The following is a 144,179-nucleotide window of genomic DNA, read 5'->3' as shown; positions in this document are numbered from 1 at the left end:
ATGTGATATGACTGTTCGTCTCCCAGTTTCTGCTGTCATTGTCATATTATGGCACTGTAACGACTACAAGTGGATTCAAGGTAGAATGAAGTGGTTGAGTCCTATTTCATCATATAGTCCGTTGGCTGATAATAAGTCTGTTCTTCTCGTTTTGACAGATGTTAAACTTCAACATGACAAAGACTGCCGTCAGGATCTGGGAGATCATAATCTTCTTGGTGGCAGACAAGAGAGTCTCACACCTTTGCTGTTTAGTAATTTAACATCAACCTGAAATACTTGTTGCATTGTTATTCATAGAATCCCATGATTGCATTTCCAACACTTATGTTTCAAGTAATAATCAAAATAGGGAGAAATTTTCTTTTACACCATTCGTTACTAGGATTTGGAGTGGATGCACTGATAAGAATGATGGAAACAGATTCAACATTAGTTTTAAAAATGGATTTGGATGGCAGGAGAAAAATGAAGTGACACAGCGAACAAGATGGAGTGGTACTAAATGGTTTCTGGCAGGTTGAGCAAGCAATGCAGATTTGATGAGATGAATGGAGTCCTTCTGTGTTGTCTATGAATTTTGATGACTCCGCCTGAGTGGCAGGGATGGTGGGTCAGATAGTCGTAAGTATTGACCATTGGAAACTAACCTGTCTTCAGCATGGAAGGAAAATGATTTATGCCATGATAAAATGCAGCCTCTTACAATAAAATGGATTATGTTCCACCAGTTCAGGCAGAGAGCTGTAGAATACTGCGATTTTTCCCTTCTGGGACAGCCAAGACACTCTTTCATCTCCTTCTAATCAACCGGTTATATACCCCAGGAATTGGTCAGTGAACCTGGGACTCCTGTTTCAGGGGTAAAGACATTACCACTGAACGAGAAAAACTCAGGTACTGATGCCCTTCTATTATAACAATCTCATCAGATGACCAGAACAATAGTTTTGTCATTGACTATTTTACTTAAATGAGACGGGAGAGAGATAATGGAGTTCAGCCGTGCTTGTTAATCAGTTTTGGCTGAATTGAAAAGGAGTTATCTCCAAGTGGCAGAAACTAATGAGATACAATTAGGACCTAAATTTGGTTTGGTATCTCCGGTTTGTCCACCTCAGAAATATTAGTGTAGCTAACACTAAATCAAGACAAATTCAGAGGATAGCAACTCAACCTGTTCTACTAACAAACTGGGAACAGCAAAATCACATGCAGGTCATTAGACAAAACATACCCTACAGTATACCAATCACACGCCCCTTGCTCAAAATTGAATTTCATATAAATACTTAATAATATAGGTATAATAATATGTATACTGATCTGTGAAAAGAATATTAGGAGACACATGCGACCACATCAAACCAGTTGACAACTCCAGTCTGTGATCCTAATGAAACTAAATTTCAGAAATGAAACAGAAAAGGGTTGTTGATTTGTCCACATCTGTTTTATACTATTGCAGTTAAAATCTGCTACAGTACGTATGAGGACACGATGGAAATACACATAAAAATTTGAAATATAATTCCGAAAGAGACCACATCATACACACATACCCGTGTAAGATAATTGGAGTTTTCTTGCATTCTCTTTATAACAGGGTTCTTGTATTACGACCCGTTGATCATCATTGCATACTAACCAGTCTCTGTTACAAATAAATAATTCATCTTTGGTGCAGAATCAGCCAGTGTCTTAAATGATAACAGCTTCTGTACGGGGTCAAGATGATTTTTGTTAAATCAACTGCACCTGGATACTTAATCAAAACTTGGACACAATTCTTTTTGAGATAAAATGTAACCTGAACACAGACATGTTTACCAGAATAAAATCTTCCAATAATTTCAACATTATGCTGTCCTCCCTTTTGTAAATCTGCAAAAGGTGCAACCATTCAACTATGCATGGCATGTGTCTTGCCTCTATTTCCTTGTATTAATATGATACCTGCCAATATGAATTGGAGCCAAAAATTACATAGGAATGCGATCCAAGCACTTCCCACGGTTTCCTACCTGCCAGCAATCTTTGCCACAGACTCCATTATTGTATGCGTCACATATTTATTAATGCATTATATTATCGTTTTATAAGACCAGTGGGAGCTCACACTCCACTTATGTGCTCTGGGCATTACAAATGTACTCTTAGTGCACCTGGTCCCAATGAACACACACATATCTTAAGTTGAACCCTCTGCCAGAAAAGGTAAGATCATGTTTGCCTCATTGTTGGCATTCAAGGCACAATGCCAGCCTATATAACCTCAAGTTTATATCCATTAAAAAGTGTTGCTAAATAGTAGCTGCCATTGTTATACCCACTTGCTCTATTTCTCCCAATGCCTGAATTCTGGAGTGGTGAGATCATGCGAGTCCACAGAAAAAACAAATCATATTATTCATTGCAGAGTTCTGGAAGGAACAGAAAAGAATCTGGGCAGATTTTGTAATTCTATAAAAATGTAACTAACATGATATGATAAATGTGAAACAGGATAAAGTTCAAGGAGTGCTGAACAAAGTTATTTGCCAATGTACGTTTCCAGTTGTTTTATCAGATTGTGCAGAAATGCTGTGAAGGTCAAGGGAATTGAAGTGCAACGTTGGAAGTTCAACAGAAACAATAAAAATACAGCTTGATGGAAGTTGAAGAGGTGCCTAACTGGGTGCTGAGTTGATCAACCTTAGTTTTTGTTGTGTTCGGGTGAATTCAGGTAGAGTTTGCTGATTTAGGATAAGCAAACATAAATTATTACCACTGGAAGCGTCTACCAAGTGAATAATTAAGATTGCAGTAGTTTTCTGTGTCCTGAAACTCGCTTGCTCTTCTACAATTATCTGATCTTGGTTGATAAACACCAGAGGTTAAAGGTTGGTTAAATAGAGTCCATGCTTTAAATTTTCTAATTTTAATTACTGCTACATCATAAAATCCCAACACTGCCTACTTATTCTCTTACTTTGCATACACCCAGTTCTCACCCAATTAACTCTTAATTCGTGTATAACCATCAACAGTTTCACAGTTCCATTTCACCTCAGACGTGAACTTCAAATTTGGTTAGTGGCCAGGGACAGCAGGAAGTGACTGCTAGTGAGACAGGTAGAGGGATCCTGCAATCAAGAACAGAGGAGCCTCAGCTCTTGACCTTGTCCTACAGGTACGAGTTTCTGGCTCCCTGTGTGGATGAGGAAAAGGGCTGCAGGGAGGATAAGCCAACTGGCACAAGAGGCCATTCAAGAGGGGGGAGCAAAAAGACAAATGGTAGTTGTAGGGCTTTCTATAATCAGGGGAATAGATAGTATCCTTTTAAGCGAGGTTCAGAGTCTCGCATGGTGTGTTGCCTGCCCGGTGCCAGGGTAAGGGATATATCTCTAACTGGCTTGAAAGGATATTGGAGCGGGAGGAGTAGAATCTAATTGTTGTGGTCCATGTTGGAACAACATAGACAAGACTAGGAAAGAGGACCTGTTTGGGGATTATCAGGAGTTAGGAGTGAAATCAAAGAGCAAGCCCTCAAGAGATATAATCTCTGGGTTGCTGCTCGAGCCACCTGCACATTGGCGTAGGGACATGAGAATAAGGGAGGTAAACACATGACTAAAGGAGTGGTGCTGGAAAGAGTGGTTCCATTTCAAGGAGCACTGACATCAGTATTGGAACAAGAGGGATCTGTACTGCTGGGACCAATGTTCTAGTGAAAAGGGTAAATAGGCTGGTCAACAGGAATTTAAACTAGAAGGTGGGTGCAGGAAGGGAAGGGCAAAACTTCCCCCAGTGGGAAACAACAGGCTAATATTTGTAGGGATAGATTCCATTATGTGGAAAAATTTGAAAAAAAAAATGAGAAAGGCAAATTCAGGAGAGGTTATTAAAGTCTCCAGCACAGATACAAGTAGGACAGAGTGTTAGGAAAGGGTTAGAAATCTAGCTTCAAGCACACTGGATAAATGAGTGAAATGAGAAGAAGGACACCAATACAGGACTGAAGATGTTATATCTCAATGCACGCAGTATAAGAAAGAAGGTAAATGAATTTGTGGTGTAGATCAAAATTGGCAGATGCAACATGGTGCGCATTGTGGCTGCAAGGCGACCAGGATTGGGGCTGAATATCCAAGGATATACATCTTGTTGAAAGGATAGGCAGGTGGGCAGGTGGGGTGGGGTTATCTTATTCGTAAGAAATGGAGTTAAGTCAATGATAAGAAACAAAGTAGGGCCAGATGGTATAGGATCTGTGTGGGCAGAGTTGAGGAACTGCAGAGGTAAAAACGCCATAGCTAGAGTTATGTTCAGGGCTCAAAACAGTAGTCAGGAGCTGGGGCGCATGATACACCAGGAGATAGAAAAGGAGATGAGCAGAATTGACTGGAAGAGGAACCTAGCAGGAAAGACAGTGGAACAGCAATGGCAGGAGTTTCTAGGAGTAATTCAGGAGGCACAGCAAAAATACATTCTTAGGAAAAAGAAGCACGGTACAGGGAGGATGAGGGAACCATCGCTGACTAGGGAAGTCAGGAATAGCATAAAAGCAAAAGACAAAGCATATAATGTGGCAAAGGGCAGTGGGAAATCAGAGGACTAGGAAGTTTACAAAGACCAATAGAGGGTGACAAAAAAGAAATAAGGAGGAAGAAGATTAAGTATGAGGGTAAACTAGCTAGTAATATAAAGGAGGACTGTAGGATTTTCTTTAGATATATAAAGGGCAAAAGAGGGGCAAAGGTGGACATTGGACCACTGGAAAATGACACTGGAGTGATAGTAGTGGGAATCAAGGAAATGGCTGAGGAACTGAATAACTCTTTGCATCAGACAATGGAAGACATGAGGAATATCCCAAAAATTTGAGAGAGTCAGGGGACAGAGCTGAGAATGATGGCCATCATCAAGGAGAAGGTGCTAGTAAAACTGAATGGACTGAGGGCAGATAAACCACCAGGATCAGATGGACTCCACCTCAGCATTCTTAAGGAGATAGCTGAAGAGATAATGGAGGCATTAGTGGTGATCTTTCAGGAATTGCTAGAGTCAGGGAGGGTCCCAGAGAACTGGAACATCGCTAGCGTGACACCTCTGTTTAAAAAAGGGAGTAAGGCAAAAGACTGAAAATTACTGGACGATTAGCCTAACCTCAGTCGTGGGTAGGATTTTAGAGTCCATTGAGAAGGATGAGACTTCTGAATCCTTGGAAATGCAGTAAATTAGGCAATGTCAGCATGGCTTCATCAAACCTGACATGCCTGACAAATCTGTAAGAATTCTTTGAGAAAGTAATGAGCAGGTTAGACTTAGGAGAACTAATAAATGTTATCTACTTGGACTTCAAGAAGGCCTTTGACAAGGTGCTGCACAGGAGGCTGCTGAGTAAGATAAGGGCTCATGGTGTTAGAGGCAAGGTGCTAGTATGGATAGAAGATTGGCTGTCTGGCAGAAAGCAGAGAGTGGGGATAAAAGGGATTTCTCAGGATGGCAGCTGGTGACAAGGGGTGTTCCGCAAGGGTCAGTATTGGAATCACAACTTTTCACTTTACACGTTAATGATCTAAGTGAAAGAATTGTGGGCATTCTGGCTAAGTTTGCAGATGATACAAAGATAGGTAGAGGGACAGGTAGTATTGGGGAGGTGGGGAGGCTGCAGAAGGATTTGGATAGGTTAGGAGAGTTTGCAAAGAAGTGGTAGATGGAGAACAATGTGGGAAAGTATAAGGTCATGCACTTTGATAAGAAGAATAGAAGCATGGATTATTTTCTAAAAGGGGAGAAAATTCAGAAGTCTAAAGTGCAAAGAGACTTGAGAGTTCTAGTCCAGGATTCTCTCAAGATAAACTTGCAGGTTGAGCCAGTAGTTAGGAAAGCAATTGCAACTTTGGCATTTATTTTGAGAAGACTTGAATATAGAAGCAGGGATGAACTTCTGAGGCTCTATTAGGCCAGATAGATTAGTTCAACTTTTTTTGATTAGAAAATGGCTGCCTGTGTGAAGTCCTAATTAAATACACAAAATTTTTCAGGAATGCCTAGGGACTATCAAAGGAGCCAAGGCCACCTTGCAAGTTGACCAGGAAGCAATTCCACAGTTTTGCAAAGCCCATCCAGTGCAGTTTGTCTTATGGACAAAAGTCAAGGCAGTAATCAGAATACTGGAAAGCGAAGGAATTGTCACATTATCCACTTTTTGGAATGGGCTGTACTGATCGTACCGATTGTCAAACCCGACTGGTTGCCTTTCATCCCTTTTGTGGGGATTTTAAACAAATGGTAAACTGCTTTTCATAGCTGGATAAATACCCAATCCCTTGTATAGAGGATTAATATGCAAAGCCGTCAGGGGGACTGTCCTTTATGAAGTTGAATGTGAACCCCACCTTCTTGCAGTTGTGGTTGGATGACGGAGTATGTTACGATTAATACCCCCAGAAGGTTTTGTATCAATATTTGGCGGTGTCATCAGCCTGTGCAATTTTTCAGTGGATAATTCAACACATTTTGCAAGGTCTATCTCAGGTTGCCATTTGTCTAGACCATAAAATCATGGAGTCCATCCATCGAGTCCACAGCAACCCTCGAAGAGGATCCCACACATACCTACCCCATCCCTGTAACCCTACATTTCTGTTGGCTAACCCACCTAGCTTGCACATACCTGGACACAATGTGACAATTTCTAAGCATGGCCAATCCACCTAAACTGCAGATCTTTGGGCTGTGAGAGGTAGCCACAGCACCCAGCACAAACCTACACAAACAATCATCCGCGGGTGGAATCGACTCCAGGTCCCTGGCGCTGTAAGGCAGCAATGTTAACCACCGAACCTCCGTGCTGACTTGCCAATAATAGAGAAGTCCAATAGGGAGCACTCAGAGAACTCACACACAGTCCTTAGATGTTTTTTCCCCGGTGGGCGTATGTCTTAGAAGGGGAATTGTGTGTCTCAAGCACCTCAAGTGACGTACTTGGGACGCAGAGTCGATAACACCAGCTTACACCCATTGGAAGATAAAACGACGGTGATCAATGATGCCCCAGCTCCCATGTCTGCACCAGAGCTTAAATCTTTCCTTGAGCTGGTGAATTATTATGGAAAATTTATACCTAACCTGGCATCCATTCTGATGCCTTTGCATCAACCCTTAATAAAAGGGTCAGCCTCCATATCCACATGAACAGTGTGGCAGAAGAGTTTTTTGCATCAGCCCAGAATCATCCAATGGTGTGGCAGAAAGCTATCGAAACTTTGAAGATAGGTCTACAGAAGCAGTCTACAGCTTTGCTATTGAATTGGATTAAATTGAATGGAATCATTTATTGTCATCTGTATTCGGTGTAAAATACTGTGAAAAATGTGTGCCTTCGCCGTGCATACACGGTGCCATTCACTTAGAATAAGATGAGAAAAAAAAAGATAGCTTAAGAGAGTGCAACTTTCCTTTCCACTGCTGCAGTCTCTGCTCGATCTGTTGTTGTTGAAGGACACTAGATACAAACGGTCCCTGTTCCATTTGATTACAGAACTAACCCACATGCAACTGTAGGGATACCTCCAGCTGAGTTGCTGATGGGGAGGCAGACTCTGTACTAGGTTAAATCTGATCTTCCTGGACCTGGAGAGGGGTGGGAGGATGAAATGGCATCAGGAGTGCCAATGCCAATGCCAGACACATGACTGTACTGAGAGAGCGAGACCATTTACTTAAGGGGATGATATTTGATGTAGGAACCACAAGAAACGTCTTGCATGGGTAAGAGGCATGGTCGACACAAGTCAGGACCACTGATGTTTAAAGTTTACATAGGAATGATGATCCTGAACAAACATGGAACCACATGAAAGCAGCAAACTCGCAAACAATGTGGGAACAAAACAAGCCCAACTCATTGACAGCCTTTCCAACTTTTCTGGAACCTTGGGTTGTCCCTGTCCATTGGAGATACCTTGGAATCTGAGATAGACTCAGTGGCTGTTGCTGTCTCACTTTTGCCGACTGAAGAGGGGAATAAATTTCTTCTCAGATGCTTTAGGCGCAAGAGCTGAGCTACTGTGTATTACATGCTGCCTGTATCTGAGGCAGAGCTGGAAGTACCTGACCTGGTGCTAAAATGCAACAGGAGGAGTAACAAGAAAAGTACCATCCTGTGAGGAGGAGGGATGTGATTGTAACAAAGTCAGCCAGGTGGCCTCACAGAATATGACAGATAAAAACAGGAATGTCAAAAATCCTGTTCACTCTGAGAGCTGGCTCTGAGGGAGCTGGATCAATGTCAAAGATTTTCCACATGTAAATAAAGGGTCACTTGCTAATCGGGATTATTTCAAACATCATGTCACTAGCTTTGCTTCATCCTAGTAGGTCCAATCGAACACACTTTTTTCATACATATCCATCAATGTCACTGGGCTGACTGTTCTCTATCTGGCTCTACTATGTATAATGCAAGTTCTCTTGAATTTTCTAATTCCTGCTGTTTGGTAGCCGCTTTCTAAATTATTTATAGTCACTAAGTTTTCCTGATCACATGAGCTTCTGCTGCTGGTGATGTTTCTATTCTGTGTTATTGTTACGACACAGAGACGGATATCTGAATCAAGTCAGCCTTTCTATCTTTTTATTCGCAACACAGTAAATTTAAAACCTTCAAAGAAACTCAAAATTGACCTGAATGATTCCTAACCAGAGCTTTGACTAACCAATCCCAGACTGTGAATAATTGATTCCAAACACTAGTTTGTATCTTAAACAAATGTCTTAGTAATTTATTAACAATATAGCAGTTTTGGCAGAGTGAAATTAAACAAAAAAATTAGACTGTGCTATAAACCCACAAACCTTTGTTCTCAGCTGCATTCACACAAAACATACAGACAAACAAACACACTTAAGGGATAGATAAAAGAAAATAATCAGACTAACCAAATTACTTGAGTGGTTTTCATGATGCATTGTTCTACAGACATAGATGATAGTTTCCTGGTTGATTTTTTGAAGATATAGATGAGGGTCAACTTTACAGTTCAGTCAGATAAAGGCAGTGATAATACTAACTTAGTTTTCTACTCTGTGAGTTTCCAAGAGCTGTTCATGGAGTGTTAGGCAGGGAGCTTTTCGATTCTCATGCTGTAGCATCAACAGCCAGATTCCATTTTTCAGAAAACACAGTTCACAAATCAAGCTCAATTCTGGCCTTCCCCTCACAAACTGACTGTCTCCTTCGTGAGGTCCCAGTTACCATTCAACATCTGCTATTTGCTCCAGCATAATATTTTTTTACCACATTTGCTTGAAAAGGTACTGACCTTGTTAATAGCCAATGTCTACTATCTGTTTAAACATAATGATCTTCCCTATGACAAAGTATCTCCAGAACCTTATGATCAGGAATCAACATGTGATTAACTTCTAAACCTTGCCATAACAAATTAACAAACACTTGTTTAGTCTGTTTTCCTTTTAACACAAGCTCTTACCCACTGTCCAAAAGTCATTTTTACTTCCCAGTTCCCGGTTCCCAGCTGCAAAGCAAAATTGGTAAAAGAATAAAAATAATGAAAAATCAATGATATTTTCAACACTATAATCCCTAGACCTTGTTAAACTAGGCCTCAATTTCGTCTTCTGATAGCACAGTGTGGAGCTAAAGGAACACAGCAGGCCAGGCAGCATCAGAGGAGCAGGAAAGCTGACGTTTTGGGTCGGAACCCTTCTTCAGAGGCATTTTCTTGCCTTCTATTTTTGTACTTTATGTTCCCAGACTATGGGCCTAACTTTTTCCCCTTACCCTGTACATTCAACTAGTCCCATTTGGGGTCAGGCATCCCTGTCAGATCCTACTGAATGAGAACATTAGTTTAACAATCAGCTTGTTTCCACATAATATGCTCCAACCCTATCTTTCTGTAAACAATGTGCTGCCTTTCCTTCCTGCACCGTCAATTGTAGGTCATAAAAATTGTCTGGTCATTCCTGCCTGACTATCAATGCCAACTGTGTTTTTGTGTGGGCTGATATAATTCAGGTGTTGGAGACAGTGAGGACTGCAGGTGCTAGAAGCTGGAGTTTAGAGTCTAGCTAGAGCTAGAGTCAATAAACGTGGAGCTGGAAAAGCACAGCTGGTCAGACAGCATCTGAGGACTGGGAAAGTCAACGTTTCAGGCTGAAACCCTTCGTCAGGACTGGGGAGGGGGAGGGGAGCTCATAAATGAATGGGGGAGGGATTGGGGCTGAGGGGAGTGTCGATGACATGGAGATAGGTACATGCAGGTGGGGTTTATTGTGGTTGGTCAGTGGGAAGGGTGGGGTGGAATGGCGAGTGGGAAAAGGAATAGGTTGGGGAGGGGGGATTTTGAATTTAGACCATTGGGCTATAAACTCCTAAGGTGAAATATGAGGTGGTGTTCCACCAGTTTACGTTTGGCCTCACTTTGACAGTAGAGGTGTCCAAGGATGGACATGTCACCAGGGGAATGGGAGGGCAATCAGAAGGTCGGGTTGGTAGGTATGTGCAGAACACAGGTGCTCCACAAACTGGTCCCTGAGTCTGCACTTGGTCTCCCCAAAATAGAGTAGACCATATTAGGAACAATGGATACAATTGATGAGCTTAGATGAAGTGCAGGTGAATCTCAGCTGGATTCCAAAAAAAACTGATGCATTTATTCCAGGAATAAGTTAAAACAGAAAACAGCTGGTTTGTTCCATCTCCCGCAGGCCCATAAATTTCTGCCTATTAGCTCTGCTTCTCTCACCATGGTTGCAGCCTGACCTATTTGAGCTTGCCCATTACTTTCTGCTTTTATTTTGACTCTGGCTAAGAGGTTTTCTGTTCTGCCACCTGCTAGATTTCTACTGGTGCCATCTTCTCCTTTAGCACGATCTTGTGAAATTTCTCATGCAGGTGACAAATTGTCATGTGCATGCGAACACAACAGTTCATTTGTTTTTGGCTTGCATCCCAGGTTTTATTGGCATAATTAGTGCAGTGTGCATATGATGTGACTGCTAGGTAATTTAGCACAAATCAACCCCTTTAAATGTTTCTTAACAAGACCTTAACCAGGGAAAATAAAAAATGAACACCAATGTGTTTTCGCATACACAGCAATCATACACATGAGGAATTCATAAGAATGGTAAAGCAGGATGTAAAAGCAAACAAATTGTCTTTTTTTTATTGCAAAAACATACTTTATTCACACAAACTGTTCTCAATCCATTCCCTACAGTCTTTGCAGAAATGAAAAAATGAAACACAAAAGATATATTGGAATTTGACAACCCACAGAGCTACTGTGCAGTTGCAAAAACCAAGCATTTTTAACTGACGCAGAAAAAGTATTTACATATGTTTTGAGGCAGTGGGATCTCTGAGAACTGATTTTATACTTTGGCAGTAAGACCTCAAACAGTGGTCTTTCCCCACCGCACCCGGGCAGCAGTTGTCCTAAACTTCATTGTGTACTCCAACACATAGCCCTGGACCTTGGAATGTGCCAGTCAACGTCAACTCTTTGCACTGGTAGACCAACCATTATTGGACAGACCAACAAACAACACTGACTCTGTTGATGGTCTTGCAAGTGCAGTCGATGTTTGTCTCAGTGTGTGTCCTTGGAAACAGACCATAGAGCACAGAGTCCTGTGTCATGGAGCTGTGTGGGGCGAACATTGACATGAACCATTGCATCTCTCTCCAGACCTCCTTTGCAAAGGCACATTTCAGCAGGAGATGTGTGATAGTCTCTACGCTCTCCCTGCAGCTACTTCGAGGGTCATGTGTGGTGGTGGTGAGAGTCCCGGCATTCATGAAGGATCTCACAGGTAGTGCCCTTCTCACCACCAGCCAAGTGATGACTTGGTACTTGTTGGAAAGTCCTGGCAATGAGGCATTCTGCTGAATGATTTTCACAACCTACTCAGGGAACCATCTGACAGAATCTACCTTAACCTTTTCCTGTAGGTTCTTGAGAATGTTACATGCTCACCACTGTCTGGGGGACTTGTGAACAAGAGTGTTTTTCTTTGTAAGTTCTTCTGTGAGGGACAGGTGATACCGAAGGTCGGTTGCTTGGAGTGTTATGTGTTGCTAAGGCTAGTCCCATCCTTCACAACACCATGAATAGGTAGAGCCTCAGTATGAGGTGACACTTGGTGTTTGCTTACTGAGGGTAGATGCACAGCTTGATGCAGCCACATACAAAGATGGCCATCAGGATGAGGCAGCGTTGGATGTGTTTGTTCCACGCCTCCTTATCCAGAGCTTTGTACCTGCCATCCCTGTGACCACTGTCCACCTTAGACTTCCATATGCAGTGGAAGATGGCTTGGGTAACAGCAGCGCACAAGCTTGGTATATGGGCCAGATCTATACGATGGGCGGTGACGTTGAGAGCACCTCATACCTGATGACCAGGTTTACCCTCCCCCCCGCCTCCTCCACAATGGAGAGAGTGTGGAACTCCCATCTGCTCAGTTTCCACCTCAGCTTGGCAATACGCTCTGGTCAGGTTTTGGTGCACACCTTGGCCCCTCGAACTACGTTCCCAGCACCTTTAGGTAATCTGATCTGACAGGAAAGGGGATAAAAGATCAGTCAGCCCATTTCCAAAAGAACATTGCGTGTCAGCTTTTGTGTTCCTGAGATGCTGCTTGACCTGCTGTGTTCATCCAGCCTCACACTTTGTTATCTTGCCTCTCTCTTGCCTTGATTTACCTTGGCTCCCAAGGTGAGTTCAAACTGGTCACAAATGCTCATGGGTCTACACAGTGACAGCAAATCCAAACAGAAGGTAGTGATGTCATCCACGTACAGGGAAGCTTTGCACTGCAGACCTCTGCTGCCTGTAATATTAGCCCCTCTCAGGCTCACATCGTTTCTGACCAACTCAGCAAGAGGTTCTGTACAAGGCAGGAGAGAGTGGACATCCCTGCCTGACTCCAGGTCTGTTCGGGAAGCTTTCTGATTCCCACCCATTGGTTGAGACTGCACTAACAATGTTGGTGTAGAGTAGTCCAACTGCGAATTCCCTCCCCAGCACCCATTTTGGAGAGCACGTCCTACAAATAGTTGTGCAATATCCCGTCAAAGGCTTTCTCCTAGCCCAGGCTGATAAGGCAGATATCCATCCCCTGTCCTATATGTAGGCAATCGTATCCCCAAAGAGTGCACGGCTCTCAGAGATCGTCCTTCCTGGGTACAGGACAGGTTTGGTCGGACTGAATCATTGATCCTACAGCACTCCTGACCCTTTTGACGATTAGTTTAGACTCTTATAATTCACATTCAGCAGTGAAATTGGTTGCCAATTTATAATTTCCTCCTTATCCCTGTTCCACTTGTAGATGAGGGTGATGATAAATCTCCTCATGGATTCATATATGCTACCAGCCAGGAGCATACTCTCATACTCCTCCAGCAAGTCCTTGTATATCGCGTCCAGCCTCTCCTGCATGCTGTCACCTAAGACCTCTGTGATAGAGGACCAGGAATAGTGGACAGTGAAGAAGATTATCTAGAATTACAAACAGATCTTGATCAATTGGGCTGAGGTGTAGCTGATAGAGTTTAGTTTGGATAAATGTGAGGTACTGCATTTCAATAAAATGATTAGGGATGGGACTTACACAGTTAATGGTAGTGTAAGGTATAGTGTTGTCGAACAGATAGAGCTAGGGGTTCAAGTACATAGTTCATGGAAAGTTGTGTCACAGGTAGACTGGGGTAATTAAGAACCCTTTCAGAAGCTTAGATAACAAAGTTGGATGAACATAGCAGGCCAAGCAGCATGAGAAGAGCAGGAAAGTTGATGTTTCGGGTCTGGACCCTTCTTCAGAAATGGGGGAGGCGAAGGGGATTCTGAAATACATAGGGAGAGAGGGGGAGGTGGATGGAAGATGGATAAAGGACCAGATAGGTGGAGAGGAAAAGGACAGGCCAAGGAGGCGGGGATGGAGCCAGTAAAGATGAGTGTAGGTGAGGAGTTAGGGTGGGAGTTGATCAGTCAAGGGAAGACGGGCAGGTAAAGGAGGCGGGGATGAGGCTGGTAGGTAGGAGGAGGTGGTGGGGAGGAGCAGATAGGTGGGAGAAAAGACAGACAGGTCATGGAGGCGGGGTTGAGCTGGGCTGGTTTTGGGATGAGGTTGAGGGCGGGGAGATTTTGAAGCTTGTGAGCTCCACATTGATATCATTGGGACGCAGGGTTCCCAAGCAAAATATGAGGTGCTGTTCCTGCAACCTTTGGGGAGCATTGTTGTGGCACTGCAGGAGGCCCAGGGTGGACATATCATCTGAGGAATGGGAGGGGGAGTTGAAATAGTTCGCGACTGGGAGGTGCAGACTTTTGTCCGCTCCTCCCACCTCAACCTCCACCCCTGCGTCCTACCTACCAGCTCCATCCCCACCTCCTTGAACTGTGCATCTCCTCTCCACCTACCTGCTCCTTGTTATCTCAGATTCTCCAGTATTGGCGGTTCCTACTATCTTTGAATTCCTTTTAGAAACTTACGTCCTTTGTTCAGATTATAGAGTGTAGGAGTTGGGGCGTCATGCTGAGGTTGTACAGGACACTGGTGAGGCTGCTTCTGGAATGTTCAGAAAAGATTTACCAGATTGCTGCTGGAACTAGTGTGGAGGGTTGGTTGAGTTATAAGGAGAGGCTGAATAGGCTGGGACATTTTTCCATTAGAGTGTAGGAGGATAAGGGGTGACCTTGGAGAGGTTTATAAAATCATGAGGTACATGGATAAGATGAATAGCAAAGGTCTTTTTCCTGGGAGTTGGGAGAGTTTGAAGCTAGTTGGCATATCTTTAAGGTGAGAGAAGGAAGATTTAAAAGGGATCTGAGCAGTAACTTTTTCATACAGAGCGTGGTTCATACGTGGAATAAATCGCCAACATTCAAAAGACATTTGGACAGGTACATGAGTAGGAAAGGTTTAGAGGGATATGGGGCAAATGCAGGCAGGTGGGACTAGTATAGTTTTGGGAAACTTTGTTGACATGGAAGAGTTGGGCCAAAGTGTAAACACACGTATCAAGTTCAAGAACAGATTCTTCCCCACTATTATTTGATTTCTGAATGGACCTCTCAAATTATAAATCTAATGTTAATCTTGCTTTTTGCGCATCTTCTTTGCAGCCTACAAGCAAAACAAAACTTCTCAATGTACCTAGGTACATGTGATAATAATGAATAAAATAAAACAATCTAATCAAAGGGTCTGTTTCTGTGCTTGCATGACTCTATGACTGGCATGCTGCACTGGCTGTGGGCTTTGTATCATATAGTCCGGAATTAAAGGGTTTGCTGATCGAACGCAGAGACAATGATGAATACTTACTCATTCACAAAATGTGTGCATGTTCAATAAATACAGAAAAGAGTGATTTCCTTTACCATGATTAGAATTAGGCTGACTAGATGGTACAATAAAATGCCTGGCAAGTAAGAGCTAAGTTCTCAACGGTATAACAATCTACACAACAGCGGGGGAGTTCTGGAACGAGAAATGATGATCAACATGACTAATTCTGAGCCTAGGGCTACTGTTTCTATGAAAATACAGATGTGTAGAGTTTGTCACCATTGGTCAAAATTTTACTGGGTTGCACAGAATTTCAACATCAAGCTCTCGCTAGCAAATTTTATGGGTGGTAGGAATTATGACAGACTTCTTACCACGTCATGGTGGGTCATCAATTGAGGTACTTCTGAAGACAAATAGCTGGATTTCTCTGACTGTAATTTTATGTAGCATTCCTTACTTTGTGAATGGCTTATGGGACTCACTGGCCTTCCAGGGGTCCCAGCCAGTTAAAGGGGATGGCAAGGAGGTGAGGTTTCAGTGTTATCTCCACTATAGCTAGCCATTCATAAAGCAAGTACATTGGGAAGAAGAGAGTGGGAAGTAAAGGTTGTTGCTAGATCCCAGCAGGAGGCCTCTGAAGGCGTCATCGGTAACAGACCTGCTGAGTGTGTAAAAGGTTCCATCACTAATGGGTGGGTGGTTGGTAAAGCAACACTGTGGGAGGCATTCTGTAGATGAACAGTGACACTTATTCCCAAAGGGAAGATCCTGGTGGATTGCAAATTGCAAGAAATGGAGAGAGACCATCCATTTTTCCATGAAGAGGAAGAGGAGAAGTGTGAGGTAGATGAGAACTGGGCAACAGATTTGCACAGTCATCCTCTTGAAAGACGTCTCTCACTTCAGGCTTACTATCTGGAGAAGAATGTGTAAAGAGTCAGTGTTTCACCATGAAGCTTCCTGGGATTTCCCCTGTACCATGGTGGTACCAGACTCCTAGCATGCTCTTTGGGTCTTATGTCCTAGTGGAGGGTATGGGTGTCTTTGTTTGCAGTCTGGTGGGTTAGGAGTTTTCAGTTTTGTGAAGAGATCTCTTCAACAATATTGCTGAGGCAATCTTTCGCAGCGAGGCAACAGTTTATACAGAGACAAAAACAGAAATTACTGGAGACACTCAGCAGGTCTGGTAGCATCTGTGGAGAGAAAGCAGAGTTTCACTTGCCTCTGAGTCACTTTCTGTTGACAGGCATCTCATTGCTCACTCCTCTCTGATGAAGGGTCTAGGCCCGAAAAGTCAGCTTTTGCACTCCTGAGATGCTGCTTGGCCTGTTGTGTTCATCCAGCTTCACACTTTGTTATCTTGGATTCTTCAGCATCTGCAGTTCCCATTATCATTGCTCACTCCTGTTTGCTGATTCAATGAGTCCTGTGCCTCCATGTAAAACTGTTCTGCAACATGCCACTACGTGTAAATCAGGACATGCCACTCCTACAACTAAACCAGCAAAGCTGAAAGTTTCATACGCAGTACTTTATAAAAATACATCGAAGCAGCAATTCAGCAATAAACCTGAAAGTTGCTGGTTTATCACCTTCGAGCAAGTTTGAGTTGTAGTAATCAGTAATTAGGACCAGAACAGTGTGCTAAATTAGGAATTTCAAACAGGACAATTGTGTGCTTGGCTCCCTCCCCCTCAACCAGAACTCCTTGACCTTCAATTTCCCCATCCCCTGCAGACAGAATTCCCTGAACCCCAATCACCTTATTGCTATAGCACGTGATTCCCAGACTTTTGAGCATTCAGTACTCACAAGAACTCTCAAATCTTAGTTTAACAATTTTAATTCCAATTAAATAAAAACACGTGGGAACGCATAAAAGCCAATTTCTAAAAAGTCACATCTCTGACTTACTTCATATTCATGTTGCCAGAATGACAGCATTTGGTGGGTGCACTGCAGTTCAAAGACATCAACTGGCAATACTAACGAGCTGCTAAGAATCTTGATCTGGTCAAGAAGGATGACAGTCACAAGGTTCAAAACAGCACGTATCCATGGCAAGCCACCGGTCGTGAGCTAGAATTTGGTTAAGAAGTAATATTAGCAGCATTTCACACAAAGCTGCAATTGTTCATTCAGGTCCGGACTGTGAGAGAACAGTTGCCTCCAATAGCTGTGCTCCCAGCTTGGATCCTAAATTATCAGCATGTTTTGCTTCCAGCATTTTTCTACTTCCCATTAAATGTTGAACAAAGGCAGAAGAAAGCCCAAAGTTTATTTGCTGTTTAAACCATGGACTTAGCGCAAAGCTCCACATATGGAAAAGCAAATCTTGTCAGCTGTTGTTCTTGTGTCTTCATATCCCTGTACTGTTGCTAGGGGAACCTCTTGATACATTCACAGACCAGCTCCTTCACTTGGTACTTGTTTATTGTTTTCATAGCTCTTGGGAAACTGTGAATGAAGAGCTTGATTTCTAACAGGGCAATTGCCACAGAATTTTTAAATCGTTAATAGTCTTCAAACTTTCTTTGCCCCAATTCTTAAAGAAAATTCAGTACTTGAAAATCAATGAACAAACTGAAGAGAATTGTATAACAAGTTGCGCATGTTCAGAAAATCTGAAAATTATCTTTGCACATATTGTAAAGCATCAGAAGTAATGCTGCAGGAACCTATTACACTGGCCTGAGATTTGTTGAACTCTTCCCACAAAGACAACAACAAGCCCTGTTCCTACAAAGCATCACTGTTGTCTCTCACTTACCTATGGGCTTGCTTTGGTTAGCAATTTGATTGGTCTTGTGCCAAAGACCCTATCAAATCGGAGGACCTGCTGGGAACCAGGCAACAAACAGAAGCAGGCCGCATCCAAAGCCTCTGGAGGCCTGTTCATGCTTCTTTTCTCCAATGCAATGTGGGGAAGAACTGAAGGCCAGTTGCAAAGTCCTGCAACCACAATTCTCTGAGTGGATTTTCTCAGCATTTGGTTTTGGTGCGTTTTGGACAGTTATGCACATTTCACAATGGGTTAGCTACTTTGCTGCATGAGGATATTAGTATATGGAAAAATTAATTGTCCTGTGCAAACAGCATAAGGCTTGTTTTACCATGAAAATACCCAGTTATGCAGTAATCACTGTCAGAAGTTAGCTCACTGACTTAGTCAAAAAAGGCTAATTAATTTGAAGGATTTTGAGAAAAACTAAACAGTGCCATTATCAAAAAATGTTAATTTTTGCATCTGTATAGAAAACAATTAAATTCTGATTATAAATTCCACCTCCTACCGCCTCCTCGATCATGACCCCACACCCGAGCACCAAACCATCATCTCCAACACCATTCACGACCTCATCACCTCAGGGGACCTCCCACCCACAGCCTCCAACCTCATTGTTCCCCAACCCCGCACGGCCCGTTTCTATCTCCTTCCCAAAATCCACAAACCTGCCTGCCCTGGTCGACCCATCGTCTCAGCCTGCTCCTGCCCCACCGAACTCATCTCCACCAATCTGGACTCCATTTTCTCCCCTTTGGTCCAGGAACTCCCCACCTACGTCCGTGACACCACCCACGCCCTCCACCTCCTCCAGGACTTCCAATTCCCTGGCCCCCAACACCTCATATTCACCATGGACGCCCAGTCCCTGTACACCTGCATTCCACATGGAGATGGCCTCAAGGCCCTCCGCTTCTTCCTGTCCCGCAGGCCCGACCAGGCCCCCTCCACCGACACTCTCATCCGCCTAGCTGAACTCGTCCTCACACTCAACAACTTCTCTTTTGACTCCTCCCACTTCCTACAGACTAAGGGGGTGGCCATGGGCACCCGCATGGGCCCCAGCTATGCCTGCCTCTTTGTAGGTTACGTGGAACAGTCCCTCTTCCGCACCTAAACAGGCCCCAAACCCCACCTCTTCCTCCGGTACATTGATGACTGTATCGGCGCCGCCTCTTGCTTCCCAGAGGAGCTCGAACAGTTCATCCACTTCACCAACACCTTCCACCCCAACCTTCAGTTCACCTGGGCCATCTCCAGCACATCCCTCACCTTCCTGGACCTCTCAGTCTCCATCTCAGGCAACCAGCTTGTAACTGATGTCCATTTCAAGCCCACCGACTCCCACAGCTACCTAGAATACACCTCCTCCCACCCACCCTCCTGCAAAAATTCCATCCCCTATTCCCAATTCCTCCGCCTCCGCCGCATCTGCTCCCACGATAAGACATTCCACTCCCGCACATCCCAGATGTCCAAGTTCTTTAAGGACCGCAACTTTCCCCCCACGGTGATCGAGAACGCCCTTGACCGCGTCTCCCGCATTTCCCGCGACACATCCCTCACACCCCGCCCCCGCCACAACCACCCCAAAAGGATCCCCCTCGTTCTCACACACCACCCTATCAACCTCCGGATACAACGCATTATCCTCCGACACTTCCGCCATTTACAATCCGACCCCACCACCCAAGGCATTTTTCCATCCCCTCCCCTGTCTGCTTTCCGGAGAGACCGCTCTCTCCGTGACTCCCTTGTTCGCTCCACACTGCCCTCCAACCCCACCACACCCGGTACCTTCCCCTGCAACCGCAGGAAATGCTACACTTGTCCCCACACCTCCTCCCTCACCCCCATCCCAGGCCCCAAGATGACATTCCACATCAAGCAGAGGTTCACCTGCACATCTGCCAATGTGGTATACTGCATCCACTGTACCCGATGCGGCTTCCTCTACATTGGGGAAACCAAGCGGAGGCTTGGAGACCGCTTTGCAGAACACCTCCGCTCAGTTCGCAACAAACAACTGCACCTCCCAGTCGCAAACCATTTCCACTCCCCCTCCCATTCTCTTGATGACATGTCCATCATGGGCCTCCTGCACTGCCACAATGATGCCACCCGAAGGTTGCAGGAACAGCAACTCATATTCCGCCTGGGAACCCTGCAGCCATATGGTATCAATGTGGACTTCACCAGTTTCAAAATCTCCCCTTCCCCTACTGCATCCCTAAACCAGCCCAGTTCATCCCCTCCCCCCACTGCACCACACAACCAGCCCAGCTCTTCCCCCCCACCCACTGCATCCCAAAACTAGTCCAACCTGTCTCTGCCTCCCTAACCGGTTCTTCCTCTCACCCATCCCTTCCTCCCACCCCAAGGCGCACCCCCCGCTACCTACTAACCTCATCCCACCTCCTTGACCTGTCCGTCTTCCCTGGACTGACCTATCCCCTCCCTACCTCCCCACCTACACTCTCTCCACCTATCTTCTTTACTCTCCATCTTCGGTCCGCCTCCCCCTCTCTCCCTATTTATTCCAGTTCCCTCCCCCCATCCCCCTCTCTGATGAAGGGTCTAGGCCCGAAACGTCAGCTTTTGTGCTCCTGAGATGCTGCTTGGCCTGCTGTGTTCATCCAGCCTCACATTTTATTATCTTGGAATCTCCAGCATCTGCAGTTCCCATTATCTCTAAATTCTGATTAGCCTCTTTTATTTCTAAATGTTAATGTTCTTCTGCACTAAAGCTAAATGTTAAGGGTTTTAGATGTATGTACACAATAGAATTGTGTTTTCCAATAAACCTGTTGGACTATAAACTGGTGTCATGTGACTTCTGACCTTGCATTGGGGATATGCATGATGCTCTGGTTGCAATGACATCTTCAGTGATACCATTGCAAAGAAAAAAAGGAGATTTGCATTCACTTCCAACCGTTTGCAAGCCCAGGACATCCCAAAAGACATCAAAGCCAATTAGGCCTTTTTGAAGCATAATAACCCATTGTATTGTAGGAATTAAGGCACCAATCTGCTGACAGCAAGGTCCCAAAAACTACAATGAGATAATGACCAGATCATCCGTGTTAATGTTAATGTTTAGGCTTTAGAGTGTCAGGAGGTGAGCTATTTGGCACAGAATTCTCAGCTTCTGACTTCCCTTGCAACCAGTGCACTTATATGGTTACTCCAGTTCAGTTACATGGTGAATGGCGATGCTCAGGATGTTGGTAGTGGGATTTCAGCAAAGATAATGCCACTGAACATCAAGAGAATGTGGTTAGATTATCTCTCTGTTTGGGGATGAGCATTGCTGGGCATTTCAGTATCACAAATATTATTTGCCACTTCACAGCCCAAGCCTGAATGTTATCTAAGTGTTGATTCATATGGACATGGGCTGTTTCAGTAGCTGAGGAGCTGTGAATGGTGTTGAACTTCCGTGTAAACTTCTGTGATTTCTGACCTTATGAGAAAGGCAAGCTCATACCGGATGGCAATAGCAGCTGAAGATGGTTGGCCCAGGACAACTACCATGAAAAGTACCCACAGCACTGTCCTGACACTGAGATGTTTGGTTGCTGACAAGCATAACCATCTTCCTTTGTACTATGTATGATTCCAAACAATGGGGAACTTTTCTCCTGACGCCCATTGACTCCAGCTTTGCCAGAGCTCCTTCATACTCACAAATTTAAATGTTACCTTAATGCCAAGAGCAGTCATTTTCCCTCCTCTGAAGTTCAACTCATTATTATTTTTTAAAAATGTATTCTTAGGACGTGTTTGTGTTCATATGAAGTCCAATGTTTAGTAACTGTTCCACATTACCTTGAAAAGCTAGTGGCTTATAAGCAGCCTGTCCACAGTTAGGTATGTTTAATAAATGTTTAATAAATGAAGCCTGCTGGAGATGATAATGACCCTGTTGATCCTGGCAGAGATCCCTAATAAGGTGTTTTGCTATATTGTTGCCTCAAATGTCAATATTATGCTTTGTAGGATTAATGGTAACTGTATTTGCTACTTGTATAGGTTCCCAAGCTCTGCTTCTCCATGCCATTACCTAGAGCCGATAAAGGTACGACTGGATCTTTACAGAACAGTGTTAATTGTGATGTTAAATAGGTCTAACATACACGAATTATCTACAGCTTCCTTTAGTCTGGAGTTGCGTGATTCCTCTTCAGGCCTTTGGTGTGTGTTCATGTGTGCGTGTTTGTGTGCGTGTGCACGTGTGTGTTAAAGTGGGATAGCACAACAGACAGCCAACCACCAGAATTGAATGTAACTGAAGGTAAATATTCTATATGTTCAACATTATTTCATTTTCAAAATTAATATCATGAACTCACTTCCTAAAATGAGGTGACATGTACGTGGAACAACATGATGGAAACAAAACAGTAATAAAGTTCTGAAGCTCTATCACTTCTCTAGCTGGTAATATAGTTTTACATTATACTATCAGGCTTTCAATAACCAGGATATTGTTACATTACGTACTAAAGAGTGTCAAAAATCTACAATTTTGGGACAATTTTCACCTACTAAGATGAAACCTACCTTGCTCTACCGTTGATAGCAATTACTATAAAAAGCTTCAGTGGTGCAATAAGATAGTAAATACTTGTAATATGGTACTTATTATGGTGCAATTTTGTGAATCATCATCGTCTCAATTAAATAAAAAGTAAAGGGTGAAGTCCCTTCAGTCCTATTGGACCATAGGGCTGCTCTCTCACGAAAGCGAGGTGACTGATGACTGTTTAATCTAAGGGTCAACATACGTCGGGCAAGAGGAAGGTTTGAGAAAGGGTGTCCATCACAGTAACCTCAGCTAGTACAGGAGTCAAACCCATGCTGTTAGATTTAGTCTACATTGCAAACTAACCATTCGGCCAACTGCGCTAACCAACCCCTTTACGGGTTCGTTGTATTACAAGCAAAAAGCTTTGAAGGGCTGATTTAGTGTGACAATTTATAGTGTAATCAGATACCTACTGGAAAAAAAAGGTAACTCTGTAGAGCTTTTCACCTCAGTGCCACTAAGCTTTACAGCCAATGAAGCGTTTTTGAAGTGATAATGGGAACTGCAGATGCTGGAGAATCCAAGATAACAAAGTGTGAAGCTGGATGAACACAGCAGGCCAAGCAGCATCTCAGGAGCACAAAAGCTGACGTTTCGGGCCTCGACCCTTCATCAGAGAGGAAGGGTCTCTGATGCAGTGTCGAGGCCCAAAACGTCAGCTTTTGTGCTCCTGAGATGCTGCTTGGCCTGCTGTGTTCATCCAGCTTCACACTTTGTTATCTCAGTGTTTTTGAAGTGTTGTCTGTTATAAAGAAGGAAACACAACAATCAATTTACATGCATCAACACCAGACACTCAAGTTTAGCATTGTTAGTTGAGGGATAGATATTAATCAAGATACAGGGAAAACTCATACACTTTTCATTGCAATCATGTCACTTTGCACTCAAATCAAAAGTTAGGGGGGCCTTGTTTTACATTGAACTTTAAAGACATCATTTCCAAAAATGCAACATTCCCTCAGTATTCTACAGAAGCAATAACCAAGATGCGTGCTCAGATGTCCAAACTGGACATGAAACCATCAACTTTCAAAATTCAGAGGCATAAATGCTAATTCTGAGGCTCAGTTGTTACCTTCTATAGTTCAAAACCTTGCAGAAGTGATTTCCAAACTCTTTACATTGAAACAAATAATATTATTGGTCATAAAATGTGAGGCTGGATGAACACAGCAGGCCCAGCAGCATCTCAGGAGCACAAAAGCTGACGTTTCGGGCCTAGACCCTTCATCAGAGAGATGATGAAGGGTCTAAGCCCGAAACGTCAGCTTTTGTGCTCCTGAGATGCTGCTGGGCCTGCTGTGTTCATCCAGCCTCACATTTTATTATCTTGGATTCTCCAGCATCTGCAGTTCCCATTATCACTAATATTATTGGTCACATTGGAATGAATAATCTTTTGTACTCCCAAAGTTTACATTTGTTATTTCTGTTAGAAATAACAAATGTGAATTCACAATAGGCACAGGGCCACTTGAAAAAAACATGTGGTGAGCTCACAGTGTAATGTCAGAAACATTCTATTATATTCACCAAGGAGAATCAGATATGCTGTACATGATATCAGAAATCAGAAGCGATATAAAAATATTTAAGACAGAAGGAGAAAGATATTGACACATTGATCAAACTTAGAGACAAATTAACTGTTGTTCCAAATATGTTTTTACACATATTAAAAGAACTTAGTAAAAAGAAAGCATGGGTGCTATTGTATGTATGTGAACTTCATTGGAAAAGGGAATTGTGCCAGAGAGTAGCAGTTTGCTGAAGTAAATGCTATGTTTTGAAAGGGAACTAGAATCAGTCCAGGCAACTTACAAACATGTTAACTTATTCTTATTAAATTCTTTGAAGAAGCATTGTTACCTAATATATTTGGTTTTTCAAATAACCTTCAGTAAGAGAACAATGATTACTGAAGAATTATGACTAAGGTGAGAGCAAATGGAGTCAGGAACAAGTTGTAGGGTTGATATCAAGCTAACTAAATAGAGGATAGAGAGCAAGGCTTACTAAGCACTTAGATGGGCAAGTGGGAAGTGCCAAAGTGAGCAACTAAGATGGAATTTTGAGGTTTATTGTTGGGAGTTGGAGTTTGAAGTCTTAGAACTCTACTGGAGGAGGGTAGAACGACATCTGAAGTACCTTGTGCAGTTTTGGTCCTTGCAGTTAAGAAACGAGGTATTGGTTTTGGAGGCAGTTCAAAAGTAATGCATTGGAATGATTCAAGGGATGAAAGGGTTGATTTATCAAGAATGGTTAAACAGGTGAGGTGCTCATTGGTTAGAGTTTAGAAGACTGAAAAGTAGTCTCATTGAAACATACAAGATTCTGAGGGGGCTTCATAAGGTTGATGTTAAGAAGGCATTTCCACCTCAAACTAGAAGACATATTTACAAAATAACTGAATATTCAAATAAAACTGAGATGCAAGGGAATTTCTGCTCCAGAGGATAGTGAACATCTGGAATTCTCTACCCCAAAGAGTTTTGGAGACAAGAACACTGAATATATTTAAAGAGGAGGTAGATAGGTTGTTGAAATATTGGGGAATTGAGGCTGAGGACCTGGCACAAAGGAGAAGTTCAGCCCTGGGGATTATCAGCTGTGGTCTTTAATGTTAAGGTAGTGTTGAGAGGCCAAGTGGCCTACTTCTGTTCTTAAATTCCACAAGAATCAGCACTGGAATCATTTGTTTTTCTCCTTTTACGTAAACCTAAGAATCAAAAGTACATTTCCAAAATTTATGGATGATCATTCATACAGAGGAGGGCTGCAATGTTAAAGAGGAGTTTGGAATTTTATAGAAAGAAAATGTAATTGGTAAATGAACTTCAATATATGTGAGTAGTACGAGTTGATAGGAAAAATGTGCAGGCTACACACTTAGAAAATAAATGTCCAGGGTGGATAGTCCAGGTATGTGTGAGTATGGATACACAAATTATTATAAATAGCAGCAGAGGTTTACAAAGCATTAAAAAAACATAGCTTTATGGATTATCTATGAGAATAGATTAAAAGACAGAGAAGTAATGTTAAATTTGTATTGAACCTTATTTAGATACACTTGGAGCACATATTTGCACAGTTCTGGTCTCCATATTGTATAAAGATCATTGGAGCATGAAATAATATGCAAAAATGATTTACCAAGATGATACCAGAACTGAGAGGCCATAACTAACAGGATTGATTGTACTGAGCAGCATTTTTGCCTCCAGAAAAGAGAAGACCAAGGGTTGCACTAATGCTTTTTGAGATTATAAAAGAAATTTAATAGGAGTGTCTCTACTTGGAGAGGAGACCAGCGTTCAGGCTGCAAATATAAGATGGTAATGAATATATCCTAACTGCAAGGTTAGCAGGAGACCAATTTTGTTAAAGGTTTCATTAAAGGCAGATTGCATTAAGGGATAACTGCCTTTGAGTAATATCTCTTACAAGCTACCCTATGGCACTATGAACGAAGGCTACAGAAGTCTCCTGCCAAGATGCTGCAACATGTTTCATTGAACCTAAGAATGGTTACAGCACAGGAGGCCATTCAGGCTGTTGAATCTGTTGTTACTTTGTTTGCTATATGTTGTCACTATTTGTGCCACTGTTCCAACTGATCATGTATCAGCAAATGTAGGGTATTCCTGAGGAATTGATAAGATGACTTAACTTGAATTCCCCACTTCCACTGCCCCCATTGTTCAATATTAAAATAAAGTAGACAGGGTCAGCTCAAGTTTCCATGTGTAATAACAGCTACACAGGTGAAATGTGTTATAAGTGATCGAACTGAATAAGAGTATTTGGTGGAGCAGCAGTGATGAATTCTCAGACATACTTAGTCCATCTGCTGCTTTATGACTATTCTGTAATAGTGTGATTCTCAACCTCTTATAGTAATGCTATTTAAGGCCCACTTGAACCAGTGAACAGCTTCATTTGTGTTGTACGGCTTTCTCAAATGCCTTTGATCTGAATTTTCTCCATGGACTTCTTTATCCCCCTTCCTATTGTTCCTATTCCTTTGTTGAACCCTTCCTTGTAAGTGTGGGAAAGATTCTGGAAAGTGAGTGGAGCTGAAGTTTTGAAAACTTGCTGACAGCTCCCAAACAGAGGAGGATTACAGCTGGAAATTGTCTCTGCAAGCACAGATCTTAATCATCTCTGAGGCTTGTTTACCTTGCTCCTTTTATTGTAGGCTTACATCGTTGTATTCTCAACCATGAGTCAGAAGGTTGTGGGTTCAAGCCCCACTTGAGGAATCTAGCAAACAATCTGGCCTTCCACTTCATTATGATATCTAGGGATTGTTCGCTTGAGGTGGGTGAAGACACCATTCAGGTTTGTTGCAGCTCCAAAAGCAAAAAAAACCCCTTTGTTTAGTCTCTAAAGCAGCTGTAGTATTTTTGCTCATTCTTTCTTTGTGTTTTTCCTATTTACATGAACAATTGTTTGAAGGTTGAACAACATCAGCTGCTGCCATGTTTAAAAGAACAGCATTTTATGTTCCAATCGGCATTAAGGGAAAGTAAGCACTTCTTCAAACAGTGCTCTAACATCGTACGACTCTAAGGGAAGTTAACCTCAGTTACTTGTTAATGGTTGAACAGGACAGCAATAAGATTTCAGCCTAACCAATGAATGGCCATAGTCCTTTCGAGCTGGGGCATGGATGCTCTCCTCATAGACGGTGAGGAGGTGAATGTTGGGTACCTCACAACTTGTCTTGGTTCTTTCAACCATATTGTGAGCCGTTTCCTCCTGAAACGAGGCAGAGGAAGGGACTGAGTGAGATTAAAGTGGCTGGCGCAGCTCTTAGTGTTGGTACAGGTGGAGGAATGTGGCATAGTGTTCTAAGTGAGAATGTCGGCAGAGTAGAGGCCATGCAGAGTTAGCAGTTGGAAGATGTGTGGATTTACTGTTTGTTTGCCTGTGTTTATTATCTCTGGGGCAATCCTTCACATACAGGAAGCATGGAGTTCCAGACTGACAATGCTTGAACTGGTGCGCAACCACATTATAAACATGACACAGGAATCCCAAGGAGTTCCTGGCAGTAGTAAGAATTTCTGCCTCTGGAGAGAAACCTGAATAGTGTTTTTAGCCGCTTTAAACTAACCTAGAAGTGTGTGTAAATAAAGCGCTGTCTGTCTTGTTTTACCTGGCACTACACTACTCAGCCATTGTGAGGATGATATTCCTCAGTCTCAATGTCCTCCTCTTTCTCCTCAAAATACTACTGATGCTTTCCCAGTTCTTAAGTATTCCTCACTCCCCCCCTTTGTCTGATGCAGTTATGCTGAGCACAGTATTCTTGGATTGTGCAGCTCTCTCTGTACAGAGTGCACTGCAAGGCCACATCAGACTGATCCAAGTATCAAATCCTCATCTTCAAGAGGCCCATTGTCTGCTCCACAATGCCCTGGTGAAGAATGGGTGGCATTGAATCAAAATTGGCCTCAGTCAGGGGGTTGATTAATGGAGTCATCAGCCATCGTTGGAGATCATTGTCCTTGTCTCCCAGTGACCATCCTCATAATACATCGGGCCTTTGAAATGATGCAGGAACCTGAGTGTTCTGAAGGATATAAGCATCATGGCAGCTTCTAGTGAACTTGGTGCAGTCCTCTAAGATGTGATAATGATGATCACAGATAGGTTAGACATTGACTGAGTGGAATCCTTTTCTGTTATTGAATTCAGTTGTGCTATGATGTGGGTGTTCTCACTGTGACACATAACATAGTTTCTCATGTGCTCTGCACTTGGGGGAAGCTAGATGCGACATTTACAAAGCCTACTGCCTGGGCTGCAGCACTGACCCTGTCCTGAGGAATAAGATGACTTGCTGTGATCTGGCACAAATTGCATCAAAAACAGACTTGAAACAATTGTAGATCAAGGATTGAGAGTTCCCACGTAGGTCCCTTATGGATCCTTGGAAGCAGCCAGGCACATAAAAAAAAACAATAAGTGCTGCTGTCACTTTGACAGGCACCATGGTGGGATGGTCACAAATCCCTTCTGATCAGAGGACACCAGTGAGAAGTGACCGAGGGGATTCTGGGAGAAGTCAGCACTGTCATGGCAACTGAGAAGGCAGTAGTGAAGGATTGTGTGCTCAACATGTGGAAGAGCATCCAACAGAGGGCACCAATGAGAAGTGACTGAGAAGGATTCTGGGAGAATTTGGCACAATCGTCACGACTGCCAGCTTTGAGTAACAACTTTACCTTGATCAGCAGCTGGAAAGCAGAGCCGGAGAGGGCAGAGGGAGGAGACAGTGACTAGAACAGGTAAAAACTTGGAGCACAGTGTGTTGACTTTGATCCCTGACATGGGGAGTATTGTGGAATCTGCACTTAATCACAAGTTGACATGTGATGTTTTGAATACAAGAGCTCCTGATTGGTAAGTGGTGGTCACGTAATTCTTCTTTTCGTACCTTCAATTTCCATTAACCTTTTCATGCCCATTAGGCTTCAGAGTAGTACAGCACTGGGAATTTGAGCAGTACTCAGACTGTTGTTTATAGAATAATATATTTAATATTTTTAGTGAAAATCTGACACTAGGAACCATCTAGTTTGCTGTAAATTAATTTAAATTAGTTTATTTTTCATTAAATAGTTCCTAGAGGGTAAAAATGGCAGGCAGTGAGGTAGTATGCTTTTCCTGATGAATGTGGGTATTAAGAGACAGTTTGAACATTCCTGATGACTGCATCTGCAGGAAATGTGTCCAATTACAGCTCCTGGCAGACTGCACTGATTAGTTGGAGCAGTGCTGGACGCAGCTAGGAGCAGGCATGAGGGAAATCTTTGTAGACAGTAGTGATTACGTACATGGTCACACCCAAAGCTCAGGAAGACAGATGAATGACTGTTTGAAGGGGCAGGCAGACGGTGCAGGAGTCCCTTGTGGCTATCTCCCTCTCAATGAAGCATTACCATTTGGGCATGGTTGGAGGGTGGGGCTGGTAATTGACTATTGGGAATGGTGACAGCAGCAGCCAGAGCACTGGCACCACAGCTGGTTCTGTTTTACAGCAGGGAGGGTCAAATGCAAGTGAGCAGCTATTATCAGGGTCTCTATGATCTGGGATATGGGTAGGTGTTTCTTTAGTTGCAAAAGAGACTCCAGGATGGTGCATTGCTTCCCCAGTGCCAGAGTCAAGGACATTGCTGAATGGGCACAGAACATTCACAAACAGGGATGGTGAGCAGCCAGAAGTTGTGTTACGCTTTTGTACTAATGACATCGGCAGGAAGAATGACAAAGTCATGTAAAAGGAGTTCAGGGAGTTATGCAGTAAGTTGAGAAACAGGACCTCTAGGTTTGTAATCTCGGGGTTATCCCCTGTGTTATGTTGCTGTGAGGCAACGAATAGGAGGACAGTACAGTTAAATGTGTGGCTAAAGAGCTGGCATTGGAGGGAGGGCATCAGATATGTGGATCATTGGGATGTCTTTCATGGCAGATTTGACCCGTACAATAAGGATGGGTTGCACCGAAACTGGAGGGGCATCAATATCCTGGCAGGGAGGTTTGTTAGTGTCACACAGGAGGATTTAAACTAGTGTGGCAAGGGGGAGGGAATCAGAGCAGTAAGTCCATAAGTGAAATGACTAAGGAGGAGTTAGAGGTTAAAGTCAGTAAGATTAAGGGAAAGAACAGAGAGTGGTAACTGAACACAGTAGGAATGGTGGTCTGAAGTGCATTTATTTTAACATGAGGAGTATGCCTGGTATGGCAGATGAACTTAGGCATGGGTGAACGCATATAACTGTGATGTTGTAGTTATTGGAGAGACTTGGTTGACAGAGGGACAGGACTGGTAACTTAACGTTCCAGGATTTAGATGTTTCAGGCAAGATAGGGAGGATGGTAAAGGTGTAGGGGAGTTGAGTTACTGATAAGGGAGAATATCACAGCTACACTGAGGGAGGGCACGTTAGTGGGCACAACTAGTGAAGTCATATGAGTGGAGGTCAGGAATAGGAAGGTGCAATCACTTTGATGGCATTATACTGCAGGCCTTGCAACAGTTAGAGAGAGATAAAGGAGCAGACATGTGGACACAACAGGGTTGTTGTGGTGGGTGATTTTAACTTCCCCTATATCCACTCGGACTTCCTCAGTGCAGGAGGCTTGGATGCAGGGTGGGTAGAATTTGTCAGATGCATCCAGGAGGGATTCTTGAAGCAATTTATAAATAATCCATCTTGGGAAAGGGCCATACTAGACTTGGTATTAGGGAGTGAACAAAGCCGAGTGATTGAAGTTTCAATAGGGAGGCATCTCAGGAACATTGTCCATAATTCCATAAGTTTTAAGTTAACTACAAGTAAGTATAAGAGTAGCCCTCACATTAATGTACTAAATTCAGGGGAGGTTAGCTATGACAACATTCAGCGGGAAATAGAGAATGTAGATTGGGGGAGAGACTGTTTGAGTGTAAGTCCACATTTGGCATGTGGGAAACTTTTAAAGATCGGTTGATTAGAGCCCGGGGCCATCATGTTCCTATGGAAATTAAGAATAAGAATGGCAAGATTTGGGAATCTTGGATGACAAGAAAAATTGTGAGCTTTGTAAAGAAAAAGGAGCCATATGTAAGGTTTAGGAAACTGAAGACAGACGTGAACCTTGAAGAATATAAAGGAAGCAGGAAAGAACTTAAAGAAGGAATTAGGAGGGCTAAAAGGGTCCAGGAAATGTCAATAGCAAACAGAATTAAGTATAATCCCAAGGGATTTAATATGTATATAAATAGCAAGAGGGTAGCTAAGGAAAAGGTAGGTCCACTCTAGGATAAAGGAGGGAATTTATGCATGGAGCTGGAGGAAGTGGGTGAGATCCTTGATGAACACTTTGTAACAGTATTCATGAAGGAAAAGGAGACAGTGCATGGTGAATCTGGGGTGGCAGAGGGGCGGGGGAAGAGGTGACATTCTAGGCCATGTTGATATGAAAGGATATTGGGTGTTTTGAAAAGCATTAACGTAGGTGAGTCCCCAGAAAATAATTTGATCGATCCCAGAATACTGAGGGAGAACAGGAAAGAAATTGCTGGGCCTTGTATGAATCCTTTGTATCCTCTTTAGTCACAGGAGACCTCTCAAAAAACTGGAGAAAAGCTAATGTGTGCCTTGTGTAAGAAGGGCAAAAGGGATAAGCCAATAAATTGCAGGCTACTGACTCTTGTATCTTAGAGTCATAGAGTCATATAACAAGGATACAGACTCTTTTGCCCCACTCACCGATACCAAACAAGTTTCCTAAGCTGAACTAGTCACATTTCTCTATTGCCTATTGCCCATATCGCTTTAAACCCTTTCCATCCATTGTACCTGTCCAAATGTTTTTTAAATATTATGATTGTACCTGCCTCTACTACTTCCTTTGGCAGCTCATTCCATATAAGCATCATCCTCTGTGTAAAAAAAGTTACCCCTCAGGACCCTTTTAAATCTTTCCCTTCTCAGTTTAAACTATGCCCTCTAGTTTTGGACTCCCCTATCATTGGAAAACGTCATTAGCTATTCACGTATCTATGCCCCTCGCGATTTCTCAGCCTCTGATGTTTCAGGGAGAAAAGTCCCAGCCTGTCCAGCCTTTCCTTATAACTCAAATCCTCCAGCCTTCATAACATTCTTGTAAATCCTTTTTGCATCCTTCCCAGTTTAATAATAAATGTTCCTGCAGAAAGTCAACCCAGAATTGTAAACTATACTCCAAATGTGGCCTTGCCAATGTCTTGTACACCTATAACACGAATCCTGACTCCTGTATTCAATGTTCTTCCCCACTCTGTCTATTGTGACACCACTTTCAAGGAACTATGAACCTGCACTCCTAGGTCTCTCAGTTCAACAACACTCCCCAGTTCCCTATCATTAACTGTGTAAGTCCTGACTGCTTTGTAATACCAAATTCAACGTCCCACATTCATCTGAATTAAACTCCATCTGTCACTCTTCTGCCCACTGGCCCAGTTGATCAAGATCCCGTTGTACCCTTAGATGATTTTCTTCACTATCCTCAATACTATTAATTTTGGTGTCATCTGCAAACTTACTAACCATGCCTCCTACGTTCTCATCTAAATCATTTATACAAAGAACAAACAGTGGACGCAGCACCGATGCTGTCGGTGGGAAATTGTTGAAAAATATTTTTAGAGACAGAATTTATTCACATTTGGAAAAATGACTTATTTGTGATAGGCAACGTTGCTTTGTGTCGGATAGGTCATGTCTCACAAACTTGACTGAATTTTTTGATGAAGTGACAAAGATGATTGTTGATGACAGGGTGGCGAATATTGTCTACATGGACTTTAGGAAGGCCTTTGACAAGGTTCTACATGGCAGGCTGCTACAGAGGGTGAAGCTACATGGGATCCGTGGTGAACTGGTAAAATGGATACAGAACTGGCTTGGTCATAGAAGACAGAGAGTCGCAGTGGATGGGTATTTTTCTGACTGGAGATCTGTGACCAGTGGTATCCCGTAGAGATCAGTACTAGGATTCCATTTGTTTGTAATATATAAATGATTTGGAGAAGAATATAAGTTGCAAGTTAGTAGTTTAGGAAGTTTGCAGATGAAAAAATGGTTGGGAGAGCTGTGGATATTGAGGAGGATTGCCAGAGAATACAGCAGGGTAGATTGGCTAGAGACCTGGAATGGAAGATGGAATTTAATGTGGATAAATGCTAGGTGATGCATTTTGGTAGGTCTAATGCAGGAGGGAGGCATTGAGTAAATAACGGCACACTTCGAAATATTAACATACAAAGTGATCGAGGCATTCAGGCCCACAAATCCCTGAAAGTGGCAACACAAGTTGATAAGGTAGTCTAGAAAGCATATGGCATGCTTTCCTTCATTGGTCAGGACATAGAGTCTAAAAGTTGTCAAGTCATGTTGTAATAGAACTTTCGTTAGGCCACATTTGGAATATTATGTATACCTCTGGTTGCCACACTGGATGTCATGAAGAGGGTACAGAAAAGGTTTACCAGAATGTTGCCTAGTTTAGAAGGTATTAGCTATGAGGAGAGATTGAACAAATGTGGCCTGTTTTCACATGAATGTTGGAGGCTGGGGGGCGTGGCACGGTGACCTAATAGAACATTACAAAATTATGAGAGATGTGGATAAAATAGATAATCAGAGTCTTTTCCCGGAGTACAAATGTCAATTACTAGGGGACGTAGGTTTAATGTAAAAGGAGAAAAGTTTAAAGGAGGTGTGAGAGGTAAAAGTATTTTGTACAGAGGATATGAGGGTTTGTGAATAGGCAAGGAAGAGTTGGATATGGACAGCATAGGGACAAAAGATTTTAGTTTAGAAAGGCACTATGTGCTGGCAAAAGTTTATTGGGTAGAAAGGCCTGTTTCTGTGCAGTACTGCTCTTTGTTCTCTTTGTTCTTTATCACAAGTCCTGCTCCAGCAGATGACACCATCTGTTATGGTGTCCTGGGACACCCTCAGTCAGGAGGAAATGAGATTGAAGATACTCCAGTCAGGGCCTCCTGTACCTCCTTTGGATTCTGAAAGGATCTTTCACAGTATCTTCCCCATATGGGCATTGTTTGCCAGCCACTGCAGGTTGCTGTTGGTTTTAGGCTTACCAACACCTTTGTTCATCTTCATGTTATCTATGACTGTGACGGGTATAAGAGCACTTCACATTGCTGGCTTCATTTGGAATATGTGCAATGTCAGAGACCAAATAGCCTCTCAGTGAAATGCTTTGTCAGCAGCTGCAGCAAGTGTAAATGAGGCTTTACTGTAGTCCCCAATACAATAGGAAATAGAAACCTCCAACAAGGAGGGTCATGGGATAACTTGACATACACCTCTGAGATATTAGATTTTATTCTGATGGATGTTGTATGAGACAAAACACTGAAATGGACTAGAAGGTAAAAGTGCAGCAGGGTTGCTGCAACTTTGCCCACACCCATCAAATACTCCAATGAAACACAGAGTTAAATACAATACCCTACGTGCTCAATGACATAAAGTTCACTGTGAGAGGAAGGCAGCACCCCATCCTTGTGCAGCCTATGTGACTTTTGGAATGGGTTTGAGAACTGATACTTTCAAGACTGCCAGTGATCACTTCCACTTCATACAGAGTATGAAGGTTAATTTGTCATGATCAATGGCATTGTCAATATTGTTTGTGGTCAGGATTTCTAGTCTATCTTGTTGCCAATGCACGAGCTGCACATAGAGAGTGATGAAATGACAGAATAGTGCCATTTGAAACTATAATTGCCTAATTAATGCAATTGCCCCTTGAAGGGACTCATATCAGCCACAAATGGACCTCAACTCGACAGACAAAACAAAACAAACTTACCACGTCTGCTCTTGGTGTGCTGGCAGCCAACTTCCATCCTTATTTGTAGTTGCTATTTGATGCAGGATGGAAGGCTTTTCAGGTCATGGTTAAGAGTGTGTGCTGCAGGCTGTACCTGCTTTTTTAAGTGATCTCCCCCATTGCCATCACCCACCAAACTTCCACGCTCCTTTTTGCATTGCAGTTCCTGTTAACCTATCAGATTTGGGTCTCCTCTCCTTGAACCCTTTTCTTTAACTCTAAATATCCCCAAGATTCCTCCTTGAGCCCCTGGCCTGCAACATAGCCATACCACAGTTGTTATATTCCTCCCTCCCACTGAAGCTGGGGCAGTAGTCACTCAGGAAAAAACCCATCTCCTGCAGCACCCTGTGCCCTCCCATATCACAGTTTCCACCCTTACATGTGAGTTTCCAATGTAGCAAGACTAGCCAATAATGAGATGCAAAATATGTAAAAATGATTTTCATGCTTACCAGTGGGATTCTCATCTGGTTGCTGAAAACTTGAAGGGAAAATTGAACAATTGAAGAATCTCATTTTTCCATTCTTGCATTTTCCAAAATATCCCACCATCGATGATTCTGTTCCCAGCCTGGAAGTCAATAATTCTCGACTGTTTGGGTGAAATCTTCCCAGGTGACGAGATCTATGGTGAGAAATTTGGGAAAATCAGGTGAGATGTTGACTGAGGGCATTCTCAGTTCTGAATACTAAAAGTCACATTTTCCAACTGCCTCCCGGATGTCGGTTCGAGAATCTCACTAGTGCATGGCGAGTAGCCTATTAATGGGGATTATTGTCCATTATAGCCCTCACTGTTTCTTAATCTCACCTCATTAATATGCAGGCCCCAAACAACCACCTGCCAGACAAAACCTAGATACCCAGAATTCCCGACATGAAAATCCGGTTGGGTGCCTGGCGACTCCAGCTTGCTAATTGCTCCTCCAGACTTCCATCTTGGACACAAAGCACCAACATCTTGGAGCAGTGGTCACATTCACCCCCTGTTCCCAGGCATTGATACCCAACATGTACTAGCCTCACTAATATCATCATAGTACCCCTCCAAGCTAGTTACAGCACGTATCTGCATTTAAATGCTGCACTTTAGAGAGAGCCCAGTACTTGCCTTGCTTCAATAGTCACACAGCACAGAAATACACCCTTCAGTCCAATTCATCCATGCTGTCCTGCATACTAAACTGAACTATTCCCATTTGCTTGCATTTAGCCCGTATCCCTGTAAACCTTTCCCATTCATGAACATGTCCAAATCTCTTTAAAAGTGTTGTAATTGCAGTCGCCCCTACTACTTTCCCTAGCAACTCATTCCATGTACGCACCATCTTCCATGTGAAAAAGTTGCCCTTCAGGTTCCTTTAAATCTTTCCCCTCCCACCTTAAACCTATGCCCTCAAGTTTTAGACTCCCCTACCCTTGGAAAAAGACCTCAACTGTTCACTTTTTCTATATCCCACATGATCTTATGAGCCTTTATAAGGTCACCCCTCAGAATCCGACATTCTGGGGAAAAATGTCCCAACCCCTTCTTATAACTCAAACCTTCCAGTGGTGGCAACATACTTGTAAATATTTTCTGTACCCTTTCTTATATAACAACATCTTTCCTGCAGAAGGGCGATGAAAATTGTATGCAGTATTCTAAAAGTGGGACCATTTGTGATGGTTGTCAGCAGTCATCAGTCAATAGGCTGGACATGTTTTTATATAGCAGTGTCCTTTTCAATGTCACACCCGCACCAAATGCCAGCAGCCTATGTGACAAACACTCTATCTGCATTAGTCAACCGGCCATGTCTCAAAGTCAAAGAAAATTAGTTCTCAGTCACATCTGGAGAGGACTGCTGTCAGACAGAGTGTCCCGGTGTACTCAGCCAAAGGTTTCATGCTGTATCAATCTGAGGCATGGGCATAGTCAGGCAACTGCTTGGCGTGGTCATGGTCAGGATGCTCCCCACGGCAGGGTTGAACAGGCGAATGTTGTGCGCCCCACCAAGTCCCTTGGCTCTTTCTGCTCTGCTGTGAGCAGTTGCAACAAAGGGAGGGATTGGGTGAGGTGAAAGTGGCTGGCACATCTTGCAGGTAGGGAAAAGATGATGAGTTGTGCACCTGTGAGAATGACAGAGCATGAGTCTTGGTGGGAGGTGGGTGCAGTGGCACCCAGAGACAGAATGCATGAGGTAACAGACAGGAGACTCACTGCATTGGAGCAGAGATCACTGAGCTTTCTGTGACATTGTTCAGCAGTCCTCTAGATGGCTGAGACTGCATTCACCCTGGGGGCAGCGTCATACCTGGCTGTCAGGGTCTGTTGCTGTGGCCTCCTCTGCTGGTGCTGGGGGAAGAGGACAACCCTTCTGTCTCTGCATTACTTACCCACCAAGAACTTCAGGTCCTTGTCTATATTTAGAACATCAATTTTCCCTCATTGGCCTGGTCAGATGCCTGGAACAAACGCTAAGCTCCAGATCGCAAGCACTTGACCACATGCAGAACATACTTTTAAAGATGGCATATGCACTGGGTTCCTGGAATGTCTCGGTAGTGATGAATATTTCAGCTCATAGAGAGTGGGAGAATCCAACTCTCTCCAGAAGAGAGGAGCATTGATGTGTGTGACACACAGTTAAAGAAGTGAATTTGAATGATCATCTGTGACAACTCATGAAGCCTCAATGATGGAAATCCTCCATGAACCTTGACTAAACTGACAATTAGCCAGTTTCTCATCAGATTCAGTCCTTTGCTTCTTACTCCTTCAGGCGCTCTCTCTCTATTTCACTTACTTCAAGTCTCTCATGTTTTCTACACATATAGATGACATTTCATAAACAGGATTCTGTGTTTCACTTTTCAAATAAACTAACAGTGTTGTAAAAGATTGAGGTGCAGGGGAGCAATGGTCATTCTCATAATTCTTTGCTGATAACAGCTCCCTGTGATTCTTGGAAATAATTGTCCTCTAGTTAGGCTTACTGCCAAGTCTGTCCTTCTATTCCAGTAGGACACTAGATTTACATTTGTTCCCAGCCACCCACAATTTAAAATTGCAGCTCTTGACCACTCAGGAATTGCTGCATTGGGTATTCGATACTGTGACAGTATCCAGAAAATATGCAAAAACCACTGGAACTGGTTCTAAACAGACTATTCTATTCACTCATAAATGCTTACTGAGTAACTGAAGATCAGAACTGGCGAGGCTATTTCATTCCTTGAGCCAGTTCTATCATTCAGTGAAATAGTGGCTTATCTGTGACCAAAGTCTCTGTACTTGCCTTCAGCCAAATCCCTTGATACCTTTGGTTAACAAAAACAATCAATCATAGAATTAAAATTAACAGTTGTCTTAGCATAAGTTGATATTTGTGGAATATCTCTATTATCCTTTATTTATAGAAGTATGTCCTAATTGCACTCCTGAAAATTCTGGCCCTCATTTTTAGTCTACATTTCCTTGTCTGAGACTCCCAAATAGTAAAAATAGTTTCTGTCTATCCACGTTATCTGTTCCTCATAATATCATGGCAACTTTGATCAAATAGCTCCTTAATGTTTTTAATTCCAAAGAATGTAACTGTAGTTTGTCATTTCTTGTAGTTAAACCCTTAATGTCCAGGTATTATTCTGGTAAATCTATGCTGCAGTCCCTCCAAGACAATATATCCTTCCTAAAGTTTTGAGCCTAAAACTAGTCACTGTACTGCAAGTGTAGCCTAAGCTAGACTTTGTGTAATTGCCTTCCTAGTATTCCATTTCACCAGCATTCCATTAACCTTTATGATTATTTTTTATACCTGTTCATTGCATTTAATTATTCATTTACATAGACTGGCAATTTTCGTTAGAAAGTATTCCAGCCTATCCTTTTTAAGTTCAAGTTTTACACTAGGTGTGACTTTATTGAAGTTTATAAAATCACGAGGGACATAAATATGGTGAATGACAAGGGTCTTTTCCCCAGGGTGGGAGAGTTTAAAACCTGGGGGCATATTTTTAAGGTGAGAGGAGTAAGATTTAGAAAGCACATGAGGGGCAACGTTTTTATACAGAGTGGTTCATGTGTGGAATGGGCTGCTAGAGAAAGTGGTGGATGCAGGTACAGTTACAATGTTTGAAAGATATTTGGATAAGTTCATGAATAGGAAATGTTTGGAGGGATAAGGGCCAAATGCAGGCAGGTGGGACTAGTTTAGTTTGGGAACATGGTCAGTGTGGACTGGTTGGACTGAAGGGTCTAATTCCACGCTGTATGACTTTATAACTCTATGACTTGTCAACATTAAACCCCATTGCTAAAGTTTTACCTCTTCATTTAACTTACCAATATCTCATCTTAATATATGCTTGTATTAACTTTCCTTTCAATGCCACAATTGACAAATTTGGATATGTGGCTCTATATCTCATAATTTGAAGGAATGATCATTGGGAAACTGTCATTCTAAGGCATCACTGACTATGGACTACTCATGAAATAGATCATGGAAAAGAACAGAAATTTTCATATCTCTTTACTACCTAACACTGAAATATGAAACATGCAATTAAAATGTTACTTATTTGACATTTTTACCATGGAACATGGATCTCCACTGCTGTAACGTTTCCTAACAACTCAGGTTTAGCTGCTCCCAATATTCAGTAATTGTACCTTGCATGAAATAATAATGCAGCTATCCTCAGGCCACCTCAGAAATGCCTCCTAAAAATGATGTTAAGAGTTCCATTTATCACAGACATTATTGTATTGCTGATTTCCGAGTCCCAAACACTGTTGAAGTGAAGCATGTGTTTCACTCTGCAGCTGTTGGAAGGGTTCAGTCTTATTGTGTGAATCACACTAAAGGCACAAGAAAGATGCAATGGCTATTTGTACCTCCAGCCATTCACACACTGTGAAGGCCTATTGAGCAGAAGACGGATATCATTAAGTATATTGTGCAATGCAGCAGACTAACAAGCGAAGAAACTATGGGAAAGGTCGAAAGGACATTTCACTTGAGAGGTGACTACCTCTTAGACCTGCTTCAAATAGAATCCCCTGGATGGTATTTGTAAGGCTGTAGCCCAGAGCAATTACTTGGGCCATCCTCACACATTTGCTGAACATTATTGTTTAGATTTGTAGTTTGGAAGATAAGGTGCAGACTACGGATCTGAAAGACCACTGTACCCCTTGAGTGTTCCAGGCGAGGAGTTTTTTGAAGTATCTGAAGAATAGTGAATAAAGAAGATAAATTACCTACGCTTGTAAGGTATGCCTCACTTTTTGAATGATATTTTCTTCTGCATGTCAAGTACCCACCCTTCTAACTGTGACCGCTGCACCTAATATACGCTTCTGTTGGACAATGTTTCCATTGTTTGCCAGTTTAGACCATTTACATTGTATTTAAGTAATGGGAGAATGATGCCAAATATGTTCAATGAGCCAATATCCAACATTTATTCTTTGTCTCGACTCTTCTGAAAGAGTGTTGGAGGCCTACTTGGAATGAAGCAGACACCTGCTACACATTATTACTATCAAGAAACAATTGTGTCTGGCTCTGGATTGAAAGACAGAAGGACATGGCCCAAAGGTGGAGATATGCATGATATAGACAGAAAGAAGATTAAAGAATTGTGTCCCTGATATTCGCAGCCCCTCAAAATTTCATGGTTGTGTAAGTGTCAATCTGAGATGGTGATAGTGATTGAGACAAGCTGATGAGGAGAATCTGGGAATAAAGCGTATATGAGATGAAAAGAGTGATCAACACTTCATTGAAACAGTGCAGAAGGTGGAAGAAATTAGACGAGAGTAAATGAGAAATCTCTTTTGGAAAAAATTGTAAAGTTGCAATAGATTGTACTCATTGAATGTGACTTGTGAATAAATTATCAGAGGTTTGTGACAATTATTCAGAGCAATAATGGAAGGTGATAGAAGCTCATTTTATTGGAATCTGAGCTCAGACAATATTAAAAAACCAGTACAGAAGAAATTTAATAGAAAAGAAATAGGCTTAAGTTGTTCAAAGTCAAAGGACAGAAGGGAAATAGCAGAATAGGTCAACTTTATATTGTGCTGCACCGTGCTGTTTTGGAAGGCAAGAATAGGTAAAGGTTACAGCAGCAGACTGGAAAAATAGTAAATAGGTAAGAAAGCACTTGACTCATTGTGGTTACTGCAAGACATTTTTGATGTGATGTTTTTGTAATATTGTGGTATTTTTAAAGCATGTCTTCAAGTGGAGGTAAAGATACCCATGAAAGGGAGCAGGACACTGGACAGACATAAGAATGGAATCATGAAAACACCTTCAGTCTGGTCTGTTGTTGATAAGGATTGTTAGGTGGAAATGTTACAATACACACGTCCATGTCCACTAAAAATGCTAAATTTAAAGATGCTTCCTCTAATTTAATGACCCTTATGCTAACAGATCTATTACACCAGTCATGTGATGACAATTGGGAGATATTGTTTGACTTTCACCCAAATCATATAACTTTGCTACAGCAGAAACCTGTATGCAATATCTATAGAGTACAGGATACTTGCAGCTATAGCCTCCTTCCCTGTAGATCCACCAAAACAACAAACAAGACATTGGAAGAAGATAGTGATAATGAATGGGAAAAGAAAGAATTGATCAGCGCAGAAAAGCATAAGAAATAGGAGGATACAGACATTTGAGTCAGTTTTACAATTCAACAAGATCTAAGCTGATCTCCAATCCTGGCTGCACCTCCCCACATTGTACATATATCCTATGATTCTCTGATTTTCCAAAACATTATTCATGCCTGACTTGAATAATATTCAACAAACGAATATCAAATGCTCTTTGGAGTAGAGAATTTGAATGATACACAACTCTTCAAAAAAAAATTGCCTTTCCTGAACCCTGAATGGTTATCTCCATAATCTGAACCTCTGATTCCTCGTTGTGGACTCCTCAGCAAGGAGTAATATCCTTCAGCTATATACCCTGTCAAGACTGTAAAGAATTTGACAATTTTTAATAAAATTGCTCATCATTCTACTGAATATAGTCCTTGTCTAATTAATTTCCTTCAGAAAATCCCCTCATCCCAGGAATCATTCTGATGAATATTCAGTCTATTCCCTCTAAGGCAATTTTTCCTTCGGTAACTAATCCAAATCTATACACAGTACTCCATGCATTGTCTTATTGTGGACTCATACGGTTATAGTAATATCTCTTGACTACTAAAATTCAATCCCAGGCAAATGGTGTGTGGACCTTCATAGCAAAAAGTTTTGAATAAAGGAACATGGATGTCTTTCTGCAACTGTGCAGGTCATTGGTAAGACCACACCTGGAGTATTGTGTGCAGTTTTGGTCTCCTTATCTAAGGAAGAATGTTCTCGCTATTGAGCAAGTGGAAAAAAAAATTAGAATCCCTATAGTGTTAAAACAAGCCATTTAGCCCATTGGGTCCACATCGACGCTCCAAACAGCATCCCGCTCACACCCATCTGCCGCAACCTTATCCCTGTAATCCTGCATTTCCCATGACTAATCCACCTAACCTGCACATCCCTGAGCACAATGGGCAATTCAGCATGGCCAATCCACCTAAACTGTACATCTTCGGATTGTGGAAGAAACGGCTACATTCAGCGGAAACCCACACAGACACTGGGAGAATGTGCAAACTCCACACGGACAATCACCTGCATGTGGAATTGAACTGGGATCCCGTGTGCTACTGGCGTACCAGACTTATTCCTGGGTTCATGGGACTGAGATATAGGGAGAAACTGGATCAGTTATGACCATATTCACTACAGCTTAGAAGAATGAGGCGGACCTTATAGAAACCTATAAAATTCTAACAGGAGCCAACAGGTTAGATGCAGGAAATGTTCTCAATGACCAGGTAGTCATGATGAGATCACAGTCTAAGGATATGGGGTAAGGTTTTTAGGACAGAGCTGAGGAGAAAGTTCTTCACCCAGAGAGTGATAAGGTTGTGGAATTCTCTGACATAGGAAAACTGTCGAGGCCAGAGCATTGACTACTTTCAAGAAAGAGATGGATATAGTTCTAAGGACGAAAGAGGTCAACGGGCATGGAGAGAAAACGTGAAGATTTGCAAGAAAACTTGCTAGACCTTGTAACAAAGAAAGGCTTAAAAAACCTTGTACAACTCAGGCTTAGCCCAGAAGTCAGCCCAACATCAGGTTCCCCAGTTTATGCTCAAAAGATGCAACTAACTTTATCTCCATATCATGAGCAAATAATCATGAGAGTGAGAGAAACCTGTCAGAAGCAGTGAAAACTCTCTTCCAATATTTGTCTCTCAGTTTGCACAAAGGAGAAAAATGAGAATAGAAGGAAGGACATATTTAGAGACATATCTGAGGAAGAATTAGGAGATTAAATGCAAACATGACATGCTCCATTATTAATTGAGATTGAACCATCCAGCCCCTACAGAGCATTGTTGCATCTTACATATCATCTAAGGTAAGCAGTTTCCCAAATTGAGCTTGAGCCATCAGTGGATCTGGTGGTTGAATTCAAAGCCCTTATGATTTTGTGATTATTCTCCAGTCTGAACTCACTTATAGCATACTGTGCTCTGAATGCTGAAAGCATTGTTCATTATATTTTACTTCTTCTGTCTCTTCACTTAAGAATTGCGCAGGATTGATTTAAAACTTACATTTCCAATAGGAGCACAACATGGCTGTAATTTCTATTTGAACATTAGTTGAGGAAAAACAGCAACTTAGTTTTATATATCACTTTTAACGTAATGAAAAATCCCAAGGTGCTTACAGAAACATTACCAAATAGTATGATATTGAGCCACATATTAGGTCAGATGACTAAAAGCCTGGTTAAAGAGATAGTCATACAGAACAATGCCACTGACTGGAGGGAAAATTGGATTGCATTATTCCTATTGTGCTTCACTTCTGAGCAGGCTTTCTTAAAAAATGTTGTCTTTATTTTCATTACTCTTTTGAACAGACAGTGGTGTTTTTCTCCAAAGCCCATTTGTAAAATCAAATTTAAATGACTCTCCGCAAACTCTTTCAGGAAAAACCAATTCAGGTTTATTACTGCATACAAGACTTGAGGGAATGGTTTGCGACACACATTCACATGTGCATTTGAGAAACAAAGAAAAGAGAAAGGATTTGCAGATGTCACCAGTTACATATTGCTTACAAAGATATAGTCAAAAATAGTTAACATGAAATACAGAATCCTGTAGGTAAATATTCAGTTGATGTTCTTTTAGTTGGATGTGTAAGAAGTCTCTGCTGTAGGAGCTCAGGCATATTCAAATTGCTAGTAAAGGAGTAAAAGTTGCAGGGTGGGAATTGGTTTTCTTTCCAGAAATAACATGTTTGAGAGATATTAGAATCAGAGGCAGATATTTAACTAATCTAGGCTTGCTTACTCATCTAGCATGACAAGCGGAAGTCAAAGTTATGTAATTCCAGGTGGATCAAACAAACCTGTAGTTTCAGTCATTAGACTGATGGCTCGGGGAGACACTGAGTCAATGAGATTGACTTAATGCCACGCTCCAGCAGAACCATTGTACTTGAGCAATAAACTGTGGAGTAATATGCACTAAATGAAGCAAAAATGGGCTTTCATGGCCTCCTTTGTTCAGATCTGGCAGGCATAGGATCTTATCTACTAGTCTTTTAAGTTGGTTTTGCGAGAATGTTCATATAACACCATTAATGTGATATTCCTGGAGTCGATAAGTTCACTTTAGTCCTGGGAATTTCTGGAAGAGGTCAGCTTACTCATTCTGTGTGTGATGGCAATCATATTAAAATTTAGTAACAGTCCATTTAACAAAAGAGAAAAATAATGAGCCAGATAATGCATTTAAAAAGCAATGCAGGATACTCTTTCTGCACTGTGAGCACAGCAAGTCTCCAAAGAAGGTAGTATGGGAGATTAACTGAGATGTTTAGGGATGGAAGTCCTGAGATTGTGACCAGGGCAATTGAAGACACGGCCACCAAGCATGGAGCTTTTAGGACCATGGATGCACAAGTGGCAATAATGGGAGGAATTCAGATATCTCATAATGCTGTGGGGTTTAAAGAAATTACAATGATAGGGAGGGTTAAAGCTAAGGAGGGTTGACAACAAGGATAAGAGTTCTAAAATCAAGATGTTGCTTGACTGGGAACCAATGTTGGTCAGTGAGCACAGCACTGGTAGCGGAATAGAGTTGCCACAACTGAAGACATTGGGACTGGAATGTTAAATAACCTCAAGCTTGCTGACAGAGGATACTTGAGCTCAAAATATTACTAGGAACTATGTATCTGGATCAGTTCTGTCTTTGTCACCCTGTGCTGTATCTCTGCTAATGACACTACTTGTACTTCCGAAGGTCCTGAGTGGACTGGAGGCAAAATTATCACCAGATTAGTGGCATTGAGATGGTTTGGAGACTGATTCTGACAGGGGAGTACAGTGCTCAAAGATAGTTGGCAGGCATGATGGGACTTGGCTTGTAGAACAGAACAGACAACAGATGGAGGGCTAGAGCATACAAGTTGACAAAGGGTTAATCATAATACATTTGATCTTCTCTCCTCTAGCATCTTAGTTTCTAACATTTTGAATTAGCAGCAACATCATATTTTGGCTCTTCTCAGAGCTTTCAACAGGTCTGTGTTAACATACCCTAAACATGTTCAGCTTTCATGAAGTTCTTTAAGGACCGCAACTTCCCCCCCACGGTGATTGAAGTTCTTTAAGGACCGCAACTTCCCCCCCACGGTGATTGAGAACGCCCTTGACCGCGTCTCCCGCATATCCCGCGACACATCCCTCACACCCCGCCCCCGCCACAACCGCCCCAAGAGGATCCCCCTCGTTCTCACACACCACCCTACCAACCTCCGGATACAACGCATTATCCTCCGACACTTCCGCCATTTACAATCCGACCCCACCACCCAAGACATTTTTCCATCCCCACCCCTGTCTGCTTTCCGGAGAGACCACTCTCTCCGTGACTCCCTTGTTCGCTCCACACTGCCCTCCAACCCCACCACACCCGGCACCTTCCCCTGCAACCGCAGGAAATGCTACACTTGTCCCCACACCTCCTCCCTCACCCCCATCCCAGGCCCCAAGATGACATTCCACATTAAGCAGAGGTTCACCTGCACATCTGCCAATGTGGTATACTGCATCCACTGTACCCGGTGCGGCTTTCTCTACATTGGGGAAACCAAGCGGAGGCTTGGGGACCGCTTTGCAGAACACCTCCGCTCAGTTCGCAACAAACAACTGCACCTCCCAGTCGCAAACCATTTCCACTCCCCCTCCCATTCTCTTGATGACATGTCCATCATGGGCCTCCTGCACTGCCACAATGATGCCACCCGAAGGTTGCAGGAACAGCAACTCATATTCCGCCTGGGAACCCTGCAGCCATATGGTATCAATGTGGACTTCACCAGTTTCAAAATCTCCCCTTCCCCCACTGCATCCCTAAACCAGCCCAGTTCATCCCCTCCCCCCACTGCACCACACAACCAGCCCAGCTCTTCCCCCCCACCCACTGCATCCCAAAACCAGTCCAACCTGTCTCTGCCTCCCTAACCGGTTCTTCCTCTCACCCATCCCTTCCTCCCACCCCCAGCCGCACCCCCAGCTACCTACTAACCTCATCCCACCTCCTTGACCTGTCCGTCTTCCCTGGACTGACCTATCCCCTCCCTACCTCCCCACCTACACCCTCTCCACCTATCTTCTTTGCTCTCCATCTTCGGTCCGCCTCCCCCTCTCTCCCTATTTATTCCAGTTCCCTCCCCCCATCCCCCTCTCTGATGAAGGGTCTAGGCCCGAAACGTCAGCTTTTGTGCTCCTGAGATGCTGCTTGGCCTGCTGTGTTCATCCAGCCTCACATTTTATCAGCTTTCATTTCATCACTTTGAAAATCTCCTTCTGGCCCTCTCCATACTGTTTACAAGCTCTTCAACAAGTTTAACAGCCCATCAGTTGGAACTGAATGTGTTGCTGATCCATACACTCTTGATCTCCCTTTGAAATTTTCAACATGTTACATTTTTGAGACAAAAATGAGAAAAATTAACTGACCTTTTAAGTGGCCAAAGCACAGACAAGTTAACAGCCACACCATGATAGAACTTAACTCAATATCAGTAACACACTTTGGGATATTCTTATCAAAAAAAATGATACCTGGATAACATGAATCTCAAGCTCCTTCATATAGGTGATTTTAAAACATCACTTGGCCTGAACATTTGCTGGAACAGGTGTTAGAAGATTACTACACCATCTGGGCTGCGGTTTTCAACTACCATCCAATCTTGTACCCATGTACATTTGGAAGTCTGGCCTAGCGTTGATCAGTTACCAGTGGCCTGGGTGCTGTGCAAATGCATCCATATTAGACTTAACTCAGACTGGTTCTGGGTAACTCAGTGGTGATTGGTAATGGAACACATTGTGCACAATTTTTTTGGAAGCTTGCTTTTTTCACCTTGCCAGTGGAAGAATCAACAGGGACTGCAATGTATTCCCAATTATCACATCAATCCCAGAGCCATTTAACTCTCTAATAATTGGCTATCTAAGGGACACAAGTAGGCTAAGGTGGGTGTGCTGCCTAGATCTGTGAAAACTGCAGAGATTTGTGTGGGTGGGGGAGCAGCTGAGAATGTTACAGAAGTCTCATCCTTGCAAACGTACCGGTAGGTGAGTTAAACTGAAATCGCTCAGGCGTTCAGTCCATTTGGTGTTTTAAAATCACTTCTATTAAGGAGGTTGAGATTAGTGTCTGACTCTTATTCCTAAGAATATATCTATACGTGTTACTGATGTTATGGTAAGTTCTATAATATTGGAGTAATTAATTTATTTGTGCTTCAGCTAATTAAAAAGTCAGTTGAATTTTCTCATTTTTGTCTCAAAAATGGAGCACATATTTTTAATTATCTAATTAGTCTGATAAACATTGGCAAAGGCAAAATTTTCTGGAAATATAAATACTCCAATTTTTTTATTAAATTTAACATTTGGGCTGCATGTTTTAAGCATGAGAAGTATATTTTAAATACAAAAAAAAGTACATTCTGCAGAGCCTCATTTTAATGTTTAAAATTGCCAATGCTTAATTTAATTTTTGTACGAATTATCTCAGGATTTCCAATCCTGTTGTGATTTACAATGTGTTTACACAATATTGTTCTCAGTTTCTCCCCAATGAATTGGAGCAGGAATGCTCAGAATAATGTTGTGTTGCTAAACAACATCTCTGAGCATCAGTTTCCTATTCTGTTGGGAAACGCCTGGAAAAGGAGACCTGTAAACACATATTGTAAAACAAACACATTTCTTATTACCTGCTTTTTTTCCAGATTTAACTTTTCGTAACTATTTTCCTGACCATCTTCAGAGTATCGCAATGGGAAAGGAATTCATTTGAGCAGACAGGAGTCATTGATGCAAGCATTTCTTTGAACCCCAGAGTCTTGGAAATAGAATTGCAGCTAAGAAAAGCTTTGTGCAATGTCAATGAAAAGAGCAAAGCTTTTAGCCTTATCAAGATTGTTGGTGCTCAGCCTATTTATCTCTACCTTTTGATAGCTGCTTCATGGCATGTGTTGGCACTCTGTGTGGAAACTTCGTAGGTCCTGAATGATGTGAGTGATGGCGAGAAATTTAGGAAAGTCTGGTGCGATGTCAAAAGTGACTCATCTCATGCCAGGAACAAAAAGCGTATTCACAGCATCCCTGACTCACCTTATTTTGCATCTTTGCACCATGGTCTCTCAGCCAGACCTTAAGGGTCTACAGTGCTTCTGTCCTGCCCTGCTGTTTGGTGCAAACACAAAGCCAGGCGGCTGCCAGCACTCCTTAATCAGGGGAGTTGAACATTTTGCTCTACGACACTGCGCTATGTCAATCTCATACCTGCGCCATGTGCAAGCAGCCGACATGGCAAACATTGTACATGCATCAACCAAATGGCAAAATCTCAAAGTCAAAGTTAAATAGTCCTCAGTCAAATCAAGGTGGGGGGGGCACTGTCAGTCAGGAGGACCTGGGCTATTCAGCCACGAATGGTGTCCGCTGACAGTCCAGTGACTTGGGCATGGTCAGTCATCTGCTCAGAGTAATCAGGTTCTGCAATAATTGGATGAAGGGTCTGGGCCCGAAACGTCAGCTTTTGTGCTCCTGAGATGCTGCTTGGCCTGCTGTGTTCATCCAGCTTCACACTTGGAGATCACAACATCAGTCAGTTTGTAACACTGATTTGATGTCATTGCTATAATTTTGGAATTCACCCTTTCAGCTAGCACTCTCTTTTAAATACGCACATGTTTAGGAGAAAGAAGGAATCTCATCAGCACAGTATTTACAGTGTAGGAGTTGATTGATTGATTTCACTTGGCTACTGTCATGTTTATAAGAGTCTTGGTGCGTTGGAGGGGTGGGTGGAGTTCCAACTGCTGAGATTACAGATTCTTCACAAGCCATGTGTTCTCAGATACAGCTGCAAGGACATGCATTCAGCCTGGGTTATCGCATGGGGGAGAATGAATAAAGATGAAACAGATAAGAGCAAACAGCTGGAAGAGGAAGGAGAAGAGGGGGAATGGCTCTCAGCACATGATCACATTTACCCCCGGATGCTCAGCAAAGATATTCTCTTACCTCAATCCCAGAGTCCAGTGCTTCAGTAAACACCCATTGAAACCCTATCAGCTTTTTTAGCAATATGGCTCCAGAGGAGGGCCAAGGATGCATTGCCAGGGGCCTAGTCTCTTTCTAATCCTGTGATCTTCTCCAGACTAGATATTTTCCATGCATTCAAAGTATTCTGGTGGTTGAGCGAATGAACATTTACACAATGGACGATCGGTTTAATCAAGTGGCTGCCTTATTCTGGATAGCATTAGGTTTACTGAGTGTTGGTAAAGCTGTACTCATCCAGCCAAGAGGGGAGTATTCCCTCACACTCCTGACTTGTGATTTGTTGATGGATAAATGGTTTTGGGAAGTCAGGAGGGGAGTCACTCACCATATAACACCCATCCTTAGACCTGCTGGTGTAGCCATAGTATTTGTATGAGCTGTGTGAGTTCAGTTTTTGTTCAAAGGTGACCTCTGGAATGTCAATAGTGGAGGATTAATTGCTGCCGTGAATTGGTATGTCAGTGAGAGATAGAATCATAGAATCCTTACAGTGGGAAGCAGCCTATTTGGCTCATCCAGTCCACATCAAACTTCCAAAGACCATCCCACCCAGGCGCAACCCCATATCCTGGCCAGACTCACTGTTATTGGGTTCATCATTGGCTAGCGCTTGCATAGCATAGATGTTATGAGTGCTTATCAGTCCAAGCCTGAATGTTACCCATGTTCTGGTTGCCAATCTATAGGAAGGGTGTTGAGTTTTGGAAACGCTACAAACAAGGTTTACCAGAATGTTGTTTCAGAGATAGCAGGAACTGCAGATGCTGGAGAATCTGAGATAGCTAGGTGCAGAGCTGGATGAACACAGCAGGCCCCACTCCTCTGATGCTGCTTGGCCTGCTGTGTTCATCCAGCTCTGCACCTTTACCAGGATATTATTTGGATTGAGTATGGCATCTACAAGGGAGATTGGACAAACTTGGATTATTTTCGCTATACTGCTTGAAGCTAAGGGACAACCTGATAGAAGTATGTAAAATTGAGTACGTGGACAGGGCAGACAGTTGGAGTCTTTTCCCCATGGTAGAAATGGCAAGTATTAAAGGTATAGATTTAAGGTGAGAGAGGGAATGCTTAAAGGAGATGTGCAAGGCAAGTTACTTACACAAGGGATGGTAGGTGCCTGGAACGTGCTGTCAGAGAGGTGGTAGAAGCAGATACAATAGCATTCTTTAAGACAGACACACAATTTGGCTGACAACAGAGGGAGAGGGACAATGTGCAGGCAGATTAGTTTAGAATGGCACCATTGTTGGTGCAGACATGGTGGGCTGAAGGGCCTGTTCCTGCATTGTACTGCTCTATGTTCTTGCTGAATTGGACACAATCTGCTTTATTATCTGAGGCATTGCAAGTAGAACTGAACACTGTAAGCATCAGCAAACTTACTCACTTCTGACCTTATGTTACACAGAGGATATGTGGCTGATATTATCATGTAAACTGGTTCTGCATTTTTTGAAATTATTAAAAGATCATTTTACATCAAACTGATCTCCCTTTTGTTATGACACAGGGACAGCAGGCCAAACCAAAGCAGCCTCTCTATCCCTGGATTTGCAATACGGTAAAAATTCAAACATTCAATAACCCTGAAAATCACTCCATTGTTCCTAACCAGACATTAATAAAAACAGACATCAGAAACCAAATTTATAACATAAACAGAAATCAGCGATTTACTATTAACAATGTAACTTTAGCTGACCATGGATAAATAACAAAGCACACTACTTAATAGCTATAATCTAAGTCCAATCATCTTGAAGTGGAGCACCCAATCACATGCTGTCAGATAGACAGACATAGTTAAGGGATAAATTCAAAGAAAAAAAAGCAAAGAATTGCAATTTGCCAGTTCAACAGTTTCATGATGGGTGTTGAGCCTACAGAAGTCCTTGGTTAATGGAATTGTTCACAGGCAAGTTAACTGAAGGTCTTACATGAATTCTGAAGTCACTGATTTAATGCAAACAGCTTCCAGCAGGCTCCAAGGAGTATTCACTTATTTCCTATAAAGTGGGATTCTGAGCACACGGCCTCCTGCTCCAAAAAAATCTTGTCAAAACGATAATAGCATGGTGTGAAGCTGGGTGAACACAGCAGGCCAAGCAGCATCAGTGGGGCAGGAAAGTTTGACTTTTTCTGAAGAAGGGTCTCAACCTGAAACGCCAAACTTTCCTGCTCTTCCGATGCTGTTTGGCCTGCTGTGTTCATCCAGCCTTACACCGTGTATCTCAGAATCTCCAGCATCAGCAGTTCCTACCATCTCTCGTCAAAACTATAGCATTTTTTCAACATTCTCTTGATTGGTTGGCCAGTGCTGATTTGCCCTTGATGAACCAATTCCATGGCCAATCAGTTGCCAGTGTTGAACTTAAAACATCTCAGTGCCAAAACATCTGTCGTTTTCTTAGGACAGCAATTATCTTTCCAGGCCAGTTCCCATAAACAGATCTTGCTTTGATAACAAAGTGTGAAGCTGGATGAACACAGCGGGCCAAGCAGCATCTTAGGAGAACAAAAGTTCCCATTACCTCGCTCAACAGATCTTGCTTTGTTTACTTTCTTTTTTGTTTTAAAACAAGCAGTTACTCAAAGTTCAAAGTTCAATTCTGAACTTCAATTCATTGTTCCAAATCAAAAATAAGGAATTAAATAAAGAAAATCAATATTTTCTTTTGCATTGCTTACAAAAAAACCCGTTTGAAGAGGTGACAAAAAGGATGAATGAAGGTAATGCTTTTGGTGAGGTGTATATGGTCATTCAAAAGGCATTTGATAGGGTGCCACATAATAGCCTTAGAGAGAGGTTTTCGGTCAAGGATACAAAATGCTGGCATGAGGAACTTCAATTATGATGATAGATTGGAGAAGTTGACACTGTTCCCTGTTATGAGAAGAAAGTTAAGAGGAGATGTGATACAGGTTTTCAAAATCATGTGTGGCCTGTATAGATAGGTAGGAACTATTCTCACTCATTAAAGGAACAAGAACAAGAGGGCACAGATTGAAATTGATCTACAAAGGAAGCAAAGGAGGAAAACATTTTTTTCACAGCAATTAGTTGGACTGTAAAACACACAGACAAGTGTTAAAGAAAACATTGGAGGATTATTTGAATAAAAGTAATGTAGACAGGTATAGGGAAAAAGTAGAAGATTGACGCTAGGCAATGTTGCTCATTTATGAACAGGTCTGAATGATGCCCATCTGCACCATAACACTTCTGTGACTCTGTGAACATGAGCACCTTCAAATGCATTAGTATTTTGCTTGTTTCCCCTCATCCCAAAAAAATAAGCTTTGATTCCATCAGTTATAATATACCCTCAATTGGTGGATTGTGGGCAATTTGGCACTACATCACAGTAGTAAAAACAAAAGCAGGTAAATATTCATTTGTTTCTCCACCAGCTGCTAATGTTTCTGAGAAATTCAGAGATTCACTAAGCTAACCTTTCATTTTTAATAACTTTCCATCAATTGAAATTACAAATGAGCAATTTTGGGAGTGCAAATCCAAAACTTTGATATACTTCCAAAGCTCCTCCCTCCCCAGTGACCACCAAGGATGATAACAACAGAAAAATCGTGGGGAACACCATCGAACCATTCTGATTTGGGACATGTTCCTTTATTCACAAACAAAACCAGAAGTTTTTAGCAAAGCTCAGCATGTCTGGCAGCATTATTGAAGAGAAATCAGAGTTAACGTTTCGGGTCTGGTGACCCTTCCTTGGAACTGTTTCTGACTTACAGCATCCGCATTTCTTTCGGTTTTTATCATGATCCTTTAGTGTTCCTGAGTCAATATCCTGGAACTCCCTACCGGAAACCATTGTAGAATTAATATCAATATCATTAGATATTGTTTTGAACATATTGTCTATTCGCATGTGATGAAGCACTATTTGGTTTCTGTTGCAATGAGATTTGTGACTTGGAGTACTATTCTGCATCTTGGAGAGAGGCCTGTCCTTGCTTCTTCTAGTAGTTGTGTCCTGCTGTGGTTTCGCTGTACATGAGACTGACTGCTGTCTGATTCTGGTAGATTTTGGTAAACATTTTTATTTACACTATTGCCTTTAAGTGCATCTCTCACTGGAGTAGACTTCCATCTATACTTTCCTATTTCTTGCACATGATTACTGATGTCACTGTTGCATCATGCTATCATTACCATGTCTATTCTCACTATACCACCTCTCTCCCCACATTTCTCACAATTTTTCTATCAACATTGTCTCCCTGCCCCAGAATCCAAACTTCACAGTTGAAGTCTCTGTGGTACACTTACAGTTCATCCTGATCGTTTTCTCATCACCATTGATCGAGAGTAATAATCTGAAGCCATTTATCTAATGTGATAATCATTTTGCAGGGTAGTCAATATAGTTTTTTTTTTCTCAGTACCTCAAAGTTTGTGTTAGTACTGCTTGTTCATTCTTGCCGCCTCAAGTAGTATTAATGTTTTTCTCTTCCTTCTCAATGTCCACACCAGAGTTTGAACAATACTACATTTTGATGATTGTGCCTCCTGACTTCCTATCTCTGATCTATGCCTTCTGCCATGGCACCAAAGCTGGAAGTATTCACACTGTATGTGGAATTATACCATTTCATCTGTTTTTCATATATTAATTCTCAATTGTTCTTAATTCCTTCGAGATGTAACATTTGTTCTGAGGTTTTGCTGCTGAGAAACATTTAGTATTTTTACTCTTGTACCCCTGAGTAACCCTGCATAGGAATGTCCATTATATCAGGATGTTGCTTTGTACTTCAGTAAATCTGAATTCCCAATTGATATTCTCTATCATTAGCATCTGCATGGTTTTCACTGCTCTCTTGGTTTTGCCATTGGCCTGTGAATGATAAGGACCACTAGAGACATGACAAAGTCCAGATACTGGCCATGGGCACCCGCATGGGCCCCAGCTATGCCTGCCTCTTTGTAGGTTACGTGGAACAGTCCATCTTCCGCACCTACACAGGCCCCAAACCCCACCTCTTCCTCCGGTACATTGATGACTGTATCGGCGCCGCCTCTTGCTCCCCAGAGGAGCTCGAACAGTTCATCCACTTCACCAACACCTTCCACCCCAACCTTCAGTTCACCTGGGCCATCTCCAGCACATCCCTCACCTTCCTGGACCTCTCAGTCTCCATCTCAGGCAACCAGCTTGCAACTGATGTCCATTACAAGCCCACCGACTCCCACAGCTACCTAGAATACACCTCCTCCCACCCACCCTCCTGCAAAAATTCCATCCCCTATTCCCAATTCCTCCGCCTCCGCCGCATCTGCTCCCACGATAAGACATTCCACTCCCGCACATCCCAGATGTCCAAGTTCTTTAAGGACCGCAACTTCCCCCCCACGGTGATTGAGAACGCCCTTGACCGCGTCTCCCGCATTTCCCGCGACACATCCCTCACACCCCGCCCCCGCCACAACCGCCCCAAGAGGATCCCCCTCGTTCTCACACACCACCCTACCAACCTCCGGATACAACGCATTATCCTCCGACACTTCCGCCATTTACAATCCGACCCCACCACCCAAGACATTTTTCCATCCCCACCCCTGTCTGCTTTCCGGAGAGACCACTCTCTCCGTGACTCCCTTGTTCGCTCCACACTGACCTCCAACCCCACCACACCCGGCACCTTCCCCTGCAACCGCAGGAAATGCTACACTTGTCCCCACACCTCCTCCCTCACCCCCATCCCAGGCCCCAAGATGACATTCCACATTAAGCAGAGGTTCACCTGCACATCTGCCAATGTGGTATACTGCATCCACTGTACCCGGTGCGGCTTTCTCTACATTGGGGAAACCAAGTGGAGGCTTGGGGACCGCTTTGCAGAACACCTCCGCTCAGTTCGCAACAAACAACTGCACCTCCCAGTCGCAAACCATTTCCACTCCCCCTCCCATTCTCTTGATGACATGTCCATCATGGGCCTCCTGCACTGCCACAATGATGCCACCCGAAGGTTGCAGGAACAGCAACTCATATTCCGCCTGGGAACCCTGCAGCCATATGGTATCAATGTGGACTTCACCAGTTTCAAAATCTCCCCTTCCCCCACTGCATCCCTCAACCAGCCCAGTTCATCCCCTCCCCCCACTGCACCACACAACCAGCCCAGCTCTTCCCCCCCACCCACTGCATCCCAAAACCAGTCCAACCTGTCTCTGCCTCCCTAACCGGTTCTTCCTCTCACCCATCCCTTCCTCCCACCCCAAGCCGCACCCCCAGCTACCTACTAACCTCATCCCACCTCCTTGACCTGTCCGTCTTCCCTGGACTGACCTATCCCCTCCCTACCTCCCCACCTACACCCTCTCCACCTATCTTCTTTACTCTCCATCTTCGGTCCGCCTCCCCCTCTCTCCCTATTTATTCCAGTTCCCTCCCCCCATCCCCCTCTCTGATGAAGGGTCTAGGCCCGAAACGTCAGCTTTTGTGCTCCTGAGATGCTGCTTGGCCTGCTGTGTTCATCCAGCCTCACATTTTATTATCTTAAAGTCCAGATACTGTTGTGAACCTCTAAAAGTCAACCATTGTCTAAAACAGGGTCTCAAAGCTTTCTCCAAAGCATTTAAAAAAATCCTCATGGAAAGGTCTAGTCTAAACTTCATTACTAGGTTGGATCCAGTGCTACGGTACCAACAAAAGATAAAAAGTAACATGCGCTGGGCACTCATTGTCTCCCTGAGATGACCTCTCTAGAATATCCATTCTTTTACTTGCATTTACTTTTCTTGATTTACATGAGTGAGCTTCCTAACAAATCATAACTAGGATAAGGCTACTAAAAGGTGAGTAAGTTGCTTAAGCATTAGGCAAGAATCAACATCATGTCAATTCACAACAAGATGATCTTTTGCAAATGAAAAAACATCAGGGATAATGGAAGATGGCATTTGATGCTGAAAAAGACTTTGCCATGAGCATCACCAACAAAAAAAGATCAACCAGCAGAAAGCTCTTAAGTTCTGTAATCTAGATCTCTGACAGGTGGATAAAAACTAACATATCTGGGGTTTCATCATTGAAAAAAAAACCTTCAGCGGGGTTTCCACACTTAGCAGATTACATCTAAAGCAAACAGAGTTCTTGGAATTCTGAGGACAAGTTTTTGGGATTGCCACAAATATATCAATCTAAACTAACTTCTGTTTATTCAGTGTTGGCATATGTAAGTTATTTATGGGATCTTTGAATGACGAAAGAAATAAATAAGATTGGAGAAATTCAAAAACATACTCCATGATTGTGCATGGATTGATAGAGGAAATATTCCAGGGCACATCATTGATCAAAGATTTGGGATTGGAGTTCCTATAGCAAAGGAAGCAGAAAAGTAGCCTGACCATGACCTCAACAATATGGAATGCATTAATGGAAATTGCTTTCTGGGCAATGAAAAACCACGAGGTAATTATATCTGCATGATCTACAAAGACCAGTTGTTTCTAAGATATGGACAGAGTTTTCCCATTTGTAGTTAAAGTGTTTTGTCGAGTACGTCTCATGTCACCCAGTCATGCTTCGGAGTGACATTTTGTACACATTTTCTCCCATAACCTTCTACTCATCACCTTATCAATATGCAAACAGGTTCTTTTTGGGGGGAATTGCATGGATGGTGAGGCAAAAGTGCTGATACCTGCTGGCTTTCACACAAGTGAGGGACTGGACCTCATGCTGCAGTGCTCAGCCAATGTCACTGGGGACATGTCTCAAAGGAAAGAAAAGCTCAGTCCCCACCCCATTGTGTGCACTGGGACATGGATGTGTTGATGAATGAGGTAATGGGGAGAAGAAGGCAGTTCATTTTCTAGCCAGTGGCCAGTGAGGGGTATAGCCAACCTGGTCACAGGTTGAAACATTGATCAGTGCTGTGTCCTGGGTGAACTGGGGTGCCCAGCAATGCAGAAAATATTTCAATGATGCTCTGCATTCCACCAGGGTAGGAGCCACCACTTCTCCCTGACTCCTCACACTCATATTGCAAACTCTACCGAGGCACATTCCTCTTACCAAGGCTCATGGACTAGAATGTCACTACCGTAAGCAGCATTTCCACACAATGGCTTTCACCATTAAGGTTAGGGTCAGGATTTGAGTTTTTAAGTACTGTAATACAATTCTCTGACAGGTAGATAAAAACCACACAATCTCCCAAACTGTCTATCCTTCCAGCCCTCTGTTCTTCCAACTCCTTCAGTGGGGCACTTTACTACATCTCTATTAACAGCTCTTCCATTGACTTGCATCATACTCGATCCCTTCCTTTGTCTCATTGCAGGAGAAAATTCCCATTAACTGAGCCAAAGGACTCTAGACTGGTGGTGTGGGTAAACGGAGGGTGGCAGATATCAGGATCATCATTTTCATTGAGCATAGCCGCTCAAGTGGAAATGGAGAAACCTCGACAAGCAGACAACTCAGCAAGCTTCACTGTGTTGTGCTGCTTTCTTGTTATGGCTAGTGCTAACTCATTCTTGACCTGCACAGGCTTCTATGCATTTTTGGCAACTAATTCTCTCCCTTTTCTCTTGCAAGTGCTAACAGTGACCAGAGAACCTTCACCAGGAATAAGCCATCAAGGCAGATCCTCAACACTACCACCATCTCTGAGGAGGAAGCCACTGAAAGGCCTATAAGCTCAAGCTCAGGGACTTACACCTTGATGAGTTCTCAGTGATCACATCACTGGCACATTGCTGGTCAAGGAAAGAAGACCCAGGTTGTTGACACAGACAAGATTGACATAAACAAAGCAACTGCTAAGACCCCAGGTAAAAGATGAGTCTCTGTCCTTAGTCATTAATTAATTTATCAGACTTTAATGACAGGCACAGGAACTGTTGGAGGTAGCTGAATGGATGGATGGAGGAACCAGAGGTGTAGAATAACATATCTGCACAGGTTTGTTATAAAATGTCAGCAACAAGGATTGGTTTCCCGTGCCTCTGATGATAAATGTTTGTTAATTGGCTGATGTGGTGGTTGTTTCTTAGGGTGGCATGGTGGCTCAGTGGTTAGCATTGCTGCTTCACAGCACCAGGGACCCAGGTTCCATTCCACCTCTGGGTTGACTGTGTGGAGTTTGCATGTTCTCCCCATGTTGGCATGGGTTTTCTCCAGGTGCTCTGGTTTCCTCCTACATTCCAAAGATGTACAGACTAGGTGAATTGGCCATGCTAAATTGCCCATAATGTTCAGGGATGTTGGAGCTTAGCTGGGCTATAGGGGGATGGGTCGGTGTGTACTTGTTGGGCCAAAGGAGCCTGTTTCCACACTAGGGATTCTATGAGTCCACCAATGTTTACAGCATTGTGCTGGTACCAGAATTCATGTGTCTGGATGTTTCCATGTACAGGCTAGTGGTTGCAGTAGTGAGCCAGATCTATGGTATCTATAGAATATGCACATAATCTGCATTTTGTGACTTAGCTAAATATGCTCAGCATTAATGTCAAGGCAAGAGGGGAGTAAGGGACCTCAACCTCTCTTCAGCTGTCCACTTCCTCCCACAGAGTCAGTGGCTGTCAGAAACTTGTTATCAGACATTCCAGAGGTTCCTGGCCCCTTCACCTTCCCCATGACCATGATCCCAAACCCTCAACAGTTCAAGCCAAGGAGCATGATCCTACACCTGAGCAGAAGTCTCACAGCAGGCTTGGGCTCTATAGGCTTTGAGACACACAGGGACATCCGAGCAAGTCTTTCAAGCCACGGATGATTTAACATTTTAAATAAGCTTTCAAATTTTCAAATACATGATCATTTGCACTGTTAAAATGTCAGTTAATTTTCACTGTTGGACTTGGTTAAGTCACTGTCATATAAGAGATGAACAGCCTCATCAGGCATCCCAAGGATAGGACAATGAGTTGTAAGAATTGCTCATCTCTCACATGCAACCAAATCATTGGTTACAGATGGCTTCAAATGTCAGAAATCCTTGAACTATGGTGACTCTAGTCAGGGCTGTCCACTTTAATGTGGACAGCTATGAGCCTAAATACAATCTGCAGGGAATGAAGAAAAGGCACAGTTCATGAAGTTTTGCATTCGGAGTGCTAAAAATTTAACATTTCCCCTTATTAATCAAACATTTCCATGTCATAGTAAGAATCAGTATAACGCTGTTAGTAGCCCCATAGCCTTAGCTGAGGTTCTTCTGCCTTTTATTTTAGCAGAAAGATAGAAATTAATGCATTGTTCCTTGCTCTATACTCCTCCTGATGAAAATAGTGTTCATTTTATGACAAATGTAAAACAATAAATAAGTATTTCATACAGTTAACACAATTGATTTCTGCTTCATTAGCACCCATCACCAGATTCAAAATTCTCATTCTCCTCCAATGACAAATAATATGTACCATCTACAATATATACTGCAGTAACTCACCAAGGTTCTTCTAACAGCAACTTCCAAACTTACAACCTGAACAGCCTGAAAGGACAAGGGCAGAAGGTGCTTGGGAACACTACCACTTGTAAACTCCCCTCCAAACAACAGAACACCCTGGCTGAAAGTATACTGCTTTTCCTTCTTGTTGTGGGATCAAAGCCCTGGAATTTTCTTCCTCTGCAACAATCGTGTACCTTCAAGAAGGCTAGCTCACCATCATGTTTTCAAGTGTGATTAGGAATAGGCAAAAAATGCTGTACTAATCAACAGCATCCACAACCAAGATAGAATTTTAAAAACTAGAAGCTTTGCAGTGGACCATAATTTGAAGGAAGGATCGTGGCAATAACTATCCTTTCTCATTTATCCTTAGTGCATCCACTGTTTAGTATTAACAAATTCCTCCATCCTTTTGTGCCTTTAATAGAAATCTAGATCAATGAGGTTTCAGACATAAACATAGAAAAAAGAAAAATGTTGGGGACATTTAATTTGAAGCCAGTAAAATCATTTCCAACCTCACAGAATGCAGCTATTAATGTGGTATATGCCAGACTGGCTTCCCTTGAGATCCTGGAACTGATTCACAGAATTTGCAACTGCCAGCGACCCCATGGAATTTCTGCACAAAATGTTATATCCTGCATCTTATCCCTGTGAGACGCAGTTACTACATAGTCATTATTTATACTCATCTACTGCAACATCTGCTCCTTGTCTAACATTTAATTTCTACACCATTACAGTCAAACAATGCATTTACATCAATAGGTAATGGAATGCATTCTCAGAGAAAACAGAGAGAGCAATTTATTATCCTCATTTAAGATGGCCTACAGCAGGAACTGTAGATCTTAATTCTAAAACAGGCTTTGAATATTGAACTTTTTATGCACCTTGTAGAATTCAAACATGTTTCCTATGTCAAAAGCTGACAGAACTGCAGATGCTGGAAATTAGAATTAAAACAGAAATTACTGGAAAGTTTCAGCAAGTCTGGCAGTATCTTTGGAGAGAAATCAGATTTAATGTTTTGGGTCCAGTTTCTTCAGACACACTGCAGTGGTCCAGCTTGCATTGAGCTTCACTGGAGCACTGCAGCAAACATGAGACAGGTATGCTAGCCAGGGAACATGGTGGCGTGCTGAAGAGGCAGGCAACAGGAAACTCGGGGTCTTTTTTGTGGACAGAATGTAAGTGTTCTGCGAAATAGTCAGCCAGTTTGCGCTTTGTTTCCCCAATATACAGGAAACCACATTTGTGACTGGTCAGCACCTCCTTTTCCACTTTTGAATTCACAGCCTTTTGGAGTTCAATATTTCCAGGGTTTGACACTTCAATGCTCCTTCACTCTCTATATATTATATCAAAGCAAGATACACACTTTAGTATAAGTTATATGTTTAAAAAATATTAATTGAAGGGAGTCAGGATTTCCTGAGGAGCATATGCAAAATCAAGACTTTTTCCACCTCCTGCTACCTGCCACAAGGATAGAAATGCAGCCAAGTAACTTGGTTTCTCTGTAGACATAATAAAAATATGATCTGCTGTATTTTCAGCATTTTCTCCTTGTTTGTAATCCCTTACTTATTTTGTCCTTCTTTTCCTAAAGGCAGCGATCTGCATATACTGTAGGATACCAGACATGATATAGCAACTTTCAAAGACCTCTCAAGTTATCATCATCCGTTTTGCTTTAGTGCGTAGAACTGACAAGTGATATATTCTGGTTGGAAAAATAGATGGGTGCGACCTAAACACTTCCAAAAGGGGTGCAGCACCACAGAAACCTGGAGATATAATTCAAACCTCTGAAGGTGGCAAGGCTAAGAAACATGGACAAAAATTATATGGGATCATGAACTTTATTAACAGAGGCATGCAGTAGGATTTTCAGGTAGGAATAGAAAAATGCAAATCAGGCCCTTCTGAAATGTGAGCTGCCCTCTGGACTCCATTCTTGCCAATTTTTTGTCTTTTGAAGGGCAGGGATGGGCCAGATTTTGCAAGCCACTAAGCAATGTGGGAAGAGTGCGGGGGTGTGTCTGGGTACAGAAGTGGTTTGATTAGAAAGCACACATCAGTTTTTCCAAACAGCAGCACAGTTCTTATTAATGTTCTTATGATCATAACCTCAACTCTTATCCCTTCACCCATGACCCCTGCCAAGTTGTCTCCAAGCTCTCTAAATTCTCCTGACATCTCATATGAACCATGCTTACTTCATGCTTCCTCATACTCTCAATGCTCCTTCCACACCACAATATATCCTCCATGGCCTCTAGCCGAGTATCCACACTAGGAAGTTCTTGAGATGTCTTTGAAATTGATATTTTTCAAAGCCCTCTAACAATCTAATAAAGGTGTCATTCAAACACATTTCATACTGCAAACAAAATGTCATTCATTAAAACAAACCAAAAATGTAGACACTTCAAGAGGTCAATCTGTTGTTAAAAACAAACACCTATTCAGTTAATAGCCTTTTAAAACTTAGAAACAAAATGTGAAAAGGAGCCTCCTCAGATAAAGGGTTCACAAGCTCAATAATGCAGTTACAATGGGCCCAGCTATCAAATAAACCCTCCAACATCTAAATCATGTAGGCTATTGAATCTGATATAAAATGGGGTTGGATATTATGTAAGACAACAAAATGTGAGGCTGGATGAACACAGCAGGCCAAGCAGCATCTCAGGAGCTTTTGTGCTCCTGAGATGCTGCTTGGCCTGCTGTGTTCATCCAGCCTCACATTTTGTTGTCTTGGATTCTCCAGCATCTGCAGTTCCCATTATCTCTTGGATATTATGTAGCACACCAGGTATGTTTTTGGTAAGGATGGCACATAAAATAGGGCATGTACCCACCCACCATTTTCTCACCATCCCAAGCTCACTCCCAGAATACAGAGGATGTAATACATAAATAAATAATTAAGGCTCAATGGAGCTTATTAAAACCTCAATTGACCCCAATATGAAATTGCTGATGCAATAATGCAGTGACCTGGCAGATGGTCAGGAGCGGATATCCCATTATCTGCAAGGAAGGCAGTCACTATCTCTTGGGTGGGTATCCTCTGTACAGCGCTCCCTCCCACACCCCACCGAATTAACACCCCTCACCCCTCCTTCCTCCCACAAGGACTTTAAAGCCTACCTCTTCACCTATCTTGCCCCAATCTCTAATGTCAGGAAGCAAGAAGCAATTAGTTTTTGCTGTCAAAAACTTCAAGATTTCATGGCTCCCAATTCCATTCTCACCTCCACAGGGAGGCAAAAATCCAAATCAAGGAGTACAATAGAAAAAATGTTATGATGAACACTGTTTTCGTTTCAGTTAGAATACTGTATCCCATTCGCAGCTCAGCACTTTAGGAAGGATTTGAAGGCTTTAGAGAGGGCGAAGAAATGTTTCCAATTATGGTTTTAGAGATGAGAGATTTCAGTTATGATGATACATTGTTCTTTTGGGAATTAATATTGAAAACTAAGAAGCGATTTTATAGAGGTGTTCCAGCATGGAGTGCCTGCAGGCCCATGACTTAAGAAAGGACTGTAATGTTTAATTGTTAACTTATTTTCTTTATTTTCCTACTTTATGCTAAGGATAAAGCGTTGAACTTTTAAGATGATTGCCAAACAAAGTAATGGTGATATGAGGAAAATCTTATTTTGGCACAGATATTGAGGATCTGGAAAGTTCTACCTGAGATACTGTTGGGGGCTTTCACAAGGGAGTTGGATAAGCATGTGAAGAGACGGGTTTGCAGGGCTATGGGAAACGTGCACAGAACTGCCTCGTGGGTCGTAAACAGCAATTGATGATAAGGGGTGCTTTTTTAGGTTTGGCAGCCCATGACCAGTGGGGTTCCACTGGGATCAGAGCTGGGACCGCGACTGTTTAGAATATATTTAGTGGCTTGAATAAAATAACAGAATATTATTTAATTACGGAAAAAAACTGCAGAGATCTTCAACACAAAGGGACTTGGGGGAACTTGTGTACAAAGCACAGAACACTAGCACATGTACAGCAGGTAACCAGGAAGGCTAATAGAATGTTGGGGGTTGGAGTAAAAGAGTAGGAAAGTCTTACTACAATAGTACAAGGTTCTGGTGAGGCCATATCTGCAGCACTGTGCGCCATTTTGAACCCTTGAAGAAAAGTTATCATTTCACTGGAGGCAGTTCAGAGCAGGATGACCCTGTTATGGAAGGATTGTCTTATGAGCAAAGAGAAACAAGTTGGTACTGTCCTCTCTGGAGTTCTGAAAAATATGAGGTGATCTTATGAAGCATATGGGATTCTTAAGGGGCTTGACAGGGTAAATGCAGAGAGGATGTCCCTCTTTCGAGAGTCTAGGACAAGAGGGCGCAGTTTCAGAATAAAGGGGTGCCAATTTAAAACTGAGATGAGGAGGAATTTCTTCTCTCAGAGGGTTGTGAGTCCTTGGAACATTTTGCTACAAAAACCTGGAGAACAGAGGCCTTGTGCATATTAAAAACTGAGTTAAACAGATTTTTGATCAGTGAGGGAGTCAGGGAAAATGCAGGTAAATGGACATAAGGCATAAAAACCGAAAGAATTGTGGTGGAGAGATATCAGAGTTAATGACTCAAGACTAGTGGCCTTTCTGCAGTACCTATTCTTCATAAGGAATGTTGGATCAGCCATAATCCTATTGAATAGTGGAACAGGCTCGATGGGCCAAATTGCTACTCCTGTTCTTATTGCTTATTGTCTTATGGCAATAGTGGGAGTGGGATTAGCTGATTTGTTCATGGAGCATGGCTGAAGTGGCAAGTGGCTTTTACTGTTGTACAGTCTATGCGTGAACCCAAAGAGCCTTGGCAGCTGATGTGAACATTTGAAGCTGTCACCACTTGAAAGATATAAAGGAGGTAGTCAGATAGCTTTGTACTCCCCCCAAACCCCGTGCCTTGCCTCTTATTGTTGAGGAAATTTGATGCAAGACTGTATCAAGACCTAAAGACAGGGGCCACAGATGGCTCATGATAACCAACAGGCTGCAACATCCCCATTAAAGCACATCAAGGTCTGTAAAGGAACAAAAATGTAGGCTAGGAGCAAACTACATATTTGAACACTCACCTATGTTGGAAAAAAAACATTTCTTGAATAAAGAGATTATTTGTCGTTCGGCCAACAATAACCCGCAAAATAACATTGCATTAGTAGTTGTGGGATACTGCACATCTCGATTTTGAGACAGTTTGAAACAGCGTTTCATTAAAGTGCTTATCATCCTGATCTCTCAGGTCAAGTCAATGATGCAAGGCAAGTGCACTCTCAACGACTGTGGCTTTTTACGGACCATATTCTGATCCAAGTGGCTAGGCAACAGTTTCTCGAAGTGGGCCTAATCCCTTACAATTTTTTATCAGCATTGTTATCTTTCCATCCTTGAGGAGATATGCAGTCCAAGCCTAATAATGAACTCTGATTGCCATTAATTGCATATTGGGTTTTCTACATGATTCTGGCGATGTCATCAGTCTGCCTGCTGTTCCTGTCTCTGCTGTGCATTTGTACAAAGTCCCTAATTACAAAACAACATTGGATCCTCTCCTGCTTGGGACTGAGCAGATGCCTGGTCTCCTGCACTCCCCTGAGTGCCAGTGACCGCAGATGTTTCTTCCTTGGCCACCTACGGAGATTTGGCAGAATTGGTGGCTCAGTGGTCAACACTGTTGCCTCATAGCGCCAGGGGCCTGGGTTCGATTGCAGACTCGGGCGACTACCTGTCTAGAGTTTGCATGTTCTCCTTTTGTCTGCATTGGTTTTCTTCTACAGTCCAAAGGTGTGCAGGTTAGGAGGATTGACCATACTAAATTGCCCATAGTGTTCAGGGATGTGCAGGCCAGGTGGGTTTGCCATGGCAAATACAGGGTTACAGGGATAGGGTAGGGGCATGGCTCTGAGTGGGTGCTCTTTGGAGGGATGATGTGGACACAGTGGGTTAACTTCCACACCATATGGATGCTATAATTCTAAGTGCTCACCAGCTTGTGCTTCTGAATCAAATGTAGAAACCATAGAGTGTCAGTGGAGGTGGTGGAAAGGATGTCTTCCAGATCTACACTCTTGACCATGGAGACGTGGACTTCCCACTGATGCCTGAAAGAGGTATTGCACGTGACTAAGAGCTGAAGCTACAGAATGGTAATAATACATACACAGCGAGGGTAATGAAAGGGTAGTATAACAATGGACATGCTCCTTCCTTAGTTACCAGCACATGAAAGTTTCCCCACAACAGAAGTGCTGGTCTCCACATTTCAGAGACTTCACAAGTAGTGAGAAGGTGAAAATCCAGCACCCCTCCACCTATACTGGCTCCTTCATACCTAATATTGGCTGTTTTCTTGTGTAATAAGACAAGTGGAGGGATTGAGTGAGATGAAAGTGAATGGTATAGTTGTAAGTGTTGGTGCAGGTGGTGGAAAAGATGGTGAGGTGTCCCGAGTGAGTGAGCAGTCAGTGCAGAGGTCATGCAAGATTAGCAGGGAGGGGTGTTTGTTAGAGGTGTGAGAGTGAGTAAGGGAAGATACTGCATGCAGAAGTGACAATGATAGAACATGGGCTATGTCATCAGTCTGCCTGCTGTTCCTGTCTCTGCTGTGCATTTGTACAAAGTCCGTAATTACAAAACAACATTGGATCCTCTCCTGCTTGGGACTGAGCAGATGCCTGGTCTCCTGCACTCCTCTGAGTGCCAGTGACCGCAGATGTTTCTTCCTTGGCCACCTACGGAGATTTGGCAGAATTGGTGGCTCAGTGGTCAACACTGTTGCCTCATAGCGCCAGGGACCTGGGTTCGATTGCAGACTTGGGCGACTACCTGTCTAGAGTTTGCATGTTCTCCTTTTGTCTGCATGGGTTTTCTTCTACAGTCCAAAGGTGTGCAGGTTAGGAGGATTGGCCATACTAAATTGCCCATAGTGTTCAGGGATGTTGGTAAAAGATGTGTATAATGACAGATACAATGAGTGTGAGATAGCGCACAGCAAATGGTGGCACCTACCCTACTACTCAGGAGAAGGTTGCTGACTTTCTTGAGGCACTTCTGCACGTTTCTCTGGACCATGGAAATAGCACTGGTTTAGGGAGCAACCTCTGGTGTCACGGCCTCCTCTGGAGATAAGAAGGTGGCCCTCCTCTGCATCATACCATCCACTTCCATTGCAGGAAGTGTCATAATATACTAGGGAGTGTAGGAATATGTGTTGATAGACTCTGCTAGTTAAGTTTGGTGCTGGAATTTAACTGTATAGATAGCTGTCTGGAGAAAATCCTTTGCTTTGAAAGAATTAAAAATATTTACTCCCATCTATTGATTGACTGGAAATCAGCTTTGAAAATGAGGACATTGTATTTCAGCTCTAAGCATTTACTGTTGTGCAAGTATGTTTTTGGCTGTGGATATTATGAATGCTAGGCAAAGTTCCAAATTTTCACTTCATTGGCCAGCAATTTGTTTGGAAATAGAGAACACACCATCTGTTCTATAATTCTCAGGCTCTTGGAATTATACTAATGTTTTGATAGCTCTGACCATTATGAATGTTCAGCTGAGTTACAAAAGGTGTTGCAGTAATGTATTTCATTTACTTTCCTGTTCAGGTGAATGGCTGACAACTTTATGAGGCTGTAAAAATATACATGCCTTTGACATGGTTTCCAAGAAAAAGTTTATTTAGTACTGAAAGGTTCAACTGTTTCTCCCCACAGGAAGTCAGTTATTTTTGGCATTATCATTGACGGGCCTTCAACTGAGTCTTATTGCATTGTCAAAGCCTTATTGTAATTTATGGCTACGTTCAATATACTTCCAATTGGTATTGTATGGTTCTTGAGGATTATACACAGTAGATACTCTGTGAGTGACTAAGGAGGATACATGGAGGGGGACTTGTGGATCTTATGGGGATGGGATGAAACAGGGATCTGAGTAGGCATAGGTAGCTTGGAGGATGTAAGAGAATGAGAAATGAGGCTTAGGGTATTTTTGAACAAAGTTGAAAGCAGGGTGTTTGTCTTTGAGAGCAGAGGTGGACATACTAACCTGCCGGCTTTTGCACCCACCATCCTCCTGCACTTCATTGCAGCTTGTAAACAGCACTACTAACTCAAATCCTGTGGGAGAAATTTAAAAAAAAGCCAGGCAATGATACAAATGGGTTGGATATGCATTTTGGAAGTTGCAAAAGTGTGCGACTTGTATTTTATTAAATATCCACAAAATCTGGGCCATTAACTCCGTTTCACTTTCCACACGTAACAGTAGATCTGCTAACATTTTGCAAGAAATTTTCTGACTTTAAATAGTTCCTTTGATTCTACCAACTTTTCCACTCAAACTTTCAGTCATCATCCATGAAAATGAAGAGGAAATAATGTTTCCATTTCTTACATATTGCATTTGTATCAAAACATTTTAAATGACAGTTCCCCTCCTTGTTTGTGATTGTGCACAAGCAAAATTGTGAAATAATAATCAATCATTCACTGCAGCCTTAAAATATTGTTTGAAAATGGTTTTGTAATTGTAATATAAAACACAAGCCAGCAGCCAATAATAACACAACCAGTTGCACATTAGATGACGACCATAATTCTGCCCATATCAAAGATTAATTTAAAATGATTTGTTTTAAATTTCCATAATTGTGCAATATGTACTGAAATATTCTATCATGTAAAGCTGCCATTAGTAATTTGTGTGTTGGCAGAGTATTGTTTAAACAAAAATAAACATTGCAAAACATTTGTTTCTTTCTTAAACAGAACAAAATACTGTTTCTCAATGATTTTCAACATTATGTTCCTTTTAAGAACATACATAATGATTTTGATGAAAATCCAAAGTGATAATTTGTAAGTTATTCGGTTTGAGCTGCTGAAGCAAGCAGGAGATAGTGCTTGAAACCAAAGGTTACCATGAGCTTTACATGTCTTTGTCCACATAGCTTACATAACTCCGCAGAGACTGTATCCCCAGTACACGATGCTAACTGCTGACAAAGTCTGGGGTGTGTTGATTACCATCCTGCCTAGTAATCCAGGAGGCTGTGGTTAATAAACCACCAAATACACATTCAAAAGTGTGGCAGTTTGAGAACTAGAATTCAGTTGAAAAACAAATCTGATAATACAACATGGGCATTGTAATGATTTTAAAAGCTTAGCCAGCTAGAACTAATAGAATATGAGTTCCTTGATTGGGTCTATTTATCTGATCCAATTAGGGAGGCTGAGCTGACCAGTATAAACAGCAGTGTCAGACATTCTGACACTCTGGATGCTGGCGCTGATGAGGCTGTGACAGAGTCAAGGACTTCTCATGTGTCAATAAAGGATGACTTGATGCCAAGATACCAGCCTCTGTGGAGTTATCTCAGGAATCAGTCTAAAATGGTCTAGAGGTTGTCAACTTGATGTAAAATCTCAACTGGCGCACTAATACCTTTTAGGGAAAAAAAACCTGCTGATACATGTGAATCCAGGTCCACATCAAAAACTTTCAACACTGATTGCCAACAAGGTCATCTAGTTTTTGAGGACATCCGTTACAAGCTTGTCAATGCAACCATGTCTGGGGAATAAATTCCAACCTTGCCAGCAGCCACTACACTGCTGAGAATTTATTTTTACATTGTCCATCAGTTAGAGAAAACAAATCCTTTAAACACAAATGTGTGTAGTGATATTAAACCCCCTGCATCATATTTCTGCAGCAATTTTGACACAATGATCTTTTGGCAGGATGTTTTTGTATATCTTTCCTCTATTAGCTCTCATAACGCAAGGTTCAAGTGGAGATAATAATCCTGCGGTCCCTCACTGATTATAAATGATATGGTTTATGAGGTCTTCTTCAAGCTTCTATCTCATGCTTATTCTCATATTCCATACAACTTTCTTACCTTTCAACTGGTTTCAGTAATGGCTTGTTTTTGAGCACATGGTTCTTACAGCTGGCATTTAAGTACAGCTTTAAAATAGCAAATCATTCCAAGATAATTCACAGGAGCGTTATCAGAGATGGTTGGTCATGATTACAGATCAGAACCCCGAAGAGCCATGGACATTGTTAGCTTTTAAATCCGAAATGTGTTTTCTTTTAAATTAAATCAACTATATATACAAAAACAAGGAGGTTAAAAACTGACTGCAACACCAGCCTGTGTTTGTTGATATCCTAACATCCTAATTTGTAGACCAGTAGGTGTGAGCATCAGAGCTCTGAGAATCATGATTTTAAACACCTCTGCCCCTCAGGGGAAGAAAGAAAAACAATTCTGTCTTACTCTGAGCACTGTCAGTCAGCTAGCACTGAAAGGAATCAAGGCAAAAGAGTTTTAATCAACCTGCAAAGCCAAGAATCTCAAAACCAATTGCTCAACCTCCAAAAACAATGTGACTATTAAATAGAGCCATGCAGCATGGAAACAGACCCTACCAGTCCAACCAGTCAGTGCTGACCATAATGCCAAACTAAATTAGTTCCACCTGCCTGTCCTTCCATATCCCTCCAAACATTTCCCTTTTGTGCACCCATCATTTAATGTTGTATCTGTACCCGCATCCACCATTTCCACTGGGAGTTCATTCCACACTCAAACCACTCTCTGTATAAAAAAAAGTTTCCCCTCATTTCTTTTTAAAATCTTTTTCCTCTCACCTTAAAAATGTACCTCCTGGTCTTGAAATTCCCCAGCTTAGGGAACACCTTCCGTTCACCTTATCTATACCCTTATGATTTTATTTTCTTTTATTCATTCACAGGCTGAGGGTGTTGCTGGCCAGGTGGCATTTATTGCCCACCCCTCATAGCCCAGAAGGCAGTTCAGAGTCAACCACATTGCTGTGGGTCTGGGGTCACATGTGGGCCAGACCAGGTAAGGATGGCTGTTTCCTTCTGTGAAGGTTATTAGTGAACTGGATGTCTTTTTTTTCCCTGACAATCAACATTGGATGCATGGTTGTCATTAGACTCTCAATTTCAGATATTTTTATTAAATTTAAATTCCACAATCAGTCATGGCGGGATTTGAACCCAGGTCCCTGGATCTCTGGATTAACAGTTCAAAGATAACGCCACTAGGCTATCATCTCCCCTCTATTAAGGTCACTTCTCAACCTCTAATGCTCCAGTGAAAAAAGGCGAGCCTATCCAGCCTCTCCTAATAATACAAACCCTCCGTTCCTGGCAACCTTCTGATAAATCTCTTCTGAACCCTCTCCAGCTTAATAATATCTTTCTTATAACAGGGAGACCACAGCTGGACACAACATCCTGTACAACCTCAACATGACATTCCAACTCCCACACTCAAAGATCTGAGCAGCATCCAACTATCTGCTCTTCGCTACCAATTCAGATACGGATCCATATTTTTTTTTACTAACTTTTGTCTTTTTGGACTCATATTTAATTCTAAAATGAGTCTATTTATGATGTGTTACTATTTCTTGTCAAGTTCAGTAATAAACTCGCTCTTTTTGTTAATCTAAGAATGCTTGGCTAAATCAGCTCATCTGTAACTGCCAAAGTAGAGGAAACTTGATAGGGACTGGTTGTAACAAATTTGGCAATATATATCCAAAAAGGAAGATAGACATCTGAGGGTTCAGTCAAATATACAGATTTTATGGAAGAATTCAAAATGAGAGAAAAGTGAAGGGAAGTTAATGACTGTTAACAGTAGCTGGATTCTTCCAGAAGTTGGAATGGTGACAATTTGGTGAGGTTGATGCAGGGTTCCTCTCTACAAGCCCTTGCACATTGTATCCCACAATCTTCCCAAACTCAGCACATTACCTATGCACCATGCCCTAACAGCTCCCACATTTTACCACAGGTGGAGCTAATGAACAACATTGTGACTTCCTGGCATTCCTGGCACTGGTGCCATCTTTGAAGCCTAGCCAGGTACCTGGTCAAGCATTTGAAGTCTAGAGCTCCCTGCATGATTCCTATCAATTGTCCCTGACATGTTGGAAAGAGGGAAATTGGCAAGGGCTGACGAGGGCCTGGAGATCCTGATAAATGGGGAGTGGAGGACAGATTGGTATATGTGATCACTGCCATTGTAGTCTGCCATAAGCTGTTGGTGACAGATGTCCTGAATGAAGTGCCAGAGGAATAGATAATGAGCTGGAATCATCAGGTAAGTACTCTGAGATGGTCGGAACTGCTGATGCTGGAGTCTGAGATAACAAGATGTTGAGCTGGATGAACATAGCAGGCCAGGCAGCATCAGAGGAGCAGGAAGTGACATTTCAGGTCGGGACCCTCCTTCAGAAAAATATTCAATTTTTCTGAAGAAGGGTCCCATCCTGAAATGTCAGCTTTTCTGCTCCTCTGATGCTGCTTGGCCTGCTGTGTTCATCCAGCTCCACACTTTGTTATCTCAGGTAAGTGCTCTGATTTCCATGTTGGGAATTCTTGGTGTCTAGTTTCTATCCACCAAGTTGCTGAATAGGAAACTGCAGATAAAGCAGATAAGTTGAACTAATAATGAGATGTCAATGTATGAAAATTGGCCTCTTGCCACTCGTCTTATCCTGCTGTTCAGCACTTGGTTTAAAAATGGTATTTTTTACTTTCAACATCAGGAAGCTTCTTGCTGCCCATATCACATGATATCTCATCAATGCCCTCTTAGTTTACAGGCTGGAAAAATTTATTCCTAAATTACCCTCTAGAAAGACTTAAATACCAACTGAAGGGTCTAGGCCTGAAACGTCAGCTTCTGTGCTCCTGAGATGCTGCTTGGCCTTCTGTGTTCATCCAGCTTCACACTTTGTTATCTTAGATTCTTCAGCATTTGCAGTTCCCATTATCACCAACTGCAAGCATTTCATTTTCTAGCATCATGATCATATTTGGAAGTGGCAGCTGCTCTATTGCGCCAGCAAGTTTAAAAATGGCAGCTTTTCGCCTATTGCCTGTTATGTTATTGAATATAGAAGGCAGTTGGCAAACATGCCAACAATTTACTTTATGAAAGGATTCTAGATAATACATTCTTAAACTGTGCCTTCCTGGCACCTAAGCCTACTTGAAGGCATTGTTTTTAAATTCAAATTTGTGCCCTTATTCACGCTCACCTCTATGCGCTAATAAATAATAGATGTTCACTTTCATCTTATATGAGTCATGGATTTTTTTTGAAAATTGCTTTTCAGGGTATTCTGGCATTTTTCAAGAAAGGAATCTGGGGAAACAAAGGAATAATTTTAAATGGTCTTGCATCTTAAAATCACAGTATCCCTGGAAGTAACAAAGAATGGGTATGAGAAGAAAGGACACTTAAAATGTTGAGTTTGCTTTAACCCTGTTTCCTCATTATTAGTAATTACTATAAAATATCAATGGGGTCTGGAATGCACTGCCTGGAGATGTGTGGTAGAGGCACTTTAATTGAGGTATTTAAGAGGGCATTGTATAATTACCTAAATCAAAACAACATGCAGAGCTACACAGAAAAAGTGGGAGATTTGCACTAAGTTATAGAAGGCTCTGACAGTCATTGCAGACTCAATAGGCTCAAATGGCCTTTTGCAGTACCCTAACAATTCTGTAATTCTCTGAGACAATAATAATGGTATTATTTTAAAACTTACATTTGGGGATCAGTTAAATTTGCTCATCTGATCTGAGGATGCCAGGAGTTGAACATTTCTAGTCTTAAGCTGCTCTACTGATTTGAAAGCAGATATACCTGCCTGAAGTCAGCTGAGTCCGTGTGTGCATATGCATTTTGTTTTCCAAAGATGCCATCTGCACTTGACTGCAATTTTAACTCCATTGATAAGATCAGGGCAGAGACAATACAAAAGTTATGTTTTTTTTCTCAGTGAGGCCAAAGGGGAGATGGAGTTGCTTTCCATCTAGTAGGCATTCCTCCACATTGTAGCCACTTGCACACCCTTTATCCAACACACTACGTCAGAAATGGATGCTCCTGAATTTCTAAATCGGTAGTATTTCACCGTAGCTTATGTTCCTTTATTCCGATAACCTCTGAACTAGGTCAGATCTCAACTTGAAAGGTTATCCTCATTTTGTGTGGGGACATGAGGCTCACTAGCTATGGGGAGGAAGATTACTCACTTTAGAGTTATCATGCTCTGTGAAATGATATTGAGGGATGTTTACCACTGAGAAACAAATGGAGCTCAGTGAATACTGAGAAAACATGTTTGGCAATATTTCCAAATTCCTTTGTAGGAAACAATAATCCTTTTGATTTCAATCTATTCATTTTTATTTTTGCGGTTATGAATTGATAAATGCCCACAGTCTGTGTAAGAGATAATGTCTTTTCATTATTGGACTATGGACTGAAAATACGAAATATGGGCACTACTTTAAAAAGAGAGCAATACACGGATTTGTTTGCAGTTTTGGAAAAGCTAACTGATGGGAACGCAACAATATAACTTCTGGGGATACTGTGACCAGACAAAGCGGCATTGCCTGGGCAACTCTGTCCAGGGACAATGTTTTGATTGGCTTTTCAAATGGCATCTGTTGTCGTTGATCAGGACAGCCCAGCATAGCAACAAGCCCTTGATTGGTTAGTTTACAGTTTAACGCACATGCCTTGAAGTGAGTGGAACAGAGTGAAGCACAGAAACTTCAAGAAGCCAGTTGTGTCAATCATTCTCTCTTTCTTTCACTGTAACGTTGCAGTCTCTCCAATTTTCTGTTGAAAGATTACAGAAATAAACATTCAAAAAAGCTAAAAGAAGTAGTTCTAAAACCCAAAGTCAACCAGAAAGAGCCAGCAAACCAAAAACCAATCATTTTTGAGAAAGTAACTTTGAGGCTTTTCAAACAAAGAAAATGGACTGTGGAATTAACTTATCTAGCTTCGTGGTTTTTGACTTGGTGATACTGATCTGTGTATCTCTGATTATATTGTTTTCCCTCCACTCATTCCTCTGTTTTGTATTTTTCATCTTTGAGCACGTGTGTGGGAGTTTTCAAATGAGTAAAGTTTAAGTTACATAAATTAGAAAACCTGTTCTTATACTTTTCTTGTCAAAGTTAAGAGTGTTACAATAAACAGTTTTTTTTTATTGCGACTAAAAAAACTACGTATGGTTTGCTTTTGTACTGGGTAGCAGTGAATCAGAAGTAAATTGGGATTTATGATAATTTCATTCAATCTTGATATTTGTTGCTACGCTGGGAACAGTGAGGCTGAATTTCCAGGACACAATCCCAGAGGATCATGAGACCAGATAGATATTCCATGAGCTAACATGATGTAGAGCTGGATGAACACAGCAGGCCAAGCAGCATCAGAGGAGCAGGAAGGCTGACAGTTGGGGCCGAAACCCTTCTTCAGAAAACCATGGAAGATGATAACTATGTTATCAATCCCAAATATTAAAATTTCAACCTTAGTTTCTGAAGTGTTTACTATCTAAAACTGTCTTGACTGGACTTTATGTAAATTTAGTTTTGCAATGCATCTAGTTTTGTAGCTTACCTGAAGAGTATGGAAATAGCTCATGACTACTCCATTGGCTAACGTAATTCTGGATGCACAGTCAGAAACCTGTACATTTGCCGATGTGTACGTGGGTACGTTGGTCATTTTTGGAGATGCTATTCTTGGTCATCAGCTGCTTTAAATGTTGGACTTTTGGGTCAAGTTCATATCTAGAAGTTGCAATTCATTGAAAACTCAAGGTTAGCTGCAAACTTGGTGATATACTGGTAATCCGATTTGTCACCATTTTAACAATATTGAGGTCCATGAGCATAACTGTGGTGCTCTAAAACAACTGTTTGTCGTTGGAAAAGTGACTGACTCCCATAATCATTGTTGATAGGATTCCTTTTCCTTTGAGCAGGAACAAAAATAAACTTTAAATAGTCTTCAGGCCACACTTAGGCAGGCTCCTTTAGTCTATTTTTAATAAATTTAGTTTGGGCGTGCAATGCAAGTACAACTTAATGAATCATCTGCTGTACATACCATTTCTTACACAAAACTGCTATGGAGGTTCTATGTACCACATGAGCTGTCAGTGTATGCATTAAAAATGGCTTTTTGCCTGAATCAAGTGGACGATCCACCCATTTATCTCAGAATCCAATTCAAGCTGCTAACAACAACTATGCCAAAGGTAACCGAGCATCATTTTTTAGACATTCTCTCAGATATGCCTAATAGATGCATTAAAATTAGTAGCTGGTGAGGATTTTAATCACAAGGTAAGTACAGATGACATTGGATATATATGGTGAAGCTTACACTGCGTGAATTTACCTATATGTGTGTGAAACGTTGGTCATGTAGAATTTTATATTTACCAGTTGGTCAGAGGTTAATTCAGAAAAAGTTGTTTTGCTCAAGTTTCATGTTACAGAAATGGTCAAATTGAGTTTGTTGTCTGTAATTGAAAACTGTCTTGTCTTAATTTGTGAAGGAAACAAATCATCCCTCACAGTGTGAAGGAAAGCGATCTTGTAACAAATAACACATTTATGTTTGGAGCATTATTTCTGAAATGTTTGTTTGGACTGAAATCAGACAGATTGTAACTGCTGTCCCAGTTTTCGAAAATGTGAGCTCTTATGGGCAGAAGCCAAAGGCTCAATTTTCCCACATTTTGACAAAGTTTCAATTTCAGAGGTGTTTCATGGAGAAATTTCCTTTGTGAAGCCTTGATGGGTTTTTTCATGCTTTTCTCAATTGCTCACCTTATGGCATGCACCCTGCCTCCATGGCTCTGATCTCATGCAAAACTTGCACTCAGCTGGGACATAAGTGCTGGCTGGTACTGGGGACATTCCAGCCTTCACACTGTGGATCCTATATTTAAACCTCCACTACACACCATTTCAAATTCTGCAAGCCAGAAATGGCCATTCAGGCTGTGTTGTTGTGCACAACTCCAGACAAGACGTCTGAGAGGGGGACGGTCTGCCTTACCTGTAGACACTTGGAGTTGTTGGCAGATGAGGTGGCAGATAATAAGACCACCCACTTTCCTCAGAACTGCCAGAGGAGATCATGGCACCAGACCCTGCCAGCTGATCTGAAGTTGCCAACTATGTTGGTACAGTTTCCACTATCTGGAGTTCAGAGCAACAATACCATAAGAAGTTTGATAACCTTCAAATCTATAAAAGTTGCAGGTGTCACGTTATAGGAAAGGTATGAATGCTTCAGAGAGAGTGTAGAAGCAGTTTACCAGAAGATTCCAGGACTGGGAAACATCGGTTTTAAAGACAAATTGAAGAAATCAGGATGTTATCTTAAATAAACGTCACCTTCAGTTTTAGTACACTAACCCCCAGGACTGAGTGTGCCCACTCCCTTGATTAACAGCCCCAAGCGATGACAGACCAGACCCCTGACAGATCTCTGTGCAGCTCTCCAACTGACTTCCACCTAATCCCCAGTCTGGTTGAACACAACCTGCAGGACTGTTCATGGCTCAATCTCTGCACATAAGGACACAGATCCCAGGATGCTGATCACACTTGGTGGCTGACCTCCCACGGTCAATGCCTTGGCCTGAGATTAGATAATGTCTTTGACTGACTGGGGTTGTACTCTCTTGACTGACAATGGACCTCCTTCTCTGCACTAAGCGTTACTCCCCTTAGACTTTCAGAAATGGCTATTAGTTTGAATCATATGCAGTGCATAAGCTGCTGGTTGCTTGCTGCAGGTTATTGATATAGGATTCTGCTGTACAGCAACATGCACCACCCTCTTCACTATTTACTATTGACAAGTATGACCAGCCACCTGGTTTTCATTCCGCACTAAGGGTTAAGACATGACAGAATTATTGTGAGCCTGTAAGTTTTGACTGAAGCAGAAATGCTCTAAAAGTTAAAGCAAGGCAGAAATGCTGTGAGCATTCAATTAAGCTCAAAGTGAATGAGTGCAAAACAAAGCAAGCTAAGAGTCCTCAGATCCTATTCTGATGCACGAGGTGGATGTCTGTCACTGTGCAAAGTGACCAAGTACCAACATTTTAATGTAAGGTGTTGATGAGCTCCAAAGTGCAGTGCTGAAGTGCTGAACAGCACTTATAAATGTCTCTGAGAAGCACCATGACAATGTGGTGAGACTGCTCTTTCTTGCTTCCAACTTCTGTGGCTGGTGGATACAGGTGGTTGCTGCCCAGAGAGTGTGCTCTGAGAGCTAGAACATGGTTAACCCATGTAATGTTGGAAATAAGTCATCTCAGCTCCAGGTCTTCTCTTCAGGAGTTCCTCAGTGTATTGTTGTAGGCCCAACCATCTTCAGCTGCTCCATTAAAGACCTTCCTCCAATATAAGGTCAGAGTGGGGACGTTCATCAATGATTGCTCAATGTTCAGCACCATTCATGACTCCTCAGATACTGAAGCCGTCCTTGTCTAAATGCAGCAAGATCTGGACAATATCCAGTTTTAGACTGGAAGTGACAAGTAACATTAAGGCCACAGAAATGTTCAATAATGACCATTTCCAATAAGAAAAAATTCTAACTATGGCTTTTGGGAGTTCAATGGAATTATAATTATTGAATTCCCAATTATCAATATCCTGAGGGTTACCATTGACTAAAAACTCAACTTGACTTGCAAGAGAAGTGGCTACAAGAGCAGGTCAGAGGTTAGGAATCCTGCATTGAGTAACTCAACCAGACTCCCCAGTGCCTGTCCACAAGGCAGGAGTGATGGACTACTCCCTATGTGCCTGGAGGTGTGCACTCTAATAACACTCAAGAAGCTTGACAACATCCAGAAGCCCACTTGATTGGCACCAGATCCACAAGCATCCACTCTGTCCATCACTGATGCTCATAGCAGTAGTCTGTACCATCTACAAGTTGCCTTTCACCAGTGATGAAATTCACCAGCGTTCCTTCGACAACACCTTCCAAATGCATGATCACTTGCATCTACATGCACAAGGTCAGTAGATACATGGGAACACCATCACCTGCAAGTTTCCCTCCATGCCACTCACCATTCTGACTTGCAAATACATCATTGTTCCTGAACTGTTGCTGGGTCAACATCCTAGAATTCCCTCCTTCATAGCATCGTGGGTCTAACTACAGCACATGGACTGCAGCAATTCAAAAAGGTGGCTCACCACTGCCTTCTCAAGGGCAATGGGTCTTCATCCCATGAGTGAATAACAGCAAAGGAGATGCCAGAGAGCTACAACTGCTGGGTAGCCATTCTGACTTTCAAGTCAGGAATTGGTACCATTTCGCTTTTATCCTGAGAAAATGGCAATTTGCAAATGAATAAATTGAGGTTAGGTAATAATGAGAATTTAATTATTACAATTCGTCCTTCACCACTCAGTAGTAAGGTTAACATCTAGCTGTTGAAACTTTAATGGGAAAGTAGGACCCTTTATTTCTCATCTTTGAGGATCTCATTTTTTTTTCCCACCACACTTTCCTGACTTACTTCCCATTACCCATGTCAGTCAGGACATGGGAAGATTCAGCTCCATATATCTGGTGCCCATTTCCCTCCAAGAAGTTACCCAAATGTTAGGTGGTATATTTTAATCAAAGTCGTAGGTTTTACACCAATTAAGTTGTTTCATGTTGCAGTTCCCCAGTTTACTATAAGAACTAGGTTGATCAATAACTGATCCTTTTAATGGTTTCTGAGGTGCTGAACAACATACTATGTCTATCTTAACTATCTATAAAATGGAACTATAGTGTGACAGGTAATGGAGCATTTCAACAATTACAGTTTTTATTTCTTTCTTGGAAGTGAAACCCTATGACACAAAAGGAATTGTTTAGCAATTGTCGAGACTCTGATGTTGAGAATAACTGGTGATAATTCAACAATCTAAACTCCATTTAAGTATTAGCTTAAAAATAATGAGATTGGTTTTATTGGAACAGGGTGTTTCATGGCACACCTCATTATTTAGACCTACTCATGGCTATTTAATTCTTTTTTAAATTGAAGTAACTGTGATGTGAGTTAGTGACAGCGCTTTGATATGCAGTCTCTATTATCCAAAAAGAAAATAATTACATTTCAATTTTTTAGTTTGGGAGTTATTTAAGGAGATTAAAAGTGTAGTCTTTTCAAAAGATTGTTTCTTTCTTTTCCTGCTTGCTGTCTCTCTTTTAATCCAATCATTCTCCCTCAATTCACTTGTTATTCTGCTCGAATTTGGCAATGAATCCACCCAGTCTAATTTATCTTCCTTCTCAATTCTTCTTCCAGTTATTTCACAGTCCTTTAATCTCAATTCACCAAGACCCCAGATGCCCTGTTGTCCTCACTGTCTACTGCCAACTCTGTCTGGTGGCCTCCGCATGTGGTGGTGCTTACCTGATGCTAGTGAACATGAACGGTGAATAATAGAGGACATTCTGTGACTCTTAATTAGCCAACAGTTATGTGGAATTAAAGTAGAGTCATTAGAATGTGGGTGACAGGGCTCTTTACTGCAATTGTAATGTTCCCACCTCTGCGTCAAAGGCCCTGTGTCCCTCTTGCATCATGCCTGAACAGGTTGATCAGAAAATATCTGAAAGATGAACAGTGAGGTCAAGGTGAATTTGGAGAGAGCACAGAAGGAGATAGGAGAGAAACTAGAGAAACTCAGGTGCAGGTTATGGTCAGGGAGTCCCTTGAGAGTTTTGACTTGGTGGGCAAAGATTCAGGAGACAGTGATAGCTTTAACAATGAAGAAGCCCATTAGCTCCTCACATTTGTTGGAAGTGAGATTAGAGGATAGGGAAGAGGAGTTTAAGGAAATTATGCGTACACAATAAAGAAGTTGTGAGCCTTGATCTTAAGCAGAAAGAGCAAGGTGGAATAGAATAGCAGTGTTACTAGGGGCAAAATCTTCAAATGTGGAATAGAAAAAAAGAGGCTAAGTAGTATAATAGCTTGACAACGACAGACATATCATGGCAAACTGAGGGCCAAAGGTAATGGAATTAGTTCCTTCACAGAAATACGGGCAGGATTAGCAATACAAGGAAATGATCAAAAATGTTTTTTGTTTTTGATTGAGATGAGAGGTATCATGCAAGCTGGGAGCCGACCTAATTGAGGAATTTAAGGTAGAAATTAGAGTCCTTGTGATAGATGACAAGTGCCTTAAAGGAGAGTAGAGGTGTTGGAAAATAAATGGGATGAAGAAATAATGTTAGTGAAATAGAAATATAGACAAATGTGTGAATCATAATGAAGTCCACATCACTATAACACAGATATGGATTGGATTGATGATGAAATATCGGTTGATATGTACAATATAGAGGCTGGAATTATAGTTTGTTAGCAGCAGTACTGATTGCTGAGAGCCTCTCTGGGCTCTGTGGACATTCTCAAGAGAGATACGAAGGATAGCTTTGGGCACATGGAAGGACTCAAGCATAGGAAAACAGCAGAAGACTGGAAAGCAGAGGAGTTTTAATCGGCTGGGGAAGAGATCGTGGGGAACATGGGACCATTTTTTCACCCTAAGGTGATGAGAAGAAATTAGGAAATTTCTTGGCTTGCTGCAAAATGCCTTAAGACAAAGAGTTCCAAGCTTCACAATTTCTACTCTGCAGGTGAGGGTGGTGGGCACAGGATGAAGTCTGTTCCTCAGATGGAGATCAGAGATGTCCAAAGGGGCTGCCTAGTGCCAAAATGTTCTCTTATTGGCTCACGTTCTCAATTGGTTTGTTTAATATTACACCCGCCAACCACTCACTTACACTCAATTCTTATGTCATGATATACCAACTTATCCCATCCCACAGTCCCAACCCATCCTCATGGCCCCTGTAGACACCATACCAATTTATGTCCTACTCATCACCTTTTTCCTTTGCACCCTCTTTGGCAATTTACCAGATAAAGACTTCAGAATCCATGCTCAGGTATAACCAAATAGATTTCTAAATAACAATCAAGGATTTTGCCAAATTAATACAAAGTCCCACTCATGTAAATAATATAACTAAGTGTCCTCAAGTATTTCATCCTTTATTAAAAAAATACTTTTTATTCATGATAGACTATAAACTGGCTTTGTTTTCCTGAGCATCCATTCATCAAAATGATGTGGAATCTAAGTTGGTTCCATCCTATAAGTGAGGTTAGACCAAGTCATGGACTGCAAATATTGCATATGACGTCAGTGCTGGAGGGTTGGTTGGAAGCAATTGATTTATGCCGCACTTGCTTGTCCTGAAGGTACAACACTCTGTTCTTCTCAAATGCTGAAGTTGCTTGATGACAGACTTTTTCATTTGGATCTGTTCAAGGTTGTATTTATTCCCCATGTATTGTGATCCAGTTTGCAGCTTCTGAGGTTTACTTTTGGATTGCTATTGTATCTAAATTTAGAGTGTCCTGTTGTGCAGGTTCTCATGTTCAGGTGGTTGAAGAGTACTATCTTTGGTATATAGGAACTCTTCCAGGTGAGTCATACTGGATTTGAAATTTTAGCTGTTTCTCTCTCCACCGATGCTGCCAGACCTGATAAGTATCTCCAGCATTCTCTGTGTTTGTTTCAATTTTCCATCATCTGCTGTATTTCTATTTCATATGAGCCACATAATAAATCGAATCTAATCTCTTTTGAGTATGCTCTTGATATCAAGTATGCAGAACATTGCAAGAATCTCAGTGTTGTGGATTTTGTCTTGCCATCTAAAGTTTTAAGTAAATCTCAGACAGTGGAGGTGGAATGTTTCTGGTTACTCTGTTAGCTTGTCTAACTCTCCAAGTGTAAAGAAGTCATGTTAAGACCATTGTTCAATTGAGTTAAACACCGTGTCCTTTTCAAAATCTGTTAGTGGGCCGACTAAATGCCAAACTTTCTTATGCAGGTAATGATTGATCTCATCATCCAGAATAATAAAACCCACATCAAAGATGGATAAGACTTTAATAATCTCTGTGAGCTATCAATCAAACGGGGGAATTTATTTTTAAGATTACATCAACAAACAGATATTGAAGCTTCTAAAACTGATCTTTGTCAACTCCCACAGACACAGGCAGGCCATTTTTGTTGCAGTTTTTAAAGGGCTAGCCCCTTTAATAACTCGATAGCTTGAAAGTCCTAAATACCTTATCCAACATGCAAGAACATTTATGATTTCTCCAAAGATACATAGCTTCCATTCTGTAGGAGGAAGTCCTTGTTCCAGTGAAATGAAGTCGGTTTGAACTCGATGTTAAATTTAAATGGAGCTGCTGAGTTCAGCTTGAAAACATATGGGAGCTCTGTCCCAACCACATTCTATTCCCCTCTCCCCTCGAAACCAAAGCTCAGTGAAAATATAATATTCTAGACATGGTGAGAAAACTTCTAAATTTTTGTCCTGAAAGCCCATTTTTAAATGTTCCCAGAGCTTTCAGGACTCCACAAAATTTCAGACCATGGTATCTATGATCCCTTTATGGCATGAGGCTATAATGTGCCATAAGAATAAATTTAATCCTTGCTTCTGCAATTTCACTTTCCTAAATCAGTGAATCTATTGTTCATTTTCTAAATTTCTAATGATATAGTCACTACGTTCATTATCATTGTTTCTCTATTCACTGCACTTATAATTCTGGTTAATCTGTTTTTAATTAAACTTATGAACTTGTTCAGGGTAATGATGCTGTTTATTAATTTTACAATTTTATTCAGGTTGGCAAAGTTAAAATAGCTACATTACAAACAGTCCAGAACACAGAGTTTCAACATCCTTCACTTGTTTCCTTATCTTCTCTTCTGTTTGGGTTTTGGGCAAAAGCTTGTCATTTGTTATCTTGCATGGCCTTCAGATACTGTCTCCATAAGTGACACTGGTAATGGTTTATGACAGGGTTATGACATACAGAACACAATGAAAGCACACATTTTGCAATCTCAAAATCATTTTTATTACTGGCATTATATCTGTCATGTAGATTCATGGTAAAGGCCTAGACCTACATTTGTGTTGCATTCCTAACGTCAGCAGGCAGGCAAAGATGTCAGAGGATTCATGTCTGTGATACTTCATTAAAAATTAAGGTTTTCAACTCATTAACCATTGAAGGCTGCAGTAGTGTATATATAGATGCAAAGATTACTTAGTGCAGGAGAACTTTTAAATTACTGATTTTTCTCATTTGGACAGTGTGATGAATTAGCCAACTGAAATTTTGTTTAAACAAGCCCTTCATATTTTAAAATAGACTGCATTTATTTATGTAGTGTTGCAAAACAGTGTAAGGGTCTGAAAGAATTCATACTAAGGAGTGCATTGAGTACTGTCCATTATGATGATGTCACATGAACCAACTGGGGAAACAGCTTTGAATCTGAAAGGAGTAAGACTGAACATTACAGTCTCCCTTATGTTCTCAGTAACAATAGTGTAACTTGTAATTAGTTACTATTGTGCAATAAGTTACATCCTGTTTAATGCAAGAGCCCCTCTTGTTAGAATACCAGTTGGTTTTCCTTTATCATATTAGACCAAGCAGGCTCTATAGATCTCTCCAAGGAAAGAGGATGATGGTTGTGAATCCACCACTACCCATCACATTTTACACCATGATGATCTGTAATGAGAATTCATTTTACAACATTTACTGTCGAGCACATTCTCTTAGAAGTGTTTAAAAGCAATGCAGACAATGTCAATTACTATAAAGTATAACATCAGCTATTGTATAAACAAAAATTGCAACAATATTGCACAAGAAAATGAATAAACAGTTCATTTATTTAAGCTTGCAGCGGTGGATGGAGGGCACCTCCCATTTCTTCATTAAATCAAGGTACGGGATTGCTAACATTTGCCTGACCCACCAGCACAAACCTATAGTTTAATAGGTAGCACCTCCAGCATTCCTGTAGGATTCCATTGAAATGTTAGTCTAGATTTTATATCTTGAACTAAGACTTGACTTCACAGTTTCTGATCTGGAACTAGAGTACAGTTAACCGAGTGGTTTGAAATTACTACTTAAAAGCAGGTGTTTTGTTTGAACCTGCCTTGATGTGACATAATCAGAATCTGTCTTAGTTACGTTTTGAACTAAGTCATGATTAGGAACTCCGCTCTTCTATCTTTCCATTATCCTAGAGACAAATAAACGTATACATCTAAGCTGTCATCCATAACTTCCTCATCAGTCCCTTGGGATTGAGAACACCTTTCCAGTGTCAGGATCCTGAGTTGACTGATCTATAACATGCAGTCACACATTAGTTCTTCCTCTTTGATCTGTCTATTTATTTAAATCGTGCACTTTTGGGTAGGTGTGAGTTGAAACCAGACCTTCTGGCCCAAAGATAGGGACAGTACAATTGCGCCACAAGACTATCTCTTCCACTTTTATGTGAATTTTGCTTATCCTTCTTGGAAATAGTTAATTGTTGTTGGACTATGGCTGTGTGTTGGCAATGATCCTCTATAATCCATTTGATTGCTACATGCTTCTCAATTGAATTTAACATGGTCTTCACCCTGTGTCCACATGTGCACTTTTCCAATTGGGATCATTGGGCATTGGCAGTGCCTCTATCCCCAATTAGTTAAGATCAACCAATACAACACAAATTTAACCAAATGTTTTCTAGCTTCTCTGTGGTCGGATGACCTGAAACTTTAAGATAAATTACAAATGACACACGATTTCTAGGCGTATACACAGACTACATCATATGAAGTCCAAATAATAAAATATAGTCGTGATTTGGTTGGTCCTTTTATGCCCATTGTACCACAGTGTAAGCAGAAGTAAGTGTAGGAATTCAGCACTAAAGATCCAAGCTTCATCTCACAGTCTTTAGCAATTAATGAATGGCACCAAAAGAACATATTGTCAGATCTAGAAATGGGTCTGGTGAGTGGTCAGATGTTTAGTGTCAATATTTTTCTATAAGTGTTGTTTCTACATAGCATTTAACTTTTTTTTAACAAGACTAAGAATTAAAGCTCTGCCCAAGTCCTTCTGCAGCCTCCCCACTTCCTCAACATGAACTGTCCCTCTACTCATTTTTGTGTTATCTGAAAACTTAGCAACAATGCTGTCAGTTCCTTCATCCAAATTGTTAGCATATAAGAAAAGGTAAACACGCTTTACTGGGCCAAATAAAAGCAAGGATTTCTGGAGAAACTCAGTGGGTCTGGCAGTATCTGTCAAGAGAAAATGGTCTCAGGGCACAAAAAGTTAACACTGTTTACACTTCACAGATGTTGCCAGATCTGCTGAGTTTCTCCACTGATTTCTGTTTCAGTTTATTTCAGATCCCCAGCAAGCTCAATTTCATGTTTCATTTAAGCTCTACTGGAGAATAATTGATTAGATAATTGGGTAGACTGGTTCAGTTTAGTTCTTCTACTGTAGCTACAAATAAATCAATATGATGGATTTTATGGTGCAGCATTATTGTCCCTGCTTCAGAGCTTGGAGGGCTGCGTTCAAGTCCTACCATCTCTGAAAAAGTCCACAAGGCCATAGCATATTATAGCACAATTAGGTCATTCAGTTCAATGTGTCTGCTTCACCATTTGATTTTGGCCGATATATTTCTCAACCATATTTTTCTGCATTCTTCCCATAACCCTCGGTCACTTTACTAATCAAGAATCTGTTTATTTCTGACTTACATGCATGCAATGACTTGGCCTTCATAACCCACTGCAACAATGAGTTTGACAGATTAACCAACTTCTGACTGAAGAAATTCCTCCTCATCTCAGTTCTAAAGGATCGTCCATTCAATCTGAGGGGAGGGATCTTAATCTCTCTGACTAGTGGAAACGTCTTCTCCAAGACCACTCTTATTGAGTCTCTAAGTATTCTGTAAGTGTCAATCAGGTCTCTCCTTATCTGTCTAAATATCATGATTACAGGCCCAGAGTCATCAACCACTCCCCTTATGACAGCCCTCAATCCACATAATCATTCATGTAAACCTTGTTTGGACCCCCTCCAAGGCCAACAAATCTTTCCTTAGTGCGGGGCCCAAAAGTGCTCACAATCTTCCAGATGTGGTCTGACCAGAGCCTTATACAGCCTCACCTGTACTTTTCTGCTTTTGTATTCTAGTCTTTGTGAAATGAATACTAACACTGCATTTGTCTTCCTAATCACCAATTGAACCTGCTTCATAACCTCAAGAGAATCCTGAATTAGGGTTCCCAAGTTTGTTCGTTCTACAGACGTTTGAAGACTTTAGCCTAGGCCCCTCCTACCAAACTTTATTACATCACACTTTCCCACATTGGATTCCATCTGCTAACTCTTCTAGCTCTGTCCAAGTCCTTCTGCAGCCTCCCCACTTCCTCAACATTAACTGTCCCTCTACTCATTTTTGTGTTATCTGAAAACTTAGCAACAATGCTGTCAGTTCCTTCATCCAAATTGTTAGCATATAAGGTGAATAGTTTTGTCCCAACACTGAACCACGCGGAACTCCACTAGTCACTAACTGTTGACCTGAAAAAGACCCCTTTTCCCAACTCTCTACCTTCTGCAGGTCAGACAATCCACTATCCACGCCAATGCCTTTGCCCTAACATCATGGGCTCTTGCTTTATTTAGTAACTTCCTGTGTACCATGTCAAAAGCCTTCTCGAAATCCAGATAGATCACATCCACCAGTTCTCCTTTGTCTAACTTGCCCATTACCTCCTCAAAGAATTCTAACAGATTTGTCAGGCATGACCTCCTCTTGAGGAAGTCATGCTGACACAGCACAGTTTTACCATTCATTTTCAAGTGCTCCACAATCTCATCCTTAAAGATGAACTCTAAAATCATAACAATGACTGAGGTCAGGCTAACCATCCTATAGTCTTCTACCTCCCTCCCTTTTTAAACAAGAGTGTTACATTAACCATTTTCCACTCCTCTGGCACCCTCCACGACTGCAGTGATTCCTGATAGATCACTATCAAATCCTTCACAATGATCACAGCCCTCTTGTTCAGAGCTCTGGGATGCAGTCCATCTGGCCCAGGTGATTAATCTACCTTCAGCCCTTTCAACTTCACAGCACTATCTCCTTAGTGATGGCCACTATGCTCACCTCTACCCCAACTCTCTTGCAGTTCTTATGTGCTGCTGATATCTTCTACTGTGAAAACTACTGCAAACTACCTATTCAGTTTCTCTGCCATTAGTTTGTTCCCCGTTACTACTTCTCCAGCCTCATTTTCCAGTAGTCCAAAGTCTACTCTTGCCTCTTCCTTTACTTTTTATATGTCTAAAAAACTTTTTGCAACATTCTTTTGTATTACTAGCTAGTCTACTCTCATATTTCATTTTCCCTCATGTTGTTGTTTCTTTTCAGTTATCCTGTGCTGTTTTTTAAAGGCTCCTTTGGCTCCCCACTGATCTTCACCACATTGTTTATTTTTTTCTTTTGCTGCTATGCTGTCTCTGACTTCTCTTGCCAGTCATGGTAGACTTGTCCTTCCCTTAGTATGCTTCTTCTTTCTTATGATGAATTTTTGCTGAAATCCTGAATTACCTCCAGAAACTCCTGCCATTGCTGCTCATCATTTTTATTGCTTAGTTCCCTTTCCAATCAACTCCAGCCAGCAACTTATCCATTATTTTATGGTTACCTTTATTAAACTGTAGTACGGTTACATCTGACTCCAGCTTCTCCCTCTCAAATTGCAGTGTCAATTCTAACATAATATGGTCACTGCCCCCTCGGGGCTCCTTCAACTTTAAGCTCCCTAATCATGTCTGCATCATAACACATCACCATGTCCAGAATTCCTTGTTCCCTCATGGGCTCTGAGTTGCTCCAAAAAAAACTATCTCATAGACATTCCACAAGTTCCTTTACTTGAGATCAATTCCCAACTTGATTTTCCCACTCCACCTGCATGTCAAAGTCCCCCATGATGTCTGCAATATTGCTTTTCTTGCTTTTTCTACTTACTGATTTTTTTTCCCTCACATCCTGGACTACTGCTAGTCAGGTCCTGCATCCTTTGGGTTCCTCAACTCTACCCTACAAAGATTCTAATCCTTTTAGCTCCATATCACTTCTTGCTATTGAGTTAATTTAATTTCTTGCTAACAAGGTAACCCTGCCCGATCTTCCCATTTGCCTGACTTTTCAATAGGATGTGTATCCTTTATTTATTTAGTTCCTATCCCGAATCCACTGGCAGCCGTGTCTTTGTAATATACATAACTCATACGTGCCAATTTATATCTGCACTACAAACTCATTTGCCTTGCTTTGCAACCTGTGTGCACTTAAGTACAACACCTTCAGTTCTGTGTTGACTGCTCCCTTCTCATAGATGTCCCTTATCTGCTGTGTCTGAAGTTCGATTCCTGAGCCTTTCCATACTCTCTGTTCCTTACTTATTCTGGATAGTTTAATAACCTCTGCTGAGCCCTTCACCTCCTTTAACATTTTCCATAATTTTCCATGCAACTGAGCACCAAGCACAGCCCCCATCCCACTGCACTGTTTAGTTTAAAGCCCCATCCACAGCCCTGGTGATGCGATTTGCCAGCATTCTGGTCCCAGCATGATTCAGGTGAAGCCCATCCAATCAGAACAGCTTCCTCCTTTTCCACTACTGGTACCGATGTCCCATGAATTTAAATTTGTTTCTCCCACACTAACCTTTGACCCAAGCATTCACCTTTTTAATCTTGTTGACTCTGTGCCAATTTGCTTGTGGCTCATGCTGTAATCCAGAGATTATTACCCTTTTGGTTCTGCATTTTAATGTAGCTCCATGCTGCTCATATTCCCTTAGCAGAACTTCTTTCTTCTTTCTAGCTATCTTGTTGGTACTTACATGGACCATGACAACTGGACCTTTCCCCTCCCACTCCAAGTTCCACTGCAGCCCAAATAAGGCATCCTGAACCCGGGCACCATATAGGCAACATAGTCCTTGTGACTCTCGATCCTGGCAAGAGAGAACAGTATTTATTCCCTGATTACATTATCCCCAGTTACAACTACATTTCTCTTTTTGCCTATTCTTCAGTGACTCCCTGTATCACAGTGCTTTGGTCAACATACTTAACAGGAAATGCTGTGTTCTGCAGCATGGTTACTGGGCCTGAAACTTTAACTTTGCTTTCTCTCCACAGATGCTGCCAGACCAACTGAGGTTTCCCAACAATTTCAGTTTGTTGCAGCAGGAAGTGTCACTGCCAGGCGGCTGCTGGTTTCATTGTTATGCATTGTGGAAGTAGAGGACTGCATGGGTGGCATAGTTAGGAAGGTAGTTGCACTGTAGCACTGGGCTGCCCAGGAAGATAGGAATGAATGACTGCCAGACAGTTCTCAAAAACTGGTAGGCAAGAAGACTCCTGAGATGATTTCACTCCTAAGTCAGTTTTCACCTTTTGCTATTGGTGAGGATATTGCTTCTGCTCAGGAGTGCAGACAGAACCTGCAGTGGTACAGCTATAGAGATGGGAGGGAAAAGAGCAGATCTGACAGGGAATTCTTTGTTTCAAGGAACGGACAGGCCTTTCAATGACAGTAAACATGACTCCAGGATGATATATTGCCTCTCTGTTGCTAGGACCAAGGGTGTCACAGAATGGCTGTAGGGCATTCTTCTGGGGGGCCATGAACAACCAGAGGTCACAGTCCATATCTGTCCCAATTACTTAGGTAAGAAGAGAAATTATGTCTTAAAAGCAGATTTAAGGGAGCTGGGAAGGAGTATGTGGCCAGAAAATTGGTGTGGGAGGAAGGACATGAGATTTCTGAGGCATTGGGACCAGTTATAGGGTAGGTGGGACCTGTCAAAAATGGATGGGTTGTATCTTGGCAGGACTGGGATAAACATCCTCACAGGGAGATTCACTGGTGTTGTTGACAAGGGTTTGAACTAGAGTTGCAGGGAATTGACAATAAGCCAATTTAGGAATCAAGATATCGGATCAGTTTGGGTAGGGGTATGAGACAGCAAGGAGAAGCAAACATTGTTGAAAGCCAAACTGCAATACTAATACTGGGCATACAATAAATGATGAAATTATAGCTAGTGAACAATACAGTAATAATTGTTATTTATTACAATTATAACTTCAATTGGTATAAATTTTGGATTTACCAATTCAGCACTACTGCTGTGAAGAATGTAGAAGGTGGGTTGCTGGAACAGTATGGTGAAGACCCATCTAGGGATTGGGCCGTTTTGGATTTTATTGAAAAGGCAAACAGTATGTTGGCAGTTATTTAAAGTGGATTTCAGTATTGAAGTAAAGTGCCCTGTGTAGTTATATTGAGCCCACATATAACCTCATCTATTTTATCATGTAGTTCTGGTCTCATTGTCTAAGGAAGCCTACACTTGCCAAAGAAAAAATGTATTGAACACTCATCAGATTAATCCCTGAGATGGCAGCAATGTCTTATGAGAAGATAGAAATAACTGCATGTGTATTTTCTAAAAACTTACAAAATACTTACAGTGCATGACAGCGAGGATAGTGTTAGTATGTTTCCCCTGCTGATGACTCTAGAAGCAGACGACATAATTTCAGCTAAGGGGTATGCCATTTAAGATTGAGGTAAGGAAGAATTTGTTTACTTGGAAGGTAGTCAATTGTTGGAATTCTCTACCCCAGAGGGCTGTGTGGAAGGTCAGACCTGAGAATGTTCAAGTCATGAAGTTGATAGTTTTCTGGAAACTACTGACCTTATGGATATACAGATAGTGCGGGAACATAGTATTGAGGAGATCATCAGCAATGGTCTAGAATGGCAGAACAGGTTTGATGGACTGAATGGCCTATTCCTGGTCTTATCATTTGCTTGTCGTGGTATTTCAGTGGAAACACTCGTTTTGACTGACTGGTTCCTGGGTGATAGAAGAATGAAGAGGCATGAAGAGGTCACAAGCTCAATGGAGGCTCTGGGGCCTCAAGATGGGGATTCCTAGTAGTAAATTCCAGCCTCATAGCAAGCTGCTGGAGGGGGTCTCCCTCCAAATGCAGGGCTTGCCTACTTGGTCTCGATGTGGAAGTGAAATGTCTTCCTCTTGAATCAGTGCTCCTCACCATGGAGGTGGCCTCCTGTTATTCTTGCTGCCTCAGCAGGAGCTAACTCTTTCAGTGGTCTGTCTGAGCCTTCTGAATTGTTAGCCCTCTGATTTTGTCAGCAGCATGCAACTGGACATCAGGCCTGGTGGCAACTATTTTAAAAACATGCCTCCAGAAAGGTTACCACAGTGTCGGCCCACTGGTTTAGGCTTGGGGCTCTTGCATGGTCATGACATCAAGCTTAACCTACTTCTGAATAAAAAGTCCTAATCATTGCCTTCTTTCATCACCCACCTAGTCTGGAATGATGTTGGAGCTGAAAATGTTAAATTATTAGGATAAGTTGCAACAACGAGCCTTTTATTCTCTTATCCATGGAGGATTGAGGGATAATTGAATTAATATGTTGAAGGTGATTAACAGATTTGATTATAGAGGAAAGCCATAAGGCTGTCTTGTTAGCTTCTTCACTGTTAGCTTCCTTATCCCTGGATTAGGAGGCCTGGGTTCAAATCCCATCTGCTCCAAGGTGTATAGGATCATCTCCGAACAGTTTGATTTGAAAAATAGGCTTAAGTAAAAAAATTAGAGAGGAAACCTTGTCATCTGGTGGAGTGTCAGTTCAAAAGGTCATAAAGTTTTGAATTAGGCTTGAGAGTGGTAATGCCAAGAAGCACTTCTTCATCTAAGAAATGTGAAAATTAAAAGCTTTCTTTGCCAATAGTCTATTAAGACTGGGCCATGTGAAAATCTCAAAACTGAGATTGACAATTGTATCAGTGATAATGGGAACTGCAGATGCTGGAGAATCCAAGATAATGAAATGTGAGGCTGGATGAACACAGCAGGCCCAGCAGCATCTCAGGAGCACAAAAGCTGATGTTTCGGGCCTAGACCCTTCATCAGAGAGGGGGATGGGGTGAGGGTTCTGAAATAAATAGGGAGAGAAGGGGAGGCGGACCGAAAATGGAGAGAAAAGAAGATAGGTGGAGAGGAGAGGAGAGTATAGGTGGGGAGGTAGGGAGGGGATAGGTCAGTCCAGGGAAGACGGGCAGTTCAAGAAGGTGGGATGAGGTTAGTAGGTAGGAGATGGTGGTGCGGCTTGGGGTGGGAGGAAGGGATGGGTGAGAGGAAGAACAGGTTAGGGAGGCAGAGACAGGCTGGACTGGTTTTGGGATGCAGTGGGTGGAGGGGAAGAGCTGGGCTGGTTGTGTGGTGCAGTGGGGGGAGGGGACGAACTGGGCTGGTTTTGGGATGCGGTGGGGGAAGGGGAGATTTTGAAGCTGGTGAAGTCCACATTGATACCATTGGGCTGCAGGGTTCCCAAGCGGAATATGAGTTGCTGTCCCTGCAACCTTCGGGTGGCATCATTGTGGCACTGCATGAGGCCCATGATGGACATGTCATCTAAAGAATGAGAGGGGGAGTGGAAATGGTTCGCGACTGGGAGGTGCAGTTGTTTATTGCGAACCAAGCGGAGGTGTTCTGCAAAGCGGTCCCCAAGCCTCCGCTTGGTTTCCCCAATGTTCCCCAGCTCTTCCCCTCCACCCACTGCATCCCAAAACCAGTCCAGCCTGTCTCTGCCTCCCTAACCTGTTCTTCCTCTCACCCATCCCTTCCTCCCACCCCAAGCCGCACCTCCATCTCCTACCTACTAACCTCATCCCACCTCTTTGTCCTGTCCGTCTTCCCTGGACTGACCTATCCCCTCCCTACCTCCCCACCTATACTCTCTCCACCTATCTTCTTTTTTCTCCATTTTCGGTCCGCCTCCCCCTCTCCCCCTATTTATTCCACTTCCCTCTCCCCATCCCCCTCTCTGACGAAGGGTCTAGGCCCGAAATGTCAGCTTTTGTGCTCCTGAGATGCTGCTGGGCCTGCTGAGTTCATCCAGCCTCACATTTTATTATCTGAGATTGACAATTCTTTGTTAGTCAAGACATTACAGAACTAACGTACGTAAAATGAGCAAATGACAAGTCAGCTTCCGACTGATTAAAGGACAGAATAGTCACAAAGGGGTTAAATGTCCTACTCTTGTTTCTATATTCTTAGAATTTGAGAGGTTAAGTATTTAATGGCTACCATGAGGGACATTGCATACATTGACATTTGTGCTATCATTGTACACACTGAACTTCAATGATTATAGTCTAGATTAAAGGACTTTGAGTATGATTAGCAGATACCAAAATATTGGGAAGGCACCATTAATGGCAAAGGCTTCCTCAAATCTCTTTTCCTTCTGTGGAGACGTAAGGAAACTGACACAGGGTAAAGAATGATTTTCTTTGGGAAGATTTTCTTCTAAGCGGGCTGGAGTCTGAGCTGGCAGTACACAGCTTGTTGACTCCTGACCCTGCCTGATAAAGACATCAAATAAGGTGACTGGTGGCCATTTAATAGCCAGGAGCTGGTCAATGAGGTAAGGAGAGAGGGTGGGTAGTGGGCCCAAACCAACTCTAATAGTGGGATGCCAGGGCAGAGAGGGGCAGGCCTTAAGGCAACCATGCTATGCATTTAAGGGCAACCTGGCCTGCTGGGAGCTGCATCATGATTAGCAATTTTCAATAAAAAAACTGTCTTGAAAATGGAATCCTTTGCTCATATGGAGTAGTAGATGGTAAGAACCTTCTAGAAATTTTGTTGATGATTATACCAGCTCTTTCTCATTCAGGACCCTTACCAAGGTGATAAAAACATTTCAGCACACCTCTCCCATTCCCCCTGATAAATGATAAATGCTTAGCAAGATAGAGTAATTCTCCACCTTAACTCCCCTTTCCTCCCCACAGAAACCACCCCAGTGTCCACAAACAAAGATGCATTCGGACACTATTTAAACAGGCCACCACTCACTGTAACACGCCAGAGCTACGCAGGAAAGAAGATCACCTATACAAAATCTTCGCTATGAACAGATGTCCCTGCAACTTCATCCACAGGTGACTAGTAAATAGACAGCAACAAGAGGACACAATACATCCCAACACCATGACCACACTGCCCTACATCAAGAATATATCAGAATTGACAACTGGCTCTTATGACCACCGGGACTCATTGTAGCACACAAGGCCGCAGCCACACGACAACAAACACTCACAAGGATTAAAGGCCCCATTCCCACAACATGCAGAACCTACATGGTTTACAAAATGACATTCAATGACTGCAACAAACATTACATCGGACAGACTGGAAGGAAACTAGCCATCAGTATACACAAACATCAGCTAGAAGCAAAATGACATGGTGAACTTTTCCTAATATCAGTATACTCAGAAAATGAAGACCATCAGTTTAACTGATAACCATAGTAGCCCAAGCCAAACATGGAGACACATGGGAATTCCTAGAGACATGGTTCTCCACCCATAATGGCAATCTACAAACATATGAAATTGGACACCATATACAAACCCATACAGAACAGAACTGGAAATGACACTACTCACCATAGCTGACCGGACAGTATAAATTCCAAGTGTAGTAGAAAGATATCGCTTCATTGGAGGCCTCACTGATGATGTTACCTAGGAAGGTGATGAAATGTCTGAATGAAAACAAGCCAGCTCAGTGTGGAAGTCAACAACCCCATCCACAACCTGAGCTACAAATATTTACAAAACCTTAAAGAGGCTGTGAGGTCATCATATGGTGGAGAAAGCAGAGGCAGCCACTGTTAAGGAGCCCAGACCAATTATGGCCCTACAGTTTAATGGTGACTGCCTGCAAATCCTCCAGCAGACTGAGTGATTGGTAAGAGGTCTGCATTCTTAAAGATGGGGGGAGGTCAGGCCACAAAACAAAAAGACAATTTCAGGTCTCATTGGCTGTGCAAAGCAGTGAGCTGATTCCCTCTCAACTTGAACTATGGGTATCTGCCAATATACTCTAATATGCAATGATGCTATTCTTGGGTGAAATGACATGGATGGGCAAGGAATTGGTAATCATAGAGCACTTACAATCTTCTCTATATTTACACAATGTGATTTGTTCTACATTCTTTGGATTAATGGTCCTGTGTTGATGATCCATGTCAGGGTGCTCCATGGCTGTCCTTGTCAGAATCCCTCATGTTCCACTGAATGGAGGACTACGCTACCCTATCATTTGTGAGTGATGTGAATGCTGACTGCTCATATTACTAAGGATCTATTCTGCTTCTGACATTTCCCATGCAAGCTAATTGGAAACACAACTAATGGATCCAGACTCCACCTCTGTTGCAATGGAAATGCAGAGAAATGAAGGGTGAATGGATGCTCCACTAAGCCCAGGGTCAGCAGCAACCTCCTGCTGAACAGCCTCAGCAAGAATACATTTCAGCTGAAGGTCCCCTCAAGAGGCCCAGAGACAATTGTCCTTCAGAATTGTGAGGCTCAGTGTCACTATAGACTGAAGATCTCACAGGAAACCATCACAGAACTATGCCAACTGCTGGAATGTGACCTGTGGCATGAAGGGATGACAGGCCATCCTACCTCAATGGCTGCCAACATGTTTACGACTCTAAACAGTAGAGCGCTATAAATTACAGACATTGCATTGAGAATGTCAAATTGGCAAAGAGAGTAAAATTTGGAAAATGAGGAAGTTCTTCATTTTGGGAGGTATAACAAAGAAACAGAGTATTACTTAAATGGAGAAAATCTATAGAAAGCTGCAACACAACTTGGAGGTGATTGTGCATGAAATGCAGAAAGCTAGCACGCAGGTACATCAGGAAATCAGAAAGGCTAATGGAATGTTAACCCTTATTTCATGTGGGTTGCAGTAAAAGAAGTGGGAAGTCTTACTGCAACTGTGCAAGATGTTGGCGAGACTACACCTGGAGTACTGTGAACAGTTTTAGTCTTCTTATTTAAGGAAAGATATTATTTCATTTGCAGAAGTTCAGAGAAGGCGCACTAAGATGACAAAAACTGAAAGAACTGCGGATCCTGTAAATCAGGAATAAAACAGAAATTGCTGGTAAAGCTCAGAGGTCTGGCAGCATCTGTGAAGTAAAACATCACAGTTAATGTTTCGGGACCGGCGATCCTGCCTCACTACGATGATCCCTGGTACGGAGGAATTGTCGTACATGGAAAGATTAAACAGTTTGAGTTTGGACGAATGAGAGATGATCTCATTAAAACATAGGATTCTTAAGGAGCTTGACGGGGAAAATGCTGAGAAGATGCTTCTCCTCATTGGAGAGACTGGGGCTAGAAGATATAGTCTCAGGCTGTTGCTGGAAAAGCTCAGCAGATCTGGCAGCACTGTGAAGGAAGAAACAGAGTTAACGTTTTGTTACTACAACAACAACAAAACAAAGTTGCTGAGAAGCTCAGCATGTTTGGCAGCATCTTTGAAGGAAAAACAGAGTTAACATTTCGAGTCAGGGTGACCCTTCCTCAGACCCCCCCCCCAGGTTCTGAGGAAGGGTCACCCCGACCCGAAACGTTAACTCTGTTTCTTCCTTCACATTGCTGCCAGACATGCTGAGCTTCTCAGCAACTTTGTTTTGTTGTTGTTGTAGTTACAATATGGACTAGTCTTTGACGGGGGCCCTCATGGAAAAGATGACAGGCCTCCCGGGCATGAGGCTCAGATGCCTGTCTTGGGGTACACTCCAGCCAGGTTGTGTCACAAAATCCTGAATGCGCCGATACTACCGAAGCAGAAGCCGGGTTTTGCTGACAGTGGAGAATGGGGAGAATGGCCTCAACTGAAACAATAAAAGCAGGGGCCATGCTAGTTCAGGGTTCCGAAAGCTCAACCTTAAATTGCCAGAGGACAGATGAAATCTCCAAGGTGTGCAAAGTCACTTCCAAAGTAACCCTTTGGCACAAGCAGGTAAGAAAGAGGTTTTTAAGTATTGAGTATTTGTTGGCATTTATCACTGGCGTGACTTTAGCCCCTGTTGTTGCTCGTTTCTTATTTGCGTTTTTGTGAGTTCCAAGAAGCCCATAAAACCCTTGGACCCAAATTAGCCTCATTCAAATAATGCTGTAATTGTATAATTAAAATGTTAAAATACAGCTTGCCTCCCTGACAGGGCCTATGTGCATGCAGTCCCAGCACATTGTGGTTAAATGTGGAAGTTAGTGAGCTTGAGTCAGCTTTCTGATCTGTATGCATTTTACCCCCGCTAATATCAAACCACACCACTCACCCTTGTTAAAGTCCTCCTGTGATCCTATTCATAACACATTCTTCTTCAAAAGTCAAAGTTCAGAACACAAAACTGCATATATGACTTCTGTCTTGGGAGGGCACATAATTGGTGGAAATGGAGTCTATTAGTACAGTTCCAATAAAACAAGAACTCTGGTTATTTTATGTTTGATAATTAGGATGCTGGAACATTGAATTTTGGCAATATGTTATTGGATTGATTCTTGTTTTAAATTCATTCATGGGTTGAGGACAACGTTGGAAAGAGCAGCATTTCGCACCCTTGTTGTTCAATAGTAATATTTTTGTTGAGGGCTTAGCAGCAGATCAGAGAGAGTGGTCAAAGAGTCTGGATATCAACCAAGTTGACCAATGGGCAGATAATTTCAGCCATTTAGATGCCATACAATACAGAGAATTTAACAGGGATTCTCTAAGTCAGAATAACAGTAAATTGGACACATTGAGGACTAGCCTACTTCAGAAATTTGGTCATCTTCTCTCCAAAAGTCTGGAGTAATAATTGTTCTTTCTATTTATTGTCTTGTCACATAGTTATTAAATTATCTATTCAATTCGTTATCTTGTTTGTCTTGTTAAATTGTGCCACTATAACCAATAATCCACGTTGGCTATGTAGGGCCACTGCGTGTTCAAATTACATAAATAATCCAAAAAGTTTTTTAACTTTCTACTTTGATCTTAAAGTATTGTGTTCATTTCTCCTGCTGCATAGAAATAGTTCATGCTGGCATGGTCACATCCCTCCCTTTTTCCAGAATATCTTCCAGCTTTCTGGCTGTCTGAGATTCTTGCATTGCTCCAACACAGGCTTCTGACAGTGTGTCGGTTTTAATCATTCAGCCTTTGGAGGCCATGACCTATGTTTTATTGGCCTTTAGCTCTGAAATTCAACCAACTCCTGAAACTCTTACCCCTTTTAAGATGTTTCTTAAGACCAACTTCTTACTTCACCTCATATTTCACCATGTGACCAAGTGGCGGATTTTGCTTGACGTCTTGTGAAATGCCTTGATAAGATTTATTACGGTAAAGGCATTAAGTTAATCTGAAGCTGACAAAACTAGAACATGGGACAATGGGAAGCTGAGCTAAGAGTGTAGAGAGAAGGCAACCAACAGAAATAAAACCGAAAATGCAGGAAATGGAATTGGTTAGCTAACACCTTAAAGAATCAATCCGTTGCAAAGGAGAAGTTGGCTACAGGGTGGAGACAAAAGGAAAATTGCAGTGATGTCTGATAAAACAAGCTCATAAATCAAGATGAGGTCAAAGGCCATGGGGCAGCAGATCAAGGAGGTTGTTGATCATGTTATAGTGGATGGAAGAGTAATGCAGGGGAGAGTATGGCCCAATGATGTTCGATCAACTCCAGTCTGATGTGGTGATGGGTGACTAAGTATCCCAACCTGCTTCTCTGATTGAGATCTGCACTACCATTTATGTAAAATATTATTCATTAAGTTCACTGACTATGACAGATCTTTATGGAGTAACAGAAGAAAATTTATAAACTATTAATGTCACATTATGAATAAATGTATAAATATAAAATTGTCAGTTTATTCACTGAGGCAATCAACATAACTTCTGATTTTCAACCTGTTTTTACTATTGCATGGTTAAAATTTACGTATTTGTGCAATATGGACATTTTGGGTGGAATTTTGTTGAGGTGTAGGAGATCTTGCCTGTTGGCTCGGCCAGAGAAACGTCAGCTTTTGTGCTCCTGAGATGCTGCTGGGCCTGCTGTGTTCATCCAGCCTCACATTTTATTATCTTGGATTCTCCAGCATCTGCAGTTCCCATTATCAGAGATCCTTGCTGCCTCTTTACTGGAAATTCAACACAACTACAAGCAAATCAGGCAGTGGCGAGGACCCCACCAAAGGTGCTAAGCTAGCTGCACAGATTTAGCTATGTTGCTTGCTACACGATGACAGGCTTACCTGTAGCTGGGTTAAGAACAGTACTGGATGAATGAGATCCTTCATTCAACATTCATTAGCGACTTAAAAGCTGACAACAGGCCATTCCACCCAGAACTTCATTCTGGCAGGAAAGTAGCAAGGGCAGGTATGACACCATCTTACCTCCCTGTCTCCAGAGATTGCCACCAGGCAGAGCTGAAGTTTCTACACATAAATTGTGGAACCACGAAACAGAACAGCAATTTTGTGTCCATGTTATAAAGTGTCCAATTTGATGTTTGTGAAGGCAATACTGCAATTTGAGGAATAATTGGAACGCTTTGTTAATTTCTCTACATAGGCCTGCCGACTCATCTCATGTAGAGGGTTACACCTTCATACCTGAACACTCATCCACCCTTTTTAATATAGACTGTGCTTATCTGATTACTTGACTTGTTGGCTATATTTTGAATCAGTCAGAATAAGTGAAAGGTTTGTGACAATCCAAAACTTCGGAGAGCCTGAAGGAACCTTTGACTTCCCAATTGGTTACACATCATGCCTTCGGTATTTGGCTGACTCTTCGCTCTTGCACAATGTGCTGTACAGTGTAGAAAAGATCACAAATATTATGACTATATACTGACGTTACAAGCCATCTGCAATATGATCTGCAATATGATATAACCTACAAAATTGATTTATCTGAGCAGGATAGTGTCAAATTTTAAATTCCTAGCACACAATGCCTACAAAGAGCCATTATGCGATGTCGTTCGCACCGTTTGGAAAATGAATCGACTTTTTCCATGAGCTGGTGGAATTGTAATTTGTTGCTCATTATGTTCAACATGTATACACATTCAGTATGGAACAAAGCATATTCCTGCTAACTTTTGGATTGGTAAAAACGTGAGTGAAGTTTAAAAGTTAAACAGTCAGTGAAGGCGAGTGAAGTTTACAAATGAGGTTTATATTTGAGAAGGTAAGTGAGGTTTATAAATGGGGTTTATAAGTGAGAAGATGTGAGGTTTATAACTAAGAAGGTGTGGGAGGTTTATAAATGAGGTTATATGTGTGAAGATGAATGAGTTTGCTATGCCAGGTAACAGCGAGCACAGGGAAGTCTGGTTAAATCAAACCTCACACACTCTTACCTGAGCCATGAAAAACTAAAACATTGTAGGAAAATATGGTTGACTTATAACAAGTGTTTCAAAAAGCTGCTGTAATCTGATCAGCCCTTCAATTTGCATCAACTAATCCATATTTGATCCAGATGAGGTAAACTAAGTAACATTCCAAGATCTTGCCAGTGCCTGACAAACTAGGGAGATAAATGATTTGTCCTGCAAAGATTGGCCCCTTTGAAGTCAGCGAAGACAGGAATGGAGCTAATGAAGCAGGAGGGACAATCAGAGCAAGGTAGCTGATTGTGAGAAAGCAAATGCAACATCATGGATAATAGGAATGTGTTGTCTCCACAGGGATGCTTTACCGCTATTCTACATTGGCTTTTCATATCTCCATTGGATGAGGTGGAGTGGACTTGTGTGACATGATTTCATCTCAACTATTTCAAGACACAATGGGCAAAGAGGATCTAGACTGGATTGGAAAAAAAGTACTTAATCAGATGGCAAAAGTGGTATTCAGATTTAGTAAGTCAGCCTTGTATATACTATTGGGTGCAATATGTGCCAGGAAGGAGTCCTATTTTTAGCAATGGTTAAAGGATACCTGCAGGCACAACAAAAAGCAAGCAACTGGAATGCCTTAATGTAGATATAGGTCTAGTGCAGGTATCTTGTTAATAATCCAATCAGATCAGGAAAGTTATCCATAATTTTAATTAACCTATACCCTGTAGTGCAGCCCCTCATTCTGTCCTGTCAATCTTCATCCATTCCCTTCACTTGTCCCTTCCACTTAAGTTTCAGCAGAACACATTCTTTGTTCATAATGCCCGCTCTGGCTGTCTCCTTTCTAACTACCGCAAGTTTTCAGAACTTATCATGACCTTGTTTCTCTCCATCTCTCTAATCTCCTTCAAGTACAACTGCCCAAGATAACTTCTGCTCCTCAAATATGGACTGTTGAGAATTGCCAACCAATCCACTACTGTTGGTCGGGCCTTCAGTTATGTAAGCCTTAAAGTCTGGAATATTCTTCTAAAACCTCTCTGCCTCTCTATCTCTTTTCCTTCTAAGTTCTCAAAACATGACCAAACTTTTCGTCATCTCTCCTAATGTCTATTTACATGGAGCAGTGCCAAATGTTGTTTTGCAATGTTCCTGTGAACTACCTTGGAGTGTTTTATTTTGTTAAAGATGCTACATATTTCAAAATCTGGAGGGTACCACCTAAGATCGTATTAGAAACAAACACAATCAGAAATTTCAAAAGAGAAATTCATATGCACCTGAACATAAGAAAATTACAGGGCCATGGAGAAAGGGTTGGTTACAGGAGGTGAGTTACTCCTGCAAAAAGCTGGCATGATCATGACAGGCCAAATGGCCTCCTGCAGTTCTGTAATCATTTTGAAATTCTACAATTCTATGTTTTCTCTGTTTTTGTCACTCACCATAAACCTCTTGGAATGTAGAAGGAGAGATGGGAAAAATTTGGAAATTACGATGCTGGTCTTGTCTTGTATATCCTAAGAGGGAATTTCACTTTGGAAAGTACTCTCGCTTCCAAATTTTACGGGTTTTCCCCTCTGCCACCTTATTCAGTTCCCCTAATTCTCCAACAAGATGCTGTCTGATAGAAACATAGAAGATAGGAGCAGCAGGAGGCCTTTTGGGCCTTCGAGCCAGCTCTGCCATTTTTCATGATCATGGCTGATCATCCAACTCAATAGCCTAATCCTGCTTTCTCTCCATAAGCTTCAATCCCATTCATCCAAGTGCTATATCTAGTTGCCTTTTTGAATACGTTCGATATTTTGGCATCAACTACTTCCTGTGTTAATGAATGTCACAGGCTCACCACTCTTAGGTGGAAGAACTGTTTCCTCATCTCCATCCTAAATTTTCTACCTGGAATCCTCATACTGTGACCCCTGGTTCTGGGCACATCCACCATTGAGAACATCCTCCCTACATCTACCCTGTCCCAGTCATCGAATATAGAACATAGAACAGTACATCGCAGTACAGGCTCTTTGGCCGATAAAGCTGTGCCAACCTATTATCCTACTAAGATCAAACTACCCTGCATACCCTACATTATACTATCCTCCATGAGTCTATCTAAGACTTTCTTAAAAGTCTCTAAAGTATATGACTCCACTACCACTGCTGGTAGCACATCCACACGTTCACCACTCTCTGGGTAAAGAACGTACCTCTAATATCTTTCCTATTACTTCCTCCAACCACCTTAAAATTATGTCCCCTTGTAATATTCATTTCCGCCCTGGGAAAAAGTCTCTGGTTATCCACTCTATCTATGCCTCTTATCGTCTTATCTATCAAGTCACCTCTCATCCTTCTTCGCTCCATTGAACAGTCCAATTCTGACAGTCCTGTTTGAATTTTATCAGTATCTATGAGATCCTCCCTCATTTGTCTCAACTCCAGTGAAAACAATTCCAACCTAGCAAATATCTCCTCATATGTCAGTCCCACCATCCCTGGAATCAGCCTGGTAAAGCTTCGCTGCACTCCCTCGGTTCTGAGCCTCCTTCCTCAGAAAAAGAGGCCAAAACTGCACACAATATTCCAGGTGTGGTCTCACCAAGGTCCTGTATAACTGCAACAACACATCCTGCTCCTGTACTTGAAACCTCTCGCAATGAATTTATAGACATTCAGGTAGTAATCTGCCTTCTTGTTTTTGCTTCTGAAGTGAATAACCTCACATTTATCCAAATTATACTGCATCTGTCTTTGATTTGTTCACTCACCCAACCTGTTGAGATGATGCTGAAGGATCTCTGCATCCTCGTCAAAGTTCATGCCTCCATCTAACTTTGCACCATTTGCAAACTTGGAGATGTTACACTTTGTTCCCTCATCCAAATCATTAATATATATTGAGAATAGCTGGGGTCCCAGCACCGATCCCTGTGACACCCCCCTAGTTATTGCCTACCAATTTGAAAATGACCCATTAATTTCTAATCTTTGCTTCTTCTCTGCCAAACAGTTTCCTATGCATCTCAATATACTTCCCCCAATCGCATGCACTTTATTCTTGCACATTAATTTCTTATGTGGGACTTTGAAAAATGCTTTCTAAAAGTCCAAATATACTACATCAACTGGCATACCCTTGTCAATTCTACCAGTTGCATCTTCATAGAATTCCAACAGATTTGTCAATCATGATTTCTTCTTCATAAAACTATGCTGACTCTGTTTGATCCTGCCATTGCTTTCTAAATGCTCTGCTTAAAAATCCTCACAGAGAGACAGGAATGATTTGCCATTGGCTAAAGAGAGGGAGGATGTCAATAAATGAAAAAAAGTTCTTTTTAAAATCTGTCTTGCCCATTGCCTCCACCTTCTTAGCAAATACTGCCTCTTTTCCCACTGACCAGTCTGCCCTTGCACTTATTGGCAAAGTAATCATTGCCAGGGCCCTCACCTCTGCTGAAGCTACTACTAGTGGAGAGAGAAATCTGAAAGAAAGACAGAAAGTGAACAAGATTGGCAGGTCTGGCAGAATTTGTGGACAGAGAAACAGAGCAAATATTTCAAATCTGATACAACTCTACTTCAGAACCAATGCAGATTCTTTGAGTGGGGCCTCCTTCAGTCCCATTTGGGAGTCAATTGGGTAGCAATATGAGGTGGTGGTGCCCACTGAAACATATCTATGTGGTTGTCTCTGACACCTCCAACTGCACCCAACATCCTTCTGTCTGTGATCCCACTCTCCTAAGCTACCCCATCCAACCCACAGGCAGATATCCCTGATTTCACTGTTCGAATTTTCAGTGGTGTTTATTTAAAAGTTAGTAAGCAAACGCAGCAAGTGATTATGAATGCAAATGGACTAATATTGTTTATAGCAATAAGAATAGGATATATAAACTGGGAAGCATTGCTTCAGTTTTACAGACTTTGGTGACACAACTGGACTAACATGTGCAGTTTTAGTTCCCTTTTTAACAAAGAATATAAGTGTATTCAAAGCAGCATAGGAAAGATTCATTTGATGTATTCCTGAGATGAGTGTTTGTCTTATGATCAATAGTTGGACAAATTGGTCTAGATCTATCAGTGTTTGGAAGAATGGATTGTGATCTTATTAAAGCAAAAAGGACCCTGGGGAGACCTGACAAGGTAGATGCTAGGAAGATGTTTCCTCTTGACAGCTAGAAAAAAACAAGGTTATATAGTTTAAAAATAAGGGATCTCATATTTAAGATGGAGAAAAGGAGTTTTTTTTTCTCTTGGGAGCCATTATTCTCTGCTGGAGAGTAGTGGAGGCAGAGTAATTGAATATATCTAACACATTTGATTGTACTCAAAGGGTATGGGATAGTCTGGAAGATGGAGTTGCAGTCACAGTCATATCAGCCATAATCTGATGATCGTGAATGGATCTCTCAGGGCAGTAGTCCAGTATTGGAAAGACTTAGATGGGCCCACCATCACAAGTAGGGCTGCTCCTTATGTTACAAACATGGACTGAATTGCCACATCTTTCCTGTTCCTTCCTCAAGTAGTTAAGTGTGCTCTGAGTTTGTTAGGTCCTTAACATCACTTGACATATTTTCTTAAAGTTTCTATTGCAAAGCCACTGAATGGCAACTAAGAAACTCAGGGAAATCTTTATGTTATTAGACACTTTCTCCTTAGAAAGTAAGTATTTTGAGAAAGGGATTAATTATTTTCCAATATCCAAGCAGTCCAGGAATAAATTGTGACTTCGGGGTGGCCTGACCTGAAAACAGTTAGGAAAGAGTTCTATTTATGAAATTAAAGAGGAATCAGCCCAAAAATTCTCTCGAGCCTCAAAGGACTCCGTTGGCATAACAATGTGCAAAGCTCAACAGGATTTTGAACATCTGTGGGAACACATACAGTCTTCAAAAGAGGCTTTAACACTTGCTTAAACTGGCATAACACTAGGCCGAAGAAATGTATGTATTGTGGGATTTAAGCACTTCACATTTGCCATTGATGCACCATCACGATGACCAATTGCCCAGGATGTCCGAAGGAGACCGGAGTTGACATTCAGCTCAGGAATTCAGTGATGGATCCTGAAATAAACACCAGAAGCATCCAAATGTTTCCCTCTTATAAATGAATAGCAGAACCTGTGCCACTAACTCAGAAGATTTACGTGATATGAAGAGAGAACAAGATTATGTAGCTATCTTTGAGTTCCTCGTAGATTCCAAAGCTCATTCTCAAATGCCAAAAATTGAACAAACATACCAATTCTGTCTAACTGCTGGCTATGAGTAATGTTAATATTTTAACACTTCTGGCCCATTTAGTGCCACTAAACAGAACAGAAGAAAATCAAGAAAAGAAAAGGCTGTTGGCCTTTGAAAACAATATACCCAAAATCTACATGATTATCTTATTATTGGACCATTCTCGTGTGTCACCAGCAACTGCTGATTACTCACTCCAAGCAGCACGGAACTCTGCATTCCCTGAAAAATAATCAAGTTGAATTCTCCATTTAAAAGCAAATGAACTATTCAGTGTTTTAACGCACATTCTTTTAAAAATAACCTTTATAGGAATACTGCTGAGTACAAATGCCCGAAGGGCTGACTTAGAGCTTTGTGGGTGAAATATACTGTACACTGCTCGAGACTACCCATATCGGTTTAACATTATGAGGGATCTGTGCAGGGTAGATGAGGACAAATTGTTTCCATTTGTGAAAGAATCGAGAATGAGAATGCACTTATTGAATCTAATCAGCAAATGAGGCAAAAAGCAATACAAGAGAAAACTTTTTCATGCAATAAGTGATTAAGGTCTGGAATACAATGACTGAATGTGTGGTGGATGCAGGTCAAATTGAAACTTTCAAAAGGAATTAAACTATTATTTGAACGTGAACAATGTGCACAGTTATAGGAGAAGGCAGGAGAATGGCCATGGGTGAGATGCTCAATCAGAGAGCTGATACAGGCAGAATGGGCTGAATGGTCTCCTTCTACTCTGTGACAATTCTGTGATATGAAGTTCAACTGTTGAGCAGAGCAATGGAACATGAGTACAGGCTTTTAGGCAGTTTCAGAAAAGACAACGTCCCTGACACAAGTTGAGAAAAGAAATGCGTTGCGCGTCATAAACAGATCATGATCTCCTTCTATTTGTCCAAGCTTCTTTATTAAAACAAAGATGGGGCAGGTGGTTTGTAAAAGTGGAGTTAATCTGTCTGAACGTTTGTACTTTAGTATTCACATGTTGGGAATGGTTGCCTCAGGCACATTAATTAGTCAGAAACGTTTTTCGTATTTTCACTAAAAGTAGGCATTTGATAGTTTTTCCGTATTAATCTGAGGAGCTCTATTTTATCTAAATTTCTTCCAGGAAGGAGATTTAACCAATGGGTCTAAGAAGTACCCATCTCAATCCTAAATTGGGTAAAATTGTATTCTGTAGCACTTCACTTCTGGGCACCTTAGGGTTTCAAAATGAAGTTTGTACTGCAGATACATTTTTGATTCAAATGTACTCCTCTTCTCACCTTCAATAGTTTATCTAACATCAGTGCTCCTATTGCACCATGATACAGATGGTTTTGGTATCTTTTGCATTTCTTTCAAGCTTCAAAGCAGCATAATGCCTGGACGATAGATGCTGCTGTATTTTTTAGTTGACTTCTGGGTTTCAGGATGAACTATTCTTCCAGACATGAGTGCTTTAATTGGCATTTCTCTTGGAATAATGCACGACTGGGTGGATGAGCAAGGACTAGGCACAGCAGGACAAATGCCTAGAAGAGTGAGCAGCAGTAGGGCAAGTGAGCTCTCAATAGGAGGCCGTACCTATCTAGTGTATTCAAGGGTAATGTTTTTTCATTGATGTACGTATTATGGGCATTGCTGTCTAGGCCAGCATTGATTGCCCTGGAGAAGCGATCTGCATTCTTGAATCATTGCAGCCTGGGAGATAGTCACACACACAATGCCATAGAGAAGGGAGTTCCAGGATCTTGATTCAGCAACAGTGAGGTAACAGCAATATAATTCCATCTCAGGATTCTGGATGGCTTGGAGGTGGCTTTGCATGCACCTGCTTTTATTATTCCTCTAGGTGGTAGGAGCCACAGGTTTGGAATGTGCTGTTGAAGAGACAGTGGTGAGTTACTGCGGAGGATCTTGCAGATTATGTATGCAACTGCCACTATACATTTGTGGTGGGGTGACTGAATGTTTTAATGTGGTGGAGGGAATGCTAATCAAGCAGCTTTTTGTCCTAGCTGGTGTTGAGTTTTTTCATTGTTGTCAGAACTGTACTCGTGTTACACTATTGTCTTAGGCCTTGTTAAAGTTAGATGAGCCTTAGGGAGTCGGGGTGAGTTACCGACTGTGTAATTTCCAGCATCTCACCATCCCATTTAGTCACATATTTATGTGGATCATCCACACAATTTCTCATCAATGGAAACCCTTGGATTGTTGATAGTGGGATTTAGCAATGATGGTGCCTTGAATATCAAAGCGTAATGTCAGATTCTTGGATTGTTGCAGATGTTCATTGTTTGACATATGTGCTCCGAAAAATGAGATTATGTTTGCCATTTATCATCACAAGCCTGGATGGGTTGTACATGTTGTGTATGGATATGGACTGTGTCAGTATCCAAAGAGTCCAATTAGTGCTAAGCTTTTTGCAACATCTCAACATCTTGTATTATGATAGAGAGAAGGTCATTAATGAAGCCAATGAAGATGGTTAGACCCAGGACACCAACGTGGAACTCTTACATTGATGTCTTGGGATTGGAACAATTGACACTAACAAACACAACCATCTTACTTTGTGTCAGATATGACTTTAACCAATGGAGAGTCTTTCCCCTGATTCCTACTGACTTCATTATTGCTGGGGCTCCTGGATACCAGACTCTAAGATATATGGCCTTGATGTTAATTTCAGTCTCTCATCTCACCTCTGGAGTTCAGCTCTTTTACCAAGGTTTTGCCCAAGACTGTAATAAAGTCAGGAGTCGTGAATCCCACATGGAACACATTGCATGGATTATTATGGAATAAATGCCATTTGAAAGCACTGTTGAAGACCACATCACCACTTTGCTGATGACTGAGGGTAGTTTGAAGATGTAGCAGCTAGCCAGGTTTAATTTTTATGTACAACATATATCTGGGCAATTTTCATATTTTAGTTTGGATGTCACTGTTATCACAGTGCTGGAACAGCTTGGCTAAGGGCAGGGTATGATTTAGATTCTTCAAGCTTTCAATAATATTACCGGAATGTGCTCAAGATTCACAGATTTTGCTATATCCAAAGCCTTCAGTTATTTCTTGACATTACTTGGCGTGAATCAAAATGGATGAAAACTGGTAATGTTGGGGACTTGAGGAGGAGTCTGAGGGGAATCAACCACCTGGCATTTCTGATCCAAAGAGACTTCCAAATGTTTTGGTTTTGTCCTTTGCACTGATGTGCTGAGCTCCCCTATTAAGGATAGGAACATTCATCCTGTTAACTGTTTAATTGCCTACCATCTTTCATGTTTGGACTGCAATGCTTAGATCTGACATGTTGCTTTTGAAATTGCATAGCTCTGCCTGTCACATACTTCATCTTTTAGTCCTTTAACAGGTTTCACAAGATTGACAACTCACTTTTAGGTATGCTCTCCAGTCCACTTAATTGAACCAGGGTTGATGCCCCCATTGGTGGTAATGATAGAATGGGGAATATGCAGGTCCAAGAATTTACAGCTTATGGTTGAGTATAATTCTGCTACTACCTGCTATGGCCCACATTGCCTCATGGATGCCCAGTTTTGAATTGTAGCTCTTTTCAGAATCTATCATGTTTGGGGGCATTGTGGTAGTGCTACACAAAATGATGGAGGGCATATAGATGGGATTTCATCTCCACAAGGACTGTGTGGTGATTACTCCTATCAATACTGTCCTGGACAGATGTATCAGTGGCAGTTAGATCAGTGAGGATTAGGTCCAGTAGGTTTTTTTTCTGCTTGTTACTTCTCCCACCAGCCACCATTGACCCACTGTCACAGATGTGTCCTTTGGGACTCAGTCAATTCAGTCAGCACTGATGCTGCTAAGCCAATCTTTGTGATCAATGTTGAAGTTGAAATTCCATGTCTTTGTCATCTTCAGTCTTTCTTCCAGATAATTTTCAACATGGAGCAATACTGGCCTTGTATTCATCAGCTGAGCTGGGGAGATAAGTCATAGTCAGCAAGTGGTTTCCTTGCCCACGTTTCACATTTTGCTATGAAACTCCATGGGGTCCCTAGTTCATGTTAAAGACTCCCAGGATAACTTCCTCCAGGCTGTATACCACAAAGTGCCTCTAGTGGGTGTCTCTTCCTGGAGGGACAGGACACACCAAGGATTGGTGATGGTGGTTTCTGGGACATTGGTTGTTACATTTGATTCCATGAGTATAACCACACCAGGCTGTTGCTTGACTATTTTGTAGGATGGCTCTCCCAAATTTGACACAAGCTCCCAGTTTTAAGTAGGGAGGATTTTGCGAGGTTGATATGTGTCAGTGTACCATTATTGTTTCTGGTGCATGATAACTGACAGTGATTATTCATTTTATCAAAGATCAATTCCTCTCTGGAATCATTGTTAAATACTATCTGGATGGGAAACTTCAACCCCAGTCACCTCCATGCTAAAACTAAACTGAACATAATCTATGTTTACCGGTGACTGCAATGTTGTTGCTCACTCTGCACTAGACTCGCAAACTGCTCATGAACTCTTCAATTCTGCATACAAGAAGTTCAGCTTGTTCTTGACAAAACAAAATTCACATATTTACCTACAGCTGTTGAATCAGATATCCTCCCACCCATATCTGTCTAAGGAGGGATTCTGGGATGTTACTTCCCATGTCCTGGCTGTCACCTCATTCAAAAGGCTATGATTGCTGAAGAGATCCACCATCAGTTGAGGTGAAGAGGCAAGGCTAGTTACATCAGCTCAGCCTTCTATAAACTATGAAAGTGAATGGCTGATATCAAAGAATTCTGCAATTCAACAGATGTCCAAATATAATCATCACTGCACTCCCGTGCTTTGTATCAATGACCTTTAAGGGTACTAATGAAATTTCATCAACAATGTCTTCACTGCATCCTTTGTGTTCAACAGGAAGACATCAAAAAAACATGTATTGCTCTTGGACTGAATCCACGGAATAATCCCGGACAGCATAAAAGATATCTATACTCTTATTGCACATGTGTGCAAGGACAAATATCAGTGTGTCATCAGATAACAAGGAACTGGAGTCTGAGCCAATAGGGTTCCCTCTATATATTTGTGTTTAAATAAAGCCAGATAATTTCCCCTTGCTAGAGTAAATACCTCATCTTATTACATCATAGTATCAATGACTAGACCCATGGAATGGAGGCAAGCTGCAAGGTGTGTCTAAAGTGAAGCCCAGAGACAGCACAGAGCTAAACATGAAATACAAGGTCAATGAGCTATCTTATCACTAGGCAGGGAAATACCTAAAGAGAGACTCAGTGGTGACAGGAACCAGTGAGAGGATTTTTAGGTCTACCTGGGCACAAACTGCAAAGAGGGAAGGACCTGGAAAAAGCTGAAAAACGGTGTGAAAAAATCTACAACAGAGTATGCAGCAAGCAACAGGTTAAATAAAATGAATCAGTCAGAGCGAGTAGAATATTTCTTTAGATCTGCACCTTACAGGATAGGCAGAAATGAGCTGTCAGAAAATTCACCAGCAGTCAGCAAAGTCAAACATCATTGGCAGAAACTGAATTTGAAAGAGGGTCACAGTACCAAGAGAGAGATCATGTCAAAGGTGCAGCAGCAGCACAGAAAATTAAATGAAGATCCAGCAGCGGACGACATGGATGAGCAGTATGATTTATTCCTGGAGGATGTAGCAGGACCGCAGTATGATTTTGACTCCTCTGATGGCACAGAGCTGGAACACAAATTCTGGTATGCAGTTAACATGGTTAATGGCAAAAAAAACTTATTTTAAACTGGATAAAAGGCTAAATGTATCTACACTGTTGGATGCTGATTCATAGTTATTAAGCAATTAATCATTTAACAAAATTAAAACCAAAAGAACTGCGGATGCTGTAAATCGGAAACAAAAACAGAAGTTGCTGGAAAAGCTCAGCAGGTCTGGCAGCACCCGTGGAGAGAAATCAGATTTAACATTTTGTGTCAGATGGCCCTTCCTCAGAATCTTTATCCCAAAGCTGGCCTTTATTTTGCTGGGATTGCTATGTACTGGCTATAGAAGTCTGTTAAATGCATTTTAAGAATTCTATACATACAATATGTTTTGTATCAAATTGCCCTGAGACAACAAGATAATGTTAAAAACAATGGAGAGTTCGATTGGAAGCAGGTTATAAAGATAAACTGGAGCAAGCCCGTGAAGGTTTCAAACACAGTAACGATAGTTTTAAATTGAAAAGTTGAAGAACAAGAGCCTTAGGAAATTCTGAAACAGTCAAAATACTGTAGATTTGGAGCCCACTTCTAAAGTACAAACTGCAAAAGTTGTATGGTCTCTGGTCACAGCAGTGCTGATGATGGCAGTAAGATTACTTTAAAGTAATGTGTGACATAAGATAACAAAGATAGAAACTTCAGTGGAGGATTTGATTGAATCAACCCTGCCAACATAGTAATTGAAATGAAAAAGGCAATTAGGAAAGCAAAAAGTGGCATAAAAAATATTGCTAAGTAAAATTAAGGAAACCCAAAGCTATTTTATCAATGCATAAGAACAGGAAGATAGGGAAATTAGCTCCAATTAGAGGCCAAACGATTGTCATGTCTGTCCCTTAATTTGAGCATGACAGCTACTCAAGGTCATCATAGGTGTGTCCCTATGATGAGAGTACAGCTTTTTTGGTCAAAGTGATTGGCACATGGAAAAAACCAGTTGTATATGATGCACTGTGTGATAATGTGAATGGCGGTAGTATTAATTAAGGCAGAATCAAAATATGTCAAAAGCAGCAGTGAAGTTCAGAAGACCAAGCAGAAGCAGCAACCAATTACTGAGACTGCAGAAGACTATCTCAGCTATCATTGACCATGCAGTACTGAATTTCTTCAAACTTGGTTTCCTTGTGACTAAGTAAAATAGTCATAAATACATTGAAACTCAATTTCCCTCCACTGACTGACCTAATCAGCATTTGATTCCTTTCATAAAATTGCTTCAAAAATAAATATGAGTGTCACGATAGTAGTGTTATGGATAATCCACCAATGAAACAAAGCAAATGAAACAAATATCGGCTCAAGCCTTCTATTGGAATGAAAGAGTATGATCCTGAGGCGGGAGGACTGGAGATTGCAATCTCACTTGTACAACATCCCTGTGTTAGTTAGGCCTCTGTATTAAACATAGTAGAATTAGGTAATAACACCATCTGGGAAGTTCAAGCAATAATGTTTCCATCTGCGGTGCCTCAGGGATGTGGTTTGCATCATATTGCTAACACAGTTGGCGTGCTGTAGTTTACAAAGCTGTGCTACTAGTTGAGTTCTGAATTCTTGTTTAATTATTGAGGCTGCGACTACTTCCATGAGAGCTTTTCTGGATAAGCATGTTGAAAAGAATCCATAAGTATCATCGAATTGAATAGGAAGTAGCATTTGTTAATTCAAGCCTTATTGTAAAATTTTGTCACAAATGTGAAGGGGTCAATTTACCAAAGTTATTTTGCTGCAAATGAAACTTAAAGAAAGAAAGTTTTGCTTCTTTCACCACCTCAGCATATACCCAAGTGACTTAGAATCAATAAAGTACCTTTGAAAGTTTAATTGCTGTTGTAATGTAGAAAAGGCAGCAATCAGTTTGTACATAGCAAATGACTGAAACAGCAATGAGACAATGGCCTTTTAATATATTCTAGAAGTCTTTGTTTCCAGCATAAATATTGGTCAGGACACCAGGGAGAAGTTATTATTTCACTGGAGGCAGTTCAGATAAGATTAAGTAGGATGATCCCCTGTATGGAGGAATTGTCTTATGAGCAAAGGTTAATGGGTTGGCATTCTACTCATTGGAGTTTAGAGGAATGAGATGTGATCTTATTGAAACCTACAGGATTATTAAGGGGCTTATCAGTGTAAATGATGAAAGGATATTTCCCGTCCTGGGAGAGTCTATGGCCAGAGGACATAGTCTCAGAATAAAGAGTGCTAATCTAACACTGAGATGAGAAGGAATTTCTATTCTCAGAGTGAATCTTTGAAATGTCTTGCAACAGAAGACTGTGGGACAGAGTTCTTATGTTTATTTAAGACTGAGATTGATAGATTCTTGATCAATATGTGAATCAATGTGAATATGGAAAGGCAGGAAAGTGAATGTGAGGCTATAAGCTGATTGAATGATGGAGGAGGCTTGAAGGGCCGAATGGCCTACTCCTCTTATTTCTTATGGTTTCGTGGGGAACTTTGTTGCTTTTCTTTAATCATATTGTGAGAAGTTTACATCCATGTGAAAGGGTAGATGGCTCTTAGTTTAAACTCTCAAATACACATTTTGTATTCAAACCACATGTTTTTATAACTTTCTTTAAGGATAACATGAGTGAAATGAACAACCTTCTGGAATCACAAATTTTAACTCAGAACAGGGCAAGGAGTACAGTGACAGTCTAGAAACTGTAGCCATGATCTTATATGATCTTAGAATCCCCACGGGCTGTTTTTGGAGTGAGTTGTAACATCTTGGAGATTGCTATCCCCACCACTGCACTAGGATGGTTCCTGAAAGCTGTATTCACTGCAGCCAGAGAGCAGCAAAGAACATAGAACATAGAGCATAGAACATTACAGCACAATACAGACCCTTCGGCCCTCGATGTTGCGCCGACCTGTCATACCGATCTGAAGCCCATCTAACCTACACTATTCCATGTACGTCCATATGCTTGTCCAATGACCACTTAAATGTACCTAAAGTTGGCGAATCTACTACCGTTGCAGGCAAAGCGTTCCATTCCCTTACTACTCTCTGAGTAAAGAAACTACCTCTGACATCTGTCCTATATCTTTCACCCCTCAATTTAAAGCTATGCCTCCTCGTGCTCGCCGTCACCGTCCTAGGAAAAAGTCTCTCCCTATCCACACTATCTAACCCTCTGATTATTTTATATGTTTCAATTAAGTCACCTCTCAAACTTCTTCTCTCTAATGAAAACACCCTCAAGTCCCTCAGCCTTTCCTCATAAGACCTTCCCTCCATACCAGGCAACATCCTAGTAAATCTCCTCTGCATCCTTTCCAAAGCTCCCACATCCTTCTTATATTGCGGTGACCAGAACCGTACGCAATACTCCAAGTGCGGCCGCACCAGAGTTTTGTACAGCTGCAGCATAACCTCTTGGTTCCGGAACTCGATCCCTCTATTAATAAAAGCTAAAACACTGTATGCCTTCTTAACAGCCCTGTCAACCTGGATGGCAACTTTCAAGGATCTGTGTACATGGACACCGAGATCTCTCTGCTCATCTACACTACTAAGAATCTTACCATTTGCCCTGTATTTTGCCTTCTGGTTACTCCTACCAAAGTGCATCACCTCACACTTGTCTGCATTAAACTCCATTTGCCACCTATCAGCCCATCTCAGCAGCTTATTTATGTCTCTCTGCAACCTACAGCATCCTTCGTCACTATCCACAACTCCACCGACCTTAGTGTCGTCTGCAAATTTACTAACCCATCCTTCTACGCCCTCATCCAGGTCATTTATAAAAATGACAAACAGCAGTGGACCCAACACCAACCCTTGTGGTACACCACTAGTAACTGGTCACCAGGAGAGTCTTTATGGGGATTACAAGCTCCTTCGTAGCACAGGACAACATTGTCTGCGCACATAACATTTTGTGGATCCTGCAAGTCATTTTCGAGTTACACTGCCACAGAAGCGATCATCACTCCTTCAAGATGTTTTATATCATGGAGGTTAATATCCGGTGTCTGGCAGCAGCTATGATGTCTTTATTCTGCAACAGTCCTCTATCCAATCTGCACTTGACTCACCAGAACAAACCAAAGAGTAACTATGGTGCAAAAAGAGCTATCCCTTGACATGACTCTATTTTACAAATTTCCAATATTTACAACAAAGGTTGTTTTGTCACACAAATTAAATTGGAACAGGTGATTGAGGCTTGAAAATAACACATGCTTAGCTTGAATCACTCTGAGAACTCCGACAACACTCAGTAGACTAGGCTTCAAAGTTCAGGATGATCTACTGCGTGCTTTACAGCCTCACTGTTTGAGGACACAGCTCTGTCACCAAGTATGTGGTGTGCACATGGCACATAATTTGCAATATGAGGAGAAGACAGAGAAGAAGGGAGAAGGCAACTTAAGCAGCCCCATTCCCGGCCAAGTTTGGCCCCAAAGTGATAACGAAAAGCATCTCAAAATAAATACTCCAAAGCATATGTATAATTTGACGACATTGTTATTGCTCAGGAATGTAAATGTATGTCCCTTGTGAACTCTTTTAGTGTCTGTATTTGCGTGTTTCTCCGTGTGTCTTTGCCTACACTAGTATTTTGACTCCGTATTTTGACTGCAGAGGCTGCAGCATTGCTGGTGGAAGGCTGTTGTCTTTCAGTGGAAGGTCTTCGAGGATATTTAGCATTTCTGAGCCTAACAGACATGATGTTGGGCTTCACCATTTCAGGGGTCTTGGCTGGCTGGTTGACAAGCTGCAACAAGAGCATAGGCTGCTGGACAGTAATGGAAAACTGAATGCTGTCATCTGGAGAGAATTTAGCCAATTTGTACTTCATTGAGCCACTGCTATGCTTCTCTGGGTGGCATCTAGAAAACTCATCGAGCTTGACAGCTTGCCCATTTGGAAAACTGGCATTTGCATCTATGTTGGCACTTGAGCCTCCATGTCAGAAAGTTGAGCTCAGCCTTAGCTTCTAGTAAAGCTTCCAAACATTGGGTAGAAAGTAGGACAATTATCATCTTGGATATTCAACATGTTTGAGTGGCTATCAATTCCCGTATGAAGTTCATGTTGCAGTCTGCCTTACCATCTGCCATTTCATATGTGATTTCTGGCAAACTATCCAAGATACCATTCATTTAGTTTTGTGTACTCCATCAGCCTTTTACTGCAAACAACCCCCTGAAGTATTCATCCAAGTCTTCAGCAACAGAACTCATTTGCACCTTCCCTCCTGCACAACATTCACTTCTGTAAGTCACTTATGAACAATGTCTCACCTCTGCAGTGTAGAGTCCACCCCTCAATTTCATGCAATGTCAGCATCTGGCTGTTGGCTGACAGTATTAAACTAACAGACAGTATTTCTTCAATATTAGTGCCTTGTTGCTCTCCCACTAACCAGCCAGTAGTTTTGGATCACTGAAAGAAAGATACACAAGCACCATTGTAGTGAGAGAGCAGGTGGGAAGCAAGAGGTGCATACCTAGACTATCTGTAGTTTGTAAAATAGAGAATGGGACTCATGAGGAAAAGGTTTTATGTGAGGTAGATAATTGACTAGGAGAAGAACGATAGTTTCTGCAGTGTCAGTCTTATCTCTAAACATTGCCTCTGTCATGGTCAATCCAATGGTGGTCAGCACCAATTCCTCGGTGAGGATGTGGATGTGCAGCTGTAACTACTTCCTGCAGGTTAGCTCCTGTTCCTCCCAGTGATGTCCTGTGCTATCTGGCAGGAGAGAGGAGTGTATTGGTGATTATGGTCTAGTACATGACAATCATGGTTGAATGGTTGGCACTATGGGCAATCTGTGAGATGAGGGCGCATTTTGGCAAGGTGACTTATACATACGGTAAGTAATGCAACTCGGTCTTCCAGGCATAATTCATATCCTCTATAATTAATACTAGTTAGCTTCAACTTGTCATTATCGCTCATGGCTTTGGGTACCCTGCAGAGGGATTTAGCCACTCAGTGAGGACTTTGAGGTTGTTTGGCTTGCCGAGTTGTTTTGTTGTTCCACAGACATTTCGTTATCATGCTTGGTAACATCCTCAGTGCAGCCTCTGATGAAGCATCGGTGTGTTTTCCCACTTGGTTTTTAAACTCTGGGGTCCATTGCGATGGATTGCGTCACTTCCAGGTTTCCTCTGTAGTGGAATGTATATGGGGTCAAGTTCAATGTGTCCTTTAATAGCTTGCTTCGTGGAGTGCCATGCTTCCAGGATGGAACACACCGCTGTTTCATCAGAAGCTGCTCTCAGGATGTTACCAAGCACGGTAATGAAACATCTGCAGAACAACAAACCAACTCAGTGAGCTAACCAACCTCAAAACCCAAAATACCAGCTACAAATCTACTCCAAAACTTCAGTTAGGACTGGATGCATACTACAATCATAAGAATGAGTAGGCAACATGAAGTTGACATGTTTCCTGTAACATATAGAACAGACCTGGTGTAATTGCACATTGTACTCAAGTTTCCAGGAGCCCTTCAATCTAGCCACCACCACCTGAGAGGCACTATCTCTGAAAATACAACTTTACCTCTGCACAGCATTGAAGTGGCAATCTAGGAATATACATACAAAATTGAATAAAAATGCCATTAAATGACCCACAGTTCTCAAATTCACACAGTCATATTTGCATTTGCTCTTTTATTTCATGTGTCACGTGCCTAGATGGAATAATGCCATATTTAGTGTCTTGGCTTTCTCAGTGCCCACTGCATTGAAGCTAGATGAATGTGATAATGCCATGCAAGATGAAATACATTTCTTGTTTGATACACAATTTCAATACCTCACATTGAGAAAATTGATCCAGCCTTGGGGAAATCTATATGTCATGCTCAAAATTAATCATGACTTAACCATTTTTCAGTTTATACTTCATCATTTGAGTCCATCACTAAATGAGGCCATTAATGAAATAATAGAATTATAAAATGCCGAAGAAACCTTTTGGCCTATCATATCTGTGCCAGCTTTTTGAAAAAGCTGTCCGATTTCCCCAGAATTCTACGTTTTTTCCCATTCAAGCATGTGTTTAATTCTCTTTTGCAAGTTCCTAATAAGGCTGCTTCCATTATCATCCTTTTTGTCATGTATTCTAGTTCATGATACCATGCTGTGTAATTCGATTTTGCTCACTTCCTCATGGCTAATTATGCTGAATGAGTATCCTCTAGTTACTGACTCACTTGGCAGTGAAAATTGTAAAGATGATATTTTGAGGTGAAAATTGATGGTAAGTGGGTGCTATGCTGTGAGATGAGATTCATCAGGCACTACTGGGCTGTACCCATATGCAAAACCAGATGTGAGTTCTGCTGTAGAGCTGTTAGATGAGGATCTCACAAAACTAGGTTTCAGAGGATAGCTCATAGGCTTGACAAACCAAATGTTTGGTGCATTAGACAGGCTGCCTATGGCAGCCAATGACTGGAAGTCCCATTGCAGCTTGTCTGGTGTCTTGATGCAGAGCCTGGAATCTAGTCTCTCCAGTGTGGGCAGATGGGTCAAGTCCAACAGTGACTGTAGAGTGGTGTAGACCAGTGTAGAGCTTGGCATTATGTAACAGTCAATGGTTGAGGTTGCAGCCTTCCCGCAGATTCATGAAACAATGAAGTGTTGCATTAGAAGGCCAAACATCATCCATTGTACTTCTTGCATTTTCCATGAAACAGCTGTAATGGATGTTTTGGAGTGCTGACAATGAGTCCTTGATTGAATGAGGATTGCTAAATGCCTCAGATATTCAGGGACCTGTCCTTCAACAACCAGAAGTTCGCCTGAACCAACACTGCAAACTATTCCTGCTGCTCTCCAAGTCAATACTCAACCACTGACACTTGAACTGCCATCTTCAGATTCTCAGCAGTCATCAACAATTAGTTTGTGGTAGAACTGGTGATCCTTTATTGTGACCATCTTGAAGAGGGGATTGAAAACAACTTAGTGCAGACACTGGATTTCCTGACAGATCTTCAGTTGTCACAATACGTCGCAACAGTGGTCCGCATTTGGTAATGGAGAACATGTCCAAAAAGCCTCCTTCAATTAAGTGGTCACAGATGCCACTCCAGGTGTGGATTGTCTCCTTGCAAACCTTTAATGGTCTGCCTGCTCACCCTCCTCTTCCTCTTCCTCCACAATGACTTCCCATTTATCATCCTCCTCCTCTTCTGCTGGATCCCAATTTTATCCTCTGCAATAATTGCTGGCAGCATTAGTTGGTCTTCCATAAACAACAGATAAAGAAGAATGCAGCAGATTAAAATGAATGTGGAGCCATTTCACCCTCCAAATATTCTGGCTCTCTATTTCCTCCAGGCTGTGTCTTATCCAAACTCCACTCACCACTCGTACTCCTCCAGAAATTAAACCTTCAGACGCTTCATCAATAACCTCCCTAATTCATAAGGTAAGAAGTGGGGTTGACTGCGAATGTTTGCACAGTATTCAATTCCATTAACAATTCCTCAGAAAATGCAGAAGTTTCAGCCAAATACAGCAAGGCCTGGGCAAAATGAGGGATTGACCTGATAAGTGGCAATAACTTCTTTTTTAATTCATTCACAGGAAGAGGCCATCACTGAGAAGTCCAGCATTTGCAATACACAAATACCAGGCAGTGACCAATTCTAACAAAGCAGGCCCTATCCACTTCCCATTGACTTTCACTGACATCACCAACTCTGAATGTCTTACCATCGACATCCAGGACATTACCATTGACCAGGAATTTAACTGGATCAGCTATATAACAGCTATTTCTAAAGCAGCAGATCAAAGTCATAGAATCCCTACAGTGTGGAAGCAGGTCATTTGGTCCATTGAACCCACATGACACTCTGATGGGCATTCCACTCCTGCCTCTACCCTAACCCTCTAATCCTGCTTTTCCCATGGCTAACCCACCTAGCCTACACATCTCTAGATACACGGGCAATTTTGCATGGCCAATCCACCTAACCCACACATCTTTGACTGTGGGAGGAAACTGGAGCACCTAGAGACAACCCAGGCAGACATGGGGAGAATATACAAACTCCATACAGGTAGTTGCCCAAGGGTAGAATCAAACCCAGGTCCCTGGCGCTATGAGGCAACAGTACTAGCCACTGAGCCACCATGCTGCCCCAACACTGTAAATGTTAGGAATTCTGTGGTGAATAACTTATACCCTGCCTTGTCAGGGCCTTTGCGCAATCTGTAAGGCACAAGTCAGGAGTGTGAAAGAGTAGACTCTACATGCCTGATGAATGCAGCTCTAATAATATTCAAGAAACTCTGCGCTAACCAATACACCAAACCACCCTCCATTGCCTAAAACAGTTGCTTCCTCACATATGGATGCACAATTGCTGCAGTGTGTAACATCTAGGAATACAAGCAACATGTTGACATTTCCTTCCAAACATTTGACCTCTAGAAAGGCAGTAGGCAGACGAAACACAGTTACTTGCACGTTCTTCATCCAAGTGATACATCATCATAACATGGAAACTTGTCACCGTTCTTTCATTGTTGGGTCAAAATCCTGGAGCTTATGGTCTAACAAACACTATGAGTTTACTTACATGGGTACTAGAATGTCTTGCTGTGATTATGTAAGGCATTGGGAAGGCTCTGCTTGGAATAATGTGTACACGCTTAGTCTTCTTATCTGAGGATGATCTTGGTGTCGAGAGAATGCAGCGATGATTTAGCAAATTGATTCCTGGGATGGCAGGACTGACATAGAACGAGAGGTTGAGACAGTTAGAATTGTATTTACTGGAGTTTAGAAGAATGAGGGTGATCTTATAGAAAACTTGAAAATTCTGATAGGACTGGACAGATCAAATGCAGGAAAGATGTCCCCAATGGTGGGGAATCCAGAACCAAGGATTACTGTTTAAGGATAAGGGGTAAACACTTGAGAACTGAGATGAGGAGAAATTTCTTCACCCTAAGAGTGGTGAGCCCATTAAATTCACTACCACAGAAGGCAGCTGATGCTGAAACATTGTGTGATTTCAAAAAGAAGTTGGATATAACTCTTGTGACTAGAGGAATCAAGGGGTACGGGGAGACGGGGGATTAGGTTATTAAGAGTTATGATGAGCCATGATCATAATGAATGTGGAGCAGGCTTAAGGAGCTCTTACCTAATTATTACAGCACATGGACTGCAGCAATTTAAGAAGGCAAGTCACTGTCACTTTCTCAAGGGCAATTAGTGATAAGCATTAAATGTAGCCCTCATTAAGAGCAATCAAATATCATGACATTCTTCAAAACAAGGGTGTTTAGATTTCTAATGATATGGAGGAGCCAGACATTTGTTGGATTTGAAATTAAATTGGTGTTGAATCCACGCAATTACAGAAAAAAACATCTTTTTTCAATTTGTAGGGCTAACTATTGGTCTCCATGTACTCCCTGAGGAGTTCACATGCAGTTTAAATTATTGGTTACAAATCTTGATTTTTTAAAAAAATTCTCACAAAGTAGTTATAAAGTGCTTAAGCTTCCCCCTGGACCTTCGCTACCAGATGTATTTCTGACAAAATAGAGCTTTCTTCCAGGTTGTTCAGTCTGTAGTGAATTGCCCCGTCTCTTTATTGCAACTCAGAAAATGAACTTCACTGATTAAGTACCAATTGCATTCATCAAATATAGACAAAATATGAAACAGTACCATTCCAAATATGAAGCATTCCCTTCCTCAGACTTCCAAGATATCACCACCAGAAACGATACATTTATAATTGTGTTCTTTTCCATGGAACTTCAAGTCCAAAGATTTTGAGAATGAAGCAATCCCCATCTACTAGCAAGGCAGTCAATTGTCCTGCAGGCAGCATAATGAAGGTAGGGCAAAAGCATTTTTCTTGGACAAGGTACAAAGTGTAATCTCATAAATGTTTGCAGTAAAAGATTTGAAACTTACTTATCCTTATTGCGTGCTCAGTGTTACGATTTACAAGCTAGTTTTAGAAGAGTAACAATTTTATCTGTTCATGTTATAATGGCACTTTTATTCACTCCTGCCAAAAATCTTAGAAATGTGAAAAGCTTTGTTAAGTTTATCATGTCTGTCAGCTCAAATGATTGTGACTGTGTGAACAGTAAAGATTACTAGATACTATATTGATGACAATTTGGTTTACTCAAATAGGCATAAAGCAGTTTGTCCTTTGCGAAATAAATAACTATTCTGAATGTGTAATTGAGGTCTTAAGACAACAAAACTAACATATGGAGCTGGTGGAAAGAAACTAGATTTCACTGAATCTGGTTGTAATGAGCAAAAGTGATAGCTCCCATAGATTGCTGAAGGTTTTACTACGTCTAAATTTCACAGACTGTTCAGAATGTTAGACTGGGTCCTGGGAACTTAAACTGTTGTGTACAAGAATGTAACTGCTGCAGTAAATGGCCAATCAGCTTCCTGTCCAGAATGCAAAGACTATGTGTTTGCTTGGGCAGTTAGCAATAATATGACATGAATGTTTTTTTTAAGAAAAGGAAGCCAGATGGCATATATTTTGTTTAAATCTGTGCTCTGTAGCTGTTTTAGCACCTCACTGTTTTCACCGGCCTGATTATACCAGACTACAATACCAATTGGTGCTCTATTAATTAGTAAGCTACTAGGGAAGTACTAGTAAGGTTGGGGCTCAAGCTAACATTGTTTAAATGGGAGAGCAAGTTGAAAAGAAAGAGGTTGATTTAAGGTAGTAATGTCATAGTTGACTAAATCAATATCAGGGCAGACATGACAACAAATTAATAGGATAACATTACATAAAAAATCCACAGCAAAAAGAATTGATAATCCCCAAAAAGAGATGGAAATAGCTAGAAATGATCATCGGGGTCTGAAAAAGAAAGCTAGAATTAACATTTTATCTACCATTATTTCTATGAAATGCTAGAGGGTAAATTCAGTGATTTGTTACCCTCAGTAGAGGACTAGGCTTTAAAGAAAGGTGAAGACTCACATCAAGAGTATCAATTCTTTCCAAGTAAAATTCCTGGAATTAGTGGTTGTCCTTTAACTGTCTTTCTCCTTCAAATACGGAAGATGTTGTCATGTATTTCCACAATTATTATTTCACAATTGTTTTTCTTTATAAACGTGATGACATCATTACTGACAAGGCTATTTGTTGCCCATTCTTAAGATCTTGGTGAGTGCCTTCTTGAACATCTGCAACATGTACATCCACAGTACTGTTAAGAAGAGGTTTCCAGACTTTGACACAATGATGATAAAGGGAAATTTAAAAGTTTCCAGGCTATGGTGGTACATGAATTTAGAGGGGAATTTTTAGGTTGTGTTATTACCATGCAACTTCTGCATTGTTTTTCTCGGTGGCAGAGATTACACACTTGCAAGATTCTGTCAAGCAAGTCTTGGCCAGTTGCTGCCACCTGCTCTGTAATTGATATATACTGCTGCCAAGATGTCAGTGGTGAAGCAATTGAATGTTTAAGGTATTTAAGGCAATTCAAACAAGCTGCTTTGAAAAGGTAACAGAAAGGATCACTGAAGATAATGCTGTTGGTTTGGTGTTCACGGATTCCTAGCAGTCATCCAATACAGTGCCACACAACAGACTTATGAGAAAAAGTTACGGCTCATAGAATAATTTCGACAGTAACAAGATGAATACAGACTTGGTTGAGGGATAGAAACAGACAGTGGTGATCATTGGCATTTTTTGGACTGGAGGAAGATTTGGAGTGGAGGTTCCCGAGGTTAGTAATGGGACCATTTCTTTCTCTGAATCTTAATGATCTAAATCTTGGTGTGCAGGGCACAATTTCAAAGTTCACGGTGATACAAAAGTTGGAGGCATTGTAAACTGTGAGGAGGACAGCTGAACGCCAAAAAGAATTGACAAAATGGTGGGGTGGGTGGATAGGTGGCAGATGAAGTTCAATGCATAAAAGTGTCAGGTGATACATTTTGGAAGGAAGTACAAGGACAATCTAAATTAAGGAGTACAATTCTAAATGAAGAGCTGGAGCAGATGGATCTGGGTGTAGATGTACACAGATCATTAAAGGTAACAGGAGGAGTGGAGAGTTAATAAAGTATCCAATATCCTGAGTTTTTTAAATAGGAATATAGAATGTAGGAGCAAGGAGTTTATCTTAAACTTGTATAAGACATCTGTTAGACATCAACTGGAATTTTGTGTACAGTTTTGGGGATCACTCTAAAGGAAGCTGTGCATGTACTGGAGAGGGTGCAGAGGACATTTACAAAGAATAGTTCCAGTGATGAAGTAGGTCATTGGAGAGGTTGGGATGGTTCTCCTTGGAGAGAAAAAGGTTAAGAAGAGATCTGATGGAAGTTTTCAAATCATGAGAGTGCTGTGTTGAGTAGAAAGGGATAAATAGTTTCTGTTTGTAAGAGGTTCTGTGATTCTTTAATGGCTGATGGAGGAATCTGGACACCAGCTACAAAGAATTATTCAGTCAGAATAATTATGTCAAGCTATTGCTTAACTGTTTTGAGAGACAGCTCTCCTAATTTTGGCACAATCTTCATATTTTAGAGAGGAGGACAAGGTGTGCCTTTGCTATTGTTTGGTGCTTGAATTAATGCTGGGTGATTTGTTCAATTTTATTATTGTCCTACTTTGCTATTGAGGTTTGATAGAACTAAGTTGCATTAGAGAGTCACTCGCATTGAGTTGGATCAGATGTCACAGTGAATAAGATTTCCTTCCTTAAAGGGCATTTAGTGAATCAGATGTATTTTTACAATCAGCTGATGGGTTACATAGACAGTATAATTTAGAGTTGGCAATTTTTCTCCCAAATTTATTTAATTAGCTGAATTTACATTTTTCGAACTCTTTGGTGTGATTTGGGTTTATATCTCTTAAGCTTTAATCTAGGCATTTGGACGGTTAGTTCAGTGACATAAACACTCTGCCACAGTTTGGCTGATGCTTTTCTATATTGAACTTATAAAATAACAATTTTGAAATTGTATTTCTGATTTATTGTTTGCGATTGATCTCACTTTTCAATGAGCTCAATCATGTAAGGGCCATCACTTAAATATGAACAGTGAAAGGACACAAGTACAACAAGGCAAAGGAATCTAAAACACTTTTTCCTTTGCAACCTATCAATTAATAGCCACAATACTTCAGTTTTTATTACAAATAGCATTTCTTCTGCCACTTGCAATTCTCATCAGCCACAGTTTTTGAAATGTGACATTGCATGTATTAAATTCTTACATCTGTGCACACTTTTTGTTGTCACTGCTTTTGATTTATCTTTCATATGAAGTGTTAAGATCAAAACCATATTAACCCACTGTATTGGAGGAGGTGCAGGACTCGTGCAGCATGACTGTCTCCAGCTCGAGGTGGCTGACATGGGAGCTGCGGTGACGGTGGTGGTAGAGAAGGAACACATTGCCAGGACCGCGGAGATAATGTGGGACGATGGAGGGACAGAAAGGGTGAAGTCTACAGAAATGGAAAGATGAACTAGTGAAGCTATTCCAGTACTATCAATTTAATACTAGTTTATTCAGTATTTACGACTTTCCAACTTACTCAGGAATTTATTCTGTAATCCAAAATGGCATTGGAGCATGGCAGAGTTATACACTTTTGTATAAGTGACAATATTAAATAAACCTAAATCTCTATGTAAACAATTACCTGTAACACCAAGTAATGTTCTAAAATATCTTGGTCATATTTTTCTTTAAAACCTGTTATGTTCATCAGCTGACTGAGCACTGTTATGGGAAATGTACAGTATTATTGTTTAAGAAACAGGTCATCAGCATTTTACTCTTCCAAAAGGCATACTTCTCAGACTCTATGCAACTATCCTTTATAGTTCTTCCATTCAGAAATCGTCAGCTTTTTATTTGGCATTACCCATTGATAATGACTATTTTGTTCCGATCTGGCCAAACGAAAACCAACAGATGCATTTGATAACTAAACTGTTGCCCTCTAAATAATTTTCTAAATTCATTTATATCTGAATTGATATTTGTAGATGATTAAAGAGTAATTGTCCTATGTGAATTATTTTGATCTTCAGATAAATATGACAGTAATGTTTAAACATATTGACTTTCAAATTATAATGTGTGAATGTTGCCTCAAAACAAATGCACAAACTTTCTTTGTGCAAGATTGTAACATTAAAGTTCAGCCTTGAAAATAAAAGAACAAAATTTCATGAATTTATCGAGCACACGCACATAGATATTTGCTCAGCATAGCTTCAAACCCACTGTGAATTTAAAAACAGCTTATTTTAATACTGAGTTAACAAGGTTGTGCTTATCAGCTTTACTGAGCATATTGAATTTGAATACAAGACAATAACACAGTAAAGTTGGCTCAGTTGACCATGGTGACTGTGAGAACGAAGGCAAAAATATATATTAATTTCTTTCTGAATCCACAAATTAGATTATTTCATTGAAATTGCAGCAGAGTATTATTAAATGTCACATGGCATTTCAGTCTTTGCTTCTAATGTGTGTTTGAATGTGTTACAAACACCGAAGGATTAAAAAGCGGAATCTGGGTAAAAATGAATCCAGAAGACATATACAGAATCATCTCCCTTAACACTCACATCTCTCTCATTCCAGCAGGAGATAGCCCTCCGTTGAGTAGAAAAAGCCAAGATGAGTGGTGAGTTGTCTGTGAAACAATTCCTCAGCTCTTGTGAACAGATCATCCTGGCTCTGATCACCCCTTGCAGGGCAATGATTAGTATTAGCGACTACCCTTAATTGTCTCTGCCAGGAGCCCCTGAGCAAAGGCTACCGTCATTGAATTGATTGTGTTTCTGGTGCTTAGGGACTAGAACATGGTGGATGCTAATGCCCATGGGTATGGGGTGTTTGTGGCTGGTTCCCATGGAACGTGCGCTGAGATGTCAGTGTCTGGTGTTCAACATGGAGGAGGTACGAAACAGCGAACTGAAATCACCAGGTACTGCCTCTGAGTTTTCCTGATGCCATGTTTGTTGGGCACATTTGGTGAGATGAGCATTTGAGAGATAATGATGTGACTTGAGTTTTAACAAAGTATTTAACAACAAATAATCCCCATTAAGTGGCAACTCCCTTTTGTCCAGCGAGAATCTCACAGCACCGCTTGTGAAAAGTACAAAACATGGCACAATAAAAACCAAAAGATCTGTGGATGCTGTAAGAAGCCTACAGTGTGGAAATAGCCCCTTCAGACCACCAAGTCCATACTGACCCTCAAAGCATGCCACCCTGATGCATACCTCTGTAACCCACCTAATCTACATATCGCTGAACACCAAGGGCAATTTAGCATGGCCAACTCACCTATGTGGACTTCACCAGTTTCAAAATCTCCCCTTCCCCCACTGCATCCCTAAACCAGCCCAGTTCATCCCCTCCCCCCACTGCACCACACAACCAGCCCAGCTCTTCCCCCCCACCCACTGCATCCCAAAACCAGTCCAACCTGTCTCTGCCTCCCTAACCGGTTCTTCCTCTCACCCATCCCTTCCTCCCACCCCAAGCCGCACCCCCAGCTACCTACTAACCTCATCCCACCTCCTTGACCTGTCCGTCTTCCCTGGACTGACCTATCCCCTCCCTACCTCCCCACCCACACCTTCTCCACCTATCTTCTTTACTCTCCATCTTCGGTCCGCCTCCCCCTCTCTCCCTATTTATTCCAGTTCCCTCCCCCCATCCCCCTCTCTGATGAAGGGTCTAGGCCCGAAACGTCAGCTTTTGTGCTCCTGAGATGCTGCTTGGCCTGCTGTGTTCATCCAGCCTCACATTTTATTATCTTGGAATCTCCAGCATCTGCAGTTCCCATTATCTCTCACCTAACCCACACGTCTTTGGACTCTGGGAGGAAACCCATGCAAACAGAGGGAGAACTTGCAAACTCCATACAGTCACTCAGGAGTGGAACTGAACCCAGGACCCTTGGACTGTGAGGCGGTAGTGCTTACCACTGAGCCATTGTGCTGCCCTTGTTTGTTTGTATGCTTTACACATTTTCTGAATATCAGCAACTGGGTAAAACATTTAGTTTTATATTGTGACCCATGGATAGCACGACTAGAGAGAGACAGTGCACTCCTTCCCATTTCAACCAGAATACCAGTTGTCATGGAAACAGGGGCCAAGGGTTTCCTGAGGAAAGGTATAATGATGAAACGATTGAAGAGTGGGAACAGTACTAGAGAAAATCAAGAAGAAAACCAGAAGTTGCTGGAAAAGCTCAGTAGATCTGGCAGCAGAACTGAAGAAGGGTCTTCTGAGGAAGGGTCACTGGACCTGAAACGTTAACTCTGACTTTTCTTTATAGATGCTGTCAGACATGCTGAGCATTTCCAGCAATTTCTGCTTTTGCTCCCAAAAACATGGCATGAGTATTTTTCCAAGATTGAGGTGGGCTTTGCCAGGCTTTGAATCCGATTCTGCCACAAAACATGCCACAGTTCACATTGTTCAGAGTGTTAAAAGAATTCACCCTTTGATTTCATCACTTGCTGATTTTCTGCAGTGTCTCTACATTTTTTTATAAATTTTTGACCAGAATGGGACATGGTACTCTTTGTAGTTTAACACATTTTCAATACAAGTTTCCCACAATCTGCCTACTTCTGAATGTTATTCCTCTAAATTAAAGCCTAGTGCTTGGCTTACTTTTTTATGGTTTGGATAACCTGTGAATTTTGGTGATTGGTATATTTGCAGTACAAGATCCTATGGTTCTACTCTTTTGCCTGGACTTGCATCTTCTAAACTATAAGTCATCACCTTACTCTTCCCAGCAAAATGCACTGCCTCATGTTCTCAATTTCACTTGCCAATTTGTTGTATCAACTTAATTTTTAAATTAATTTCCTATTTCCAATTGCTAAGTCTCACATCCTATATCATGGAAACACTAGTAAAAATATGAAAATTTTGCAGATGATGGAAGTCTGAATTAAAAATATCAAATACTTGGGTGGTCAAGCTATACCCATGGAGAGAGAAAAACAAATATTTCAGCATGATAAATTTTAATTGACAAGCTTTTATGCTCACTTGCTTCCCAATTTCTTGTAACATTATCAATTTAACTGAAAATAATAATATATAATAATGCATAAAATACTATATTAAATTAAAATAGGCCATGAATTCCCCCAATACATCATTGTCTAATCATTCCAGGTGTCTAAACTTGCTTCCTGTCCTACCTGTCTAGTCTTGAGCCTCAATATGCAATGTTACTAAAGGACAAATGTGATACATCATTGTGCCCCAATGTTTTACATGATCAACCAATTACTTGTGGAAATTATTAATTCTATGTAAGCAGACTTGAAGTCAAAGTTTGCTTGGCAAGGTGCCACAATCAGCAAAGATGAGCAACTCAATAGCTTTTTATGATGTTGTCTGAAAGAAAAATAATGGGCAGGACACTAGGAAACTCCGGGGTGTCACAAGATCTATTACATTCAACTGATCTGAACAATTAGGACAGTATTCAATAGTTCTTCCAAAAGATGCCAGGTTCAGCACACAGCTGTCTCTCAGTACCGCAATGTTCTACTTTGAACAGGCCAAGCGTAATTTTGTTGTTTCTCTTTGAAATGCAGCTTGCATTGTTCATACATTATATCTTCACAATACTGAAAAGCTACAATACACCTTTCATAAGTAATAAAATACTCCTGATACCAGTTTTTAGATCATTCACCTCCCTCTATCAATGCAATGTAATGATATCAGTTTGCCAACTATGGCACTCTGAAAAAAAAACTATCCCCAGCAAAACCAAATAAAACAGAAAATAGAACATTCAAATTTGTTGGAAATTACAAAGTTTCAGTTTATACGCTAAACTACACAAAAAGCAATGGGAGCGCTAACCTTGGTAATTACACATTCCAAGATTGAAACCTTGATGCGGATTCACTTAGTATTGTTTCATTGATCATAACATGTCTTTTGCAGCCTTGTGTTTTACTGCAGATCTATGTTTGTCTATACATATAGGACTCATAATAAAATCTTGGTCAACGGACCACCTAATTGTCTCTTAGCTATAAAGCGTTCAAGATACATACTATTCTCGATCTCTATTTGTAGACTATTAACAAAACAAAAACAAAAGAAGATATGACCATAACAAGGCAATAGCTGGAAACTAGCCTTTTTTACATTGATGTTAACCTATCCTATCTTGATGTTTCATGGCCATCATTTTGTTTCACGTTTTGACAATCTCTATTTTTGCAAGTGCAAAAATATAGATAGGAGCAGTCTTGTCTATCTATGGTGCCTGCTCAGATTTGACTAATCTGCCCAAAGCCAGATATATTTCTCACAGGTTACAACGATGCCCAACTTCTGAATAAGAGCATTTTCTTGTAAACATTCTTAATCATCATTGTTACTTACTGGAGAACAATTTCTGGAAATTAGCAGAAATGAAACACTAGTTCCTTCTCAAAGTTCTGTAAGTTGGTTATTTTAAGACTATCCCAATTCTTATTCATCTTTGTGGTTCAGCCACATATGTCACAGATCCTCAATACTTACAATGTTCAAACTGATGTTCCCAGTAATCTGTGTATATTTCAAACTTCTGATACAAACGAATCTGAGGTAAGTTAACTGACCTGAAATTTTTTTTCTGTTTCTGTCTCAACATATGCTAAATATTTCTGCGTTTTTCTGTTTTCTTTCAAATATTTAATGTCGGCAGTATTTTGCTTTTGGAGAAACAAATTAAAGTCATCTAACTTAGAACTTACTTAGCTCAAGAGATTGGGTAGCTCAGGATGTTGGGTGGCTCAGTTTTCTGGATGGCTGCTTTATAATGCAGACTGATGCTGACAGTATGGGTTTGCTTCCTGTACTGTCTGAGACTATGGCAAAGAAATATCCTTCACAATCTCTCCCCTAGCACAAGGTACAGTAACCTTCAAGTTAAATCACCACCAGTTGTCTTTCTCATGTGATTTTATGGTCCTCAATATGCTTGAAGTAATTGAAGACTCTACTATTCATGTCCTATGTTGCCTCAAATCTCTTTCATCCATCTCCTCTCTCCAGTCTGGTTAACATTTAATGTTTTCAAAACCCTCCAGGGGACCTCACCACTCACGATCTCTGCAACTGTTTCCATTCCTACAATCCTCTGACATGTCTGTGCCCTCCAATTCTGGCCTCTTGAGGATCGTTGTTATAACATAAGTAATACATTCATGAATGTACAATTTCAGAAATAATCCAATTATTTGGAAAAGATAGGGAATTGCATGAAGTTACCGAACTGTACAATGTTCCATGATCTGTTGCCAAGGTATCCTGGAAATAACGCTGCTGGCTGACCTTAACTATAACATTCAATATTCTGTATAAGGTTCCCTCAGATTGTTGCTTTTCAAGTCTAGATAGATCTAGTTCTTCCGCTAAAATCAAACTATGGATGCAGTTTTCAGATGATTTAGATTAATCTCTTATGTTGGGATAGGGGTCAGCATCTATTTCTAGTACAACAAGTGCACCAATTTATTAAGTTGAGCTGCAGAATTTACTATTAACTTTCTCTGAAACGCATTTTTAGATTAAGCAGTGACATGCTTATTTTGAGGGAAACACTGACAGCAATTAGTGATTTGGAAATTAACTAATTTAAGTGTATATAGTCCACAAATAACATTCTAAAATGCATTCAGTAAAATATAGCATTCAATTTAGACTAGGGTAAACCAATTAATTTTATAAACCAGCCTGGCGAAAATTAGGTTCTATACCAAAGCAGCATCGTCACACTAATCATCCTCTATTTGTTGACACTCAGCAAATTTTACAAAACATTACACACAATTATCAGAACAAGTGAAAAAGAAATGGCAGTGCCCCCAATGGAAAAAATGTAGAATAGAAGCAAAATGTCCACATCATTTAAATAGCTCGTTATGCAAGGAGTGCCTCACAGCTTATTATACAAAGCCATTCAAAATAATCGTTATGAACACAATGATATGGATAAAGTTGATATAGCACCTCTTTATAATCTGTGATAAATGTAATGAAAGGAAGCAAAATAACAGAGGTATTATTATAGAAATCTTACATCTAGTGGAAACAAATGTTCTGGCGCTGTTAACATCAGACACTACTTCCAACTTTACATCACAGCTTCTTACTATCAGTACGAAGTGAAACTACCCTGCGTTGATGGTATGGCTTAGAGCAAATGTTGCCTGAATGAACATCTGCAAAATGCACATACAATCCATTCGCTGTTTGTTGATAGATGTCTTCAAGCCAGCGACTGTTACAGGAAATTGTATAGATAGGGTGGGGGCTAGAAGCACATGCTTGAGCAAGATGGTATAATGAATAGCATATGAAATCGGATAAAAAGAAACACATGTCTCCTGCACTGGTATTTTTGTTGCTGCGTATTGCTAATTAATTTTATTTTGAAAACTGGAGAAAAATAAACTTATCAACAATATATCAATTTTCTAAGGCACAGTGGAAATTGTCCCAGCTGCCATTACCAATAGCAGCCTGCTTAATGGTAGTGGAGAAAAAAAAACTAGATCCTCATCATCAGGCAACAGTGGAAGGTGTCACATCTTAGAATCATTCGAATCTAAGGTAGTTCCTCTGTTCTGTTTGACTTTATTTGCCATGAAACATTTAAAGAAAACTGTTGATAAATTTGTAAAATCATCAATTTCTCTGAAGAAACTGATAACTACTTGCAACTGTGCAGTCAAATTAAAAAAAAACATTCAATAGCTCCATGTCTTATCATGGGCAATGTATTCAGTTCTGGTCCTCACCTTTTTAAAAAGACATACAGGTCCTCAAGGGGCCAGTTTCCCACAATCTTTCCATGGTGAGGGATTGCAGTTGGAAAAGCTGCATTTGTTTTCTATGGGGCAAAGAGGTTGAAGGGTGATGTATATAAGGTTATGACAGGTTTATATCAGATAGACAAAAGGAAAACCTGTCCTCATTAGCAGATTAGACATGTTCTAGGGGCATGAATTTAGGGTTTTGTGCACAAGGACAACATGAGGACAAACTCCTTTCCATAGTAAGTGATAATAACTTAGAATCTACTGCCTATCAAAGTCCTGGAAACTGAGATAATTAATAATTTTAATGGGAAGCAGCAGAATCACTTGAGTTAAATAAATTTGCAACAGTACAGGAATCAAACAGAAGACTGATTTGGTCAATGGACAGCTAGCGCGGATTCAATGGAATAAATATGCTCCTTCTGTGGCATAAAAGTTCTCTGACTTCATAACAATTCAGTTCCTCCTTTGTCTCAAACAAAAGTAAAAAGCTACAAGTGCTAAAATTTGATGGTCCAGAGAGACTGTAAATTATTGCAGCAGATTCCTTACCAGAATATGCTACCCAAAAGAATGCTAGCATCTCAATTTGTTAAACTCAGTGTTGACTGGCTAATTAAAAGATGAGGTATAGTTCCTTACCTCCTATGGATCTTTTGATTTTTGTGATTGACCCATTCCTATCCTTTTTTGCTTTGTGCCTTCATCACTTCTGTGTGGATTCTCTGATGAAGGGTCTAGGCCTGAAACGTCAGCTTTTGTGCTCCTGAGATGCTGCTTGGCCTGCTGTGTTCATCCAGCCTCACATTTTATTATCTTGGAATTCTCCAGCATCTGCAGTTCCCATTATCTCTGTGTGGATTCACTCTGGTTCTCCATCATAAAGCAGATCTTTCCTTTGATTTTTTCCTGGTTTCTTTTCCTAGATCAGTACTTTGTTAAAATCTAAGCAGTGTCTACTGACACCCAAGTCACTTGCAATTGAATGTATATGCCAATCTGGAAACTTGCACAAATCAAGAAACTCTACATCATGTGTAACATTATGGAAGTTCAAAACTATTAAACCTATAAATTCTTCCTGTTCTGAGAGAAGGTCATCAACTCAAAACATTAACTCGGTTCCTCTCTTTGCAGCTGCTGCCTGACCTGTTGCTTCGCTCCAATATTTGCTGCTTTTATTCTCTTATCAAATAGACCTACCTATATTTGTTTGTGTATTGGAGCAATTTATTATAAGCAAAAACTCTGCATTACTCAGAATCGTCTGGGTATATTTGCGCAGGCACAGAAACAATGTTAAGACCAATGAGGCTGGAACTCACTGAACAAAGAAGTTTTGTCATTAAATATTTCACATCCGCCATCAATAGCACTGCATGGAACTTCAGTCTTCATGGAAATACAGCTGGTGAATCTTCATAGTTTGTTCATGAACACAATGCCATGAGGCAAATCACATCACAGTGCCTCAAGTGCACAGAGTTGTCATGACAATGATGACGTGGAGCAATCCGGCTCATTGTACTGCCTGCTGAAAATGCTTTCCCATTGGTTTTTCAGGAAAATGGTTCCACTTTTAACTGTTATGCTTACCTGGCACATAAAGGGTAAAGAGATTCAAAAGAACAGCTTCATCTAAATACAAGAGACGTTAAACTACATGCAAACATCATGGTTGCAAAGTAAAGTTTGTTTCCTGCATAACAGTAATTGGATATGCCAGCTATTTGCTGTAGTTAGACGTGGGAATCAGTTTGAGGGATATGTAACCAGAATGGAATTAAGCAGTAGTGGCGAGAATAGGCATATATGGTTTTTGTTAGGTTCTGCCTGAACCTCTGGCATTTGGATAAAGTTTTGCCATTCTCCCAAGGACTCATGCTTGAAATATTTCAAAAAGATGAAACAGATGGGGCAGCACCACCTAAGTAAACAATAGCCTAGGCAGAGGTTGATGTAAGACAAGGATCTAGCCCAACCCATAGAGCCAGTAAGTCTAGACTCCAGATGTGTACGCATAGCCTTACTGAGTTCAGAACTCGGCTTGGTAAATATCGCAACCAGATGTCATTGATTCAGCTACAAATCCTGGATGTGGTGACAGAAAGGCTGCTGTTAATAATTTTCAGCTTTATGGAGGAAGGTTTAAGGAGCTTTGTAAAAACAACACATCACAGAAAAGATCCTTATGATGATTTTCCAAATAAATACAATGCAGTCTGCCACTGGGCTAAGAGAGATGAGGGAAAAGGACATTTGTCACATGAGATCGCAGATAATTAACATAAATCATTCTTTTGTGACCCAGATGTGGTATTATTAAGTTCAGTTGAATAGGTTCAAGTAGTTGTTTCTTACAGATATCAACTTTTCACACAGTAATAAGCTGATTAAGCCCAAGCAGTATTTCTAACTATTCAGGATACACAAGAGAACCAAAATTAAAACTAAATCGAAATTTGAAAAGCTAACAAAATAGCTCGATTTACGGGCCGAGAAGAGTGCTGAGCAATAAAACCTGCATGCTATTGCACTGTTAATGTAGTAAGCATTCCAATGCATTTCACAGGAGCATGAATGGACAGAAGTTGACACAATGCCATATAAAGAGATGCTAAAATAGGCGTCCATCAGTGGCAGTGCTTGAACCTTGGCACACGGATGATGGCTGCTCAGGGTCACAAGTTTTAGCCTGGCTCTTCATGTGACTGAATAATTTAATCCTCAGCCTGTCGATCTTTGGTCACATAGGTGCGATATCTCATGAGGTTGTGAAACATAAAGTTCAAGACATATTTCCTCTTCTCTGCTGCTGATCTGCTTTAGGTGTTGGGACTCAAAGTGTGGTGTGGCTTGATCCATGGGTGATTACGATTCTGAAAGATTGGTAGAAAGTCTCTTCTAGTCGTTAAGATCAATTTTGCTAGGCTTCAAGGAGAGAGCTTCAATATACCTTTGAAGTCAGCCTGTTTATGTTCTCCCTTGGTATGCTGGCCATTTGCAAGTTGAAAAGACAGGGCATGTCAGAGGAGGTCGTTGTAGGCAATCTGAACTCAACCGTTAGTCCAACAAAACATGTTATTCAGGAGTTTTATGTGAGTACTTGTGGAAGCTGGCTTCAAGACGGACATGAATATCTATATGAATGTCATCCTGTTGAATATAGAGGGTGCAACAGATGGAGTGCTGATTATTTTTCTCATGCTTGTATCTATTGCGTGAGTCCCAGATATAATGAGGGACATGATCGATCTTAAAGGAGTATCTTAAAGAAGGAGTGAGCTCGGGAAGCTGAAGGTTTTGGGGTGGAGTTTCAGAATTTAGAATCCAAGCTGCTAAGGACAAATTGGCAGTGGTGGGGTGATGGGCGAGATGCGCTCGATGCACAAGAGCTCATAATTGGAGGAGTGCAGACATTCTAGAGGCTTGTACTATGCATGAGTTTAGAGATAGGGAAGGGTGAAAAAATATAGCAATGTGCAGGTCACACCAGAAAGTCAGAGGATGGAAAAGAAGATTTTCCATTTCATCATTATTCTCTAGAAGTTTTCACATTCTTACTGAGTAGTCAGAAAATTATTATCCTTATCCTTAAAATTATGGATAGGACAATAGTAGAGAAGTTGTATTTGAAAGACTCTCATCACTGAAAATTGATAATTCTGTTAGAATGCATTTTTGCTTAACGTGAGATTTGAACAGAAGAATGACCCAAAGATCATAAAGCAGGGAAAGCTTATTCCACTGGTGTAAGGTCATTGTAAATAGGAAAGAAAATTAAGGACAAAGAAGGAACTACTTACACCAGGTGCATGGAATGATTGACATAACACAATGTGAAGCTGGATGAACACAGCAGGCCAAGCATCGTCAGACGAGCAGGAAAGTCGACGTTTCGGGTTGAGACCTCTGATGTTGCTTGGCCTGCTGTGTTCATCCAGCTTCACACCATGTTATCTCAGACTCTCCAGCATCGGCAATTCCTATTATCTCTGTAACATGGAATTGTAAGTTGCATTAGGCTGAGGAATTTCATTGACTCCTCTTCCTTCTCAGCAGCTCTCTCTCCCATGAAGACAATCTCTGTTCAATGACAGTCTATTCACCTGCTTCAGCTGCCCTCCCTGATTGTCATCACTGGCTGCCAACGGCATATTATACCAGGCCGTTAACAGAATGAAATGTAGATATTGCAGAGGCATGAATCACAATCTTCCAATCTTCACTGAAAACAGGATTAATGCAACAGGTCAGGAGGATTAATCATACTGCAACACTATTCAGCAAAGGGAGTGATACAAATGAGGGAACTACAGAATATCATAGCAACATTGAACTTAGGGATAGGAATATGATTTTCAGCCTGCTACATTATTCAATACAAATTTCTGATCATTGTTGATCTGGTTGTGGTCTCAAGTCCACTTGTTTGGCAGCCAATAGCCCATGACGCACTTGTCTGGCCAAAAAAGCACCTAACTCTGAACTGAAAATATTCAACCAAGCCAATCACTGGTTCACTTATTTACTCTTTGTCACATCAAACAATGAAACCATCCACAGCTATCAAGCAGAACTTGCTTAGCTGTAACCTGCTCACTGATACTGTCCTTGGGTTCTACTAGAGACACTCAGCTTCTGGCTTCACTACAGCCTTGGTCCAAGTAAGTTCACATTCCATAGATGAGGTAACAGTGACTGCTTTTGGCATTGAAGTGTTATTTGACCAAGTGTGTCATTAAATGTCCCTAGAAAACCTGGAGTCAATAGTAATCAGTAGAAATCTTTCAGGTAGTTGGAGTCATACTAAACAAAAAGGAAAACAGTTGTGGTTGTTGGAAGTCAGTCATTTCAGACTCGGGATATCACTACATGGGATCCTCAAGGAGTATATAAGACCCAACAGTCTCTGACTGCTTCATCAACAACCTTCTCGCTATCATAAGGTCAGAAATTCTGTTCACCAAAGATTGTACAATATTCATCATCATTCAAAACTCTCCAGATTCTGACTGTGTCTATGCTCATATGCAGCAAGACCTACACAGACAGCATTCAGTTTTGGTCTGGTATGCGGTGAGTAACATTAGTTCCGCACATGTGCCAAACAATGACAATCTCCAATAAGAGAGAATTAACCATCTGTCCTTGACGTTCAATTGCATTACCAATGCTCAATTCCCCAGTATGAACTATTCTGGCTTTACCATTGATAAGAAAATGAACTGAACTGAACTTGTCTTATAATTACTGAGCCTACAAGAACTGGTCAGAGAATCAGAGTTGTGCAATGAAAACTCACTTCCCGACTCTTCAATTGTTGGAAATTCAAATCTTCAAGCTCCAAGAAGACTCAAGATGTTCAACACCATCCAAGAAACACATTCCACTTGATTGGAACTACATCCACTACCCTCCACATTCATTCTTTCCATCTCAGTGCATAGTGGCAGCAGTGTGTACCAAATAGAAGATGCTTTGCAGTGTCTCAGCACCGCAGCACATGACCTTAACTACCAAGAAGAACAAGGGCATCAGATGTATGGCAATTCCACCACCTCCTTACAACACTAAACTGAATTGAAAGTATTTCATCATCCCTTCATTTCTGCGGGATCAAAATGCTCAACCTCCCGTACTAACAGCCTTCTAGTGCTTAGTTGGGCTACAATGATTCAAGAGCATGAGAGCATAAGAGCCTAGAAAATACTAGCAAGAGTGTGCTATTTATCCTTTGAGATCTTTCTGAAATTCAATAAAATAAAATCATGGGTGATCTTCTGCTTCATTTTCTTGCACTATTCCCATAAGCATTAATATTTTTAATATGTAGAAGTGCATCAATCTCAGTCTTGAACATACCAATGCCTGAGCCATCACAGACAGAATTCCAAAGAATCACTATCCTCTGTGTGACCTCACGCTTGGGTCCAGATCCTCATAATCAGAGGAATCATCCATCCTGCATCTTCCCTGTTGATCATGTATTTTTGAATGAGTTCACCAATCATTCTTTCAATCCCCAGAAACTATAGGTCCTTCGATTTGATATTTCCTCAGAGGTCAATCCCTCCAATGCAAGAATTAGTTTGGTGAACTTTTCATTGTACTCCCGCTGAAGCAAGTGTGTCTTTTTTTAGGTAAGGAGACAAAAACTTCACATATTACTCCAGGTTTGGTCTCACCAAGGATCTTTATAATTCCAGTAGAACATCTTACTCCTGTACTGAAATCATCTTGGAATCAAGGTCAAAATATAATTTGTCTCTTGAATTGCTTCTGCATATGAACTTCCACTGACTTATGAATACGAACTCTCAAGCGCCATCTCTTAGCCTCTCAGCTGATAAAAAATGGCTTACATCCTGCCAATGCACTCAAAGTTGGTACTGGTGATGTCATCATTGTGTGCCTGCACCACCCTGAAACCAGACGTTGGCATTGGAAATAGGGCTCTCATCCTCATAGCCAAGTCCAACATTACCTCCATCACTCCCCACCTTTTTACTTTTATTTTTTCATGGGATGTAGGTGTCATTGACTGGGCCATCACTTATTGCTCGTTTCTAATTGTCCTGATTGCTGGTGGTGAGCTGTCATCTTAGGCAGCTGCCTTTCAATTGATGTAAGTGCATCCACAATGCATCAGGGAGGGAGATACAGGATTTTGACGCAGGAGCACTGAAGGAATGGTGATATATTGCCAAGCCAGAATGGCAAGTAGCTTGGGAGGGAACTTGCTGGTGGTGTTCCCAAATATCTGCTGCCCTTGTCCTTCCAGATAGAGCTGGTTGTGCATTTGGAAGGTGTTATCCAAGGAGACTTGGGGAATTTCTACAGTGCATCTTGAAGATGTACATACCGCTGCCATTGTGTGCTGATGGTGGAAACAGTAAATGCTTATTGATGTGGAGCCAATCAAGTAACATTCAGGCCACACAATTACCAGGCAATGAACATCCCCAATAAGTGACAATATAAGCATTGCTCCTTGACATTCATTAACGTACCCAGCACTGAATTCCCCACTATCACTGTCCTGGGAGATCCCATTGTCAGGAAACTTAACTGGACTCACCATATAAACATATTGGCTACAAGAGCAAGTCAGAAGTTAAGGATATTGCAGCAAGTAACTCAAGTCCTGACTCCCCAAAGCCTGTTCACCAACTGCAAGGTTCAAGTCAAAAGTGTGATGGAAAACTTTCCATTTGCCTGGATGATTGCAGCTCAACAGCAATCAAGAAGCTTGCTACCATCCTGAACAAAACAACTTATTCAGTTGGCACTACATCCACAACCATTTAGTCAAGCTACTATCAACACTCATTACCAGCAGCGTGTCCAATCAACAAGATGCAGTATAAATATTCACGAAAAATCCTTAAATAGCACCTACCAAATCCATGATACTTCAATCTAGAAGACAAGGGCAGCAGATATATAGGAAACGCCATCGCCTGCAAATTTCTGTCCAAACCATCCTAACTTTGAAATGTATCGCTATTCCTTCACTGTTGCTGGTTCAAAATCCTGGAATTCCATCCCCAATGGCATTGTGGGTCAACCCACAGCAGGTGGACTGCAAGGGTTCAAGAAGGCAGTTCACCACCACATTCTCACAGGTAACTAGGGGCGGGCAATAAATGCCCATCGCAATCTTGTGCCTTGTTGATGATGCTCAGCCTTTGGGGAGTCAGAAAGTCAGTTATTCACTGCAGTATTCTTAATCTCTCAGCAGCCCCTTTAGCCACTGTATTTATATGGCTAGTTTAGTTGCTTTAGTCCCCACACTAAGTGATTCTGCTGTCTACCACATCAGACGTTCGCCCTTACAGACAAAGTCATGGCACATCATGACAGCCATGCTGGGCACTAACATGGCTGACATGGCTGACACTCGCTGGTATATATGACTCCATTCTCTCACACTAATTGCTGGTAAAGCACCACATCACACACTTTATGCGTCCTTAGCCACGTCCCATCTCAACACCTTCTAAGTCACAGCAACATTGTCCCCTTTGACTACTGTATGATTTCATTTTGCCATTACTCAGTATGAGAGCAAACTCAGGCAAACTCATTTACAAATTTTATCCTTTACTTACAGAACACAATAGGGATCAAAATTAAAGCCAAGAGCCTATAATGCCAACCAGATTTAGAAAACATGACTAAAAAAATGACACAGTCAATGATTAACTGCTGCAGACCACTGCATCTATTGGAAGTAGGCCTCAATGAGGTTTCGTCTGGCTTGCAGTGCCCAATGCAACTTAGCTCTGTCATGGTCAATATCAGCCTAATGTTGACCCCAGTATCCCTTGTTCACCCTGGATGAACGTCCTCCCCATCGGAAGACTATGCCTTTTCTCCCAGTTGCTCTGCACTTACAAAACTGCCTTATTGCCTGATCCAACCATGTAGAGCACAGTACACCAAAAGGATGCAAGACACTCTGTCCAGACTTCACTGGGAATCACCCATCAGTCTAATCAACTGAACCACATCTTCAACAGTCCTATACTTTGCAGCAACATGGTCCTTATTGAGGCTTGGACAATATTAAAATTCTGCCTTACATCAGTCAGGAGTATGTGCAATAGTGTGTTCTTTATCACGCTGCATAGACCTCTGAGGTCCAATGGCTGCGGCTACTTCTGGTCCTGGAAGCCAATGTGTCACCATGCGGATTGCCATGTGCAAGATGACAGAGAACTTCTGAATGGCTGCACAGCTTTGGGGAACACTGGCCCTGAGCCAAAGTCACACTGGGTAGCCCTTGCGTCCCAGTAACTAGCCTTTTAAAGCCAATGGACTCTCAAATGTACCAACGATATTGAAGTGCTCCAGAATATAGGAGGTAGTGGCAACTGCTAGAGTAGTGGACAGACATCTCCAGGAAGTGGTAATGGTGTTCATAGATTACCTGAACATTCATAGTGTTGAATTCTTTCCTGTTGATGAATTCTGCAGTGTTGGGATATGGTCCGTTCAGTGCCGTACGTGCACAGCCAGCTCAGTTTCTTAATCCTAATGCCTGGGCTGCAGCACTCGCCCTTTGACAGAATGAAATAAATAAGACCAGTCTTTCACATTTTGGTCGCATTGATCACTATCCTGATGCATTGTGGGTGCATGATTGAGAGATGCAACACAGGTCACCGATTGCTCCCTGGAAGGAGCCAGTCACACAGAAGATCAAAGCATCTGTCACCTTCTTGGCTCAGGATGGCCCCCTGCTCCTGCAGCCCCGGGGCCCATTGTAGCATGGACAGTAGTTCCATCGCTGTGTCCCAGGACATACGTCGCCTGCATTAGCACTGCACTCTACTTACATCCAGGAAATAGCATCTGGACCAGGAAACTCTGGGCACCCCAAGCTCCTGTAGTTGTGACCTTTCCCTGATCTGGCTGTTCTTCATCCTTTGAAACAGCATTCTGCTCCTGAGCCTATCAGCTCTACTCCTCCTCTATCCATCTCTGTGTTCGTGGAAAGGCAGCCACAGTGACCAACACACCACCAGCAACAGGGCCCTTCACTCTCGGGGGAGAGGATCTAAAGTGGGCACAGACGGAGTTTGTAAGTTTCTTTAATCTTCATGCAGTCTTTGGTGGCAAACCCTGCAGGCAAGCAGTAATTCAGTTTATCTCACAGTGAGATGTGATGGATGTGGAAAACCAGGGTCATGTAGGCATTGCT

At 41.5% G+C, this 144,179-nt stretch overlaps 1 long non-coding RNA gene across 2 annotated transcripts; it reads left to right on the top strand.

Moving 5' to 3' along the window:
• Positions 1–28,880: 28,880 nt before the first annotated feature.
• On the top strand, positions 28,881–127,718 carry LOC125460740 (uncharacterized). Of its 2 annotated transcripts, XR_009446982.1 has the most exons (4): positions 28,881–28,996; positions 58,429–58,664; positions 123,382–123,457; positions 126,905–127,718. It is a non-coding gene; the product is annotated as an uncharacterized LOC125460740 (long non-coding RNA). The 2 variants fall into 2 exon arrangements; XR_007249331.2 differs by lacking the exon at positions 123,382–123,457 and having other exon boundaries at positions 126,905–127,715.
• Positions 127,719–144,179: the final 16,461 nt, after the last annotated feature.

This window comes from Stegostoma tigrinum, chromosome 2 (genome assembly GCF_030684315.1).
Source record: "Stegostoma tigrinum isolate sSteTig4 chromosome 2, sSteTig4.hap1, whole genome shotgun sequence".
NCBI lineage: Eukaryota > Metazoa > Chordata > Chondrichthyes > Orectolobiformes > Stegostomatidae > Stegostoma > Stegostoma tigrinum.
The sequence above is the reverse complement of the archived record's forward strand: the minus strand, read 5'-3'. Positions and strand labels throughout refer to the sequence as shown.